This window comes from Geotrypetes seraphini, chromosome 11 (assembly GCF_902459505.1).
Source record: "Geotrypetes seraphini chromosome 11, aGeoSer1.1, whole genome shotgun sequence".
Taxonomy (NCBI): Eukaryota; Metazoa; Chordata; class Amphibia; order Gymnophiona; family Dermophiidae; genus Geotrypetes; species Geotrypetes seraphini.
This window is the reverse complement of record NC_047094.1, coordinates 73096608-73240786: the sequence shown is the minus strand read 5'-3', so window position 1 is coordinate 73240786 and position 144179 is coordinate 73096608. Positions and strand designations below refer to the sequence as shown.

Below are 144179 nucleotides of genomic sequence, written 5' to 3'. Positions count from 1 at the left end.
TGGAAGCTTGTTCCAATGATCAACCACTCTCTCTGTGAAGAAATACTTTCTGGTGTCGCCATGAAATTTTCCGCCCCTGAGTTTGAGCGGGTGCCCTCTTGTGGCCGAGGGTCCCTTGAGAAAGAAAATATCATCTTCCACTTCGACACGTCCCGTGAGGTACTTAAATGTTTCATAGAAAGAAACATAGAAACATAGTGGCAGAAAAGGGCTATAGCCCACCAAGTCTGCCCATTCCAAGTATTTGTTACCGAATTTACTCCCTTAAAGATCCCACGTGAGCATCCCATCTTCTCTTAAAATCTGTCACGCTGCTGGCCTCAACCACCTGCAGTGGGAGTCTGTTCCACTGATCCACCACTCTTTCGGTGAAGAAGTACTTTCTGGAGTCTCCATGAAACTTCCCTCCCCTGATCTTCAGCGGATGCCCTCTGGTGGTCGAGGGTCCCTTAAGACAGAAGATATCATCTTCCGACTCAATGCTACCCGTGATGTACTTAAACGTTTCAATCATGTCTCCCCTCTCTCTTCGTTCCTCAAGTGAGTACAGCCGCAACTTCTTTAGTCTTTCTTCATACGTTAGATCCTTTAGCCCCGAGACCATTCTGGTGGCCATTCACTGAACCGACTCGATCCTCAGCATGTCCTTACGGTAGTGTGGTCTCCAGAATTGAACACAGTACTCCAAGTGAGGCCTCACCATGGATCTGTACCACGGCATAATGACTTCAGGTCTCCTGCTGACAAAACCTCTACGGATACAACCCATCATTTGTCTTGCCCTGGAAGAAGCCTTCTCCACTTGATTGGCAGCCTTCATGTCCTCACTAATGATCACTCCTAGATCACGTTCTGCCGTGGTCCTAACCAAGGTCTCACCATTTAGTGCATAAGTTCTGCGCGGGTTTCTCCTACCCAGGTGCATTACCTTGCATTTTTTAGCATTGAAGCCTAGCTGCCAAGTCATTGACCATCGTTCTAGCAGCAGTAAGTCCTGTGTCATATTGTCAGGTAATAAGCTGTTGCCTACTATGTTGCAAATTTTGGCGTCATCGGCGAATAATGATACCTTTCCCCTAAGCCCTTGCGTCAAATCTCTTATGAATAAGTTGAATAGAATCGGGCCCAAGACTGAGCCCTGCGGCACTCCACTGAGCACGTCCGACGCTTCTGACGGGGTACCGTTCACCACCACCCTTTGTAGTCTACCGCTCAGCCAGTCCCCAACCCATGTAGTTAAAGTGTCTCCCAAACCCATCGATTTCAGTTTGTTCAATAACCTTCGGTGTGGGACGCTATCAAATGCTTTACTGAAATCCAAATATACCACGTCAAGTGATTCCCCGGCATCCAGTTGTCTAGTAACTCAGTCAAAAAAGCTAATAAGATTGGATTGGCAGGATCTACCCTGGGTGAACCCGTGTTGGTGGGGATCACGAAGGTTTTCCTCATCTAGGATTGTGTCAAGATTCCGTTTGATCAGTGTCTCCATGAGTTTACACACTATAGACGTGAGACTCACTGGCCTGTAGTTCGCTGTCTCTGTCTTGCTGCCCTTTTTGTGGAGTGGGATTACGTTGGCGGTTTTCCAGTCCAAGGGGACTCTTCCTGTGCTTAGGGAAAGATTGAAAAGCACAGATAATGGTTCCGCCAGGACTTCACATAACTCCCTGAGTACCCTGGGGTGTATGTTGTCCGGTCCCATGGCTTTGTTCACTTTGAGTCTTGATAGTTCGCTGTAGACGCTACTGGCCGTAAATTCGAAATCTTGAAATGGGTCTTTCTGGCTATCTCCCGTCTGAAGCTGTGGACCATCTCCCGGTGCTTCACATGTGAAGACTGAACAGAAATATTTATTTAGTAGTTCTGCCTTGACAGAATCTGATTCTGCATAGTTACCCTCCAATTGCTTCAGGCGTACAATCCCATCTTTGTTTCTTTTCCTGTCACTAATATAGCTAAAGAAAGATTTATCCCCTTTCTTAATGTTCCGTGCTAGATCTTCCTCCATTCGGGTTTTGGCCTCTCTGACTGCTTTTTTGACAGCTCTGGATCTTTCTAGATAGTCCTCTTTCGCCTCCTGTTTTCCTAAATGTTTGTAGGTGATAAATGCTTCTTTTTTCTTTTTAACTAGGTCTGAAATTTCATTGCTGAACCATTGGGGTTTTTTGTTTCTCCTGCGTTTGCTTACTGTTCTTATGTAGCGAGTTGTTGCTTCATATAGGATGGACTTCAGAATCGACCACATATCCTCTACATTGTCAGCTTTTTCTTGTTTTTGTAACTCTCAATGGATAAAATCTCCCATGCGGTTGAAGTCTGTGCCTCTAAAGTTGAGAACCCTTGTTGCTGTGTGTGATTTAGGGAAACCTTTCTTGAGGTTGAGCCATACCATATTATGGTCGCTGGAGGCCAGTGTATCACCTACTGAGACTTCTGAGATGCTATCTCCATTGGTGAGTACTAGGTCTAGTATTGCCTGGTCCCTGGTGGGACCCCACCCTCTCCCTACGTTCCTCAAGAGTGTAGAGCTGCAATTTGTTCAGTCTCTCTTCGTACGAGAGACCCTTGAGCCCCGAGATCATCCTGGTGGCCGTCCGTTGAACCGATTCAATTCTGCGCACATCTTTACTGTAATGTGGCCTCCAGAATTGCACACAGTACTCCAGATGAGGTCTCACCATGGCCCTGTACAACGGCATTATGACTTCAGGCTTTCGGCTGACGAAACTTCTATTGATACAACCCAATATCTGCCTTGCTTTAGATGAAGCCTTCTCCACTTGATTGGCAGTTTTCATGTCTGCACTGATGATTACTCCTAAATCTCGTTCTGCTGAAGTCCTAGTTAAAGTTTCTCCGTTCAAGAAGTACGTCCTGCATGGATTTCCGCTTCCGAGGTGCATGACCTTACATTTCTTAGCATTGAAGCCTAGCTGCCAGGTTGAGGACCAACTTTCCAATGTAAGCAGGTCCTGCGCCATATAATTCTGTAAACTGCATTCACTTACTATATTACATAGTTTGGCGTCATCGGCGAATAGTGTTATTTTTCCTTGAAGCCCTTGAGTTAGATCCCCTATGAATATGTTGAAAAGGAGTGGACCCAGGACCGAGCCCTGCGGCACTCCACTGGTCACCTCCGATGTTTTAGAGAGGGTACCATTAACCACCACCCTCTGAAGTCTGCCACTCAGCCAATCATTGACCCATGCAGTTAGTGTCTCTCCTAACCCCATCGATTCCATCTTGCTTAGCAGCCTGCGGTGTGGGACACTGTCAAAAGCTTTACTGAAGTCCAGGTACACAACGTCCAAAGACTCTCCCAAGTCCAACTTTCTTGTTACCCAGTCAAAGAAACTGATGAGATTGGATTGGCAGGACCTACCCTTGGTATGATGGACTGGACACCCAGACATGGCAACACAGTAATGAGGCACCTTACAGGGCATTGCTGCGAACTTCACAAAAAGGGTGCCATATATACATCTCACCAGAACTCCCTTATAGGTCATGATGAGCCCCCCAAAATACCCCCAAAACCTACTATACCCACCTGTCTACAACCAGACTACTTAAGCCACCTCTGTACTGCTCTACTTGGCTTTCCCAAGCCAGGTGCTGATGTTCTGGCATGTACGTTTTTATTCCAATTTTTATGGTGTTGGGGGGGGGGGGGTCAGTGATCACTGGAGAGTGTGTGTGGGTCTGTACTTTGTGTCTGCAGTGGTTATGTGGTTACTTTGGATACATTCTGGGCACTTAGACCTGCTTTTACATCGCGTAAGTCACATCGCCTGTACAAGTTCTGTTCAGGCAGCCTCATTACACTTTCGGTTTTACTTGCAGTACGACTAAGTCTAGGTCAGCCCACGTCCCACCCAGATCCCGCCCTGACCACTCCTCTTAAAACATCCCTTGCAGCTCTGGGCGTACAGCAGCACTGAAGAGGCCTAAGCTTTGTCTTATTAATCGTCCAAGTGCCGATATAGATTGGATTTTAGATGTATTGAGCGCCATAGGGTTTATCTTTGTTCTGCACATGTGACCAAGGCCAGGTGTTCTGGTAAGAACGAATGTTATGAAGCATTATTGAAGTCATTGCCCTAAGTAGGAAGACATTTGTCAGCTTTCCTTCAGCCCTTTTGGAGCCAAAATGGCCCTTGCTTAACAATTAGTGAAAACCACTGCCCTAAGAACTCTAAGAACACACCAAACCCTAGCGTGTACATGAGTTGTGTGTACACGTGACTCATGTAAATGCCAATATTCTAGCTACATACTATTCTATAAAACAGCTTCTAAATCTAAGGCTGCCAACTGGATCCAGATTCGTAGGACAGGATTAATCCAGTCCTGGGAGTACCCCAGTGAATGCTGCAACTTGAAGTTTTGTTTTTATTAGGGAATGCAATGGAGAAATCAGAATAGGTCCCCTGCACGCAACGGGGTACACCCAGGACTGGATCAATCCTATTCTGCAAATCTGGATCAGTTGGCAGCCTTACCTAAATCTGATGGTTTGTAATTTGACAGTGGGCTTATATATAGGCAGAGTATGATATGGAACATGGATGGGGCACACTGCTACTGTACATGCATAAATTATAGAATCCTAGATTTTGCATGAATTTTTTTTTAGCAATCTAGGCATAAGCATTTTCCACAATCATTATTATTAATAATAAAAATATTTAGACCAACTCTATGGCTGATATAAGTGGTTGCATCTAAACAAATACCACTGAAAAGTGCTCAACCTAACCAACAAAGTTGGGCAGTCTTCATCGAGGGCTATACACGTCCAGCAATTTTCCACCTTTTGTGTTCCATATTTTTCCAGTTGATAGCAGGTTGTCTGTATTCAATGGAACAAAATAAAGTAGAAAATCACTGGATTAAATGTATAGCCCTCAATGGAGATTGTTCCAACTTTGTTGGCTGGGCTGAGAACTTTTCAGCAGCCCCTCGACTACACATATATTTCCCCAGGTATGCTGGCATTCTCTAAAGGAAAGTAGGCACCTACTTTCCTTTATAGAATAGTCTTCAAATGGGTGCCCTCTTTGCACTTAACGATAGTCATCTGGTCTGGGCTTCCAAAATGATATTTCTGAACTCTGATCTATGCAGTTGCTCCTTTTAAGTTGTTGGGTGGTTTCCAATCACTTTCCTCATGTCATCATAATTCTTTACATGGAAATTAAATGAAGAGTTTATACAAAATGGGATAAAGATTTTAGTGTAAATCCCTCTCCTCCAGTTCTGTAAACCACATCCCCTATCCCCAAGAAGAGCCAGAACTTTGAAAAGGGAAGGAGATTTGGATTTAGCCTCCCCCCATCTCTCCTCTCCATGATCTCCCCCAAGTCCATCTCCCCTCTCCATACTCTCCCCTAAGTCCATCTCCCCTCTCCATAATCTACCCCAAGTCCATCCCCCTCCACCATCCCTCTTCCCCCCTCCACCCTAGTGAAGAAACAGCATGAGACCCAACAAGTTATCCAGTTCCAGGGTGGATCCTTCAGACCAATTTAGGATTTCTGACAGCCTCATGCAGTTTTGTTTTTTTACTTTAATTATCAAAATCGCAAAGGGTGTTGAGGATAGTTCAACTGAAGACTCCCAACCCCAAGAATTCCAAGCCCTTTGCTTAGGCCTGACTGGAGCTGGAGGGAGGAGCAGCTCCTGCATATTGTAGCCAACAGGAAGAGAGATGAGAGCGAATCACACTGAAAAGCAGCATCGGCAGCCTAGATGGCCTCCATTTTACTGACACTGAATCAGCTCTGCGTCTGGTTGAAAACCGTGCGGTCAGTCTAGGCGGCGAGAAAACTGGAGGCTGCTGGTCAGAACCAGGGGGAGGGAGAGTCATGTTCACTTTCTGCATCTGGGATCGCGAACGCAGGGGGATCAGACAGCGCTTTCTCTCACTAGCGTGCATTAAGGATGGGACCTTTCATTATTACTAATTTTTTTTTAACTTACTACTACTTTTTGGCGCTCCCTTTGCTGAAGTCCTTGCTTCTGATGTAACTTTCAGTTTCGCAAAACCGGAAGTTACATTAGATGGACGGACTCTGGCGGCAGAGGGAAAGCCCCTCTAGCAAGGGGGCCAACTTGAATCGGTGAGTTTGGTTTTTTGTAAAAACCGAATCGATTTGAATCTATTCACCCAAAGTGAATCGGTGAATCAATTCAAATCGCGAATCGGGCAACACTACTCGTTAGTAGTGCAATTGTGACTCTAAACCTAGCTTGTACATGCTTTCTAATACACTGACTTCTCTAGATGATAACTTTCTATGGAATATCTAGGTACCAAAATGGACATTTAGGTCTCTGTGTTTTTAAAAGAAACAAATTTTAGATAAGACCTGGCAAACATGGAGTCTTTCCTAACACAGGTAGAGCGCCAGCAAAGAAACATGTGCATTTGACAGGAAGGACATGAGAGGAAGCCATTTTACAAAAGTAATTTCCCCCCACCAAATTATGAGTGGACTAGTGTTTAAGCCCGTTAAATTAACGGGTGCTAGAATAGATGTCTGTCTGTCTTTCTCCTGCCCCCCTGTCTCTTTCTTCCTTTCTTTCTGTCTCTCTCCCTGCCCCGTCTATCTTTTTTCTTTCTGTCTCTCTCCCTGCCCTGTCTATCTTTCTTTATTTCTTTCTATCTTTCTTTCTCCCTCCCACTGTCTATCTTTCTTTCTTTCTTTCTATCGCTCTCCCTGCCCAGACCCTCACTGAATAGCCCGTTACATTAACGGGTGCTAGAATATATGTGTGTGTGTCTGTCTTTATTTCTTTCTCTCTCTGTCTCCTTAGCCGCTTTCTGTATTTCTGTCTTTCTTTCTGTCTTTCTTTTGGCTGTCCACCACCACCCCTTGCATGCTCCCCCTGTCCATTCTCCCTTCCTTTTACCTCCCCTGTGTCCACCACCATCCCTTCACTGCTCCCCTAATCCAGCAGCAGCCCTTCTCCCTTTGTTTTACATCCCCCCTGTCCATCAGCACCTCTTTCTGCTCCCCCTGTCCAGGAGTAGGCCTCCCTTCCTTTTTTCTCCCCCTGTCCATCAGCACCTTCTGAAAGCTTGCTTGGCAATCTGAGTGGTATGGCATTAAGGCGGATTTTGGCCACCTCCAGTATAGTTATGTTAGAGAGAACCTGGGCACCATCCATGGAGGAGAGCTGATTGGCAGAGAGAAAAAGTTCTGTTAGGTTCTCCAGATGTCTCATGTCTTCAAATCTCAGATTTAAGCAATCACCTCACATACATAACTGGCTCAAACTCCAACTTCCATTTCTGCTGGCATCTTTGTCTTGGGGGTGGCTCCTCCCTGGCGCTTTCAGGCCTTTCCCGAGGTGCATTAACCAGCGCTAATGTGCGCGAGCGGCTCCAGCACCGGCTTCTCCACCTGGACCCTGGGCATGTGCCGCGCTCCGTCCCTTAACTACCCGGAAGTACCGGGCTTCACTCGCCTGCTCCCGGAGAGTAGCCCAAGAGAGAGGGCGGGAGGGGGGGAGTGGCTGCCGTGGTGATCTGGCCGACTCCCTTGCCGGAGTTATTTTTCAGTTTAAAGGTGCCGCGGCGGCTCCTCTAACGATCCCCGCCTGCATTAGAAGTCTTCTCTGAAGCAGGTGCGGCTGGTGACAGGAGCCGCCGCGGCACCTTTAAACTGAAAAAATAACTCAGGCAAGGGAGCCGGCCAACTGGCAGTTCAAGTCGGAGCTTCGGTCTGGCCTGCTCCCTGCTTGCCTTGCTTACTTGAAAGCACAGTATGCTAACTCTGATCTTTTACTTGCTCCATCTGTGAGACCTGTCTCTGGTCAACAGGTCTGTGTGATTTTGTTTTCAAGTCGTGCCCTTCAGGTGGCTGAGGTGATTAAGAGACATTGGCATATTTTGGGTTGCCATTCCTCTTTTAAGGATCCGTCACGGATCGCGTTTTCAAGACCCAAAAATCTTAGGAACCTCTTAACCCCTATGACTTCTGAGCCTCACACTACAGGTGGTCATACGGCGAGTGGTCATTGCAGCATTTGTATTAACACCCTTTCTATCTCTAGCTGGTGTCACCCCAAGACTCGCCGAAATTATCAACTCAGGCAATATACCACCTGTGAATCGAGTTGGGTGATATACGTTATTATCTGCCCCTGTGACCTTATCTATGTAGGCTGGACCAGTAGACAAATTAGGACAAGGTTGGTTGAGCATAAAAGCAGGATTCATATGGCTATTAGATCTGCTCCCCTTGTTCCTCATTGTATTGAGAGAAATCACACTTTTGCAGACCTGTCCTGGTTTGTACTGGAACAATTACCAAGTGACTTCAGAGAGGATAAAATGTTTCATCTTACCCTCCGTGAGCAGTTCTGGATGTTCCATTTACAAGCTGTACACCCAGCTGGACTAAACGACAGTATGGAGTGGCATACTATAGTTTGACATATGTCCCGCCTTTCTTGGTTTTTGATTGGTGGTTCTTATGTATGACGTTTCCTTCCTTGGCCTTTTAGCGCGCAGTTGCGCTCCTTTTTGTTATCTCCGCCCTTCCCCAGCCGGCTCGATGGTCTTCAGAGTTTAGTTATTCTGGTTCCTGAGGAAGGGAGGTTTTGTTCCTGAAACCATGCCTGGTTGACCTTGTTTTCCTGTGGATCTTCTTGCTTTTGGGAGACCGTTTCACCACCTATCTACAGCTAAGTCGGCGTTTTTGATTTTTGTGGGAGTTTTCTGGGGGAGGTTCTCTAAGAGACTGTTGATTGACCTCACTTGTGTTTGTTGCTTTGTGCTTTATTTTTTGCACTTTTTGCACTTATTGATTTATATCACACACCTTGGAAGTACCCCATGATGGTGTGGGGGCAGGGACTGGTTGTCCTTGTCTCATGATGTGAGCGTAGGAGTATTGCTCCCTTCGCTGCTTTATCACACTGAGGGCACTCCTTCACTAAATTAAATTATATTATATTAACTACTCTTTGGAGTTTCACCGTTTGTGTGTTCACAAGTGTTTGATTAGTGAGCAGTCTCTTTGAGGACCGATTGATCTTTACTGCCTCTCTTTTCTGGTATCATCATTGTTGAGCCATGCCCAACCGCCAAAACAATGATATGCGTCTAGAATGGAGTCTGCATATGAAAGCAACAGACCATAATCCTGGGGGCATTCCCACCCCCATATGCTCGCCAAGCGCAAAAAAGCATGCATCCAATTAACCACATTGCGAGAAACAGGCCCCACTTTAGTCTTCCCACCTTCCTTCTTACTCTTTTTCTTGGAATTACGCAGCCTACCCTCCAAGAGCCATAAAACATCTACACACGCCCGCTTTTTAATCCTACGGCGCAAAGATCAGGGCACCTTCTCCCACAGCTCAGAAAGAGCCACCAATGCTGGAGCACCCCTCTCCTCAACCCCACTCGGTTGCGATGTTCCTGCAGCACGACGAGGTGACCCCGAAGAAGAGGACAATGTAGAAGAGGAAGAGGTTAGTGAAGAGGAGGAAGATGAAGAAGAGGAGGAAGCCCGACCCCGTCGACCGTGCTTACCCTTCCCCTTGCCCTTCTTCCTACCCTTTTTACCTGTTTCCCCAGCACCTAGTGCCATGTTACCCGTATCCTGTAGATGTCCAATGCTGGGCGCTACATTAAAAGCTCCAGGAATGGCGCCATCTGCAGGAACCACAGTATCCAGATGATCTCTGCTCGGCACTGCAGCTCCCAGTCCTCTCCCGGTCGTGCACACTGTGGAGGCGCTGCCGCCGCTTCGCACTGCTCCCATCACTCCGCTGCATGAGGCACCAGAATCCATGGATCCGACGTGTCTCTCCGTACCATAACCCTGTGGAAACAAAAATGGACAGGGGCCAGCCAACTGTGCATCATAAGGGGACAGTAGGCCTACTGGACCAATACCCGGGCCCAAAACCCTACCCCTTCCCCTGTCCCCCAAGGCTCCCTCGACTGCAGCATCAAAACCCCAAGGGGCTTGCCCCAACATACTGGGTATGAGATGCGGGCCACGGACTAGGTCCCCAAGGAGCCCCCCAGGCCACCACCAACCCGCGGACCCTGGTGTCTGTCTCACAACCCCCGCTGACGCTGAGGCAAGGGCACTCTGACCCGCTCCACTCTCTTGCGGAAGCATGCCAGATGCAGCAAAGAAACTGGAGGGACTTGGGGCAGAGCCCATAAACTGAGAGGCCCCCGTAGACGCAGTACCTTGACCTATCTCCCCCAAATGGGAACACTCAACCAGATTGGCAATCCCGTCCATGGCCCCTTGCCTAGCAACTGTAGCCACTGCAGACCTCTGCTCACCTCCCACAGCTCTACTAGCAGCTCCAACAGCCCTACGGCAACGTCCCCAAATCCCCAAAGACCGACCAGTGCCCCTGCTAGCGAGCCCCATGCACCCTATGGATGCCCCGCCCTCTCCTACAACCTCCAGCGCTATTGCAGTTTGTGCTGCCAAACGCGAGCGCCGAGAAGGTAAAACCTGCTCCCCAACATCGGCCACACCACCGCTGTCTCTTCCTCCGTAAAAGAGTCACCGGCCAAAAGGTAGAGCTCAGCCGTGTCGCCGCCACTGCTACCTGCCGCCTCCCCCGCCATGCCGATTGTCATATCCAACGGCTTCCACCGATCCACGCAAACAGCCACCCAACTCCTGCACCGCCCGAACAGAACAAAACAGCCACTGATCCGCACAAACAGCCACCTGACTCCTGCACCACCCGAACGGACCAAAACAGCTGCAGAAGGGAGATACGCGACAGAACACTCACACGAGGGAGACAGAAGCCACGCGGTGAGATAAGCTGTCATGGAGGACCCAGCGACCGTTTGAGTCCTCCAGCTCCCCCCTCTTTATCAACCCTCCCATTGTCCCCGACCAATCCAGAGTCTTCCCCGCGGCGGGAAGACCCAATCCTTCCCCCTACTCTAATCCCTCTCGCAACCCCGCCCCCCCCATCCCAAAGGGTGCTCTCTCGCGGGCCTCCAGCTCTGAGTTAGATGTGCCCGTTGAGACAGGCTCTCGAGCTTTCTATTCTAAAATACATAAGATATTTGAAAGGTCACCAAAACTGCCTCCTTGAAACCTCTATGTGCCATTGGCATATACCTATAAATACTGCCTTTTCTAACAGCGCGACTTACACATGCATTCTAATGTACATGTGAAAATACACCGTGTACAGGCGTGTATGCTACCTAACTCTTCTAACATTATCTCCTTAATCAATTCAACACCCTTTTCACTATTCATCATGAATAGATGACGTGATCAAATAGAATCATCATTACTTGAAAACAAGCCAAGTCTTTAACAGGTTCACTGAATTTAGGAGGTTTCTGCTATATGGCTTTCAAGGCTTTGTATATTAAGAATGAACAGCTGCATCCCTTGTTATCCCAATACACATGTTACACTGTAACTTTATACTAAGGACAAAATATCTGCTCCCGTACTCTGCCTAATACAGTTTCTGTACCCTTCTCCTTTACTGTCAACTCCAGACTCCGCCCTTTCTGCCTTACTGCACCATATGCCTGGAACATCCTGCCTGAATCCGTATGCCAGGCTCCACGGTATTCAAATCCCAGCTCAAAGCCCACTTTTTTCCAAGCTCCCCTTCCAACACTATATCTGTTTCTCATTCCCTCTGTAGCCCATACCCTCTCTACCTCTTCATCCCTTTATATTCCCTTTTTGAGCAGCATATATTGAGTCCCCCTTTGTCCTGTGTGTCTCATAACTTGATTGTAAGCTCTTCGGAGCAGGGACATCTCGTGTGTTTAATGTACAACGCTGCAATAAATTGTCGATGCTGTTGTAGCAGTAGTAGTTTTCGCTGGGCGGTGGATCTGTCTTCTAGTTAGCTGCAATCTCTACCTAAACCGTGTGAGGAATCCAGAGCAGTTTCAGATTCAGAAGCTCTGCATGCCTTTCTCTTCCTCTTTTCGCCTCTGCTAAAACTGTCTAATCTTCTCCTGGCTGAGAACCAAGTAGAAGCAGCAGCTAAGTCTCATTTGTACGGACAGGCTGACCCTTCTAAAGACCATCCAGGTAACAGCTCTTAATTTTTTAAATCACTTTTACCCCCCAGGCTGGAGAGTCCCGTTCTAAAGCTCTGTGACTTGGTGCAGAGCCATTCTGGCTATTTGACTGTCAGAATAGTTTTGGGTGAGGAAACTTGTTAGAAATGTTCATGACCAGGCCCGGGAATGAATGTTAAATCAATTGTTTCCTAGCATGCCTGCTATCCCCCCTCAGCAATTCTGACATTTCTGTTGCAGATCTAAACCTGCACATCCTTAAAATTCTGAGGTCTGGCACACTTTTAGTCTCAGCCTAAGTTATGGCTCCGACAGACCTCTATGCCAATTTCGCTCTGACGGATCCTAATGCTTTTCCCTCCCCATGCTGAGTTTAAAAGTGGCACGGACCTCAGGGCAAAAGTTTTGCCACTTTTAGTCTCAGCATGGGGGAGGGGAAAGCATTAGGATCCGTCAGAGCGAAATTGTCACAGAGGTCTGTCAGAGCCAAAACCTATGCTGAGACTAAAAGTGGCACGAACCTCAGATTTTTAAGGACGTGCGGGTTTAGATCTGTGAGGTCTGTAAGGTCCGCGTTTTACCCCTTCCCTCTCTGTTGCTTGTTTTCTGCCTCTGTCTCTTCGGAAGTAACTGTGGTAGCTGTCCATTGCCTCTATCGTGTGATTGTGCTGTATATATAGTTAATAGTGCATTAACAGTTCCTATCATAACACAGAATGCTGGCACAATAAGATTTAATACAGCCCACTTGGAATGGAAAAGATTGACAACCTATTTCCGACTTCTAATAAAACCATTTGTAAAATATTTCATTAGGAAGCGTGTCTCAAATTGGAATAGAAGGTGGTTAACCATAAATGAGTGAATTCCTCTTTCAAAGCCACGGTACTGAGACAAAAGGAACTACATATAGAGATTACAACGTGAAAAAAACGACAAGATCGGCACTTTGAAAAACTTTTTTTTTTTTTTCCTCTGTGAATTCAAATAGAGTGAGCTCTGACCGCTGGCCAAAACAGAGACCAGGCTAGTCCACCAAAATGGAAATGATTAAAAAAAATTCTAATGCAATCAGACAGAGGTGCTGTTTTTATCTAGGTAAGGAATGCTTCAAGATGAGAACATACAACTCAGGTCGTGTCTGTGGTGCTATCAAGGAGATTTTAAAGAGTAAGTTTCAAGTTTTATTAGGATTTTATATACCGCCTATCAAGGTTATCTAAGCGGTTTTTACAATCAGGTACTCAAGCATCTTCCCTCTCTGTCCCGGTGGGCTCACAATCTATCTAACGTACCTGGAGCTACGGAGGATTAAGTGACTTGCCCAGGGTCACAAGGAGCAGCGCGGGGTTTGAACCCACAACCCCAGGGTGCTGAGGCTGTAGATCCAACCACTGCGCCACACACTCCGCCACAATTCTCAGCACAGATTCTAAATTGTGGCTTAGAAGGACATTTTGAGAGTTTCCTTCTGCTCCTTAAGACTTCCTGCCCAATCACAACTAGACTCAGGAGTCACAGATCCATAAGCTTTCATTCACAGATAGCTAAAGAAAGGAACGAGGAGGAGGTGGTGGTGTCTTCATTTTATTTTATTTATTTTATTATTTATTTATAATTTTCACAAAAGCATTAAACACTTGTACAGAAAGATAGATTGAGCCAATATGATTAAATAAGGTCGAACAAAAGTTTAACAAAGAAAAAGAAAATGACTTAGGGGTCCTTTTATCCAGCTGCGGTAGGGGTTTAACGCGCTTAATACCACGCATTAAACCGCCTGCCGCGCTAGCCACTAACGCCTGCATTGAGCAGGCGTTAGTTTTTTTAGCCGGCCGCGGGGGTTAGCGCTTGATGAAATGTCTGACGCGCTAACCCCGCTAGCGCGGCTTGATAAAAGGACCCCTTAAGCTATCTCAAGTCCTCAATTTAGAGATCCAAGATTAATTCAGAGTGATAAAAAGAAAAACAAAGGTTAATAAACCTATCAAGAAACTACAGTCTGCTGTTGAGTGGGACTCTTACTCATTCAGATATGATGTTATGTTATTTCACTTCTCTCTCAAGGCATTTAAGAGATTTTTTTTTTTTTAAAAACCCACAAAACTGGATAACTGTGATGGTTCTAAGAAAACAAACTTTAGAGACTGATATCTAATCATACACTTGCAAGGAAATCTTAAGTGGAAAACACCTATCTCGGTTACTGCTAGTCTCAAAATCCAAAACTGTTGTCTCCTTTTTGTGTTTCCCTTGAGACATCAGGAAATATTTGGATTTTATGTCCCAAAAACTCCTTTGATCTATTCTGAAAGAACATCCTTAAAATCCATTCTTTATCCCTCAACAAAAGTGTAGCAGGAGAAGCGATAGAAGCATCAGATGTCTCCAATAAATTGGATATGAACTAATGTGCACACCAGTGATTATAACACACACTTTCTAACACTTCTCAGTGCTCAAGAGATCCATTTTTAGCTTATGAGACCGCTGGGTAAGCAAAAATTTTTAGCCCACTACTGATACGGCCCAATTCTTAATCATTGCACTGGTCCCTATAGTATGTACTGGTCTCAATCATTGCACTGGTCCCTGTAATTGGAGACATCTAGTGGGGTCTCTTGTTGATTTTCATTTCCGAGTCTTCATATCTGCAACTGTTTACATATTTGCATCATGTATGCATCTCCCTTTTCTTTTCACATCCTGAGCCCACAGTTTATTGCATCTGTGCACTGAATTTCTCGTTCTCTTGCAAGTCAACCAAAAGCCAGGAAAGGTAGCTGGGTGCAAAGTGGCATAGCTGTAAAGCTAACCAATGTTTCAAGGTTAAATGAAAGACATCAGTTTCTATTCTGGCACTGTTCCTCACTGTAGATGGCATGATCTCGACAAAACTAGGAACCAACATGGATGAGCTGCAAAGATTTGATTACTCAATTCAATTTCTGGGCATAATTTTGTGCATAAACAAATTTGAAAGAAACAGACCTGGTAGTTGATAGCATAAACTATTTAACAATGCTGATGGTTTTTATCCAATTCTGTCTCCACAAGGGGAATTTTGTCTTTCATTGGTGATATATGGTGCACTCTGGAATGGGCATTTTCAGGCAGTGAATGCGTCTATTAAAGGAGTGTCAAAGACACTTAACAGCTACAAAGAGTAGTTTCATGTACATCACTCTAGTTCAGGGGTGTCAAAGTCCCTCCTCGAGGGCCGCAATCCAGGCTGGTTTTCAGGATTTCCCCAATGAATATGCATGAGATCTATTTGAATGCACTGCTTTCATCGTATGCTAATAGATATCATGCATATTCATTGGGGAAATCCTTAAAACCCGACTGGATTGCGGCCCTCGAGGAGGGACTTTGCCACCCCTGCTCTAGTTAGTAAATGTTAACCATTCTGCAAAATATTTGTCTTCATTACAAATTATTTTTATCACTTTATCAGATACAATTTAGAATCAGGACAGTCTCATGCAACTCCAGTTGCACCTTAGTCCCATTAAACCTACAAAGTCCATTTCAGCATTTTGGTCCTGATTCTATAAACGGCATCTAATTCATAAACACCATTCAATGCAGTTGTCAATCATTTAATGCAGTTATCAATGATCAGCTAGGTGCTGTTTATAGAATCGCACCTAGCGACACCTAAGTGGTCTTAGGAACCAGTTGGCATTGCATCCATAGGCGCATTATCGTTTAGGCCAGGATTTTCTTTGCCAAAATGAGCACATCTAAGTCAAACCATGCCGAAAATCCACGCCTACTTTCTGGTAGGCACCTTGGTACAGATGCCTACTGGGAAGTTGTAGGCACCCACCGAGTTAGGCGCCTACCAGAAAATTAATTTTTTTAATCATTTTAAATTGGTTTTTAGTGTTGCTGTTCAATACTGTCCTTTTTGCTGTATTTATGATAGTATCAATGATCATTAATTTAATTGTTAATTTGCTGTTTTTCTAGTTTTGTTTGGTTTTTCTATCTGTTATTCATACATATGGTCTATGTTATACTGTATTGTGATAAGATTCATATATATATACCGTATTTGCCGGCGTATAAGATGACTTTTTAGTACCTTAAAATCCTCCCCAAAGTCGGGGGTCGTCTTATACGCCGGGTACTGTTTACATGCCCTTACTTTACATGCCCTAACATCTCCTTCCTTACCTCCTTACGGTACTTACGGTACTAGTAAACCTGCCGGGACATCAGCGGGGCCATGGCGGGACATCAGTGTGACAAGGGTGCCAGCTCCTTCATCCTGCGCAGCGGGAAGCAGCGGCGCTCTGGCCCCACCCCTTTTCTCTTTCGCACATGCGGCCGTGTGTGGAATCTAGCCCTTAAGGAAGTTGCGGGGGCGAGCAGGAGGCGTGCCGCTGTGTATGGCTGTGTAGGGCTGGCACTCCTGTCCCATTGATGTCCTGCAATTTTACAGGTTTGTATACAGCCAACCACAGTACGGTACTTCACCATTGTACAGTACAGTATAGAAAATGTCCAGCAGTCAAACCCCTATCAACTCTATTATGGCCCCAGCAAAAAGAACGAAATATGAAGCAAGTTTTAAACTTAAAGTTGTAAACTTTGCCATGGAACATAATATTTGTTGTGCAGAAGGTGTGCGGAAGAAGGGGTAGTCTTATACGGCGAGTATATAACAAACTCTATATTTTAACTGTAAAAGTTGGGGGGTCGTCTTATACGCCCAGTCGTCTTATACGCCGGCAAATACGGTATATATACTAGTGTTAAAGCCCGTTACATTAACGGGTGCTAGAAAGCAGCCCCCTTTCCCTCTCCCCCTCCAGTTCCTCCCTGACTGTCTCTCTGTGGCCCCCATCTGTCTCCCCTCCCCCAAGCAAAGCTGTCTGCCTCCCAACACACCCCTCCCCCTAAAGCAGCCTCCTTTCCCTCTCCCTCTCCAGTTCCTCCCTGACTGTCTCTCTGTGGCCCCCCTTCTGTCTTCCCCCACCAAGCAAAGCTGTCTGCCTCCCAGTACACCCCTCCCCTAAAGCAGCCCCTTTTCCCTATCTCCTCAGCCCCCTTTCCCTCTCCCCCTCCAGTTCCTCTCTGACTGTCTCTCCGTGGTCCCCCTTCTGTCTTCCCTCCCCCAAGCAAAGCTGTCTGTCTCCCAGCACACCCCTCCCCCAAAGCAGCCCCCTTTCCCTCTTCCCCTCACGTTCCTCCCTGTCTCTCCATGGCCCCCCTTCTGTCTTTCCGCCCCCCCAAGCAAAGCTGTCTGCCTCGCAGCATACCCCTCCCCCAAAGCAGCCCCCTTTCCCTCCCATCCCGCGGTGTGGCCGGCTCCCTTAGTCCCTTGCCGCCCCCTTCCCGTGGTCCCGACAAATGTCCTGACTCCAGCAGGGGCCGCAACACTCTAAACACGCTGCTTTGCGGCCTTCTACTGGCCTGATTTGCTCTGCCGTGTCGGGCAGAGCAAATCAGGGCAGTAGCAGGCCGTGAAGCAGCGTGTTTAGAGTGCTGCGGCCCCTGCTGGAGTAAGGACGTTTGTCGGGACCGCAGGGCAGGAAGAGAAGAGGAGCGGCGGCAAGGGACTAAGGGAGCCGAAGGTATGGTCGGATGGGAGGCTGAACAGGGGTTCGGGTGTACCGGGGAGAGGAGCGAAGACGACGACGTAGACCTTTAGTTCTGACCGAAGTTAGTTTTTAAGTTGTAATCCGCGGCAGCGGCTTCTCTCACGATCCCTGCCTGCATTGGAAGCCTTCTCCGACGCAGGTGCGGCTCATGAGAGGAGCCGCCGCGGCAGCTTAGAACTTAAAACTAACTTCGGTCAGAACATTACCTTGGGTTCTGCGATCGGGTCCTGTTTGGTCTGCCACTGCCTGGAGGAGCTGAAGAGCAGGGAGTCCTGTGTACAGATTCTCTGCCAGCCAGAGAGAGAGATTCGCGCGCATGCGCACTCCTACGGGTGCCCTACAGCACACGGAAAACAGAACATGCAGATGGAGTGCGCATGCGCAGCTAGCGTTTTATTATATTAGATAGATATATATATTCCTAAAATACCAATAAAAATTTATTGAACATAAAAAAATTAATAATTATCAGCGCTGATTGAGCCAATTAAAAAATTAAGTTAGATGCCTAGATTGGCTAGGCATGTTGATCTAGATGCCTAACTTTAGACATCTTTTATAGAATCAGGGCCTCTTTGTGCTGTGCTCTGTATTTTAAAATGATCTCCATGTGTAAATAGCAGCATTTGCACATGTAGATTGCACATCTATGTAAATGGTGATTTCAGAAAGCCATTATTTACATGTGGATTACATGTAGAGATTAAAGGGGAGGATTTGGTTATGGTTTTTAAGTATGGTTTACAATGTATTTCTCATCTTCCATAGGAAATATACATCTATGCTACAAAAAGAAAGTTAAAAAATAAAAAAAAAACATTCCTCCATTGAGTTTTCCATCAGTTATGAGGCATTCACAGATTTTTAAAAGTGCTCGCTTAAACCAGTAATTTCTCCTTAACCCTCCATTGTTTATTTCCCCCTCCATAATCAAACCAAATTAAAACTGTGGTCTCACTATTTATGTGGCGGAACTCAGCCATATAGGTTTGTAAAATAGAATTGGCTTCACATGGACTTATATGTGGACAATGCTGTGTTGAGGCCACTCTGTAAAATGGCTGCCCCCACTGTACATGTCGGAAAATGCATGTGCACTCTTGCACTTCTATAGTCGTATTTTTAAAAGGCTCTGCATTCAGCAGAGCCTTTTATAAAATATCACTGGACCTGAGCATGTCCCAATGACATCTCAGGTCTGATCTCTGTGTTCTAAATTAAATGAACTTTCATATACTGTATTCAAATTTATCATTCATCGTTCAGGTATGTAAAAGTAAAGCACACAGTATATTGGTTTTCTTTCCATGTGACTAACTGATTGTATTTCATTTACCCATGTTGATGGCAGTTGTATGGATATTCCACTAATTAATATGCATATGATTAAGATATAGCAAAATATCTCATACCATATTAATCTTTTACTATATATCAGTGCTAGCACAAAACAAAAACGAGGTCTGTTCAAAAAGTTCCAGGACAGTTTGAATTGCACACCAACAGGAAATTTTTTTTCTTTTTTTTATAAATCTTTATTGATTTTTAAACTTTGACAGTGCAATACAATTACTTGAGCATAAACATTTCATAAAACGCACTATTAAATACACAATTTATACATAAAACAATCATTTTCTCCCCCCTCTTCTCAATTATTAATACAAGAAGACATATTATGTGATTACAATATTATAATTAAGAAATTTTAATAATCAAAATATATTTCTCTCCCCCACTCCCCCTGGATGTGTAAGGAAATCCAACAACAAAAAAAATACATGACAATTATTGCGATGCAACAAAAGCAGTCAATGGGCTCCACATTCTATTAAATGTACTACTAAACCCCAAACACTCCGCATTCATTCTCTCATATTTATAAGTGGTACAAACATTTGTCCTCCAAAATGTGTAATTTAGTCTGTCGTAGCTCTTCCAATTATGTGTAACCATTTGAATAGCTATTCCCATCATGATCAAAAAAAGACGACTTTTATATTTATCCAAAGAAGGCTTAACATGTAAAAGCATACCATAAATTATGGCTTCATAGATTAAAGGAATTGCTGAATCAAGGATAAGATTAATTTGTCCTCAAATTGACTTCCAGAAACTAAGTATCAAAGGACAATAAAATAACAGATGATCAAAAGTCCCTATATCACTATGACAATGCCAGCATCTATTAGACTTAGAACTGTCTAATTTTTGTAAACAAACTGGGGTCCAAAAAATCCTATGTAATAAAAATAACCAAGTTTGTCTCATAGATGCTGACATTGTACATTTCAACCTCCAAGACCAAATTTGTGGTCAATGAGATACGGAAATATACTGTTTTATCTCGATGCTCCAAATGTCTCTAAGACTATTTTTTGGTTTCTTATTCAAAAATTCAGAAATTAATTTGTACCACTGGGCAGCCTGATGTCCTACTAAATCTGTCTGGTAGCAAAGGATCTGCAAGCTATAATAATAATAATTTTTTTCAGGGAACCCAGGTGGCATTGAGTAGCTTGAAACCTCACAAGTAACCTCCTTTTTTTCATTTGTTGATATCTGTTTTTGTCTCCGAACTACAGCAGTTTTTGTAAAAGTGTGTTTTCGTGATCGGCTATTTTCATCATGTGTGACCTCAATGAACAGCGCTACAGCATGAAGTTCTGTTTTAAATTGGGTTTGACCGCTACAGAAACTTATGAAATATTGAAAGTGGCTTATGGGGGAAGATGTCATGAGTCATGGAAGGTGTTTTGAATGCTTCAAAATTCCCGAATTTTGTGCAAAAAACACAATGACAGGTCTTCTTCAGCCACCTTGCTCTCCTGACTTGGCCCTTGCTGACTTCTTGTTTCCTAAACTTAAATCCACGCTGAAAGGAAAGCGATTCAACACCATTGATAACATCAAGCAAAATTCAATGCAGCAACTTTTGGCAATTCCTGAAGATGCATTTAAGGACTGTTTACAGTGGAAATGATGTTGGGAAAAGTGTATTTGTAGGGAAGGGAAGTACTTTGAAGGGGACCCAGTTGTAAGATTGTTTAATAATTTTTTTATAAAATCACGCTGGAACTTTTTTAACAGACCTTGTATATGTCTTTAGCTAATTCTTAGGCTCTTTCTTTTTTTTTAAATCAAAATATAGCATTTGCAGCATCCTAGGTATAAAATGGGAGGGAAGAATCATCCATTAACATTTCTTGTTTTTACCTTGGTTAATATAGAGCCCATGGATTCCAATCTAACACTAATCTTCAATGGTGGAAAAGAGTCCAAGGAGGAAGGTACAATTGACATAGACAAGATTATGGACTACATCCAAGTTTTCTTCTACAGCGTTGTGTTTGTTTTCGGAGTATTGGGGAATGGAGTGGTCATCTGGATCACTGGATTTAAGATGCACAAGACAGTCAACTCCATTTGGTTCCTCAACTTGGCTATAGCAGACTTTCTCTTTTCCTTGACCCGATGTATCCCCCTGATAAAGAATGCTTTCTTCTCTTACTGGCCATTTGGTAACTTCATCTGCAAGACCAATAGCTTCCTGAAATATGTCAATATGTTTGGCAGTATCTTCCTCTTGGCTTTCATCAGCCTGGATCGCTGTACTTCAGTAGCTCTTCCAGTCTGGTCTAAAAACCATCGAAAGCCAAGACTGGCTTGGATAGTTAGTGCTTTCTCCTGGCTTTTGACTGTGGTCGCCAGTTTGCCTTTCTTTATCTTCCGTAGCGTGACTCAGGGCTCAAAAAATATAACCAAGTGTTCACTCACTCTTTCTATTGAGAATTCACAGGACAAGAAGGTAATATTTTTTCACCGATTTATTTCTGGATTCCTAATTCCATTTCTAATCATCCTTACATGCTACATAATTATAACCATCAAACTGAAGCAAAAGAACATTGTCAAGTCTAAGAAGCCATTCAAAGTCATCTTGACCATCATCTTGACATTTTTCCTATGTTGGACACCCTACCACATCTTCCTTCTCCTAAAGCTCATGAATGTGAAAGGTCTAGTCATGGACATAGGTTCTCCCCTTTCCTCTTCTTTGGCCTACTTAAATAGCTGTGTTAATCCTTTCCTCTACTTCTTTATGGGCTTGGACTTCCAGAAGAAGGTAAAGCAATCCATCTTTTCTGTGTTCATGCGTTCCCTCCTTGAGGACACAGCCTATTCTGAGCACAGCAAACGGAGAATGAGAGATACCTCTGTTGACAAACTGGCTGAGATGACAATAACAGTTAGTTGAGGAAGCTACTATTGTTATACAGCCAAAGGCGAGACATAGTGACTTCAGAAACATTTCCTCACCAGTGAGAGGGAGATGAACCAAGAAAAAAGAAGCTCAACAAAAACCCACCTAGACTGCAGCAAACAGAGAATGAAAGAAGGCGAAAAGATAGAGCATTAAAAGAAAAGGCTAGAGGGTAAAAGAGAGGAGTGAAAGGAGACATAGGAAAGACCAACAGAGAGCCCAAAAAAATCCTAGAAAAAAGAAACAGAAAGGGAAGAAACAGAGTAATAAACTGAAAAGATAACACCAGAAACATGGGAAAAAATGAAAGAAAGAATGATGTAAGAAGAGAAACAGGAGAAAAACGAAAATAATGATGTATACATCTGACTCATCATCTAGCATTCTCCTCTGCCTGGTCCATAATGGCAATTCACGTTTTGACTACAATTTTGCAAATGTATTCAATGTAACATTTATTCTCATTGGGATTTTTATAGAGACACAGGTCCTAAAGAATCAGTGAACAAGATAAAAAAGAGAAATAATAAAAGAAAATTGAGGAACCATAATAATCAGATAGTAATATTCTACAAGCTGTGCCTTGAGATTGTACCAATTGGGAAGAGCTCAGCTTGGAAGAGTGACTGCAGGGCTCTTGACAGCATAGAAGTGGGGAGAGCTCTGGTTGGGGAAACTGAGTGTAGAGCTCATGAGACTGTAGAACTGGGGAGAGCTCTGCTTGGGGGAATTGACTGCAGGCCACATGAGACTGTAAAACTGGAGCAATGAGTTTGGGAGTGGCTTTGGGAAGGGAAGAGCTAATTATGGACTCAGATGTCCATAGTATTAAGGAGAGTCAGGCTGGGGACAGTAGAGTCCCATAAGGTTATAATATGGGGAAGCATTCAGCTTGTAGCCACACCCTTCTCTCACCATGATTATTGTCCATAGCCATGAGCTAAGAATAAAGAAAAAAGCTTGTGGTTTATAAATCCAAAATGATTAAGGCTTGTGGGACCAGCGATGACTGCTGTGCACAGCAAGCAGACAGTGGTGAGAATGCCTGCTAATGATTCATTGTTATCTTCAGTCCCAGTTTTTCCTACTGGCTATCTTCCAGTCCTCACAAGGCAGCAAAAGAAAATGTAAAATTCAAGTTAATTGTGTAAGATGAATATAGATGGAATGGCAGAATGAAAAATGAATTCAAGAAACACCATGCGGTGATCTTGTTATTCTGTCTATGAACTCCACTGTACACAAGTGGCCTCTTCCTAGCCCGACACAGGTGTTGCAACAGCAAAGGAAAAACAAATGTTAAGTAGGCCAATTCTGTTTTACACACATAAAGGCCTCCTATGAAGTCCCACAGGTTATGTATGAAAAAGTGGGTCTTACAATGTATTTTTGTGTGACCCATGTGTATGGTTTATGGCTTATTGCTCATCAATACACACATTTTAAAGCAACATCAAAGCAGTATACTCTACTTTGATTGATAGAGGCAGCAGCAGAATGAAAGACAGTGAGGGTAGGGAACTTCTTCTGGCAGCAGCAGCAGCAGCATTCAGAATTTGCTGCTCTGCCTGCGCCAGGCTTTCCTCTCTGCCGGGTCATGCCTTCATGGATACAGGAAGTAGGTGGGACCTGGCAGAGAGGAAGGCCTAACACCAGCAAGAGCAGTGAGTTCTGAATGTTACACTGCCTTTGAGGGGGTGACAAAGAGAGAGAGGGGAAGGGGAGAAAAATGTTGCACTCGATTGGGGAGAGGGAAGAAGGGAGGAGGAAGACCAGGAAAGGGAGAGGAGGGGAAAGAGTGCCAGACTATGGAGGAAGGGACGGAGGGAAAGGAAAAAAGGAAAGAAGATGCTAGATCATGGAGGGAGAGGAAGAGATGCCAGGGCATGGGAAGGAGAGAAGGGAAGGAGAAAGAGATGCTAGACCAGGGAGAAAGGAGGGAGGGAGGGAAAGGAAAGGAAAGAAAGGAGATATCACAGCATAGAGGGGGGAAAGGAAAGAGAGGAGATACTACAGCATGGAGGGGGAAAGAGATGGAAGGGAAGAATAGAGAGATGCCAGAGCATGGGAGGAGGGAAGGGAAGGAGACTGAAATGCCAGACCATCGGGAAGGAAAGGAAGAAAAGGAGATGCCAGAGCATGGAGGGAGAGATGGATGGAGAAGAGAGGAGAGAGATCTCAGAGCATGGGGGAAGAGAAGTAGATGCCAGACCATGGAGTGAGTTGGGGTGGGAAGGAGGGAAGGACAGGAGAAAGATGCCAGAGTATAAGGGAGGGAGTACAGACAGAAAGAGAAAAATGGAAGGGACAGAGAAAGAGGGCAGAAGTTGGCTGGAATGGAGAGTGAAGAGAAGATGAGGAAAGCAGAAACCAGTGATGAATAAAGGTAGAAAAAAAGATATATTTTTTTTGTTACTATATTGCTAAACATTTATAAATAGAAAATGGAAATAAGGTAATCTTTTTATTGGACTAATTTTAATATATTTTTTACTAACTTTTGGAGATGAAAATCCCCTTCCTCAGACACTGGCGTACCAAGGGGGGAGGCGGGATCCACCCTTGTGCAGTTCCTAGGGAGTGCTCCTCCGATCCCTTTTTATATAGGAGGGGTGTTAAAAATTGATTGGCCTCGGATGCCACACACTCTAGGTACGCCACTGGTAGGGGTTGCAATTTAAGAACCATTTGGGTAGGGAAAGGAGGCTGGGTGGAGTGCAGGCGCAGTCACAAAGTATGTGCATAGTTCAAAAGATAAACCAACAATAACTAGGTTGATATATCAATATTCTAAGAGACTTAATCGAAATACCTCAGCCCCACCACTCCACCACAATAATATTTTCTAAAGCGGGAGATTTACGTGGTGCTTCATCATTGGTAAATCGTCTCAAATCGCCGTAATTGTATTCATTTAAATATTTTTTATTTTAGTTTTTCACTTTAATTATTTACTTATCAATAAATAGAAAGTTATAAAAGTGTATAAGATTGTATACTTAACATCTACACACAGCTAAACCTGGGAGTCCGACCCGACATGTTTCGCACTACATGTGCTGTCTCAAGGGTCTCCCGAGGTCGCCGCAGTCATCCGACTCGCAAGTATGAAGTCTGTGAAATACTGCTTTCTTTCACAGACTTCATACTTGCGAGTCGGATGAATGCGGCGACCTCGGGAGACCCTTGAGACAGCACATGTAGTGCGAAACATGTCGGGTCGGACTCCCAGGTTTAGCTGTGTGTAGATGTTAAGTATACAATCTTATACACTTTTATAACTTTCTATTTATTGATAAGTAAATAATTAAAGTAAAAAACTAAAATAAAAAATATTTAAATGAATACAATCACGGCGATTTGAGACGATTTACCAATGATGAAGCACCACGTAAATCTCCCGCTTTAGAAAATATTATTGCGGTGGAGTGGTGGGGCTGAGGTATTTCGATTAAGTCTCTTAGAATATTGATATATCAACCTAGTTATTGTTGGTTTATACGATCTAGCTGAGTGGGTTGGTTATACAACTACATAAAGTACTGGTTCCAGATTAAAGCTATTAATTATTAGTTCAAAAGATATACATCTACGTGGGTACTTCAGCCATGTACATTTAAACCTGCACTTGAGCAGATGTAAATTTATGCAAGTGCATTTTAGTCACGATGGCGCAGGGTTTGAGAGGTTAATTTATAAAGACACAAGTGGGGCAGCTCTGTAAATGATGCCAAAAGATGCCAAAATACTGGGTGATAAATTGGTATTTTATAAGGCCAAGTTGTGTGCCAAATTTGTTACCAAACACTAGCATAAGTCTGCAGTTATGCGTCAAGATTTAGACACAACCACTTAGGGCCAGGTTCTATAAACAGCGCCTAATTTAATTGGCAAAATACCATTAATAGCCTCAATTGTAAAAAAAATAATAATAATAATTGGGCAATAGGGCCATATTCTATAAACGGTGCCGGTATCGGTGGCTGCCTAAGAACGGCTGCCAACTGCATGTCTATCATGCACTGGCACTGTTTGTAGAATTGTAGCTGTTTTGTAAATGTAGGACAGCATTTTAAATGCCTACATTTAAGGTGTCAGTCTCACACCTACAGAGGAGCATAGGGATGCCTAAAGACACCTAATATAATAATAATAATAATAACTTTATTTTTCTATACCGCCATAGTCAAATGACTTCTAGGCGGTTCAGATTGCAAGAAGGCTGGACAATCAGCGAATTACAGAAGAGAAATGTTACATAAGAAATAGGAGTTACATGAGAAATTACATCAGGTTTGCAAAAGGGAAATATCATAGTGAGTGAAGGCCATCTGTTTAGGCGATGAATTTGTCAAATAGAACGGTTTTAATTGATTTTCGGAATGCACAGTAGGTCTGCCTGGCTCTATTTATGTTGTTTCCCAGCCAGGATTGAGGTCTGCTTGATTGGAACATGAAGGTTTTGTCCAGAAAGGATTTGTATTTGCAGCCTGTGATCTTTGGGTATGTAAAGATGTTTCAGTTTCTGGTTGTTCGTGTGTGGGTTGTGTAGCGTGAAGTGTGGTAGCAGGTAGGAAGGTGCTAGTCCCCAGACCTGTTTGAAACAGATACATAAGAACATAAGAATTGCCATCTCTGGATCAGACCCTGGGTTCATCAAGTCCGGTGATCCGCACAGGCGGAGGCCCCGCCAGTATTCGTGCCTCCATTGGCAACCGGTGCAATTTTTTGGAGTAGGTGCTAATGTGGTCTTTTTTCCTCAGTCCAAAGATCAAGCGAGCTGCAGAGTTTTGCACTATTCTTAATTTTTGTACTTTTTTGGGGGGATACCCAGGTAAACGATGTTGCAGTAGTTCAGGATAGATAGAATCAGCGACTGCACCAGTAATCTAAAGGATGTTGTGTCGAAGGATTTTTTAATAGTCCTTAGTTTCCACAGCATGTAAAAGCATTTCTTCACCAATAAGTTTGTGTGGTCAGCCATGGTTAAGTGGTTAAGGACTACTATCAATACAATGGTGTCAAGTTCCAATTTGAATCGTTCACAACTATACAGAACTTGTAAGACTTGGCTAAACAACTTTCCCAAGTCGAGTATATAATATGAACCCCTCAGATTCCTGCGCTGTTTAGTATGATTACTATAACAGCCGATAGCAGGTGGGCAGTTCTCATTCATTGGGTGTTCATATTTTGTTATTAAGCTTTTTTTCTTTTTTGAATTATACAGTAAACGTTTTCTATTATAGTCAATATATTATACGTGACTTGAAATCCAAAATGTGCATATATAGCTCAGCGGCACTTATCTTTTATGCGAACCGCTGGTGTTTCCAATACACTCTGCCGTTGCTAATAAAGCCCCGACGGGACCCGTTTCGCTGACTATGGCTTTATCAAGGGTCAACTGTAAAAGAGAGTGTACAAAGTCAGTTTTTCAATACCCGAAACTTCACAAATATAGTCAAGTACTCCAAATAACATTATTAGAATTTACTCACTGTGCACAGCTACGCCTGTGTTTAACAGGTCTTAGAAATGGCGCCGGCAACTGCCGGCTGCTAATTGCTACGTTTTATGACATGTTGGTGATGACGTCATTGACAATCACAAATTATCACAGGTTATTATTCCACTATACTGTTTCCAATCTACAATGTTGAAATTAAAAGAAGGCATACCAATCTATTGTATTGTTTAGCCCTACTGGTTTTACCGTGTTTAAATTAAAGATCCACTGACATTCTTTCTGATGTAGCAGTCTCTGTCTATTTCCGCCTCTGAAGTGGCTCTCAACTTTGTCAATGCAGAAACATTTCAAGTCAGTGAACTTGTGGTTGAATTGAACACAATGTTCAACTAGTGGTGCTGACATTTTCTTGTGTTTTAGATTTGATTTATGTTCTGTTAATCTGGTCTTGAAAGGTCGTGTTGACATTCCAACATACCATTTTGAGCAAGGACATATAATCGTATATATAATGTGGTCAGAGTTGCAAGTTAAAAAATGTCTGATACTGTAATTCTTGCCCGTAGCTGGATTAGTAAAAGTCTTTATGGGCAGCATGACTTCACAGCAACTACACTTGCCACATTTAAAAAACCCTTTCGGGAGCAAAGTGTTATCGCTGACTCGCTGGTGTTTTATCATTGCTGGACTCAAATGGTCTTTCAAGTTCCTTTCTCTAGAAAACGCAATTCTGATGTCAGTTTGTTCAAAGAGAGGATGTGCCTGTATGATCTTCCAATTCTCTTTGATGATTCTTGCTGGAACATTGCCTTGTGCTGTGTATCTTAACACACAAGTTAGAACATCTTCCATTTTTTCTTTAGATTTTACAGGAGGATTTAAAAGATAGTCCCGATTGTAATATTTGGCTCTCTTCAGTGCTTGTTTTAAGATATTGTCGGGATAGCCTCTTTGTTTTAATTTTCTCTTTAATTTCTTCGCTTGTTCTTTAAAGGTAGTTAAGGAAGAACAATTACGCCTCAGCCGAAGAAATTGTGAAAAAGGCAAGTTACGTCTGAGACTCACAGGGTGGCAACTCTTAAAATCTAAAAAAGTGTTCCTGTCGGTGGTCTTTATATGTGTGTCGAACTCAAAACTGTCAGTGTTTTGAATTATGATTAAATCTAAAAAAACCAAAGTATTTGAAGAATATTCCATAGAAAATTGTATGTTCTGATCGCAACTGTTTAACCAGATTTTGAAGTTACAAAGCTCTCTTTCGGTTCCAGACCAAAGCAAAAGAACATCATCGATGTACCTAAACCATCTGAAAATATTTTCAACAAAAGGAGAATTGACAATCCAAGTCTTTTCAAAATGATTCATAAAAAGATTTGCTACCGAGGGGGCAAATGTGGCTCCCAATGGGAACAGGGTCAGTGAGCACTGGAGGAGTGTGGGGGTGTCTTACCTTGATGCATGCAGTAGACATCTGGTCAGTTTGGGCACCTTTGTGGCACTTTGATCCTTCTAAAACAGGTCTAGTTCCAAACATATAAATTCCGTCCAGGAGGTCTTGCAAAATGTTTGTTTATCGCTGCAAAGACATCCATGTCTAACCCGCCATTGAGACCGCTCAAAGCCCGTCCATAACATGCCTCCATCATGCCCATCTCATGTTCTGGATGTACACAGGTTGGAACACCTCACTAGACGTACAGAAAGATGGTTTCGATTATCGGCACTTGGACGTCTTGGTGATTGGTGAGCCACATTTGCCCCCTCGGTAGCAAATCTTTTTATGAATCATTTTGAAAAGACTTGGATTGTCAATTCTCCTTTTGTTGAAAATATTTTCAGATGGTTTAGGTACATCGATGATGTTCTTTTGCTTTGGTCTGGAACCGAAAGAGAGCTTTGTAACTTCAAAATCTGGTTAAACAGTTGCGATCAGAACATACAATTTTCTATGGAATATTCTTCAAATACTTTGGTTTTTTTAGATTTAATCATAATTCAAAACACTGACAGTTTTGAGTTCGACACACATATAAAGACCACCGACAGGAACACTTTTTTAGATTTTAAGAGTTGCCACCCTGTGAGTCTCAGACGTAACTTGCCTTTTTCACAATTTCTTCGGCTGAGGCGTAATTGTTCTTCCTTAACTACCTTTAAAGAACAAGCGAAGAAATTAAAGAGAAAATTAAAACAAAGAGGCTATCCCGACAATATCTTAAAACAAGCACTGAAGAGAGCCAAATATTACAATCGGGACTATCTTTTAAATCCTCCTGTAAAATCTAAAGAAAAAATGGAAGATGTTCTAACTTGTGTGTTAAGATACACAGCACAAGGCAATGTTCCAGCAAGAATCATCAAAGAGAATTGGAAGATCATACAGGCACATCCTCTCTTTGAACAAACTGACATCAGAATTGCGTTTTCTAGAGAAAGGAACTTGAAAGACCATTTGAGTCCAGCAATGATAAAACACCAGCGAGTCAGCGATAACACTTTGCTCCCGAAAGGGTTTTTTAAATGTGGCAAGTGTAGTTGCTGTGAAGTCATGCTGCCCATAAAGACTTTTACTAATCCAGCTACGGGCAAGAATTACAGTATCAGACATTTTTTAACTTGCAACTCTGACCACATTATATATACGATTATATGTCCTTGCTCAAAATGGTATGTTGGAATGTCAACACGACCTTTCAAGACCAGATTAACAGAACATAAATCAAATCTAAAACACAAGAAAATGTCAGCACCACTAGTTGAACATTGTGTTCAATTCAACCACAAGTTCACTGACTTGAAATGTTTCTGCATTGACAAAGTTGAGAGCCACTTCAGAGGCGGAAATAGACAGAGACTGCTACATCAGAAAGAATGTCAGTGGATCTTTAATTTAAACACGGTAAAACCAGTAGGGCTAAACAATACAATAGATTGGTATGCCTTCTTTTAATTTCAACATTGTAGATTGGAAACAGTATAGTGGAATAATAACCTGTGATAATTTGTGATTGTCAATGACGTCATCACCAACATGTCATAAAACGTAGCAATTAGCAGCCGGCAGTTGCCGGCGCCATTTCTAAGACCTGTTAAACACAGGCGTAGCTGTGCACAGTGAGTAAATTCTAATAATGTTATTTGGAGTACTTGACTATATTTGTGAAGTTTCGGGTATTGAAAAACTGACTTTGTACACTCTCTTTTACAGTTGACCCTTGATAAAGCCATAGTCGGCGAAACGGGTCCCGTCGGGGCTTTATTAGCAACGGCAGAGTGTATTGGAAACACCAGCGGTTCGCATAAAAGATAAGTGCCGCTGAGCTATATATGCACATTTTGGATTTCAAGTCACGTATAATATATTGACTATAATAGAAAAAGTTTACTGTATAATTCAAAAAAGAAAAAAAGCTTAATAACAAAATATGAACACCCAATGAATGAGAACTGCCCACCTGCTATCGGCTGTTATAGTAATCATACTAAACAGCGCAGGAATCTGAGGGGTTCATATTATATACTCGACTTGGGAAAGTTGTTTAGCCAAGTCTTACAAGTTCTGTATAGTTGTAAGTGGTTAAGGACACATCCAGCGTAAACCACGCCCCTGCAAGCCTTAGGCATCCCTATGCGCCTCTGTAGGCACAAGACCGGTGCCTTAGAATGGCGCCTTCAATTTAAAAAAAACAAAAAAAAACCCATGCCCCCTGATTGGTGGAAGAGCGCCTACTGCCACCTAACTTCAGTATGTCATGTACAGAATTTGGCTGTGGGTGCCTATCGCATGGAGCCTAATGTCTAACTGGGCATTTCTATGGGCAGAGTGTGACTTAGGCACCTGAAAAAAAATGTAGGCTTTTAAAACCCTGGCCTACATTTCAGGCGCCTAAGTTTTTACCTAGGCGCCTTTAGCCACAATTCTGTAAACGGCACCTAAGTGTGACTGATCCACGGCCAGCACCATTTTTCTAGGCGCCAGCCAATTTAGGCGTCATTTATAAAATCAGTCTGTTGGGCCAGATTCTATAAACAGTGCTTAATGTTAGGTGCCTAATTTAATTGGCAAAATACCCTTAATTGCCTCAATAAGTGGAAAAAAATTTAATTGGGTGATAGGCGCCTATCTGATTTTATAAAAGATAGGCATCTATCGCATGGCACTTAACAGAGCCTAATGCCTAAGTGGGTGTTTCTCTGGACGGAGTGTGACGTAGACACCGATAAGTGCAATTTTCAAAAAACTTAGGCCCTCTTTTACTAAAGTGCGCTAACCCAGTGTTCTTCAATCTTTGGACCAGCAGAAATAAAATAATTATTTTGTGGACCAGCATCGGTCTGCGGATCAGCGGTTGAAGAATACTGGGCTAAGTCGTGGGCAAAACCCTGCCCATCTCTACCCAATCTCCACCCATAATAGTACTAATTGCAAATTCATTTTTCATAGATAAACAATATAATCTTATTAACAACACATAATGGTTAACCACAAAATTAAACTACACAAAGCACACTGACAGCAAATGTCAATTCTCAAAATTGACATAATTCAATCACTAAATTCAAAAATAAAATCATTCCCCCTACCTTTGTTGTCTCTCTCCCTCCATGCAATGCCTTACCTGCTCCCGCATGGCCATTTTATGCCATCCCCGGTGTTATCTTCAGGCCGGCTCCCTCTTCCTCACTGATGCAGTGCACAAAGCTGTGGGCAGCGGCTCCTTGCGTGTCCCGCGCCTCATCTGGAAGCCTTCCCGCTGACGTTGTGACGTCAAAGAGAAGGCTTCCGGGTCAGGCACAGGACGCGCGTAGGAGCCACTGCCCGTGGCTGTGTGCATTGAATCAGTGAAGAAGAGGGAACTGGCTCAAAGATAACGCCGCATCGATCGCACCGTGGACTGGCGGTTGAAGAATACTGTTTTGGGCCTGATGCACGTGCCGGCCCTGTGAACCAGCAGGAAATTTCTGTGGACTGGCACCGGTCCATGGACCGGTGGTTGAAGAACACTGCACTAACCGATTAGCATGCGCTAAACACTAACGTGCGCATGTTGGTCTATGGATGCGTTAGTGTTTAACGCGCGCTTATCGGTTTAGCGCACCTTAGTAAAAGAGGGGGTTAGGCACTTAATGTAGGCTTTTAAAACCCTGGCCTACATTTCAGGTGCCCAAGTTTTTAAATAGGTACGAATCTGTAAACGGCAACTAAGTGTGATTGATATGTGGCCAGTGCCATTTTTCTAGGTGCTATTTATAGAATCATCCCGTTATGCCACGTCTATGGATGGCGTAAATGCTGGTACTTAAAAGCAGCATTTGGACGTGCAAAAAAACGCAGGCAGGAATAGCCGGAATACCCCAACACATCCATGCCTCTCCCATGTTCACACTCCATTTGCAGTTGTACACTATAGAATTTAGGTGCTCAGTATACAAAATATGGGTGTAAGTCAGTTACATGTCTAATTGATAAATAGTGACTGACAATTAATGCTTATTATTGCTAATTATTGGTACTTATCTCCAAATTAAGTGCTAATTAGCTATTAAAGTGACATTTTGCCATTCAGTGAAAACCTAGTTGTTTCATAAATTTTTTTATATGCTTGTTAATATGATTAGTTGAATTTTATTGTGTATTTTATTTTCTATTTAAATATGTAGTTCAGCTTGCGCTGAGATGGTTTGTACCATTTGATCCTGTATGTATTCTTTTCTTTATTGAATTAACAAATGTGCTACATACACAAATGACCCTGTGCTCTAATTGGGTGCCATTTATAGAATTTGGGGAAAGGTGTCTATCAGGCTCATAATAAAAAAAACCTAAAAAACAGATGTCTAAAGGCATCCTAAATCGACACTTGGACGTCCTAATCACCAAGACGTCCAAGTGCCGATAATCGAAACCATCTTTCTGTACGTCTAGTGAGGTGTTCCAACCTGTGTACATCCAGAACATGAGATGGGCATGATGGAGGCATGTTATGGACGGGCTTTGAGCGGTCTCAATGGCGGGTTAGACATGGATGTCTTTGCAGCGATAAACAAACATTTTGCAAGACCTCCTGGACGGAATTTATATGTTTGGAAGTAGACCTGTTTTAGAAGGATCAAAGTGCCACAAAGGTGCCCAAACTGACCAGATGTCTACTGCATGCATCAAGGTAAGACACCCCCACACTCCTCCAGTGCTCACTGACCCTGTTCCACCACACAGAAATGAGATCAAAAAGATATAAATACCTGTCTCTAGAACAGCAGCATCTGGTATGGGGAAACCTAGTAGAGCTACACACAGGTATCTTAAGTATCTGGTGGGTGGGCTAGTGAACCATAGAGAGGAGGACCCAGGCCCATAAGCCACTCTAACCACATTTATGGTAGAACGTATGAGTCTACTCAAACCCTACTATGCCATATAGGTGCCACCAGCAGCCATAAGTACTATTGGGGTAATACACAGGAGGGTATATTAGGTTTTCGGGGCTCACCCTAAATTATAAGGGGGTTATGGTTAGATATACAGCTGGCACCCTTTATGAGAAGTTCACAACAGTGCCCTCTAAGGTGTTCCATTGCTCTGTTGGGATGTCTATGTGGCCAGTACATTACTATGCGGGCCCCACCCATGTCCAAATATTCAGGATTAGGATGTTTTCAATCTGGATGTTTTTCTGATCGAAAATGGGGTATAAAGTTAGACGTCCCAGTGGCCAAGACATCCAAGTAGATGATTGTCAAAAAAAATTATATTTGGACATCCAGCACTTAGCCATTTGAAAATGGTCATTTTTGTGCTTCCAACTTTGGATGTTCAGCTGGAAACGTCCACATTAGACTTAGACTTTTTTTTTCTTTTCAAAAATGACCCTCCATGGGTCTTTATAAAATGGCCTCAAAATAGGTGCCTACTTGGACTTCCGTTCCACCCAAGGAGACCTATTATGGATGGCCTTTTTCCTCATTTTTCAGTGCTGCATAGATGCCACCAGAAAGAAACTATGTACATCCCTGGACACCCTTTTTGAACACTTTGGAGGTTAATCCTTGGAAGATCAATGTGCAAAGTCATTTATCTAGACCTGTCTGAAAGTTGTCCTTCTTTAGTTGCCCTCCTGAAGAAGCAGCCTTTGTGGCCTTGGGCAAGTCACTTTGGGCCCCTTTTATCAAGTTGTGATAAATCCTACTGAAATAAACAGTTGCTCTCTGATGTTATATGCTTCTTTTATTTATGTTAAAGCTCAATGCCCATTATTCGTATTAGGCTGAATAATATTTTTCATTATTCTAATTTGAATGAATAATAAAATATGCTATTCAGTACAGCTCTAGAAGAGATGTATTTAGGTCTGGGGAGAAAATAATACATATAGACTAGATTTTCAAATGTGTTTGTTGTTTTCTATTGTAGCTAGAGAATGACAGACAAATTTTCCCCATCTCCATGGGATCTCTCTATCCTCGTCCCATCCCTGTGAGCTCTGTCCTCTGCACAAGCCTCGAACACTTTAAAATCATAAGTGTTTGAAGCTAGTGCAGTTAAGGCAGAGCTTGCAGGAATGGGACAAGGACAGAACTCACAGGGATGGGATGGGGATATTGCGATTCCTTGGGGACGGAGACAAATTCCCCATGCTTGAAACGTCACATGCACAAAATAAAAAAAACCTGGTGTAAGATCATGTCTATTCTTCCATGAGCACAAATTTGCATATATATTAGAAGTTTAAAACTTACCCCCATATAATCACAGAAGCTGTATCTGCTATTCCTCAATGCTCTCGTTAATCTATTCAGAGATGACGTTTTATTATTCTTGTACCATATGTGGGGTTGGGGGGGTGAAGTCATTAACTTTTTTTAAGCACCTATAGTGGAAGAATATGCCCTTTATCTCAGAAGATAAGTCCTTGATTTCAGCTCCAAAATTCATGAGAGTTGTCCCTCATGTTAACCACCTTCCCAGCAATGAGACAGAGATGTTATGCCCAAGATTAGAAATTTATTTAGTACATTAGTAAAGCACCACTTATTTCTTCCCAGAAACCACAGCAAGTAAGGCAGGCCTATGAAAGTCTCTTTCCTTCCTTAATTAAATTATTAGATGTATTCTGTGCCATTAAACTGAATAAAGTTCTGCTGGGTAAGACAGACATGGTGAACCTGCATGAGAAAATTAGCTGCTGGCAGATGGCCTTTCCAGATGAAGCTCACTCTTTCTGTGAAGGAAAGGGGATGCATTCAGTGCCATTAGTAGACAGTGTTATCTCGTACAAGGTACCGTACTTAGTGTACTGGTATTAATGCTGGAATTGTATCTGACCTTCCTCTTTCGTGATGAGTCATGGAATGTCAGTAGGGGAATTTTTGGTTTTGATTACACCTCATCCCAGGGTAACCAACTACAGTACTAGATTTTCCCTTTGCTTGTAAGAAGTTGTAATTATGACTCCTTCGGGAAATAAGTGGAACCATCATAGCTAGAAAGCCATGCAGGTGAGGAGGCAAACCAGAGCTGGATTAGCCTGTTTGCTTTACCAGGGGTAAGGTGGCAAGCTTCCACTGCAGCTCCCATAATGCATGTTAGTGAAGAAAAGAAGAGGTCCCAGGACCTATCCCACTGTGCTGATGCAACTTCCTGCAGGCAGGACATGGCAGAGGAAAGGGCTCACCAGTTACAGAGGCAGCCTTTAGTGATACTGTAACTGTGGAGGACCCAGCAGGTGAGTAAGTAGCTGAGCGTGGGGGAGGGAAGGCCTATCTCGGTTCTCCTGCCCCAGAGCCCACTGAGTCTCAACTACACCATTGTCCAACATCAAACAGTAACACAACAAATAATAGCAGGCTTGTTTACAGAACATTTATTAAAATTATCGATTAGACACAAAGGATTCCAAGAGATCTTTATATGAGGGGCCGCTGAAAAGTTCTTAGCCCATCCAACAAGTTGGGGCAGTCTCCATCGAGGGCTATACATAATGTGACCATACATCCGCTTTGAATGGGACCGTCCCGTTTTAAGATCCCCTGTCCCGTTGTCCCCACGCACAGCTTCGGGACGCTGAAATGTCCCGTTTTCAGAGCGAGCATCCCGAAGCTGTGCGTGGGGACAACAGGACAGACGATCGTGGAGCCTGGGCTCTCTCCCTGCCTGTCCACCACCAATGCAGCAACAGGGCCAAGCAAGGTGAGTGCAGCGACTACACAACGGCCGGCCCAAAAGCCTTCTCCCCGACGTCAATTCTGACATCGGAGAGGAAGTTCTAGGCCAGCCAGGCAGCGATTTTGTCTAAACTAAGGCCTCTTTATCAAAAGATTGGTGCATTTATACAAGGAGGCATAGCCCCTGATGAAACCGAGTGTGAAACGGTTGGACAGCCGTCGGGCATGAAAGATAAGTGCCTTCCTTTAGTAGTACCTTATGCACTTTATAGTGCCTGTGAAAAATGATAAGTTAAAATTAAATTAAAGTTTTGGGCACACGTCACCTTACCAAGACCGATGATGAATACATCACCCCAGTTAGGGCATGAAAAATCATTCAAGTAGTGCCTTGGGTGTTTGAGATCTGGTAATTTAATATCACTTGACATAGTAAAAAGGGGATACCTATAAAATAAAGAAACACAAAGGGGTTATCAGTGTTTGTCTAATATTATGGTAAGAGACCCTTGATGTAGACTGTACATTGAAACATGTGGGGCTTTAATTATGATTTAATAGATCCAACTTAAGTTACTCATGCATTTGTAATGAGTAGACTTGACTATTGCAACTCTTTATTTCAGTGTCTCACTAAAACCATGTTATAACAACTCCAACTAGTCCAAAATACAGCAGTACATGTGGTAGTAAATTGAAAAAAAAAAAATCAGATTATATTAATTCAGTTTTAGTCACATTTAAATTGCTTACCTCCTCTTTTAAAATGCCTCGTGGGCCACTGTGATAACTGCCCCAAAGCCCATAGGAATGTAAAGGGTTTCGGGGCTTTTGTCTTGCGGCTTTGTGAAAGGAGCCCTTTGGTCTTCAAAGCTTTTACGATAAGAGTACCCAAGTATTCAGTGGAAAAGTTGACTACACAAGAACAACATACAACTCTCATCATTGAAACTGCCGAGATTGACCTCGCAAGGAATAGAGTTTTTACTTGTATTGGAACTTCTCTATGGAATTTCTATGCCGATGATGGTCAGTAATCTGTCCAGTTGTTTTGGATTTTGAAACATTTTGAAAACTTGGATTTTTGAAAATGCTTTCAAGCCACTTATAAGTTTATAATTTGATGGCTTCTGTTAAGTTTTAATGTTGCTCCCCCACCCCATACACACCTTTTTTACTAAGTAAGCCGCAGTAAAGGTTTCTCCTGTGGCCCAGAGCGCTAAATGCTCCAGTGCTGCTCTGATGCTCACAGAATTCCTATGAATGTTGGAGCATTTAGTGCCCCAGGCCACGGTAGAAACCTCTACCGCAGCTTAGTAAAAGAGGGCCTGTATTTTAAAGTTGAATTTAATGAATGCTTTTAATGAGTCCAGCAAAACGGGGATTTGATTTCTACTTTTGGGACCTGAATCTGCTATAGGACACATTCTTGGACTGGTTAACATCCAATCCAATCCTTAGTCTTATATACCGGGTCATTCCCCAAAGGAACGCGAACTGGTTAACAAAAGTTAACTCAAAAGAACATAGGAGAACAATAATTGGACAGGACATGAGATAAGTGGCCTTTATTATTTTCCTTCCGTTGCCAGATTGGTCTCTCCTGTTGGTCTCTTTGGATTACATTTATTTCTCTGCAAACCTGCTTTTTGGGGTGGACTTGAATATTGCCTATAATATGTGGAGGTTTTTCTGACCTATGATTGTTAAATGACCACTGTATTTGCTTGGACACCTTCTCTCACATCAAGCAGCTTTATGAAGTAAAGAACTAGAACAACTCCTCTCGCCCACCACTTATGAGGTGTTCAGGAAACGCCTCAAAACTCACCTGTTCCTGAAGTACCTAGATAGTTGACCCGTTCCTCCCTTTCCCCTCCATAAAGGTTCTCTGGTCATTTCCCCCACTTGTTCTCCCTTCCCTTAAGTTCTCTCAACTTGTACTTCACTAATCTTTTGTAAACCGCATAGAACTTAACGGTATTGCGGTATATAAACTATTATTATTATTATTCTTCAGTGCTTGCGTTAGCAGTCAGGTTATAGCTCTCTTGGGCACTAATGAGGTCTCCCTTGAAAAGAGGAGATTGAGAGGGGACATGATCGAAACATTCAAGATAATGAAGGGAATAGACTTAGCAGATAAAGACAGATTGTTCACCCTCTCCGAGGTGGAAAGAACGAGAGGGCACTCTCTAAAGTTAAAAGGGGATAGATTCCGTACAAACGTAAGGAAGTTCTTCTTCACCCAGAGAGTGGTAGAAAACTGGAACGCTCTTCTGGAGTCTGTCATAGGGGAAAAAACCCTGCAGGGATTCAAGACAAAGTTAAAGAAGTTCCTGCTGAACCAGAACATACGCAGGTAAGTCTAGTCTCAGTTAGGGAACTGGTCTTTGACCTAAGGGCTGCCGCGGGAGTAGACTGGTGGGCACGATGGACCACTGGTCTGACCCAGCAGCGGCAATTCTTATGTTCAGATTTATGTAAGGCTTTGTTATTCGTAGTATCCCCCTGAATAGCAGAAGAGAGCAGTGCTTTTGTATAGTTATGCTTTTTTAAAATTCCTATTTATTTTTAATAATATGCCATTTTTGTTCTAAACTGCTTTAAAGTTATAGTAAAAAAATAGTATATCAAATTAGATCAAATCAAATGTGTTTAAAGATCTCTTGGAATCTACTGGTGCTTTTGTTTCTAACTGACAACTTAAAAAAAAAAATTACATTTCAAAATTACATCATCATAATTTAGAGAGAAATCAGAAAACTCAGAAAAATAACATAGCAGTCATACAAATTAAGGAAAAATCATCACATATTAACAATCACAATATTTAAGGCCCCCTTTTACTAAACTGCGCTAGCAGTTTTTAGTGCACGGAGCCACGCTGAATGCTCCGTGCTGCTCCCGACGCTCATAGAGTTCCTACGAGAGGGGTGTTGGCAGAGAAAAGAGAAACAGAGATGAAAAGGATAGATCAGTGTCAGATATAGAGGAAAACATGGAGAAAGATCCTGGAAAGGAACCTAAGAGATCAACATGAGAAACAAGGAAAAGAGAGATGCAATCAGAAAATGAAATGTCCAAACAAGAAAGGCAGAAATAAAGCATTTTATTTTTCATTTTTAAATACGTGTGTGTGCGTGCGTGCACTGAAGTTCTTTATTATGGATTAGGTGAACGTTGGTCTATGTTTTGCCCATGTGACAACATAACAGTGCCAGAGGCAGGAAGGATTGGGCTTCATTTCTGCCTCATTTAAAGTAAGGGGTTAGGGGGGGTCCTGGCTGAGGGATCAGGGGGTCCCCACTAGACACCAGGACCCTGATGCTCAAAGCTCCAGTGCTGAAGTGAACAGCAGTAGCAAAATACCGCAGGAACAATGCAGAAACATAACTTTCCAATACTCACAGATAATGGCATTTACATTATATGTATGCTGTATAAGGGGGGGGGGATGTACTTGGTACATGTGCAGACAAATTTTGCAGTAAGCACAGCTTTTGTACATGTGTATCAGGCAAACCCAAAAGCAAAACATAAATCAGCACCACTTTTCTGTACTTTTAAATACAGTATAAGGTTCTCCAATTTTTTTTTCACTACAAAGGCTTATAGTTAAGAAACAGGTGCCAATGCGTCTTTTGCTTTCAAGTTTCCTTGGAATTGCACACATTTGGTTTTCAGTACTGGCACTTAAGAGACCTGCACAGACTTTCTTTCACTTCCAAGACAAATGAAAATATCAAATTTTAAAGTGAAAATAACAAGAAATTCTCTCTTCAAACACCCCCAATGCCTGCTCCAAGCCAGTGTTATTTTTCCAGCGGTAACAGTGGGATTTGCTTGTGCACTGTTCTCTTAACATTTACATCCATTTCACTACATCAGAGTTTCTCAACTTCTTCAAGCCAAGTACCCCCTAAGTCTAACAAATATCAACCAAGAACCCCCGCCCAAGCTCCGCCCCAGACCCCACTCCATAATAATTGTACTAATTGTAATGCAATTTCTTTCATTCAGTTTTCATATAAACAAAATATAATCTTATTAATACATAATGGTAAACACAAAATAAAAAATACCCCCCCCCAAAGCACTCTGTATGCAGAGAAAATGTTAATTATTTATATTGGGGGGGGGGTTCCAAAGAGGTCAAGGCGGATGACTTTAAAATATGCAATGTCACCTCAGTAACAACTATAGAAAAATAGACAAATATAATTCTCAAAACTGACACATTTCAGTCACTAAATTGAAAATAAAATCATTGTTGTCTGGCGATTTCATGTCTCTGGTTTCTTATAGCATATGGTGGTATTTTTGAATCACTAATTTCATGGTACTGCTGTACACTGAGCTTGTTCTATCGTGAGGCTTTCTGCATGAGCCCCTGGGGCAGTGGCATACCAAGGGCAGGGCAGTGGGTATGGTCCGCCCCAGGTGCAGGCTATAAGGGTGTACAAGGAGCAACTTTAGGGCTGCAGTCCATATGTGCATGACCATTCCATATGTGCATGACCATTGGCTCCAAGCCCCGTCCCATTTGACATCAACTTCCTGTTCCAGGGTTGGGGACTTGCAGAGCCAACAGCTATGTACGGGGACCATGGCTCCACATACACACACACACACCGCTACCTGGAGAAGGGGGGATGATGTGCCTAGAGGAGATGCTACAACCCAGGTGGCAACCAAGTTAAGTATGCCACTGCCCGGGGTCCTGACTGCCAGAGATCCACATACACCATTGTAAATATGCATGAAATAGATTTGCATACAGTGAAGGCAGTGTTTGCAAATCTCATGAATATTGATTGTGGATGTCCTGAAAACATGACTGGCTATGTGTGCTGTGTATAGACTGGGTTGTAAACTACAGTTCTAGGAGGAAAAGGAGATATACAGTAGAAGCCAATTTTCAAATAAATTTTCATAGAAAGCATTTTAGATTTGTTGGCACTGTACTTTGTTTGAAAATTTCCCCGATTATACATGCTCTGAGGGGAGACGTTTCCAGAAGTGTGTTTAAGTTAGCATAGGAAAAATGAATCTTTAGATTGCATTTTCGAATCTATTTTGCCAGATAAAATATTTCTTTCTCTCTTATTTTCTCTGGACTCTTAATGTCAGGACCAGAGTAGGAGCAGCAGCTGCAGACCCAACAGAGGGGAAGGCTCTTGCAGACACTGGAGTCATGTTACCACCCCCAAATTCTGCCACTAGACGGGAGCCTAGTCTGCCTAGTGGTAGTGCCAGCCCTGCCTCCAACTTGAAAGGTGTTCTGTTAAATCCTGAGGAGCATCATAAGACACCACAAAAGGACATTTGTAATAGAGGGAATGAGGGAGATTAAAGATGAAATACAGCCAGTGACAGCAGAGTAGGTAAGGATAAATGTTAAAGTTAAATAACAAACATAGTTAATAAAACTGAAATAAAATCAGCACAGCATCATTTCTCAATTACTAGTTTATTTTTCAAATATGAAAAATAATCATACATACAATATACAATTTAAAGAGACATAAATATCTTAACAGCAACTCTTTGCTATCATTCTGGGTTTTTTTTCTCTCCTGAACTGATTTTGCTTTTTTTTTTTTACATTAATTCCATGATTAATATTTAAAACAGAGAAAATAATGCGAATAAGAACAAAATATACATATATGTACAGAGTAATGAAAAGTATAATACATATGTTCACAGTCACAAGCCCTCAAACAAAAAAGGAAAAAAAAAAAAGTCACAAGAAGAAAAGAAGAAAAAAATATTATAAAGAAAACATGTCAAATCCCATTTTTGAAAGCAGAGATCAAAACTGAGAACGTTGGTCAGGGCCGTACTTCTTGCGATGGTATTTTAGAAAATGTTCTGCTGACATTTAGGGCTCCTTTTACTAAGCTGCGCTAGCGTTTTTAGCGCGCGCTGCCCCCGCGCTACGTGTAAAAACTAACGCCAGCTTAATGGTGGTGTTAGTGTCTAGTGTGCACTAAAACCGCTAGCGCAGCTTAGTAAAAGGAGCCCAGAGCCTTTTCTAATACATCTGCTGGAGTGCATAGGGGATGTGCTGGTCATTTGTAGGAGGAGCAGCCATTTTAACATGCCCACAAATGTGGGAAAGATGGAAACAGCAATTTACATGTATACATCAGCCATTTTGAAACCTGCATGTGCTGCTCATTAAACCCAGAGGCCATAATCAACATTTGTTTTTAAGTTGAGAAGAGAAATTAACAATGGGGAATTAAGGAGGATACCTCCCTCAATCCCTCCTAGAAAGAGCTGGCCAAATTAAACACTTTGGAAAAACTTCTACATCACGTGTAGAAGTTTTTCCAAAGTGTTTAATATGGCCAGCTCTTTCTAGGAGGGATTGAGGGAAGTATCCTCCTTAATTCCCCATTGTTAATTTCCCACATTCTGACATGTTGAATTTTCCCACTTACACGTGTATTCCCTTTGGAAAATAGATGTAGATCTTAGTCCCACCCAGACCACTCCCCCTTGAAATCTCTACATACTGTTGATTTAATATCAGCTTTCTAAAATCAGCTTTTTCACGTGATACACATTCATAAAGCCCTAGTTACAAATCACAAATAAGCCTTCTAAAGCTTCTGACACAGTATACAGTACAAATTTTGGGTCTTAAACCCAATTCAGCAAACTTGAAAGGGATATTCAGCAGTACCATCTAGTTAATGCCAGGTGCTCTGGGGCCAGAGTCAGGGAGGACGTGGCAGTATGTGGGCACCAGCCATATTCAATGCCCATGATTGCGTACCTAATCAGTCATTTAGGATAGCACAAAAAGCAGGGTTTTTGGTTTGTTTTTTTTGCATCGTTAAGCATGCATTGAATATCCAAGTCTAATTCAATCCAGAGGCTTTAAAAACACTGACTGTTACAGGTTTGATATCACCTGGTTAATTCATATTTCAAAAGCTATTGTTCTTTCCATGTCTTTCCCTGGTTTCCTTTTCTCCTGGCAACTTTTTTTCTTTCATGTTTCACCCTCATCACCTTCTCTTCTGCTTCCTTCTCTTTTTAGCACCTCCCCTTTCCCTCTTCTACATTCACATTCCATTGGTCCTCTTTCCCTTGTCTACTCCTCTTATTCCATGGGCTATGCCCAAATCCAATTGCCACCTCTCCACATCTGACTATTTACTCATCATTCTTTCATCTCAATATTTGCCCCCTCTCTTCACCTTCCTCACATAGCATTTTCACCATGATCTCACCACCCTCCTCAGCTTTCACCCTTCCTCTCTTACCTCCACATAATTCACCTCCTCCTCTCTCAGCACCTCCATTCCCTATCCACCTGTCCTACCCTCACCTCCATCTCTCTTGCCACCTCCCCTATAGTCAACCCACCTTTCTCTCCAGCTACCCTGCATTCAACTCCACCAAACTTAGTTTTCACCCCTCTGGTCTTGCCCTCCTTTCTCAGTCCTCATGAGGAGCAGTACAGAGCAAAGTGTCTTTCCTGTGCTCCGTGCTGCTGCCACTTTGGCTCCTGCACCTGAAGCAGGGCTCCTCCTCTTCTCTGAATTAGGGGGCAGGGTCAAACAGACTACTAATCCCAATGAACATTCAGAAAATTGAGCTGTCTCAGATAGACCCATGGAGGATCATTTTATCATCCATTTTCACAAATACATTGGTTCATATAAAATTAGGCCATGCCTTAAAGTATGCAGCGTGCAGGGTGGGCACAGTAATGACTTGCACATGTAGAGGTTGATATTCAGAGTGATTTAACTAGCAAGAGATGGCTCCTGGCCAGTTAATTTGCCTGTTTGGAGTTAACCACTAATTTTCAGCAGCACTTAACTGGTTAGTGAGGCTGAAAATAATCAGATCGCACCAAACTGAAAACTGGCTATTTTGGGGATGTTCTGGGGCAGAATCGGCACTTGCCTGGTTAAATGCCAATATTCAGCATTTAACTGGCCAAGTTAACCACATATCTTTGGCCCTCTTTTGCTAAGCCATGGTAGAGCTTAGAGAATGACAAGGGGACAAATTTTTCTCTGTACCCGCAGAAACTCAATTACCCCATTTCTGAAAGCCCTGCCTTAACCGCTCAAGCCTCAAACACTTATGATTTTAAAGTGTTTGAGGCTTGTGCAGATGAGGATGGAGCTTCCAGGAATGGGGCAGGATAGGAAAAGAACTCGCGGGGACAGGGAAAAATTTGTTCCTGTGTCATTCTCTAGTAAAGGTTTCTACCGCGGCCCAGGGCACTAAATGCTCCAATGCGCATAGAATTCTATGAGAATCGGAGCATTTAGCACTCCAGACCACGGTAGAAACATCTACCACAGCTTAGTAAAAGGGGGGGGGGGGGGAATATATGGTAACCATAGCCAGTTAAGTACTGAATATCAGAGTTAACTGGCTATGCATTAGCTGGCTCCACAAAAGCAAATATTCAATGTCAAAGCCCACACAGGGCCCTGCATTGAATATCCAGAAATAATGCTGGCGGCAGTCAGCAAAATACTGAGCACTACTGGCTGAATATTAACCCCTTATTTTACAAAATTTGTACCATTCTGCATGCTGTAAACGCTAACATTTACACCTCCTCTGGAGCAGGCGCGATGTCCATGCCCTCATCAGCACATTTGCTGCAGGATCTTTGCTACTATTGGGTGTAACAGACCTTTCCTAATGTAGATAAGCCTATTTGTTAATCTTTGGAATTTCAGTGGATTTACTTTTCAGGTCTCTTGCTCATCAGTCTCTCACCCCTTCGATCCATTCAAAATGCTGTTGCATGACTCATATTCCTTGAGAGCCACCATGCTTACATTACCCCCTCCCCAAGTCACTTCATTGGCTCCCCATCCGTTTCCAATACAGTTCAAACACCTCTTATTGACTTACAAGTGCATTCACTCTGTAGCCTCTGAATCTCTCTCTTCATTCTTCTGCCCCTATATCCGCCCCTCCCCCATGAACTTTGCTCATTGGATAAGTCCCTCTTATCTGTACCTTTTACTTCCACTGCCATCTCCAGACTCCATCTCTTCTTTCTTGCCGTATGCCTGAACAGGCTGCCAGAGTCAATATATCATGCTCTGTCTCTAGCAGTATTCAAATCCAAACTAAAAGCCCACTTCTTTGAAGCTGCTTTCAACTCTTAACTCCCACTCACTGTCAGATACCTATACCCACTGTATTATTCCTTCTACCAGAAACTCCCCAACCCTGAGATGTCCTGTCTGTCCAAATTAGATGGTAAGCTCTTCTGAGAAGGGACCGTTTATTGAATATTAAATGTACAGAACTGCGTACGTCTTTTTTTAGAACTATAGAAATTATAAATAGTAGTAGTGGTAATACTTGCATTGCACAGAGCACTGATTTACCCCCTTTTTTATGAAGCCACATTAGGGTTTTTTTATCACCATCCACGGCTGTAAAAGTTTCGACGCTCATAGAGTTCCTATGAGTGTCGGAGCTTTTACCACCACAGCCTGCAATAAAAAAACCCTAACACGGCTTCATAAAAGGGGGGGTGGTAATTTTGTATAGTAGGAGGATTTTTATGCCTATGATGTTTACCCTGCTATACCTGTCACTTGTCTCTGTAGGGTGAAGGTTGAGATCTGAGGTTTTTTTCCTCCTCATTTTTCATTTTATCGATTGCTCTGTTTCTCTGGGCACTTGTTGTAGTGCCCCTGTATTAGTATTTGTGATACACGTAAGTACCTGCTTTGTTTCCGATGACAAGTAGAAGTGTGTTTGGTTATCACAGTATTCTTCTGATTTCTTTGGTTTCTAATATTGTACAAAGACTTTCCACCCCTATTGACCCAGGCACTCCGCTATAAAATTACTGTCACAATGTACGTATTCAAGGGGGATGAATGATGCAATTTAAGAAAACCAGGAGAGATCTTTGGAGTGTAACAACCAATAGGATGAAGCCCACCCCAAACATCTCCAGTGTTGTCAGATCTGAATAACACAGCTTTAGACATAACACCTGAAATTCTTTTTGTTAAAAACAAAATAGTACTGCAAAAAAGATAAATATAGTTAAGTAATAAATTATTTGAGAGGGGAGTGTTAATAGGCTATATCATTTATATACTTCCCCTCATAAAAACTAAGAAACTTACAGGAATGATGTATATGTTACATAACTTGTATCTCTCTCTGTAAGTAAGACGGAGGGAGAATTATGGGGCAACACATCCAATCTGTGCCTGAGACAGAGCCCTTATGACTTTCTGATCTTCCCTCGATCTCTTGCCTTCTCCTATACCCCTCCATCCATTTCATAAAGCTGGAGTGCACTTCCAGGCAAAGAGGAAGAGAGGGAGTGTAATGAAGTCATACTATAATCTTTCATCCTTGGAAACATCATTGATTATGCTTGAACTACTCTTGAAATATGATTTCTGTTCTGTACACACAAGGGAAATGAATGCATCCACTGTCCTCCTCTCCAAAACTGTAGTCCAGGAATGATTTGAGTACTCTCAGCAGGGATCTCTCTGAAGATTATCTCTCCAATGTACCAGGATTGCAAAGGATCAGTTGGCTTCTCACTTATCCTTCTTTCCAAACACCTCATAAAACATTATTTCCTATACACAGGGCACTTAGGCGTACAAAAGGGAAAACAGAGGTTCTTCATACCATCACCGCAGGGAGACACAACCATCTATGTACTGTCATAGAAACAGCATAGCCATCCCAAGCATATTGTACACCATCCTGGTAGTGTGAAACGCATCTGAAAACCCTCCTCTTGTAGAAGTGAAACACATCCAATAGATAGGGCATGCCCCAGTCCCGGACTCTCTGCAAACAAAGACTCTACAATATTAAATTATAGTTAACATTCACTTCCTCCCACCACCCTACAATATTTTACATCAAGGATGCATTCTCAAGTGGATAAAAGCTAAAGTTGTGCACTGTCTTTTCATTAATCTGATATATTTTCCAGTCTCTTTCTTAAGTGGTTGAACCCATGACCGGGTATTTTCCGCTTGGTCTGAAAGGTAAACCATCTTTCCTTAGATTGTCATTCCATACTGCTAAGTCTCTTCAAGGGCCTACAGAAGAGAGAGACAGGCGTTCTTACAGGAGGCCTGCTTTTCTTTTAGGCTGGAATTAGTGTGCAGTGATAAAGCATTTACAGTCATGTACATCCAGTGAGATCTGTTGTTGGATGGAACGGTTTCTAGAATTCAGCAGTTTAAGCGTGAAACTTCCAGCCCTCTAATTTTTTTTTTCTTCAGACAAGTACATTGCATGAGTGTCTCCCCTGAAACAGGTCAGGCCAGCCCTCTAGTCTCAATCACAAACGTTCTCCTCTGCTGCAGTGACAATCACATCTATCCACAGACGCATGGCCTCTGGTGTTGGAGCCACCATGCAGAAGAGTCTCTCATATGTCTTCACACAGAAGGTCAGCTTTGGGTGCGGACTCTGTAGGCAGGGAGAGAGAGAGAGAGAGAGTCTGTGCAAGCTGACATGGAAGATTTCAGGGTACCACCTGCTCATTTTCTATGCTCTTTTTTTTTGGGGGGGGGGTCTTACTCCTAGGTCTCCTTTCTTTTTTAAAATCTTTATTCTGCCCTGATAGTTTTGATCAGTGCTGCACCACCACAACTCTGGGTCTATTGACATATCTTAGAAAACTAGTATAAAACCAGGTGAGCCATAATCCTCACCAAATGTTAGTGAATTTGGCTGAACAGTTTCCAGAACAGAAAAGACCAGTACATTTTTCCTAGCAAAAAAGCTGCCAGTACTCCTATGCCAGGCCATCCTTCAGGGGTGGGTTAATCATTGAAAGACCTACCCCACAATAGCCAGGACCCCTACAAACAGCCACACAATCTATGAAAAGGCAGAATTGGTGTGCAGAGTCTGGGCTTGTTCATTAATACTTAGGGACCATGAGACAATTTCAGCAGGCACTGGAAAGGTACCCGAGTACCCCCTGGAAAAAAAAGTCCTGGAAAAGACCAAATACAATTACAAAAAGAAGTAATTTTATGCCTTCAAAGCCTTTTCAGGGTTGGACTTGTTCTTGGTTAGCTCCCTAACAAGTATGAATTTTCAGTCTAGATTCTGAAGTTCAGTGAGGTGCTACCTGACCAAAATCTTTGAATATGACACTTCTGGCAGCTTTTGAGAATTAAAACTTGAAAATATGCCACCTGTATTTGTATAATTAAGAAAAATAAAATTGCCTTAACACCCAATAAAAATCCAACATAGGTCTGTTTTATTAATTCCCAGTCACATAGCCAGACATCAAAATTTTTTGGGAGGGCTGGAGCACAGCACAGCCCCCTCCCCCACCTTACCGCTCTTTGTCTCCCTGTGACCCAGACAAACCTGAGCTGGTGAGGGTCCCCAATCCAACTGGCAGAAGTGCTCTTCCCAACTGCAACACTGCCACCTTCATGCTGGGACTCCCCCATCCCCCGCACATGCTTGGTTTCCACAAAACTGAGCATGCATGGCAGGGGGATGCCCAACGCTGAGGCATCAATGGTCACAAGTGAAGGAGCACTTCCACAAGAAGGACATGGGGACTCCCACCAGCCAGAGGCCCAGGACCCCAAGGCTATGCCCTGTTTGGTCCTAATATGAGATCTTTATCAGAAATGGCCAAAGAATGTTGGACTAGGGATTTATTTCATCCTGCTGTTCTATTCTTGTTTGCCATAGGCCATTTATTATCTGGGATGTGGACAGGAGGAATCAGCCCTGGTTTTGTCCCCCTCTATCTATGACTATGAGGCTCCATTTTCTGAATTGACTGAATATCTTTGGGGTTTTCACAGCACTTGTACATTTCTATTTGTGGCATTATTCTATCACTTTCAAAATCCCCCTCATGACCTGACCAATGTAGACATACAACACAGACACAAGCATATAAATGGATCAACATCAAAGCACAGTATGGTGTAAATAGTATCAGGCAAAAAACAAAAGGAATTGACCCCAAAATATCCACAAAGAAGAAAATCCAGAGAAAACAAAAAAAACCTCTTTGGAGTGACGATGTTCCTAAATGGACTTTATTTGAAAGTATCAAAGTTCCAAAGGTACATGAAATCTACATGAAATATATTGGGTCCTGTATCCCTAGCGGACTAGGTCCTCTAAGGCTTTTATGTGGATGAAATTATTTCATGTGGATGATTTCAGTGTACCTTTGGAACTTTGACACTTTCAAATAAAGTCTATTTTGTAAATAGTATCAGCACAGATATTCACACCCTGCCCTTGGTCTCTGGAGTAGTAAGAATCTTATCTTCCTATAGGCCAAAGGACTTGGCTTTTAATTCCTAATCAAGTTAGATCATGCCATACCATTGAAGCATTCCTCAGATGGTCATAGTAAACCTCTTCAATGGCTTGAAAGTATATCACCCCCTTTAGCTTTAGCTCTTCCTTATCTGTGAAAAAAAAAATGATTAGGAGAAGGTAAGTGGAATGGGCATCAAGATTCTCTCTTATCCAGTACCAGAACACCTTTGGTTAGTTACCTATCAAATGCCCAGGGCTCCTAAACGGAACTTATAGGCTGCCTTTTGGCACAGTCCTCAGCTTCCATACTCAGCACCAATGCTCTCTCTAAGGGTCGAGTTGATGTGAGCAAAAATTTTTCTTTGCATGCAAAGGACTATGTCGACATGAATAAAAATTTTCTATTACCTTTGATACATCACAATTTTAGATACTGGATGTTTAGTGCATAGGGTTACCAGACATCAGGAGTTCTCCAGACATGTTCTCCTTTTGAGGACAAGTCTGGGCGTCCAGACAGCTTTTCAAAACCTAGCACTTTGTCTGGGTTTTGAAAAGCCTCCTCTCAATCGCGTCGGGCAGGAGGCAATCTGCGTGGCATCCGCACTTGCGAAGATTTCTCCTGCCCGACCAAAGCAGGCAGCGGGAGGCGGAGCTGGGCGTGCCTGAGGGCGGATCTAGGGTGTCCGGATTTTACAGTCATAAAATATGGCAACCCTAAGTGCACAGTCACATGGACAGTAATGTTCAGCAGTACTTTAAAAGAAATTGAGGTTACTAACAGCCATAAAATAATTTACCTAGAAATGTTTTTGGGTGGTTGCCAAAGGGCCACCTAGCTCCATTAGCCTTTAGTTTGCTGACGAGTTACCAAATATGATTACAGCAGCAGGCAGAGAACCAGGGAGGCCAGGGCTCAAATCCCACTGATGTTGCTTGAGGTCTTGGACAAGTCACTTAATCTTCCGTTGCCTCCGATATAAAATTTAAACTGTAAGACCTCCAGAGACATAAAAATACTTACTGTAATTGAATGTAACTTGCCTTGAGCCCTTACTGAGAAAGATGCAATCTAAATCCAAATCCAATACCAGGCACAGTGTGAAGTAATACAAAACACTGCAAATGTCACTCAGGACCTAAAGAGCAATTCCAACATACCATAAAAGCAATAACTTCCACAAGTTACAGAACAAGCATCTACCCAGGAAAAGACAGTACCACAAACACTGCAGTGAGCATTAGAACATCACTAAGCCTATTGGAAAACAAAACCAGATTAGAACTGATCATTGTGCAGGCAATGCTAACAGAAAACCTCTCTTTCATACAGACCTTCACCCAGTATAGAATAAGTAACCACAAAATTAAAACGAATACTGTAGAAGCCAGACTCTTCATATAATGCAACACCAGAGAAAGAGAAAGCAATGTGTTCCCCTGTACTGTGCAAAATGTAAAAATAGCAGGCATAAATTTCCCAAAAGTTACATATTCCAACCACTACATAACAAATTAACGAATGTAAATGTAAGAAAAATGGAAAATGACACCATGTTATGGGACTAAATATATATTTTCAACTAGCTTTCAGAGGCCAAAACCTCCTTCCTCAGATCAGGACAGTTTATTGCTGTTATGGTATCCTGTACTGACCTGAGGAAGAAGATTTTGGTCTATAAAGTTAAACAAAATAGTATTAAAATTAATCCAATAAAAAGATACCTTATTTCCAAGCTCTGATTTTACTTATAAATGTTTATTAACATAGCTATCACACTACTTTATCTTAAACTAAAAACAAAATTATTTTTTCTACCTTTGCTTTCTGGCTATTTACTTTTTTCAATTGTGTTGGTACTAATCTCTGATTTCTTTTTTCTTTTATTTTTTAAATTCTTTATTTTCATTTTATCCATTTTGACATAACTTTAGTCAAAAACAAGAAATAATACAATACCAGTTTTAACATCTTTGAATAAAAAGATAAATCTGGAAAAACAAATTAGATCAAATGTATAATTATATCTGAAAACATACTCCCATAAATTCAAAGATACAAAAGTGAACTCAGGAATCAAATATACTGATTTGTATAGTTAGTCCTTAATAAAAGGGAGGAGCGCGGTGTATTCACTGAACTTTACTATTACTAACTAAAATGTACAAAGGAAAATAAAGATGTGGCTGATTGGGGACACAAACTAAACTTCCCTGAGCTGATACTGAAGAAGGGATTCTCAGGAAGTTACAACACCTTGCTCTTTAGCAGAAATAAACGTAGTCAACTGTTGAAGTTCGAAAAAGACATATCTATTCCCTTGATAGACCATCATACATTTGCAGGGGTATCTCAGAATGAACGTCGCCTCTAACTGCAATACCCTACGTCTCAAAATAAGAAACTGCTTTCTTTTCTTTTGGGTCAATCATGACACATCTGGATACGTTCTCACTATTTCTGACATAAATGGAACATTTTTAAATTTAAAAAACAACTTAAGCATCCATTCTCTGTCCGAATCAATTGCAAATTGTACAAGCAGCGTTGCATTTGCCAATGCCTCATTATCTGATCTCTCCAGGAAATTTGTTAAGTCCAAACTATCAGCAGACAAATTCTGCTGGTTGGGGTTCTGAGTTATAGATCTATTTGGTAGATAATAAATTTTTGAGAGAGGCATATAAGAGGATTCAGGAACTTTCAAAACTTCTCTCAAGTATTTCTTAAATGTATCTTGAGCTGGTATAAGTGGTAATTTTGGGAAAATCGTAATCTGAAGATTACACCTCCTGATCATGTTCTCCAACATTTCCACTTTAAAATTAAGATTTCCACTGTCCCTAACCCAAGTTAGGGCCTGGGACTCCACAGTTTTTACTCGGGTCTCATGTCCAGCCACCTTATTTTCCAGATTAGATAGTCTATGTTTCAAGTCCAAATTTTCTGAAACTATAGTAGTATAACGACCTGTAAGTTGCTGCATTTGAATCCCCAAAGAGATTTGTAAATTAGATATTGCTTCCCAAAGTACTTCCATATTGAAGACCTTGGGTCTTTGCATAGGAATGAGTTCTAGATCAAGACCCTCCAATGTCAATAAAGTACCTGTAGCCTCAACAGTAGATGAATTCAGTTTAAGAAAATCCTGAGGGATCTGTTGTTTCAGCTCCTCTGAGTGTTCTGATGACTGGATTGGCTTCTGTACTTCCCCTGCAGAGTTGAACACTGGACTCAGCTAGTCGGGAGAGAGAACACTCCGGGTCATTCTTGCCTCCACCTTCTGCTCTGACGCCCCAGGGTGACTCGGAGGACTCCGCTCCTCCAGAGATAGAAATGCTGCCTCGAGGGAGAGTGCCAACGCTTCAGCCTGCGTGCCTCCCACTGCCGAGGAAAACTCTGGCTCACTTGTTCGAGCCCCACGTTGGAGGAAGGCGTCCATCGGGCCTGCTGGCATTGAAGATTCCTCCGGGTAAACCCGGAATTTAGACTTGCGTTTAAGAAAATCTGTCAGGCAAGTCCGTGGCGTCTCACCACCAGCAACCAGCCGCCATCTTAGTCAAGCCACTCCCCCTCCTCGCATAAGCCACTCCCCCTCCTCACCTAAGCCACTCCCCCTCACCTGATTTCTGCTTTCCTCATCTTGCCAGGGTATTTCAAACACCTGCCTCTTCTACTTCAGTTCAGGGGAAGGGGTATTTGGATTTAGCTCAGATTTTTACAGTAGTAGCTGAAAGTGAATGTAACGGGAAGAGAACAGGGAAAGGCGACCTCCAAAGGGCAGAGGAGAATTTGGGAGGGAGGATGGAAGGCTCAAGACCAGAACGTCAAAAAGACGGAGCCGGTTTGGCGGCAGCAGGCGCCTGAGGCTTCTGAGGACGTTGATGCTGTGGAGGACACCGAGGAGGAGGCCTAGAAAAGGCAGGAGTCGTCTTCATAGGATAACGCCGAGCCGGTGGTTTATAAGCCTGGGCAGTAGTCGGCTTGGGCTTTGACCGGAGCATGGAAGCAAACGAGCGCTCATGCTCTGAGAGTCTCTTGGTGGCAGCTTCAATCGAGTCATCGAACAACTCATTCCTCTGACAAGGCAAGTTGGTGAGACGGTCCTGCAAGTTAGGGTCCATGTCGACTATGCAGAGCCAGGCAAGGCGATGCATGGCCACCGCAAAAGCCGACACCCTCGAAGAAAGCTCAAAAGCATCATAAGACGCCTGCAACATAAAAAGCCTCAACTGGGAAAGGGTTTGAAGAATCTGTTTAAATTCAGACAGACGGTGTTTGGACAGGTCTGGATAGAAGGATGGCAACATCTTCAAAAAATGGTTGAAGTAGGACGTAAAAACATAGTTAGTTTAATATCCTGTTAGCCATCATTGAATTTTGATATAATCTAAGGCCAAATTTGTCCATGGTGCAACCTTCGCGACCAGGAGGAACAGTTGCAGAAACCTTAGATGGATGAGCTTTCTTGAGGGAGGACTCAACCACCAAAGATTGGTGGGAGGGTTGAGACTTCTCGAAGCCCTTGCAGGGGACAGTGCGATATTGTAACTCCAGCTTTGATGGAATAGCCGTGACAGAGTAAGGAGTTTCCATATTGCGTATTAAGGTCTGCTTCAGTACCGGAGTCATGGGCAACCTCAAAGTCTCCTTGGGAGGATGTGAAAGCTCCATATCTGCCAAGTATTCCGGGGTATATTTGGAATCCGAGTGTAAGTCCAAATGAAGAGCAAGACAAACTTGGCAAACGAGGACGATTTCGAAGACGAAGCTCCTTCAGGAGAGGCAGACCGGGAACGAGATGCCGCTGAATAAGATGGGGAAGCCTCACGGGAGTACTGAGACACCGGCTCCGACTCCAAGCGCACTGTCATGGAAGAAGCACCACTCCCAGTTTGCGGCGGAGTGAATGAATGCTTCCTCTTCAGACTCCTCAACGGAGACGTCCTCGGAGTTCGAGGAGTGGAATGCCTCGAAGCTGGAAAAGAGGAATCCCGAAGCAAAGGTCTCGAGGGAGGAGTCCTCGACCTCGAATGCCTCGAAGATAGAGGGGACGAGGCGACCCTGACCTCAGAACGAGGCATCTGCCTCGAAGAAGATTCTGGATGTTTCGAGCTCCTCGAAGCGAGATGTTTCGATGGCCTCGACCGATGCTTCGGACGAGGCAAAAAGGATCTGGAAGGAAGATCCGGTGAAGAGTCAGATGAAGAAACTCTCTTGTGAGACCTGCCCCATGGATGCTGCACCAGGGTCTCAGGCTGATGCTCATGGACAGAAACTCTGGAGGCTTCTTAGGTATGGTACCTGAAAAGGAAGCAGGAGACTTACCCCCAGTCGCAGGCTTCGAGGACGGGACCGAGGAGGCCTTCGAGGCCGAGGACCCTGAGGTCTTCGAGGCAGAGGCCGGGGCAGGCGTTGAGGGCGAGGTCTTAACGCCTGAGGTCACCCCCGATGTCGAGGTCTTAGGTCCCGAAGGCATCGAGACAGTCGAGGCCGAGGCTTTATCAGGCTCCATGGGGAAAAGTTGTAAAAACCGGTCACAGCAGCAGTGCAAGGCTGAAGGGTAAGACAGCGCACACAATCCTCGGGGTTGTGAGTGGCACCCAAACAGACCATACACCGACTATGAGGGTCGGTGATAGAAATCGTCCTGCCGCACTGGTAGCAACGTTTGAACCCGGTCAAGGGCCGGGACATAGAAAAAATAAAGTCCGTTCTGGAGAAAAGAGGCTGGGACTAAGCCCCGAGTCTCCATGCCCAGCGATACGAAAGAAAAATAAACTATAATAAAATTTATTTTTTTTGTAGTTATGAAGAAAAAGAAAGAAAACGACTCGCACAGCAACCAAATAAATAAATATCCAGCTGCGGTGAGAGAAGGCACAACGCTGCGGAGCGAGATGAACAAGTCTTCTCGGTTCCGCGGAAAATGTTGAACTGAGGATCCTCACAGGAGATGCGCCCCCTAATTCGGGCGGGAAGGCACACGCGCATGCACAGTGCAGCACTCGAAAGCTCGAGATCTTCAAGCAAGTTTGCTTTCGAGGCTGTCTGCTGCGGGGCTCCGTCGGTGACGTCACCCATGTGTGAGAATATGCTGCCTGCTTGTCCTGGGATAATCCTGATTTCCCTGGTTCTCAGCCTGCTGCTGTAACCATTAGGCTATTCTTCTACTTCAGCAGTACACGTCTCAAGGTGTATCAGGTTTGGATGTCAAACACAGGAAAAGGCAGGTCGAAATGTCCTAGGAATGTATAAGACTATCATTTTATTTTCATGCAATAGAAGATAGAAAACTGATGTTGGGATAGGGCCAGGCTGAGCCACTTCTTATTTGACCCCCATCACACTTTCAGAATTGAGGCTCCATTTTTGGTAAGAAAAGCAGGGATATCAGTAGATGCTCAGTTTGTCCTTGAGGACATAGAGTTTGGTGTCAAACCCTGGAGTTTAAATCTTGGAGATCAACTTGGCCATTCTCTTACCCATTCTCTTGCTTCTTCAAATATACTTTTTTTTTTTTTTTTTTTGCCAGATAAGGTCTCTGAAAAATTTTGTATTCCAGAGACTCAAAAGGTAGACCTGATATTCACAAGACCTTTACCTTAATAAATCAGTTGGCTACTTGGTGTGCAGTGTCAATAAGTTAAGCATTTACCTACGAAATAGGCCAGTCTCCTTTTCTGACAATCAAAGACAAACCAGCGCTTCTTCCAAGTCTTGATGCGGCCCCCCATCTTCACCAGATACCCTTTACATAACGATGCTGTCACTGTCACCTGGGGGCAGGTCTCCACGCTGTGGCCCAGGGATTCCATGTGTGACCTAAGGTTGAAGGCTGGTCTAGAATTTTTCACCTAAGTTTAGGGAGAACAAACAAATGTTAAGAGAATTCAAAGTTTTTGTCTTGTTCTCTTAAAAGGATTTGTCACCTTGTAAACTGCTACACTGAGAGTCATGCATATAGTTGGGCCTAAACCAGCATTGCTACTGACTCAGCAGAAATAAGCGGGTTGAAAAAAATCCTGCCCCCCTCCCCCAAGAGCACTTTGTGGTCCTGTTCCCTTCCTGGCAAACTCTCCTCAGTCTTTCAGCAACCACTCTCCACCATTTCCCTCTTTTTATGGCAAGTACCCTCTTCCCTCCCCCATTTTCTCCTATATTACCCTCCTTCACAACGTCACCCCTCTTCTTCCCCTGATAATCATTATTATCGGCACATAGATGAAAATTCCATCATTTGCTTATCTGAACATATTCCCCCCAAAACTCTTCTCTTATTCCCAGACTGAAGTGCTGCAATCATACACCCCCCTCTCCCAGCAAAATGAGTGGGTGATGGTGATTCCTCCTGTCAAGGTGGACATGAAGGGACCCTGACAACGTATCAGAAAAAAAATATATCACAGAAACCCAATACCAACCCAGCACACATCCTGGATGACAAACTTCTACAGGTTTGAGATAAAGATCTTAGAATTAAGCAAGAGGCCTGTTAAAGGCTCAGCAGGATTGGGTCCAAAAACTAATCCTATTGTTTCCCTTTCCATATCTATGCTACTACAGCACACATGTAAACAAATTCTTACCCAGCTCCCTACAATGCTTCCTTCCAGTCAGGAGGATGCATCTCTAGGAAAAAGAGACTGTCACTGGTAACCTGCCTGCCTTTTCCAAAACCTAACAGACCTCACACAATGCTCAGATTGATTTTTTAGACAATGCTGAAGAAGAGCCAACTATCACGGTCCATGTGGGCAAAAGAAGGGATATTCTAGAAGTCAAAATCTAGCCTCAAAAACTTCAGGGCAGGATTCTTAGAAATGCTTTCAATGCCACATACAGGAGTCCAGAGACAGGCTGAGTTTCAGATTCTCAACATATGGATAGATGATGGTGCAGGAAGGAGAGTCAAGCAAAAACAGATCGGTCCTCACAGTGCAAACAACAGTTCCATAAAAAATAACGATTGAAAGATGACCTTCATGCCGGGATCCTGTAAAAATTTATTGGCAAAGTTATCACTCTTGAGTTGACTCAGTCAATACTGACATGCTTGTCTCTGAGTCAACTCAAATTATAATTGTCTGAATAACTCGAGTGATAACTTTGACAATAATTTTTTACTGGATTCTGGAATGGAGGTCATCTTTCAACCCCTTTTTGTGGAACAAGAAGGAGGAAAGTATCAGATTCATTAGGAGCGAGGATCTTTTTGGTGGAAAATGGAGTCTATTCCTAGAGGATGGGCTTCAGCTTTACCAGAATAGAACCTGGCTGCTGACATTAGCTATTAAAAGGGAGAAAAAGCAACTTTTACATTAAATTTTGGGGGAAAAGCCAACAATCCCTCAAGAGTGTGTGGTTTAGAATGAAATTTCCTTAAAAAAGATACCGTTAAGAGTATCCTGGTAGAGGCAAAGTGTTAAAAGCCAAAGTAGCTCAAACAGATTTAAATGAAAGTAGGCAAATATTTTAAAAAACAAGAATGGAGTGCTCGATTGCAAATTTGGGCAATTTTACTGTATAAAAACGATAACCAATGGGTCACTACTTATGGGGAATTTAGGAAACACCTAAAAACATATCTGTTCTTGAAATATCTAGACAACTGACGTATACAATCTTAGTCCACAACAACTGATCTCTAGAACCGCTATCACTAACCCTTAACTTTGTTAACTCTACTCAGTCTATAGCATCTTTTTAATAATTGTAAACTGCATAGAACTTCACGGTCCTGCAGTATATAAACTGTTATTATTATTATTATTAATTCCATAGTACAACTGCTCTAAGGAGGAAACTCAATACAGGTTGGTAAAATTATGATGCCATACAGATGAAACGATTGCAGATTTTACAAAATATTGCTGTTACACTTATATTTGGGGGAAACAGATTTGATCATGTCACCCCCAACTACAAGAACTACATCAGTTGCCATTTGAGGCAAGAACTGAATTTAAAAGTTTGCTTTTTGGTTTTTAAATTTTATATGGTTACGTCCAGGTTATTTGATGGAGAGGAAATGGGGATCTTTGGGGAGACCTGCCGGCTCAGCTATCAGGGATTCATCTGCCGTCATCAGCTGATGGCAAGCCGTGGACTATTTAGATTTTCGAGGCACAATTCTCTAACAAGCACTGTCACTTAATTGACACACGATCAGCAGCTGCTTTTAAGGCCACCAACTTCAGCACCAGTTAGAAAATCCAGGCATTAATGCTATTCTATAAACCATGTCTAAAGTTAGGCACAGTTTATATAATAAGCATAGTGGCTTGCCCACGACTAAAATGTAAGTGTGACCATTTATACCAACTAAAACCTGGTGTAAATGCCCTTATCTAAATTCTGTACAAATTAGGCATATGTTATAACAGTGTGTGTAATTTTTAGGAATGCCCACAACATGCCGTTCCCATGGCCACACCCCCTTTTGAGAGCCGCACATTAGAATTTACACGCATCACTTTATTGAATATGCTTAGAAAGTTGCGTGTGTAAATTCTAATTAGTGCTAATAATTTCTTCTTAGTGGCTAATTATCTGTGCCAACTGGTTTGTTAAACAATTAAGTTGCACATGTGGCCAAATTTATACATGCAATTTTAATTGCCATACATAGAATCTGTGGGTTGGTGGATTGAATACTGGCGCTAGCCAAGTAACTTCCAGCTCCGCCCAGACTCTGACCCTAGACTGTTCCAGCACTACTCATCAAGTATAGAGGCTGTTTGATTGGCTTTTCAGTCACAGCATCTGGATGCCTCTGAAAATCTGGGTATGACCCAGTCAGCAGGATTTATCTGGGTATGAGCCTCTCCTACCTGCTTAAATCTCACAGAATATTGGCCCCTAAAATATTATTTAAACTGGTCTTTTTGTTGATGACTAAGTTCAAATTAAGCATCAACCCCAACTCTAAAATGGTGGCTGCTCCGGCTAAAGATAAGAAAACCGGCTGCTCCAGCTAAAGATAAGAAAGCCATTTCTTGTCTCTTGGGTAAGAAACATGCAATTCATCTATTTCTTGGGATCCAACCTGGTATTTCTGACCTGGACTGGACACTGTTGAAAACATGATACTGAGCTCTGATGGAGCTTTGGCAGTTCTTATATTCTTACTAGTCTTATAGCCCGTTACATTAACGGGTGCTAGCATATATGTGTGTGTGTGTCTGTCTTTATTTCTTTCTCTCTCTCTCTCTCCTTAGCCACTTTCTGTATTTCTGTCTTTCTTTCTTTCTTTTTCCTTAGCTGTCCACCACCACCCCTTGCCTGCTCCCCTTATCCAGCAGCAGCCCTTCTCCCTTTGTTTTACCTACACCCTGTCCATCATCACCTCTTCCCCTGTCCATCAGCACCTCTTTCCTGCTCCCCCTGTCCAGCCGTAGGCCTCCCTTTCTTTTTCTTCCCCCCCTGTCCATCAGCACCTCTTTCCCTGTCCATCAACACCTCTTTCCTGCTCCCCTGTCCAGGAGTACGTCTCCCTTCCTTTTTCTGCCCCCCCTGTCCATGAGCACCTCTTCACCTGTCCATCCCTGCTCCCCCTGTCCAGCAGTATGCCTCCCATCCTTTTTCTGCCCCCCTCTGTCGTCAGCACCTCTTCCCCTGTCCAGCAGCACCCCTTACCTCCTCTCGTGTCTGCCCTCCATATTAAACCTCTTGCTTAAACAGTAACTACTACTACTAATAACTTATATAGTGCTGAAAGATGTGTGCAGCGCTGTACATTTTGACATTTATAGTCAGTCCCTGCTCGGAAGAGCTTACAATCTAACTTGGACAGACAGATATAACATATAGGGTTGCAGATGCAGAACCCAAGGTGAAAGGAGTTAGGAACTGAAAGTACTCTGAAAAGAGGTGGGTTTTTAACTGGGCCTTGAACATTGTCAGAGATGGATCTTGCTTTAGGGATTCGGAGTGAGGATGGAGACAGCGCCTGATGGGACTGCAGAGCAATGCACAATTTTTATTTTATTTATTTTGTTCAAGATTTCTAACCAGGACACTGGTGCAGCTTTCCCAAAAACTTTCCGAATCAGTCATTTTCCATCTGCAAGCCAACTGAAACTGCAACAGACATATGGCCAGGCAGTAAGTTAGTGACACAAATTTTCCTGCCAGTTGCCGGGAAGAAATATAGGATCCGAGTCAGAGGCTAGGGTGGGGTAGACGGGACAGCACACCAAGAAGCAGCGCCCGTCACCCCCTGTTCTCAGACCGGAGCACGTAAACTTTGCCCACCTGGCTGCAAGCTGGCCCGGGCAAAGGAGTGAGGTCAATTTAGCGTTGCAGGAAGAACGGACAGCCCTTACCCGGGCCTTCGCTCCTCACCGCTGAAAGAAGGGAAAGTGGGGACCTGCCCAGGACACGCACCCGAGAGCCTCCAGGCCGCCGCTCCAGGACCACTCTCGGCCGGCCCCGCCTCTCCGCCTTCCGCTCACCTTCTCCCTCATGGCTCAGTGTCACTGAGGCTTCCTTCGCTCGCGCAGTCAGCTCACACACCCCCCGCTACTCCTACCCCATCTCTCACGTGTCAGATTCTTCACTTCCTACCCTCAGCGCTGCTTGTTCTCTTCACACACTGAGGCCGATCACTATGGGAGAACCTGGGGAGGAAGGCCGCAGAAGCCTCGCGCCTCCCCCCCCCCTGGGGAGTACAAAAGGAACGGAGTTGTGGGCTTAGATCTCTTTCTGCCTCTGCCGGCGGGGACTGCCGGGGCTGGGTGCTGCAGGGAACGGGGGTCTAGCCTGGCCGGGGCCAGCCGAATCCAGGGCCTGCTCTCCTTCCCCCAAGTCCCGGCCCCTCACTCCACGCCATCTAGCGCATGCGCACTCGTGCCGCCACATCCCGACAGATCAGGGAACACACTGCGTGAGTGCACATGCGCGTTTAGAGTTTTATTATTATAGATTAGATGTCTATGAAAATGAAAGCAGTGCTCAGGGAGGATAAAATCAGAAAAATAAAAGTAAATTAATTTTTGCTTCAGTCATTATGGTGGAGGATGCTTAGGGAAAATACCCATACTGGAACATTCTTTGTAGGTAATGATCCAATGGAACCAAAGCAAACCACTGTGAAACAGGAAGACATACTAGAATAAATTGATATTTTTATTAATTGCAAATCACCAGGCCCTGATGGTATTCACCTCAGAATATTAAATACAAACAAACAAAAAAATCAAACAAGAAATTACAGACTTTCTACTGGGAATATGTAATGCGCCTGAGGACTTGAGAGTAGCTAATATCACACCAATCTTTCAAAAAGGACTCCAGGAAACTAGAGATCAGCCAGCCAGATATCGATGCCTGGCAATATGGAAGAAGCTATTTATAGACACAGAATTATCAGATATACGGATAGACATGGTGTAACAGAGAAGAGTCAGTATAGATTTAGCAAAAAAGGTTGTACCCTATTAGACTTTTTTGAAAGGTATGGATGTATTGAATAGCTGTATCCCTGAATGCAGATCTCATGGAGAAAGGTAAACACTATGTCACAGGCAAACAAGCTGAAAGCATAGAAAGACTGAAGAGGCTGAAGGCAATGGCTCTAGGTACCTGCACTGTCAGAGAATCGGGCTGAGATGCCTGGATTGGGCCCAGCACTACTTCTGGACTCTTTCCCTGAGTCTTCTGCTCCTGCACCATCTCTTCTTTCTTTTTCCTGGCCTCCTCTTGAGCTGTGCGTTTAGCCTCCTGTGGGACACACAAAAAAAATCTGTTTATGGCATTGAAGTAATGGCCTTCTTGCTGAGGGAGGGAAGTCAAGGGAAGGGACACATTGCATGGAGAATACAGGAGATGAAGGACAGTGTTTGAGGAAGGTGGATCACTGGGACAACAGTTTTTTTAAGGAGAGAGTGTCTTGAAACAAGTGGCAGGTTGGGGGTATGGGATTTGGAGAAGTTAGGGGGAAATTCTACAACTGGGCACCTTCATTTAGGGACCCCATGCCCTTGTGGCAGGAATCATGGTCTATAGAATCTGACAGTGAGTGCATGCATTGGCGTATGCTAGTAAAATAACAGTTAATGCACTTGTGCGTTTAAAGGGCATGTTAATGCACACAGTAACTACTTAACACCCTTTTACTAAAAGGTACACCTACTATCCTTTATGGAACATTGGTGGACCCAGGTATACAGTATACACTAGGGGAGGGAGAAAATTCTATAAATAATGGTCACATTTCAGCGCCAAACATTATTCTATAAAAGGTACATGCCCTTTTTAGAAATTTGTTTCACATCAATTCTCATACCTAACTTTAGGTGTCAGACTTGCGTCTGCTGAAATCTGGTGTAAATACTGGCATCCAAATTAGGCATCCAAATTAGGCACTGAGCACTGAAGCAGTATTCTGTAACAACGTGCGTAACTTTTTGGCATACCTAATACTACTACTACTTAACACTGACATACCTACTACTATTTATATCACTTATCACAACTACTACTTAACACTGACATACCTACTACTATTTATATCACTCTTCCCTGAAGAAGCCCTTTCTGGAAACGTCAATCGCTCCTCCTAAACTTACTTGCTCCACTTCATCACTGACGCTGAAACCGTGGATTGAAGACAAAGTTTTATTTTATTTTTCTTTCCAGCTTATGATTTATCTTTAATCTTATCTATTGTTTTGCCTTTTGTCTTTGTTTTGTTCTATTTCTATCATTTAAATTTCTCCAGAATTCTACTGTTCAACGGCTCCCCCTTCTGCTTCTATTCCTTTCTCTCCTCTCTTCTACCTTCCAAAGTATTTAGATCAATGCTGTCTTGTTAAAATGTTTATTTTATTTTTATTTTTCCTCTAACTCTACTTTTCACTTCTCTATTACCCTCCAGGTACTTTAGTTAGATTGTGAGCCTTCGGGACAGTAAGGGAATTTTTCAAGTACCTTTCTTATTTCTAATCTTAATGTATATTTTCTGTAAACCGCTTAGAACCTAACGGATGTAGCGGTATATAAGAAATAAATTACATTACATTACATTATCACCACTACTACTTAACACTGACATACCTACTACGATTTATATCACTTATCACCACTACTACTTAACACTGACATACCTACTACTATTTATATCACTTATCACCACTACTACTTAACACTGACATACCTACTACGATTTATATCACTTATCACCACTACTACTTAAACACTGACATACCTACTACTATTTATATCACTTATCACTACTACTACTTAAACACTGACATACCTACTACTATTTATATCACTTATCACCACTACTACTTAACACTGACATACCTACTACTATTTATATCACTTATCACCACTACTACTTAACACTGACATACCTACTACTATTTATATCACTTATCACCACTACTACTTAACACTGACATACCTACTACTATTTATATCACTTATCACCACTACTACTTAACACTGACATACCTACTACTATTTATATCACTTATCACCACTACTACTTAACACTGACATACCTACTACTATTTATATCACTTATCACCACTACTACTTAACACTGACATACCTACTACGATTTATATCACTTATCACTACTACTACTTAACACTGACATACCTACTACTATTTATATCACTTATCACCACTACTACTTAACACTGACATACCTACTACTATTTATATCACTTATCACCACTACTACTTAACACTGACATACCTACTACTATTTATATCACTTATCACCACTACTACTTAACACTGACATACCTACTATTTATATCACTTATCACTACTACTACTTAAACACTGACATACCTACTACTATTTATATCACTTATCACCACTACTACTTAACACTGACATACCTACTACTATTTATGTCACTTATCACCACTACTACTTAACACTGACATACCTACTACTATTTATATCACTTATCACCACTACTACTTAACACTGACATACCTACTACTATTTATATCACTTATCACAACTACTACTTAACACTGACATACCTACTACTATTTATATCACTCTTCCCTGAAGAAGCCCTTTCTGGAAACGTCAATCGCTCCTCCTAAACTTACTTGCTCCACTTCATCACTGACGCTGAAACCGTGGATTGAAGACAAAGTTTTATTTTATTTTTCTTTCCAGCTTATGATTTATCTTTAATCTTATCTATTGTTTTGCCTTTTGTCTTTGTTTTGTTCTATTTCTATCATTTAAATTTCTCCAGAATTCTACTGTTCAACGGCTCCCCCTTCTGCTTCTATTCCTTTCTCTCCTCTCTTCTACCTTCCAAAGTATTTAGATCAATGCTGTCTTGTTAAAATGTTTATTTTATTTTTATTTTTCCTCTAACTCTACTTTTCACTTCTCTATTACCCTCCAGGTACTTTAGTTAGATTGTGAGCCTTCGGGACAGTAAGGGAATTTTTCAAGTACCTTTCTTATTTCTAATCTTAATGTATATTTTCTGTAAACCGCTTAGAACCTAACGGATGTAGCGGTATATAAGAAATAAATTACATTACATTACATTATCACAACTACTACTTAACACTGACATACCTACTACGATTTATATCACTTATCACCACTACTACTTAACACTGACATACCTACTACGATTTATATCACTTATCACCACTACTACTTAACACTGACATACCTACTACGATTTATATCACTTATCACCACTACTACTTAAACACTGACATACCTACTACGATTTATATCACTTATCACCACTACTACTTAACACTGACATACCTACTACTATTTATATCACTTATCACCACTACTACTTAACACTGACATACCTACTACTATTTATATCACTTATCACCACTACTACTTAACACTGACATACCTACTACTATTTATATCACTTATCACCACTACTACTTAACACTGACATACCTACTACTATTTATATCACTTATCACCACTACTACTTAACACTGACATACCTACTACTATTTATATCACTTATCACCACTACTACTTAACACTGACATACCTACTACTATTTATATCACTTATCACTACTACTACTTAACACTGACATACCTACTACTATTTATATCACTTATCACTACTACTACTTAACACTGACATACCTACTACGATTTATATCACTTATCACCACTACTACTTAACACTGACATACCTACTACTATTTATATCACTTATCACTACTACTACTTAACACTGACATACCTACTACTATTTATATCACTTATCACCACTACTACTTAACACTGACATACCTACTACTATTTATATCACTTATCACCACTACTACTTAACACTGACATACCTACTATTTATATCACTTATCACTACTACTACTTAAACACTGACATACCTACTACTATTTATATCACTTATCACCACTACTACTTAACACTGACATACCTACTACTATTTATATCACTTATCACCACTACTACTTAACACTGACATACCTACTACTATTTATATCACTTATCACCACTACTACTTAACACTGACATACCTACTACTATTTATATCACTTATCACTACTACTACTTAACATTGACATACCTACTACTATTTATATCACTTATCATTACTACTACTTAAACACTGACATACCTACTACTATTTATATCACTTATCACCACTACTACTTAACACTGACATACCTACTACTATTTATATCACTTATCACTACTACTACTTAACATTGACATACCTACTACTATTTATATCACTTATCACCACTACTACTTAACACTGACATACCTACTACTATTTATAGCACTTATCACTACTACTACTACTATTTATCACTTATATAGTGCTGAAAGGCATACACAGTGCTGTCATTTTGACATTTAATAAACAGTCCCTGCTTGTAAGAGCTTACAATCCAACTTGGATAATGTTCTAGATGTTCACATTCCTGTAAAATTATCTTCTATATGAGTAACAACATAATAAATAAAGGAAGAGACAAGGAAAGCCAGAAAAAGAAGAGGAACGATAATCAGGCAGGAAAGCGATCTTCAGTTCTTACCCGAGCCTTGAGGAGGCGCTCTCTCTCTGCCAGGGCTTCCCGCAATAACCTTTCCATCTCTGCTATCTTGGAGAGGGGGTTTTCTGGGCTGTGGAAAAGAGAAACTCCTGATGTCAAACATGCAATCTAATGGAGAGAGGAGACAGTGGCCCTTGTTTTAGATGCATCCCCATACAAATGGCAGCATTTAAATGTCAGGAGAGTTTCAAGAGTTTAAACACCATTTAAGAACAGGGGTCATTCACATGTGGGAAAGCTGAGTGCATCTAACGACAAGAGGACAGGGTTATGCTATGTGCAATCTTATATCTCGCCGAATCATCACAAATCAGAGTTCTAGGCGGGTTATAAGCAGCATATCACTACATAAAATCATACATGCTACATACAGTAGAGTTATACCTATAATGTAAGATAAGATAAGTCTTCAATACTAATAAAAAAAAGTGAACTTGGCCAGAGAGTGGGGCAAGAGAAGCAACTTTATTGGGGGACTAGGCACGGGCTATGTTTCGGGAATACTGCCTTTGTCAGGGGGTCATCCAGCCACATGAATTTTTAAGTATTAAAGTCTGGGATGTATTGGCATCACCAACAGGTTGTTGGAGGGGAGGTTGTACTAGTTTCTGCCTGTCTTTCTCTCACCCTCATGCACATAACAGACACCACAGGAACTGCCTCACCTATAGAAATGCATTGGACAAGAAACACTGGGATGGCAGTGAAAAGAAGCGAGTTAAAGAGAAGATGGCAGAAAAAGATGATGGTGAAGAGAAAAGGAGAGGCAATAAGAAACAAAAATAGGTGAGAGATAGCCAGGAAAGGAGAAAAAGCTAGAGAAAGAAGTGGAAGAAATATCATGAAGGGAGAGGTAGGAAGTGATAGGAAAGAGGTGATATGGAGAGCAATAGGGGATATGGTGAGGAGAGGGAGGGAGCTATAACAGAAGTAAGAGAGGCGAGGGAGGTTATGATGAGGTGAACAGGGGAGCCTGAGAAATAAGGAAGTCAAAGTAGAGCAGATGTGAATGACAGGGGCAGGAGACCACAGAGAGGAAGGAAACCTCAAGGGCAAGGAGAGAGAAGCATGACGTGTCTTGAGGAGAGAAGGGAAGAAGAGAGAGTGGAAAAAGACCGAAGAAGCAAGTGAAGGCACTAGGCACCCAAACAGGAAAGAGGTCACAAAAACAGCTTAAAAAAATGTAAAGGAAGAAAATCAGAATAATTTGAAAAGAGAGAGAGAAACAGAGCTCAGAGACACCCAAGAGAAGAAGGAATAAGCTGAGAAGAGCAGAGAAATTATGGTGTATTACACTTTTGGCAAAGATAGAATTCCTTTCTTCTCTGTGGGTCATGTCTGGGAATTGACCTCAGTCCATCTTACTCCATCTGGTAACACTTAGGAGCTGAGTCACTCAGCCTTTTCTCATAGATACAGAATGGCAGAAAAGCATTAGCTGATCAGACCTCAAGTGTAGGAAGGTGTCTGCCCATCAGGACAACGGTGAACTGCAGAGACCATATGTATATATACAGTACACACAGCCCTGGCAAGGACAGACTTTATATGACTCATTACAATGGCAAAAGTTATGCACAGCAACAAAGAAGAGTGATGTGCAGTGGTGACTCAATAAAGAATAAAAAACTTAAGTTCCAATAAAACAGTTACATAACATTTTTCTTTCTAACCTTTTGGAGGTACTTTGGTAATGGATTGTTCGCACGTAACAGGGCTTTTATATAATTATTGCAGGAATTACACACATAAAAGTGTGTGCAGTGCCATAAAGGTATTTACACTTACGTGACTCATGTGTAGAAGTATTCAGGAGCAGTGCTTTGGCGAAGCATAGGTAGGATCGCAATTTACATCCCTACATATAACTACCAACTTTTTCAAGTGTAGATTGGCTTACACATTTAAAATGTGTATCCATAACCAATTGCATAAGGAACCTAGTATTGTGAGTTGTGTGTTACACATTTAAAAGTCATTTTATATAAAGTGGACTTTTCACACAAGGATGGACACCACACACACTTCAGCAGGTGTGCTCCAGAAAAGGGCTTAATGTGGATGGGCCTAATATATTGATATGGATTCCCCATCTTACAAGGAGCTCCAAGTCAAGGAGAACAGTCCTAAACACTGGCATTTATACCTGCCCTGAGGCACAAACAAGTGATTAGGGCAATGGTCTCAAACGTGTGGCCCCAGGGCCACATGCAGCCCCTGAAGTCAGTTATTGCGGCCTTCAAAAGAGTTGCTGAAATGCTCTTCAAATCCAGTAAACATGTTCATTTCAACCTTGCCTATTTGATACAGTAACTGTAAACAATCTCGTGTGTTAGTTTCCAAGTTTATTTCATAGGGTTACCTAAATGGTTTACAACACTAAAATTTTTTTTTTTTTTTTTTTTTAAAGGGATGCATTCATGGTTAAAATATCAAGGACTAAATAGACAAAGACATATGGTAACAAAGGGGTCTGTGGGCAAGCAGGAGTAAAGTACATCGAGATAAAATAAATTAAAAGGGAGGTAAAAAGGGGTGGAGATAGCACTTCGTAAAAGCGGTTCTTGGGTATTACTCTGTTTGGTCACGAGTGTTAAAGTATTTATCATATCTGGTAAAAATCCAAACAAAAAGAGGCACTGGAGATGTCAAATCCAACCAGGTGGTCAATGTTCCTTTATTAAGCGTTTATACCAAGGTTAAAAAACAAGCAAAATGCCCAAAGGCGGAGTCCGCCACCCCTGCCTGGTACAACACTTGATTCCCTCACCCTGAGAAATAAGGTCCCCCCAAATATGGCCCAATGCATTTCTATGGAAGATGCAGTTCCAGCTGCTGCTGTGTGAAAATGCTGATATATTGAAACACAGTGAATCTATCAAATCAGGAAGTGAAAAAGCTATCGTCAAGTTTCAAGTTTATTAAAATTTGATGCAAACGCTTATAATATGATTTCAAAGCAAATTGCATATATTAAAAATCAGGGGTAACAAAAACTCATAATTATACGTACAACAAATTCTGAAGACAAACATACAGAAACAGGAAGAGAAAGGGTAGAGCTACAATATTTGTAGCCTTATTGTCAAGGGCAAAAGTTAAACTATTTGATATTCTTACAGCAGTGGCAATTAAACTAATCCTAGCTTATTGGAAAACAATTCTTGTCTATCTATGCACACATGGTAGAATCAAGCATGCCTTCTGGCAAATACAAAATAGTGGCTGAGAAGAACAGGGGGTGTACATATCAATGTAATGAACTCTAGTCTCCTACAACAGATTTTTGTTCTATAAAACTCTTGATGAATGTGCCATAAGGTTAAATCATTTGGTCAAATGTGCTGTCTCATATGATGACAGTGGCATAGTGGGGGGGAGGGGGGCAGTCCACCCCAAGTGTGGTCTTGGTAGGGGCACCACTACCCGTCCTCCTCTCCACCCCACCCCTACACCCCATGCCATGCGTGTGCTCCTTCCCTTCCTTCCCCTCTTTAATTTTTCCTGTGTGAGCAGCATTACGAACTTGCTTCCTGTGTCGTTGTCACCTCTCTGATGTCACTTCCGGGCCCTGCACCTAGGAAGTGACGGCAGAGGGATAGCCGAAATGATGTAGGCAGCAAGTTCATGATGTTGCTCCTGCCTGGAAAATTTAAAAGGTACGGAGGATGGGAAGGGGGCACGCATGCAGCGGGGAGGGTGGGGTCGGGAAGGGGTGCCACTCATCCTCAATATGCCACTGTATGATGACACTGCCATCTTGTTAAAGTTATTCTGTTGAAATTGTTATCTTTGGCATACACACACACACACGTTGGACGTTGTTTCATAAGGCATGTTCTGCATGCTGCCCCCACATACTGTTCACTCTTTTTGTGTGGCATAGTGGTTAGAGCTACAGCCTCATCACCCTGAGGTTGTGGGTTCAAACCCCATTTTGCTCCCTGGGCAAGTCGCTTAATCCTCCACTACCCCAGGTACATTAGATAGATTGTAAGCCCACTGGGACAGATAGGAAAAATGCTTGAAGTACCTGTATGTAAACCACTTTGGGTGTGGTTGTATAACTACAGAAAGGCGGTATAGAAGTCCCAATCCCCCTCCCCAATCTTTAAACTACTGCATTTGTCTTTTGCTACTGTAGAGATTTCTACAACCAGGGCTTAATTTGTAGGCAAAAGGGAAGTGAAACTGTTGAGATAGTGAAGGAGCAACAGGAAAAGAAGGACTGAATTAAGAAGCAAAGTGACTGTTCTCTGCTCTGCTCCATGCTCACTCCATTTCCTCCTGCAGGCTTCCTGAAAAGGAGATGCTAGACCAAACACTCCTGCTATTTTGGAGCCTAAAAAGAAGTGGTGAAACTGTGCTCCAGGCTGTTCCTCCAGAAATTAAGCCTTGCTTACAACTGTACCAGCTATGGAGTGTAGAGACCTCTAGTGGTCAACTAACTCAACTAGAAGATCTTTTTATACCACCAGTAAGATAATGGTAAGCAGAGACCTTTAAATGGAGGGAAAACTGACTTGTATAACCATTCATCCCAAAGGCAGATTTCTGTCTTTGACTGGCACAGGGCTTTAAGTCCTAACTATGGTAGTTATCAAAATCTGTCTGCTGCAGTATATTTGTCTATTTTTATAGGGGGGTGGGTTCAGAGGCACAATTTGGTTCAGAATATTTGTTCCTTGGTTTTTCCTCCTCTAAATCTAGGGTGTGTCTTATGGTCAGGTGCGTCTTATGGAGCGAAAAATACGGTATATTAAGGATCCAGGGGCCAGAGGCTTCCCAGCCTTAACTGGTCCCATCCCAAAACATAACATAGCATAAAAACTTACTTCTATACTGCAGTACCATTGATTTCTATGCGATTTACAAAAGAAATAAGTAACAGTTAGATGAGATGCTTCAGTTAGCTAAGAATCTAGCAAACAAATATGTTTTTAAATGTCTCCTAAATTGTTGATAAGTACTATAGATCATGATTAAAGAGTTCAAATCCTTATCCCAGGATGCTGCCTGGTAGGATAGAAGCCATTGGTGATATTTTTAAAATCTGCATCCTGTAACAGATGGAAAAGTAAAAAGAGCGTCTGGAACGTTTTAAATTAACAAATATGAACGAGTCCAGCAGATAGCTAGGTATGAGACCAGCTGATACCTTGTATAAATCCTGTATACACCTGGAAAATAGACCTACTCAGGATGCTTCCTAGGAAGTATGTACTCTGGCTCTCACCATAAAGAAGCTATGCCTAGTGGGAGAATACAGCCCATGGGGGCTACTCTATTTTCTGCCATCTCCCTATTTCGCCTCTCCTGACCCCAAACTATTCCTCCCCCTAGCTTTCTCCCCTTCACACACACTTCATTTGACCCAGGCTGCCTTCATTCCATCCCTCCCCCTTCTGTTATTCACTTTGAAAGTTCGCCTTGTTCTGCTTTTGTGTTTCTCCCCATCTCTTCAGAACTCCCTGCTGCTTTATTTAAGAACAAAAGCCTCATTTGCCGAGTTTAAGGCCAGTTTAAAACCTGGATCTTGCATCTAGGTTTTGATCACTGAGCTCAGACTGAGACACTGTTCTTGCCCTTTTTTTTGTTTATTTTCTCAGTTTCTTTTCACACTGTGCACTGCTTTGTTGTGCTACATTTGAAATACAGATTAACAAATTGTGTTGAAATAAACTAATTTTGTTCCCTCTCACCTCTCGTTCCCCAAACTTTTCACTCTTGTTCCCATTACTTATTATTCCTTCCATAACTTTCTCTTTGCTCCCCTCCCCCATTTCCCCCAATCTTCCCCTTCCTGTACACCTTCTCTCTCTCTATCCCTCCCTGGACCAGGGGTGTAACCAGATGGCCAATTTGTGTGGGCCTGAGCCCAAGGTAGGTGAGCATGGACTTCATTCCCCCCTCCTGCCTTTGCATACCCAAAACATTAACTACCTGAGCTGGTACAGATCCACAAGTCCTGTCAGCTGAAGACCTCCTCCTCCTCCTCGGGCAACCCCGGCAGCCAGCCTGCTACTGGAAGGCCTCGCATGCTCAGTGCTTGCACATGTGTGAAAACTGAGCACATGTAGAGGGACTAATGTTGGCATCAACTTGAAGCAAGTGCTGCTGACTGCGGTTTCGAAGAGCCCTCGCTGTCCAAGGAGGAGAAATTCTTCAGATGGCAGGGTTTATGGATCCTTGCCAGCCATAGCAAGAGTGCTATAATTTTGGGTGGGCCCGAGTCCAAATTAGATGGGCCCTGCCCTGGACAACTCTGTCTCCCCTCCATTATAACCCTTGCAGCCCTCTTTGCCTCCCCTCCATCTCTTCTCTTACCTCCCTACCCCCACCACCTCAATGCTTCATTCTACTGTTCTTGACAGCAGTCCCGTGCAAGAGACAGCTGTGTTTCTTCTCTCACTAGCTGGCCCCACACCTGTACCAGTTATGCCCATCCTTCACTACCAACTGATAGCATTCCTCCTACCCCAATTTTCTCCTTTGTTCTGCCTCTTTCAACTTCTCTTCAGTCCTCTCGTCCCCCATTGCTCACTTCTTTCCTCCTTCCTTTCTTCTCCTTATTCTCACTTCTTCTTTCCTCTCTCTTCTTTATGCTGACAGCAGCAGAAATGGAGCACTTTGATTAGTTGCTTTGCTTTCCTTCAGCTGCTGATTGGTTCTCAGGAGCAGAATAGGCTAATCATGCTTTGGAGGAAGGAGAAAAAGCCACAAGCTCCTCCCTCCTGGTTCCTGCCAGCAGTTTAGTCCGGGGAGGGGAACAGAACACTGAGGGTCACTGCTCTCAAGTGAGGGGAGAGGGTGGCAAAGGAAGATACAATGGAATGAAAGCAGGAAATGAGGAGAGAGTCCAAGGACAAGTGATGAATTAGAAGGTAGCAAGATAAGAGGGAGGATCCACGGTATGGTGAGCACCAGAACAGAAGCCCAGTGGCAAGAAGAGAAGGAAGGGAAAGCCCCAGTGGCAAGAAGAGAAGGAAGGGAGAGCCCCAGGAAAAATGGGGTCTGGCAGTGACCAGGGGCATGAGAAATGAAGATAACAGAGGAAATGGACTAGCAGAAATACGTTTCTTGGGCCAGTTCAAGGAGGTAATCCAATCATATAAATTCTGGTATATCATCTCTTGATCATTCTTAATGCTGGTTTAATAAAAGGGCCCCGACTGGGATGAAGTGAGAGGGAGATACATGGAAGAGAAACAGCCAGGACTGCATCTGGAGAGCACTGTTTTAATACTGAGAAGGAAGAGAGGAAAGATTCAAGTTCATAAGCAGGGAAGTGCTATATTTCTCCTCACCCATATGGCAGCCTGGAGGAGCCCAGTGATGTCTTTACAGCAGACCCATTGAGGAGATGTCTATTCTGGAGCTGGAGGAGGGGGGTCTGAAGCCGAGCCATTTGCAAAGAGGAGCTCCCAGTCAATGACCCACCCCCTCGGACACCTTCCAGTTGCACCAGCTGGAGAGCCAGGAGACCAGCTAAAACAAAAAAGAAAAATGAACAATAGGAGGTTAGGGCAACAAATAAAAATCACATCACAAGTTAAATAATCATATTGCTGTGACAAATGCCAGCTAAAATAAAAATGCTTTAAGCTGCCTTCTAAATGATATCACATTAGTCAACAATTGCAATTCAATAGGAAGCGTATTCCATAAAATCATGGCTGCCACCAAAACATGAGAATGATTCTCAGTCAAGCCAAGCCAAGACTCCTGTTAATAACCAACAAATTGGCTGCATGTGAAAATGACATAATAATGCAGATAATACTGAACACTGAGGAAACCTTGCAGAACTGTCACCGAACACTCTCACATGCTGCACACAGTCAAGAAAGAGAAGAATCAAACCATTTCAGTACAATGTTGCCAGCACCAATCGTAGCTAATCACATTGATTTATAGTATTAAATGCTGCCGATACATCAACATATAGCATGTCCAACTCAAATCCACATTGCACAGTAGCAAAGCTAGAGAGTAACAGAGTTTCAGTGCCATGCACATCATGAAAACCTATTTGGAACATGTCTAAGACATTCTCAGAATGTACATAGTCCTGTTATTGATTTACCGGTAATACTATTTTCTCCCCAAGTTGGTCAGAATGGGTAAGGACAATAGATTCACTTCTTCAAAACAGATTGTACGCAGCAGCGTTTTCAGTTGATGTGCCATGGCTGTTCCCTAGGTGTGTCGTGGGAGTTTTCTGTCACTCCTGTCTCGTCCCCAGCCAGCAACCCAACATTACAAGGTTTCTTCTGTAGCGGTAGGCAGCATAAGGCAGTGATTCAGTCAGCCTGCTTGTGCCAACCTCCGAGTCTTCTCTCTGATATAACTTCCCATTTCTGCATAGCCAGGAAGTGTTAGGGAGAGGGCTCAGGTTGGCATGAGCAGACTGTCAGAATCGCTGCCCACTGCCACTGCTGCGATCAACCACTGCCACAGGAACATAAAAAGTGAGGGAAGAACAGAAGGCTAAATTCCCCAGTTTATGTGGTCAGATACTATGAGGAAGTTACTAGAACTTTCATACTAAATCCACATTATCTTGGCCATGCACTGTTAACTGGCTCAATTAGAGGTCCATAGGTTGGATGTGTGTGTGTTTCTGTGGCAGTTTGCTAGTTCTCATCACAAATTTAACCAGTTTATTACATAGTGAAAATTGTGGCATTCAGATTGTGTCCGTTTGGTATGATCTCATTACTTTGTCATTACAGGAGTAGCTCTATAAACGTGTGCCTGGTGGTAGTCTTTCATAAAGGAATTTAGGTCTACAGATCGGATGCAGTAAAGCAGGGGTGTCCAACCTTTTGGCTTCCCTGGGCCGCATTGGCTGAAAAAAAATGTTTCTGGGGCTGCACAAACGCTGCAGGAAGACAGAAGGGAGCCGGCAAGACAGTAAACACCCAGGGGCAGCAGAGGAAAACACTGCATCACCTTTGACTGGGGCCGCACAAAATACTTCACGGGGCCGCATGCAGCCCTCGGGCCACAGGTTAGACACCCCTGCAGTAAAGGGATGTGATCTCTACCAGCTATTTGTGACTAACTTCATTATCTTTAAAGTGCATTGTTGCCCTTTTGCCAATTTGTGTCTTCAATGAAAAAATTCAACTCTAAAGATAACACAATGATTAAAAATTTTATTATTGAACTTTAAACACAATCTTGAATACTCATTTATTAAAATATATATCTTTAAAAATATGATGGTGTGCCTTGACAATTTTGTGCCTTGTCAGTATGCTGCAAGATGAAAAAGGTTGAAAATCAGTGGTATACAGGCTTGTTTCAAGGAAGCAAACAAGCAGAAGATAAGGACTTATTCACAATTATGATAACAGATTCTGCAAAGATCCATCTTTAATGATTTTAGTGCAGAGATGGAACATTCAGAGGACCAGATTAATTATTTAGGGCTGAAATAACAGTGCATTAAGGGAATTTGCATATGCATTTTAAACCTATGGTCTTTTAGCATGGGCAGACTAGATGGCCCATTTGCCGTCATGTTTCTATTTAGCACAAGCTAATTCTGTTAATGCGCATTAAAATGCATTAATTTCAGATCTGTTTTATTGAAAGACTAAGACATACTGTACATAGCAAATGCATAATAACAAATCACAATTAACACGATCAACAGAACAACACAGGGCCGCCATCAGGGCAGTACTACCAGTCCTGCATTCAGGGGCCCGGAGCTGACAGGGGGCCCGGGCTCTCCCAGGGTCGCAAGCATAGTCTCCTCTCCTCTCCTTCTCCTTACCTGCCCTGCCGCAGCACACAGCCGAACGCAAAGTCTTCCCGATGTCAGCGCTGACGTCGGAGGGAGGGCTTAAGCAAAGCCCTCCCTTCCTCCGATGTCAGCGCTGACATCGGGAAGACTTCCGGTCGGCTGCTTGCTGCAGGGCAGGTAGGGAAAAGGCAGTCGTGTACTGGAAGGGAGGGGACTGGTGCAGCCATGGGGCCCGAGGGGGAGTGTGCACAGCCGGTCAGGTCCCCTTAGCCTTGTGGCGCATCTCCCGACCGACAACAGGCCCGGCCGACAAACCTCCCTGCCCTGCAGCCACGAATCTAAATTACCTTCTTACAGCAGCTTCAATACTCCAACTGCTGTAAGAAGGTAATTTAGATTCACGGCTACAGGACAGGGAGGTTTGTCCGACCGGGCCTGTTCTGTTGTCGGTTGGGTGGGGAATCGCCACAAAGGTAAGGGGCAGGGAGGAGAAAGGGAGGAAGGGTGGAGTGGAGAGGAAAAGACCGCTGAAAGCACTGGGGAAGCCAGAGGGGGGAGAAGGACCCTGAAAGGACATGGGAAACACAAAGGGGTGGAGAAGGACGCTGAAAGACATGGGAAGACAGGGGGGAGAAGGACGCTGAAAGCACATGGGGAAGACAGAGGGGGGAGAAGGACGCTGAAAGGACATGGGGAAGACAGAGAGGGAGAAGGACTCTGAAAGCAAATGTGGAAGACAGAGGGGGGAGAAGGATGCTGACAGGACATGGGGAAGATGGGGTGGGGGGAGAAGGACGCTGAAAGGAAATGGGGAAGAGATAATGGGGAGAAGACACTGGCAGGGAAGAAGACAGAGATGCCAGACTATGGGGGGAGCGGAGGGAAGAAGATGGGTGCCAGACCAATTTGGGAGGGGGAGAAAGGGAGAGGACAGTAACAGAGCAAATGGAAGACGCAGAAAGAAGAGAGACAGTGGATGGAAGGAATTAAATGAGAACATGAGGAAAGCAGAAACCAGGCAACAAAGGTAGGAAAAAAAATTCTTTTTTTTTTTTTTTTTTTTGCTTCAGGATAAAGTAGTATATTAGTTGTGTTGATAAAAATTTGTAAACATTAGAGGCTCTGGTAGAAACCCGTTTACAAAGTATATATTCTTCCCAATTAATAAAGTCTTTTTGCTTATTTTTAAATTGGTTTCTACCAGAGCCTTTAATTCAGTAGCATAATTAAATGTAATAACTATTTCTGTAGTTTATAAGGACGGGCGGGGAGGGAGGGGATTCCTCGCGGGGATGGGTGGGGACGGAGGGATTCCTCACGGGGACGGGTGGGAGTCCTCACGGGGACGGGTGGGGACGGGTGGGATTTCTGTCCCCGCGCAATTTAAACATGCACCTTTCTTCCTCCATCCCATAACACACACAGCCTGATGGTGATGATTATCAGATTGATTCATGAATATATAATGATGTTATGAGTGTGCACCTCTTCCTTCCCATCCTCCTTAGCATGTCACATATAGCATGTTACATTACACAAAGTCTGTGTAATGTAACATGCTGTATGTGACATGCTGAGGAGGATGGGAAGGAAGAGGTGCACACTCATAACATCATTATATATTCATCCATAGCTGCATGTTAATGATGTGCTCATATGCACTTATTTATCATCATAACATATACATCATCATTAACATGCAGCTGTGGATGTGTAAGGACACGCTGAGGAGGATGGATGGGAAAGAAGGAAGGTGCACATATCAGCATATCGTACATTTTTAACATGCATGATGCAGCTATAGGCAAGCTGAGGAGGATGGGATCATACAGATGTGTATGTTTAGATATGCGCTCACATATACAGTCAGATGTGTATGTTCAGATATGCGCTCAGATGTGTAGTTTTTTCTGATATATTTATTAAGCTTACAGTATTTATAAAAATACATTTAATACTTATTACTAAAAATATTGTGCAATTGTGATCTACTTCTGGCCTACAAAGGTCAAAAGAAATCCTTAACTGAGATTTTACATTCAAAAGTGAATTATAGCTAGTAGCACTATTATTTATTAGTTATTTATTATGCAGATGTTTGTTAGTTTGTTATTAGTTCAGTATTAGACATATGTTAGTTTAGAATAGATAGGTATAGATTAGTTTAGGTTAGGTTAGGGCCCTGCTGAAAGAGTCTACCTTGACGTGGTTGCAGGCTTACAAATCTTTTGGTCAAAGAGTGCAGCGACAGAGAAAAGTATGTGTGTATTCGGGGGGGGAGAGGGTGCGGGGGGGGCCCAATAGGATTGCTCAGTAAGGGGCCCAGAAATTTCTGATGGCGGCCCTGGAACAACATAGTATATATATGTTGTCTACTATTTACCTATAAAATAGGCTGAATGGCAAGCAATCAATTGAAGGTCAAAAAATTGTTACAATGGTTGCGGGATTAAAATGGTCGCGGGATTAAAATGGTCGCGGGATAAATAGAATGGTGGAACACAATAGTTGCAGCACTAACCCCGTCCTGAAGAAGGATTGAAACGCATAGATGGAAAGCAGTGCAAATATACAGCTGAACAGCAGCTAAGTTCATTTATGAATATTAAGGACTGAAAAGCTACAAAAGAAATAGTTTTTTAAAAAATAACATGAAGTTTGAAAATATGTGAAGAATGGAAAATATATAATGAATATTTGAGATTAGAAATTAGAGTAAAGATATAAAAGAAAAAAAAGGTTTAAATTAAATCAGATTTTAATACAAGTTAATAGTCGATATATAAAAAAAGAGTGGCAAGAAGCTTTGATATACACAGGGTGAATTCAGTGAGGAGTGCTGCTACGATGACAGAAAACCATCAGAGTAGCGTTCTGAGATATCCCCAGTGTGCAAATATCATTGAGGAGTTCTTTGCATTCTTGATTGTTTATGGCAAGAGAGACTTTTTTGGTCTACTATTTACAGCAGGGCTGCCCACGTCCAGTCCTCGAGATCTAGTGGCAGGCCAGGTTTTCAGGATATCCACAATGAATATGCATGAGAGAGATTTGCATACCAAGAAGGCAGTGCAGGCAGATCTTTCTCATTCATATTCATTGTGGATATCCTGAAAATCTGGCTTGCCAGTAGATCTTGAGGACCGGACTTGGACAGCCCTGATTTACAGAGCTTCAACTCTGAAACCCCCTTCCCCCCCCCAAATCAGCCCCCTTCTTCCCCCCCATTCCTAATGAAACACCCATTCAATCCCATCAACAGCAGCATAAAATTAAGTAAGGTACAAGTAATAGTGGCAGTATCCGGGTACTAGAGAGCTAAGTCTTACAGCAGAAAACTCTGAGGAACAGGAGCCTCGCCCCGCGCCCTTCCTGATAAGCTGTCGTCGCGAGAACTGACGGCAGCCAATCAGGAAACGGCGCAGGGCTTGAGATCACAAACATCGCTCCTGCCCTGCACAGTGTGAGGCAGCCAGCGTGTCTGGAGGAGGCAGGCGCGGCCGTCAAGCAGGTATTTATTTGTTTCTTAGGTCAAATATCTGGTGAACATCTTTTCTTTTAATAGGATTTTACAAATCTGTTTCCGCAGGGCCTCAGAACAATGTTCCCGCTAAGCTGCGCTGGTGTTTACTGGCGTGCAAATTTTAAGGTCGCAGCTGAGAAATTTCTGTAGAATCAAATGCTCCCGCTTCTGTTCCATATACCCGCACTTTCAGTGATACCTGTTCCCAAAGCTGGGCAGCCTTTGGCCTTCCTCTGGGATTATGTATTGCTCCATTTATAGGCCGCCCCATTTAAGCAAGCCTGCCCACTAGGCTGGTTTGCAAAATCTATGTATAGGCCGCGGCCTATATATGGGGAAATACGATAGTCAGATAAGACTGGTTGGGCAAAGCAGTCCTTATCTGCCAATTGTGTTACAAATGAAGCCATTAAGATTGGACAGCCAGCATGAAGGCTGCAATACAACTGGCTGATGAAGTCATTCTCCTAACAAGTGAAAAGCCAGCACTTCACTTCAGCGAATAGCGGTGTTCAGCAGCAGAGATGCAAATACACACCATTTCCATGCAGGGATACCGGGCGATCAGAGTCTTTTCCACGGGCCGACTCCCCTCTTCTCCGTGGCAGGCTATTTGTCCTCTGCAGCCCTGGAGAACTCTGGAAAGGAAATGACATAAACAAAACATCAAAAGGTCAAGGAGAGTGTTGGGAAACTTAAGGTTACCTTTAACGTGCTCACTAAACTGGTTCCAGCCAGTCTAATATGCATGTAATTTAGCGGCAGGTTATTAAAACTGCTTACCATGGTCTTTTCCGAGTTCTTTTTAGCCGTCTCCGATACTGGCATGCAAATATAGTATAACGAGGTTGTTAATATTAAAATGAGCACTCCAAGCAATTCTCTATAATCACCAAGTGATTCTCTATATGTGACCAAAATTTGCTGACAGGTCTGAGCTGTTGTAGCCTTACTTTCTGATCAGTATCTGAGCACTGATTGGCTCAGGCACTGACAGGAAAGTAAGGTTTGATAGCTCAGAACACCCCCCTCTCCCCCAATTAAAATAAAAACAAACAAACCCCAAATTGAAGATCGGCAGGAGAGATACCCACTCTCTCCTGCTGCATTGCACAATCACCTGCCACTGCTAAACCCCCCACCTATGCAGTGGGAGAGATAACCACTCTCTCCTGCTGTTGCCGCCACCCCCTCCCCCTCCCCCCCCCCCCCCCCCCCCCCGACAACTCCCACCGTGCTTCCGGCTCTACATAACACCATGCAGCGGGACATAAGAATAGCCTTACTGGGTCAGACCAATGGTCCATCAAGCCCAGTAACCCATTCTGACAGTGGCCAATCCAGGTCCCTAATACCTGCCCAAAACTCAAGGAGTAGCAACATTCCATGCTACCGATGCAGGGCAAGCAATGGTTTTCCCCATGTCTTTCTCAATAACAGACTATGGACTTTTCCTCCAGAAAATTGTCCAAACCTTTCTTAAAACCAGCTACACTATCTGCTCTTACCACAACCTCTGGCAATGAGTTCCAGAGCTTAACTATTCTCTGAGTGAAAAAATATTTCCTCCTGTTGGTTTTAAAAGTATTTCCCTGTAAGTTCATCAAGTGTCCCCTAGTCTTTGTAATTTCTGACGGCGTGAAAAACTGATCCACTTGTACCCCATTCTACTCCACTCAGGATTTTGTAAAATTCAATCATATTTCCCCTCAGCTGTCTCTTTTCCAAGCTGAAGAGCCCTAACCTTTTTATTCTTTCCTCATACGAGAGGAGTTCCATCCCCTTTATCATTTTGGTCGCTCTTCTTTGAACCTTTCCTAGTGCCCTAATATCTTTCTTGAGATAGGGAGACCAGAACTGAATGTAATACTCCAGATGAAGTCAGACCACCACTCTCTCCCACCATTACCCCAACAACTCTCTCCTTGCCACCGACTCTACACACACACACTCCGCAGTGGGAAAGATGTCCTACCCTACCCCAACTCCTCCCGTGTCCCCGACGATCTCTCTGCCCCTCCCTATCTTATTCAGAAAGTCCAGCCAGAGGGACGCCTACCTTCTCTGGCTGGCAGGCCCACCTCTTAGAAAATGGTGAGCCTTCCCCTTCCCGGTGCATCCTGGGATGCGCTAGGGAGAGGCCTAAGGCTCCGATTAGCAGAGGTTGATTAAGGCCCCCTCCTATGGGAAAGGCCTAGGGGCCTTAATCAACATAGGCCAATCAGAGCCTTAGGCATCTTAGCCTCATTAGTATTAAAACGAGGTCATTAATATTAAAACGAGCATTCAGATTGATACACTAACATCGCTTAGGAGTGCACTAAATCTAGCAATGACTACTAACGATCCAAAATTACCGACAGGTCTGCCATATTGTACATTCCTCTTAACAGCCACGAGAGCCCCCTAAAAAAAAGAGAGGCAGGAGGGATGCCCACTCCCTTCTGCCTTGGAAATCTGGACCCTACACACTCCCGACTTTCCCCGCAAAGATTGTGGCCATCTGGACCACCCATCCATCAAGATCACAGCCACCTGAACCCCTTCCCCTCCCCCCGCCCACACACACACTTCCAACCCCCAATCCCCCCCCCAATGAAGCTCATTGGTAGGAGGGATGCCCACTCCCCTCCTGCCTCGGCCACCCAGACCCCACCATACCTTGTACTGAAGCAGGAGGGATGCCCAGTCCCTCCTGCTAGTAGGCCTGCCTCTACAAAATGGCAGGCTTTCCTCTTGGATGCATTGGAAGGGACCTAAGGCTCTGATTGGCTCAGGCGCCTGTGCCCCCCTCCCAGGGGGAGTAGATTTAAGTGTCTGAGCCAATCAGGGCCTTAGGCCTCTCTTAGTCATCCCTGCTGATGTATTATTTTATATAAGAATCGGGGGCAGGGTGGGAAGGTTGGGTGTCCGAGGCAGGAGCATCCCTCCTGCTGACAATCCTTGGGGAGGGAGGAGGGATCAGGAGTGTGGGGGGGCCGGGGGACCACTAATTCCTTGAGGGAGGAGCATCGGGAGTGTGGGGTGTCTAGGTGACTGAGGCAGGAGGGAGTAGGCATCCCTCCTGCCAATGATCTTCACAGCGGGGGAGGGAGGGGGGTCGGGAGTGTGTGTGGGGGGTCCAGATGGCCAAGGCAGGAGGAAGTGGGCATCCCTCCTGCCGACGATCTATGCGGGGAGAGGGTCAGGAGTGTGTGTGGGGGTCTAAGTTGCTGAGGCAAGAGGGAGTGAGCATCCATCCTGCCAACAAGCTTTGCGGGGTGGTCCAGGTTTCTGAGACAGGAGGGAGTGGGCATCCCTCCTGCCTCTCTCTTATTTTTTTGTTTGGGCAGTCATCAGAGGGGGGACCAGCAGGACTTTTTTTTTTTTTTAAACGGGGACAGTTATTGTGTGTGTAACACATGCATAACATCTGTGCCCATTTAAAAAAAAAGAAAAAAATGTCTTCCTGCCCCAAACAACTGAGTGGCAGGAGGCTGATTCAGAGCTTCCCCTGCTGCCTTTGCGCATGTATCAAAGTCTCTTTTACAATGACTTATGGGGTGAAATTACATTTGAACATTGCTTGCAGTTTTGAAATCGGACAATTTGTCAGACCCACAGATTTTAAGGACAATTTTAGTGCATCCAGGCCACAGTTGTCATTTTTGTGTGCATGCTGGGAAGGGGATGTGTGGAAGGAAGTCTCTGCCTGGTGTCAACAGAAACACCAATAGGCACTAGGCAGTTGCTGAACTGATCTTTTACCACACCAAATCCACCTAATGCAGGCCAGGACAATTCTGGGCTTCCTTTCTCTTCCACCTACACTCACAACACATATAGAAACACAGAAACATTAACCACAGAGGAGAAAACCAGAGTGGAGCAGAGGACAGCAGCCCCCTACCTTCAGTGAGCTCAGCACAGACACGTTACTGACGGACAGCACACAGGAATGGGTAGAGCCCGCAGCAGAATTATCAAATGGAATGTACTTCTGGGCTACTGCAAGCTGCAGGAGGAAACAGTGAGAGTGTAAGGGAACAGAGGGGAGAGAGAGAAATAAATTCATAGAGACATTCAGTGAAAGGATTGGACAGTGACCACTTAGAACACACACAGCTTCTAGAGGGCAAGAGGAATAGATACTCCCCTTTAGAATACTCTTCAAGTCTCTCCACCCGAGTTTCCACATTTATTAAGACAATTTGTTTTGTATTTTGCCTAATTTGTGTCTGGTTACTTTACATACCCGATACCCAAACATTAGTTTTTCCACAGTTCTCTTTCATTTTTTTCTAGGTTCTTTGGATATTCAAATTTTCCTTTTTTTTTAAATTGAACATGGAAACTAGACCCTCAAGTAGAAAGAGAAACATACATATGAACCACAGACAAACCTTCAACAAATACAGAATACTATAAATGGTCAAGAAACAGAAAAATGCAGATCCAAACTGAACTGGAAATCCACAATAGTAGAGGGTAAACTTCACAATGCAGATGCTACAACCCTAAAAACCTTGAAAAGTTGGCTATGGGTCATGAAGAAGGGATGTTGGGCTCCCAGTGAGAATGTATGTGTATATCTTCTCAAAGTACAAAAATTGTTTCTGGGAGATACTTATGCTAATACTGTTTCTTTCTCTGTTTTTGCAGAGAAAAACAGCCCAGTTGTACCTTTATGTGATTGGCAACATATAAACCTTTGTAATAAATAAATAATGAAAATTCAAGAAGCCAGACTGCCTGCAGAGTGACATAGGAGAAATAAAAACAGAACTGCATCTAGCCCTCTACGGTGCGAAGTATAAATGAGTCAATATTCAGTGGGAGATAACCTGGCAGGTAACAGTTCCTGCTGAGTTAACTCCAACTGACCAGTCCCACCATGATAATCAACAGCATCTAATTGAATCGTAAAGGGTAATGGATTTGGTATACAGTACTCCCCTGAAATTCGCGGGGGTCCCATTCCAGGAACCCTTGCAAATTTCAAAAAACCGCAAATACAGTTTTTCAGCTGATCGAAGGCAGGAGAGGGCAGCTGGGGCGCTGACAGGTGCTTAAATTGTACTTACGAAGCCGGACACATTTTCCGACCGCCTCTTCCTGTACTAAAAGTCATGGTTGCACCAATCAGGAACTGTTTTGACACACCAGATGGCATGTCACAGCAGCTCCTGATTGGTGCAACCATGACTTTAGTTCCAGGAAGAGGTGGTCGGAAAATACCGTGAATTACTGAGTCCGTGATTTGCGAACCTGGAATTCGCGGGGGTTTACTATACTGCTTTTCTGTGGTACAACCAAAATGGTTTACACCAGGGGTGTCCAACCTGCGGCCCAAGGGCCGCAGGTGGCCCCGTGAAGTATTTTGTGCGGCCCCGGTCAAGGGCGATGCTGTGTTTTCCTCTGCTGTCCCCGGGAATTTACTGACTTGCCGGCTCCCTCCTCTGTCTTGCTGCAGCATTCGCGCGTTTGTGCAGCCCCAGAAACATTTTTTTTACTCAATGCGGCCCAGGGAAGCCAAAAGGTTGGACACCCCTGGTTTACACATTATATGCAAGTGCTTTCTCTATTTCTAGTGGGCTCACAATCTAAGCTTTGCAGATGGGGCAATAGAGGGTTATGTGACTTATCTAGAATCACAAGGAGCCACAGTGGGAATCAAACCCAGGTCCCCAGATTCTCACACTATTAGGTTCCACTTCTCCACTGATGGCAGGCTGTACAAAAGTCTACTTTGCACGTAAGACTGCTTGTAGCCAGTCTTACGAGCACGGCAGTTCAGCCTTTGATACACAAAAGGATTATTGGGGGCCTTTATCGATTGCTGTAGCAGCCACCGAGAGCCCTATGCAAATGCATTATAAGAAGCTCATTAGTATTTAAATGAGCACTCCTTGTAATGCTCAAAAAGGTACACCCATCTTTTACCGGCAGGTCTGAAGCTGTCGGTAGCTGTTTGTGCATGTGTTGTGTGAGTGTATGTCTTGCGCCTATGCGCAGGACACACACAACACATGCACAAACAGCTGCGCCTGTATCCAGCTTAAACAAACAAACAAAAAAGCAGGAACAAGCCGTGATTAGCTGAGCCGGCACCAGAGCTGCAATCAGTTGAGCTATCATGGGCAGGGAGAGAGTGGCGACACTGGCAAGAAATTTCACAACCAGAAGAGGTTTGAGCAATAGGCAAGGGACAGGGGGGCCTGGGAACTACTAGGCCTGCATATGATTTGCATGCTATTTGTGCCGAGCATCACCTGCTGAAGAAAAATCACTCCCAACCCGGTATTTTTTACCAGGTTGCTGGAGCTTTATGCATCTGGCTCTGAGTATCATGTCTGACTACCATGGCATTCTCTGGTTAGTGGAGCAAGGGCAGAGTCAGAAGTTATCCATAGCTGACTGCCACAGGCTAAATATTACCTGGAAAGATATTAGATATGTATACTTATCAAAGCTGACAAAACACAAAACACTCCCCACAAAAGAACGAGTATGAAAATCCCTGCATAATCCTGTGGGAAAGAGAAGACAATGGAACTGACACAAGACTGAGCATCTGCAGAGCCCAGATTTGTCTTTATGATTTCTCTCCTGTACTCTATAATATATTCTCTACTTTTTCCCTTAGAACCTGCTTCACCAAAGCTGTCATGGCAAAGAAAACTGTAACATACAATATAAAAGCCTTTGGATTTGATGAGGCTTTGAGGTGATGTGAGAGAGATTCTAATTGTATCTTGGTTTGTTTTTTTTTTTAATGCATTACCATTAAGCTGACTAGGGTTTTCCCTTGGATGTGCAGTTTATGAAGGGGGATTATATGACACGTGGTTTGAGGGTATGGATGTGCGGCCAATATTCAAAGTGATTTAAGCAGGCAGGAAGCTCTATTGCCCACTTAAATTGCTTGCTGCCACTTAAGTGGCTCAAAAGCTGTCCTGATTCAGGCTGCTCAGCTATGTGGGTGCCTGCTCTGCATATTGGGCTAGCACCCACATAACTTTTTTTAAGGCAAAAAACAGAGCCTTGATCCCATCCCAACCCCCCAATCCCCAATCACAGACTGCCTTTCCTGCCAAATTTAAAGAAAGAGCTTCATCTCCATGAAGCCAACTGGGGCAAAACTAGGACCATCTCATCCTGTTGAACCTGACAAAGAATCCTCTGGTAACCTAATAATAATAATTTTATTCTTATATACCGCCAAAGCCATAATAGTTCGAGGCGGTTTACAACAAGAAGTGCTGGACAATCAAAGAATAAAACACAATATAAAATCACCAATATGTACATACAGTGTAAAAGTAAAAGAGTAAATCCTTAACTTACAAATCAATTAAATAATTTTGTTTTTACTAATTTTCTAAAACTAAGCCTAAAGGATCATGGGTACCTTTGTCAGCACCTGTTGACGACCTTGAAAACTCTCTCCATTCTCCTTCTCACATCTATCACTTAGCTCCAGTAAGCGATTCTTCTCCTTAAAAAGGGATAAAAAAAAAAAATAAAAAGCATGACAAGATACCCAAGATTGTGAGAACTCCTTGGGTATATGTCTAGATGTGTGATCTGACAGATCCCTTTTTTTCATGAGACCTTGGGGCCAGGGCTGGCCCAAGGGTATATGACACCCTAGGCTACAGGTTCTCAGATCCAGTCCTCAAGGTCCACAACCCACCTGGTTTTTAGGATTTCCATAATGAATATGTACTATATAGGTCTCATACATATTCATTGTGAAAATCTTGAAAAACAGGTTTGGTTAGGGACCTTGTGGACTGGATTTGAGGACCTCTGCCCTAGGCAACCTTTCATATCTATGCCCACCCATCCCCAATCAAGGGGTTGCTCAAGGCCCTAGTTCCACATTTCCAGCATCTCCCCTTCCCTTCCCAACCATTTCATAGACTAGCATCATCCCCCATTTTCCCCTATGATATCCAATATTTCTCTTTCCCTCCCCCCATTGGCCTTCAGCACTGCTCTCCTTCTCTCCATCCACCATAGTATCCAGCAACTCCCTGTTTCTCTGCTTCCTTTCCCTCACTTGGCCTCCAGTATCTATTGCCTCTTCCCCTCTCAACCCCATGATTTCCATCTCCACTTTCTTCTCTCCCTCAACCTCTTCCCCCCACCAGGGGTGCTCAGTGATTCACCTTCAGAAAGCAAAGTGACAGCATGTATTATCTCACCAGGAGAAGGGACTTCATGGTTTGGCTTTTCTCCTCTGACAGTGCCTGGCATTCAGTTCCCATCTGCTCCCTGATCTTCTTCACCTGCTCCTCCAGCCTGAGTGTTTTCAGCTGCCATAAACAGTATAAGGTAGGATGAGGGATTGGAGAAATGTGAGTTGAAAATGTAATTCACTAAGGAGCCCCAAGAGAAACAGAGGAGACAAGAAAAACAAAAAAGAAAGATGGGGACAGAGCCAGTCAAAGAGCAGAGAGGAAAGTAAAAGGAGAAAGAGAAGCAAATAAAGAATTTTTTTAAAAAGCAAGAGGGAAAAAAGTGTGAGATGGGAGTGATAGAGAATAGTGCACACCAAATTCATTCCTCATCTGTTGTGATGAAGCCAGCCTTAAAACCCAAGGTCAGAGAAGACAGTAAGGACCGTGAAATACCTTATTTCTTGTTCCAGACCAAGACATCTTCTCTCTCAGTGAAGTCCTTACCTTGCTCTTGTTGAGATTATTTTGATGTTCAGAAATCTCCTGCATGATCTGTTGGTAGGATGTCTCTCTCTCCTCCTCCAGGCTGCTCTCCTTCTCCAGCTGTTGAAATTCCAGGTCTTCAAAGACCTTCGTGGCCACTTCTAGCAACTCCGACATCTGGGTCAGAGAAAGACATTAAAGAGGAAAGTCAAATTCTGATGACGACTTGACAGGATGAAGAACGTGCAAAGGTGTCCCTCGTGTTCTGTGACCATTGACAGAAGTGCCCATGGGTCACTCTTCCCTCTAAGCCAGTGGTTCTGAACCAGCGTGTTGGGACACACTAGTATGTCACAAACACTTGGGAAATGTGTCACAGAAAGCATGCTTGTGCTTTTCTTAACAGCTATGTGTGTCTCAGGTTAGGAAGAGTTGAGAACTAGGAAGTCAAGTACTTGAAATCTCCATAACTGGTCCCTACTTCTGTCACCAGCCACAGTGGAAAATGTTGCGGCCCATCCCTCTCCTCCACCCCAGCGTTCAGTACCATTGCATCTGTATTTGCCTTCCATTATTGTTAACAACAATGAAATGTTATATAGGGGTTTTTTTCCCCTTTGTTTAGCTGCAAATTGTAGTATTCAGTGTGTCACCAATGTGAGCATTATCTGTCAAGTGTGTCACAACAGAATAAAAGTTGAGAATCACTGCTCTAAGCTGAGCAAGAGTCCTGCAACTGCATTGTTTCCAGTAAGAGGTGGTCCTTCAATATTGTTTTCAATCCTCAAGGATAGACAGGTTCCCTAGAGCAGTGGTCCCCAACCCTGTCCTGAAGGACCACCAGCCACTCAGGTTTTCAGGAAAGCCGTAATGAATATGCATGGAGCAAATTTGCATGCCTGCCACCTCCATTATATGCAACTCTCTCTCATGCATATTCATTAGGGCTATCCTGAAAACCTGAGTGGCTGGTGGTCCTTCAGGTCAGGGTTGGGGATCACTGCCCTAGAGTCCTGCAGAGCTTGCCTGTCCCTCGCTATTGAAAATGTGATAGTGAAATATCACCCCTCCCCCTCACTTGCAGCACTGTAGGTGAAGGACTCCTGCTCAGGAACAGTGCTGTGGGGCCCCTTCAACACCCAATAATGCACAATACCAAGCCCATGAAGGAGGATGGGGAAGGGCACAAGGAAGGTGACCAATAAGGTGGATTTTTACAAAAAAGATGGAGCTTGAAAATACACTTTCAACATGCTTATAACATGGTCTGTATAATAGGGACTGGAGGAGTGGCCTAGAAGTTAGAGCTGCTGCCTCAGTACCGCTCCCTAAGACCTTGGGAAAGCCACTTAACCCTCCATTGCCCCAGGTACCATAGTTAGACTTTAAGCCTGCCAGGATAGATAGGAAAAATACTTAGAATACCCGACAGAAAAAAATTGTACACTGCCCTGAACTTCTCCAAGATAGGGCAGTATATCAAATGCCAATAAACATAAACATACTGTATACTTAATCTCTCCCAAGAAAAGAAAGAAATATTGGGGGCAATTCTATAACTGGGTGTTAGAAATTAGGTGCCAGATTTATCCACTATTTTATAAAAATGCACATGTAATGATTTTATAAAATACTAGTGCGAGTCAGCAGAAACATGTCTACATTTAGGCACTAGGTCAGGCGTATACGAGTATCTTTGTGCCCTGAGCCAACTTTTGCTTTGGTGCCCCATCCCCCCTGCATCAGTACACACTCCCTGCCCCCCTTTGGTTTGGAGTGAAGGAGTCGCCTAATGATTAGTGCAGTAGGTTGTGAACTAGAGACTGACGCGGTGGCTGTTACCCATGGCTAGCCGCGGGTAACCCACCAAAATGGTGGGGGGGGGAAAATAGTCACTGCAAGTATGGGAAGAAGGCTATTCACCACTCCGTGGAGCGGTGAATGGCCTCATCTCCGCAGTTAAGGGAGGGAATGCGCACGGTCACTGATTGCACGCAGCCCCCTCCCTCCTTCCTAAAGGTCATCACCGCTGTCGCCTGTCCGGGCATCTCCCTCCCTTCCCCTTACCTTCAGGCGATTTAGAATTTTTTTCTACAAGCTGCCGGAGCTGCGTGTGGCTGCCGGAAAGTCCTCCTCTGACTCAACCGGAACCCTGACTCAACCGGAAACCGGAAGTTGCGTTAGAGGAGGATTTTCCAACAGTCACACGCAGCTCCTTGTAGAAAAAAAAATTCTAAATCACCTGAAGGGAAGGGAGGGAGATGCCTGGTCAGACAGCTGTGGCTGAGGCGATGACGCCGACGCCAAGAGGCATTAGCAGCACTCAAGTCCTCGATAAAGAAGCAGACTTTGGAGAAGAAAGCTAAGTTATTATGAGGGACATTTTCCTTTCTCTTCTCTCTGTGCAGTTTTAGAAAAGTTCTCTGGATAAATTTGTCTTCTGCTGACTTAAGTAAACATGCCAGACAAATAATGGAAGAAGGGGGAGGAGGACTATAATGGAAGAAGGGGGGAGGAGGACTATAGTGTTATTGGTCCTGCATGAAGTGCTCTTAGCCACATCATGAGGTCACTACTGACGTTCTATTATCTTGGCATTCAGTCAGTGTTTGCAAACACACATGCAGAACAGAACAAACAGTAAGGGTTTGGCTATGGTTTTGTGCCACCTGTGGGGGAATGAGGGGAAGGCACAGGTGGGGAGCTGGCTCTGCATCTCTGACACTTTCCAGAAATAAAGAGTAACAGCTGAAACATTTCAAGAGCCACACTTAGCTAGCTGACTAAACCCTGAGATAGGAAGTTCCCTTACCATAAGGGGAACATAAGAACATAAGAAATGCCTTCACCGAATCAGACCCTTGGTCCATCCAGTCCGGTGATCCGCACACGCGGAGGCCCAACTAGGTGCTTCATAATGAGACCTTGTTTACCTGTATCCCTCAATGTAACTTGCAAGGAGATATGCATCCAACTTGCCCTTGAATCCTATAATGGAGGTCTCCGTCACAACGTCCTCTGGGAGAGCGTTCCAAGCGTCCACCACTCGCTGTGTGAAACAGAACTTCCTGACATTTGTCCTGGGCCTGTCGCCTCTCAACTTCAGTACATGACCTCTCGTCCGAGTCACATTTGACAACGTGAATAACGATGCATCTTGCTGGATTTTATCTAGTCCTTTTAGTATTTTAAACGTCTCTATCATATCTCCATGCATTCTTCTTTTCTCCAGAGTGAACAAGCTCAGTTTTCTAAGGCGTTCTTTGTAGCTCAAATTTCCCATACCTTTTACTAGCTTTGTAGCTCGCCTTTGTACCCTTTCCAGCAGGGTTATATCCTTTTTTAGGTAGGGAGACCAGTGTTGGATACAATACTCCAGGTGTGGCCTGACCATTGCTCTGTAAAGCGGCATTATGACGTTAGCCGATCTACTTGTGATTCCCTTCCTGATCATGCCCAACATCCTGTTCGCTTTCTTTGCAGCTGCCGCGCATTGTGCCGACGGTTTCAGTGTCCGGTCTATCAGTACCCCCAGGTCCCTTTCCTGTTCGCTCTTGCTCAATGTCACACCTAACATTTTGTATTCATGTTCCTTGTTCTTCGTGCCTAGGTGCATCACTTTGCATTTTTCTATATTGAATTTCATCTGCCACTTTTCCGCCCATTTCTCTAGCTGGTTCAAATCTCTCTGAAGTTCTTCACTATCCATTTGTGATCCAATTGACCGACACAAATGGAAGGGAGTGAGGGAGATGTTTGAGTCGCATGAAGGGTGCTGAAGGGGGATGGAGAGAGGGAGGGGGTGGATAGGAACAGACGCTGAAGGGAAATGGGGAAGAGAGAAAGGGGAGAAGATGCTGAAGGGAAATGGGGAAGAGAGAGATGCCAGACTATGGGGAGAGCGGAGGGAAGAAGATGGGTGCCAGACCAATGGGGGGAGAGAGGCAGGCAGTGAATGGAAGGAATTGAATGAGGAGAAGATGAGGAAAGCAGAAACCAGACAACAAAGGTAGAAAATAAAATGTCTATTTATTTTCCCTTTTTTTTTTTTTTTTTGCTTTAGGATAAAGTAGAATATTAGTTATGTTGATAAACATTTATAAACAAAGTCAGCCAGCTGAACATCTATTTCTCTAGTTCAGCAGCCAGAACTTTGATTTATAAAATGACAATTGTTCAGAATATTGTTTCTTTTTATACTTTAATAAAATAAGTTCAGTATAAAACTATTCGAGGCTTTTTTGGATGGGATCAGATGGTTTGCGGGGATGGGGACCAAGCTTACGGGACTGAGCTTGCGGGGATGGGACAGTGACAGGGATGAGCTCGTGGGACAGGGCGGAGACGGGGACAAATTTTTTTCCCCGTGTCTGCACCACTGCAGCTCCTTGTGGCCCTGGGCAAGTCACTTAACCCTCCATTGCCCCAGGTACAAAAAAAAAAACTTGGATTGTAAGCCCACTAGGGAGAGGAAAAGTACCTGTATATAATGTGTACAGCAATGCATATATCCAGTAGTGCTATAGAAACGATTAGTAGTAATAGTAGTATTTTTTAAGACATGCCCATGTCCCACCCATGCTCCAGCCACATGAACGCCTCCTCACACTTTTGCGCTAAATGACTTGTGTGCATATGTTATTATACCACTGAGCACATGTCTTCAAGTTTCAAGTTTATTAGGTGTTTATATGCCACCTATCAAGATTATCTAAGCGGTTTTACAATCAGGTGCTCAAGCATTTTCCCTATCTGTCCCGGTGGGTTTACAATCTATCTAACATACCTTGGGCTATGGAGGACTGAGTGCATTGCCCATAGTCACAAGGAGCAGCATGGGGTTTGAACCCACATCCCCAGGGTGCTGAGGCTGTAGCTCCAACCACCAATGCACCACATGCTCCTTCTTGCACTTATGCACATGAGTGTGTATCATATATGCATTTGGTATTAGTATTCTATACATGCATGCACAAATAGTACCTAACTTGAAGTACTCTATTATAGAAAGAGTGGAATTATGGCTCTTTTATTTTGCATTCTCATGCTTTAAACCAGGGATCTCAAAGTCCCTCCTTGAGGGCCGCAATCCAGTCAGGTTTTCAGGATTTCCCCAATGAATATACATTGAAAGCAGTGCATGCACATAGATCTCATGCAGATTCATTGGGGAAATCCTGAAAACCCAACTGGATTGCGGTCCTAAAGGAGAGACTTTGAGACCCCTGCTTTAAACCATGTTTCTGCACATGCACATCTGTAGTTTCCATGAAACGAGTTTGGCCAGTGATCACATGACTCCAGGGACATATGAAGATAAGACTCGTACAAGAAGCAATTGTCTAATTCTGCTACACTAAAGAATGTGTTATCCATGGACTCCCTTGCTTTCATCTTTTCTATCATAAATATTTCAGAGGTTGATGGAGGCTGGCCTTACCTCTTGGATTTGTTTCTTCAGCTGCTCCCTAAGACTCTCCGGCTGCTTGTCTATCAGTTTTTTGTACTCCACATACTTTCGCTCCAACTCATCCACTTTTCGTCTCTCTTCCACCACATTTGCCCTTTCCTGCAGCAAACACACATCATTAAAACAGGGCCTGTGACCTATCTTCAGGACCAATATGACCATTCAAAAAAACCTGCTGTTTATTAAGGAAGCCCTAAATGACACCTTCCTTCAATTCTATGGTATCCGGAATACCTGCACTAGTGTCCTTCACATTGAATTCCCCCTACTTCTGATGAAATTTAAAACAAAGGAACCGATGCTAAGGGTGTTTGTTTCCTTTTTAAGGGGATACTAAAACATGGTGGCCAGCAGGTTATTAAATAGCCAGTAGGATAAGCTAATCTGAAGACTGACCTTCTCCAAGCCATCCAGTTTCCCCTCTCCATCCCCTAGTAACTAAAAAAGAGGAGTCCCTCACCTGTTCTCTCTCTGCAAAGTACTTTTTCTCTGTATCATCAAGCCTGCCTTGGAGCATCTGGATCACCTCTTCTTCCCTCACCAGGTCCTGCTGCTCCATTCTCAGTTCACCTTCAAGCAGAGCCCCCTCCATCTCCATCTGTGAGCCGAGAAAGATACACAATTCAGTAGTAAGCAACCAGCAGGTAGAGATTGGCAAGAATCCATCATCTCTAGAAGTCATGGGACCAACCTGCCAGACTCATCAGCATATGACCTTCCTACAAGTTGCAAAAAAGGTAGTCTGAGCCAGTTCTGGTTTCAAACTCCTGCACATATGGACCTCAATTTGCATGTTTATTCAGCAAATTCCTCTTCCAAGTCTACAGAAGCAAAGGAAGTAAAGACAGAACTGGTTCAGACTCTCCTTCCTGACCCTAACAAATTCTACTACTAATAATAATCATTTCTGCTAGATGTACACAGTGCTGTACATTAAAATATTCAAGAGACAGTCCTTGCTCAGTAGAGCTTATAATCTAATCAAACAGACAAACAGGGGATTAGAGAGTTTCTCAGGCATGGATGAGTGGGGGTTATTAATTTAAAAGCAACCTTGAAAATGTGTGATTTAGCCTGGATGTGAATACTGCCAGGGACGGAGCTTGATGTACTGACTCAGGCAGTCTGTTACAGATGTATGGTGCAGCAATGTCACTGCCAAAAATAAGCAATCCTAAGGAAATATATGCAAATAACTAATGGAGGGTGGACATTTTTGACTGACAGGTACACCTGTAATCCAGATACTTATTTTTGGGTGGAGTATGTTCTACAGAAACACTCTCCCTAGTGCACAGCAGCTGACTGCTCCTGTTTACTACTGGCTTATATACCTGTCTTGGGGCAAATTCTATAAGAGGGGCCTAAAAAAAAGGTGCCTACATTACTCTAATCTAATCTAAGGCTTAACTTTATATACCGAGTCATCATTCTAAGAAAGCTTGACTCGGTTTACAGCAGTTAACTTAACAGATAGAAACCATAAGGAGAGTTTGGCACAGTGGTTAAAGCTACAGCCTCAGCACCCTGAGGTTGTGGGTTCAAACCCACACTGCTCCTTGTGACCCTGGGCAAGTCACTTAATCCCCCCATTGCCCCAGGTACGTTAGATAGATTGTGAGCCCGCCGGGACAGAGAGGGAAAAACTGCTTCAGTACCTGAACAAATGAATGTAAACCGTTCTGAGCTCCCCTGGGAGAACGGTATTGAAAATTGAATACATAATGGCGACATTTCAAGAAAGTTAATTTTCAAAGTGTTTGGCAAATAGAGTGGTTTTTGAAGATTTACGAATAAATTGAAGCGAACCAGAACTCCTTAAAATAAAAGGAAGATCATTCCAAAGTTAGTTAGTAAATTGATTTCAATATTTGAACAAAATAAAAATTAATTGGGTGATAGGCATGATTCTACAAATAAGCGCCTGGTGCTTGCAGTTAAGTAGGTGTGTTTAGGGGTGGAGAGTGACTTAGGAGGCACGATTCTCTAAAGGACATAAGTGTCTGTAATATAGGCTTTAAAACATTACAGACCCCAAAATTTTAAGTTAGGTGCCGACAGGTGCAATTCTGGAATGAGCACCTAAGTGTGATGCCATTTACAGAATTTCCCCCCCCTTGAGTCTCTACTAGTTTACACGTGTTTCCAGATCATCTAGGGCAGGATGATCCAGACTTCTTAGAACTACAGCAAAACAAGGACTGAGTCAGGCATAGCTCCTCCCCTTCCCTCCTGTCACAGCCTCTTCGGGTGGGGGGCAGTTTTTCACTATTTGTTCCTTCTCCTGCCGGCTCAACTGATTGGGACTCCAGAGGCCTGATCCGATGAGCCAGCAGGGAGAGCAGGGCTGCCGACTCAGCTATGGCTTGTTTTTGGGGGGTTTTTTTAACTGCTGTTATGTCTTGTGTGCACCGGACATACATGCACATACAGCTGCCAGCAGCTCCTGACCTGCTGGAAAATTTTGCCCACAAAAATGGGGCATTCTGTTTTGAATATTACACAGAATGCTCATTATAATACAAGAACATAAGAATTGCCATTCTGGGATAGACCGAAGGTCCATCAAGCCCAGTATCCTGTTTCCAACAGTGGCCAACCCAAGTCCCAAGTAATAAAACAGATTTTATGCTGCTTATCCTAGGAATAAGCAGTGGATTTCCCCAAGCCACCTCAATAATATCCTATGGACTTCCCTTTTAGGGCTTTATCTAAACCTTTTTTAAACCCCGCTAAGCTAACTGATTTTACCACATTTTCTGGCAACAAATTCCAGAGTTTAATTACACATTGCATAGGATTTTTGGTGGCTACTGCCAGGATTGGTAGCAGCCACGGAGAACCCTTTTGTGAATCGGAAGCTGAATTTCCATGTCAGTAAGACTGATTTAACAAGTCTTACCAGCACTGAATGTTTTTGAGCATCGGGGACCCCAGTTATTCCCCTGTAAAACTGGTCAGTCTGGCTTCTAAATGACAGAACAGCCCTGCATGCCTCTCTCCAATTTCCAACATGTTTTCTGACGCTCAGCAACGGAAATACCAGTTTCACAGAGATGATCCCGGTATTACTCACCACACCCAACCCTTGAAGTAGAAGATGACACCTAACTGGATGACTTGAAGAACTGAATTAGATGAGAGAAAGTAGTGAAGGCTCAGAGCCAGAGAAAGGACTGATGGAGGTGAAATGACAGATGTACACATGTGGGTAAGGTGGCCACTGCCACATCCCATAGCTAAAAGCCACCGCTAACGATTTCAGAGGTTGCTCTCCCTCTGCCTTCTCTTCTTTCCTGGCAGTTTGATTAGCAGCAGTGAAGGCAGACCAACCTCTTCCTCTCCTATGTGCCCCAATTACAAAGAAAGAACAGGGAACACTCGTTCATCAATATCCTCATCCTCCTGGTTTCCCAGGACTCTGCCCATAATGTTGGACCCAAGAAACTGAGAGGAAATATTATTATTATTATTAGGATTTTATATACCGCCTATCAAGATTATCTAAGCGGTTTTACAATCAGGTACTCAAGCATTTTCCCTATCTGTCCCGGTGGGCTCACAATTTATCTAATGTGCCTGGGGCTATGGAGGATTAAGTGACTTGCCCAGGGTCACAAAGAGCAGCGTGGGATTTGAACCCACAACTCCAGGGTGCGGAGGCTGTAGCTTCAACCACCGCGCCACACACTCCTCCATATACAGGTAGCGAGATGGCATAGAGAGGAGACAAGAAAGTAAGATGTGCCATGTAGAGTCAGAGCTAGGTCCATTGAGTTCAGCATCCTGTCTCCAGATCACAAGTCTCTGAAAGATCTTAAAGCAAAGATTCTTCCTTTGCTAATAATTCCCAGGGACTAGCAGTGGCCTTCTCCCAGGCTTACCTGGCTAAATGTTTATGGATTTATCCTTAAGGAACTTGGCCCAAACCCTTTTAAACCCAGATATGCTAAAGGCTTTTGCCATTTCCTCTGGAATTGTGGCCCAGTGGTTAGAGCTTCTGCCTTATCACCCTGCAGTTATAGGTTCAATCTCCAGCCACTCCTTTTGACTCTGGACAAACCACTTAAAACTCCATTGGCGCAGGTAAAAATAAGAGCCTGTCTAAAAAAAATATTTAAACCACTTTGATTGTAACCACATCAAAAGCAATATATCAAGTCCCATTCCTTTTCCCTTTACAACAAAATTCACAGCGCAATTATTTGCTAGAGAGCAAAGACTTTCTCTGATCTCTTTTGAATCAACTACTTGTCATTTTTAAAATGTGTGCTCCTGGTCCTAACACTACCTGAAGGGTTAAATAACCATTCCCTATTAACCTTTTCCATCCCACTCGTTATTTTATAAATATCTATCATATCCCTTTTCTGTTGTCACTTCTCTAAACTGAACAGTCCTAATTTCTTTCATCTTTATTCATAAGAAAGACATTCCATCCCATTATTATTTATGTCACCCATCTCTGAACCATTTCTGGTTCATCTAAATCTGCACACAGTCCTCAACGTACGATAGCACTGCAGAACAATACAGAGGCATTATAATCAGTGGTCAAGGGGGTGCACAGCCGGCCGGGTCCGGAAATTCGCTGTTGAAAACAGCACCTCAGCGCGGCTGCCGTATTTATTCCAGAGCATAAATACAGCAGCCGTGCTGAAGTGCACGAAGGTCCCGCGATGACGACTACTGCTGCCGCTGCTTCGGAAGAGATAAGTGACATCGGAGGGGGACTGACTGGCAGCCGCAATCATTGTGGGACCTTGCCGCAACTCTCTGCATCTGCCGGCTCAGCCCCCCTTCGACATCACTTACCTCTTCCGGAGCAGAGGCAGTAGTAGTCGTCATCACGGGACCTTGCTGATTTTGATGGAGAGAGAAAGAAGCATAGTAGGGTGGTGGAAGGAGATAAAGGGGGTCAAGGTGGTATGGAAGCATGGTGAAGGGTGAGAAACGGGGTCAGGGTGGTATGGAAGCATGGTGAAAGGTGAGAAAGGGGGGTCAGGGTGGTATGGAAGCGTGGTAAAGGGTGAGAAAGGGGGTCAGGGTGGTATGGAAGCATGGTGAATAGTGAAAAAGGGGGCAGATGCTGATGGAAGTGGGGGGAAGGGAGAGGAGAGTGTGAAATGCCAGACCATGGGGGTGTGGGAGAGATGGAAGGGGAGGCATAAAGTTTCTGGCAGGTGAATAGAAGGAGAGAAGATGCCATATAGAAGGGGCAGAGAGAGGGTAGATAGTGGATGAAAGGAAAAGAGTGACAAGAAGATGAGGAAAGCAGAAACCAGAGAAGACAAGGTAGAAAAAATTTCTATTTATTTATTTTTTTTTTTGCTTTAGGGGAGATGCATTGCTTTTCTGTGGTGTTGCATTGTATGCAGAGTCCAGCTTCTTGGTGCTTCAGTTTAATCTTTGTCTACATATTTTTATTCTATCTCCCCATTTACAAAACTGTAGAACATTTTTTAGCATTGGCATCTGAGCTGTTACCACCATGGCTAAAAACCACACTACAGTTTTGTAAAAGGGGGAGGGGTTAGTTTGTGATTACATACTAGGCGAAAGTATTTTTCTGCGTTTGGGTGTGTTCGAAAAGAAATGGTTTTCTGGTAGGATTGACTGTGTAGGATTGATCTGTACTAGTCTGGCTTGTTTAGTTTTATAATGGGTTTATTGACGCACTGCTCACTGCAAAATGTAAAATGCTGCCTTTTCCTAGGTACACTCTTGTGTGACATGCAGATTGTTACTAAAAATCATGTTTTTCATACAGATGGGGGAGGTGTCAAAAAATGATGGGCCCCAGGTGCCACATATGCTAGGTACGCCACCGATTATAATATTCTCAATTGCTGTCTGAATAATTCTTGACATTCTGACCACTACCACACACTGAGCTGAAGATTGCAATGTCTTAACCACAATGACTACCAGTTCCAGTAGAGCTATAGAAATGATTAGTAGTAGTAGTAGTAGTAATGATGGCTACAAGATCCTTTTCCCAGGTGGTGACTCCCAATAAGGAAGCAGGTATTTATAATCATGATTGCTTTTTTTCCTTTTATGTATCCTTTTGCATTTGTCTCCATAAAATTAGTTTAACTTGCCATTTCAACACTCAGTACTGCAGCCCAGGAAGCAAGGTCAGTGTGAGGGTTTTGAAAGCTCTAGACCAGAGTTTCTCAACTTCTTCAAGCAAATACCCTCTAAGTCTAATAAATATCACCCCCATAATAATAGTACTAATTGTAATGCAATTTCTTCCATGCATTTTTCATATACTTACAATATAATCTTAATACATAATGGCAATCACAAAATTTAAAAAACACAGAGCACACTGTACACAGAGAAAATGTTTAATTATCATTTATATTCGGGGGGGTTTCAAAGAGGTCAAGGCAGAACTTTAAAATATGCAATGTCACCTCAGTAAATAGATAAATATAGTGCAAAATATAGACAGCAGATATAAATTCTCAAAACTGACACATTTTGATCACTAAATTGAAAATAAAATCATTTTTCCTACCTTAGCTGTCTGGTGATTTCATGAGTCTCTGATTGCACTTCCTTCTGATTGTGCATCCAATATTTATTTATTTCTGCCTCCTGTAAGCTTCCTCTCCTCTGGACCTCATTCCCTTCCCCAACCAACATCTCTCTCTGTGCCTCCATGAATCCAACTTTTCTTCCTTTTCAGGTACAGCCAGGCATAGGGTTACCATACGATTCCAGAAAAAGAAGGACTGATGAGACATCCGGGTTTTACTTCCATTGCTTTCAATGGAAGTAAAACCCAGATGTCTCAATCCGTCCTCCTTTTTCTGGAGTCATATGTTAACCCTACCCAGGCAGGACAACTAAGAGCCCTATGCCACTTACAATGCCATTTTCTCTTTTGGTGTTGGGCTTCCAGCTCAATCAAAACCATCTTCTAAGGGAGTATGAGCCTTCCTTTGCAACTAGCCTATATCCTTCCTTTATTTTATAATTTCCTCATCTAGCCTTGACAAGGGGGCACACTGCCACTCTCTTCACAACTCTGCATGAATTTACTTTCTAAGTCCAGCCACCAGATGTCACTGTTGACTGATGGCTGAGGCTCTCTTCACTAGGGACTGCAAACACCTCCTGCGTGGCATTCCCAGTCCCCACCAGCCAAGCGAGCTGGAGATGTGATGCATATCAGGCTCCAAAGTCTTGTATATAACACCACTGAAACTAAGTCACCATGCCAGTCCGAGACAATTCCTATGTAAAATGGGTGTCAGTTTGTACTGGGGAGGACTCAGTATGGAGACAATGGACTTTGGGACCCATGAAGCTGTAGCATGCACAAGCAGTAGCATAGTAAGGAGGGTGGGGGGCAGTCTGCTCTGGACACGGTCTTCTTCCCACTTCTCCCTCTACTGCGCGCGTGCCCCTTCCCTTCCCCCTGTTATCTTTTAAACTTCAGCGCGAGCAGCTACGAATGTGCTGCCACGTCGGCTGCAACACTCTCTCTGCCGTCACTTCCAGGAAGTTTGTGGCTGCTCATGCCAGAGATAAAAAGGTACGGGGAAGGGGACACACGGCGGGGAGGGGGGCAGGGAAGAGGGCGGGAGAGGGGTGCCACTGCCCCGGGTGCTGCCACTGTGCACATGAGCTTAGCTTTGGCTTGGGGAAAGGACTCAATCACAGGGATTCAAGACAAGGATAGACAAGTTCCTGCTGAACCAGAACGTACACAGGTAAGGCTAGACTCAATTAGGGTACTGGTCTTTGACCTAAGGGCCGCCACGTGAGCGGACTGCTGGGCACGATGGACCACTGGTCTGACCCAGCAGCAGCAATTCTTATGTTCTTACAAGTACCGCTTCAATAAAGCAACCCCTCATTCCTTGTTCTTTTCCCTTACCCATGGTACCTCCGCTTACTTTTATTTTTATGATGTAATTATTTACTTTCCCAAACTCCTCTTGTATCTAGTCATCTCAATGTCTTCGTACCGATCTGCTCTTACCCACCCCTCCCCCCATTTATTTTAAAAAATTTGTATCTTCTAGCATTGTTAACCGACCAGATACATGGTGATAGTCAGTATATCAAACTATTAATAAACTTGGAAACTTGGAGATTGCATTATTAAAGGACATTCATTAGGGTGACATAAGCGCCATGTCCCTCGAGTCCTGAAGCCTCTAAGAGCCCTGCAGTGCACAGCTGATGCTCACCTCAATCTTCAGCTCCTTCTTCTGCTGGTTGAGTTCCTTGACATGTTGCTCCAGTCTAGAAATTCGAGTCATGACCTCCAGCTGTTCCGCATGCCTCTGGCTGACATCATCTTTTTCCCGTTTCTTGGGGACAGGGTTCTCCTCCTGTTGCAGAAGGCACATCAAGAACACCTTCAACACAGCTGTGGATCAGGAACTGGCCTGCACAGAAAAGCCGCCTGCCACAGGTCAATGCCTTACTGTTCTGACCTAGTTATACTGTGTGATGTGGGCAGACTTTTACCACACAGAAAGCTCTATGGTCCGAGTCCATTGACCCTTACAATGTACCACTACTAACTGCTTGGAACAGAAGCTTTGGTAAAAGCTGCACAGCTGCCTGCAGTACTCAGGATCAAGAGACAGGTATTGTATATATTTATGCTGTAGCTCATTGGGGAGGGAGAGTTTCTGGGCATACATAGAAGATAATAAGCAATCACTGCCCCATATCCTAAGCTAGGCCCAAAAACATGGGACCTAGGATAAGGGACAGAACCAGGGTACATAACTTGAATTTCCCATTCAATTTGTATTTGATCTGGGTTAAAAACAGCCCTTTACAACCAGCCTTACCCCATTGTGAGCGCTCTCCGTGCTGCTGCCCTCATCTTCCTCAGCACTGTCTGTGGCGCCCCCAGGGCTGGAGCAGGCCTCAGAAGAGACCGAGTCCACTTCCTGCTCTTCACAGTGGCCCTCGTTCTCCACCTCGGTGTTCTGGCTTTTCTCAGGGGTCATTTCTTCCACTGTGCTGCAGTGGTTCTTCTCAACCAAAGCCAAGTAGGCAGAGAGCTCCGATGCACCAAGGATGGTTCCCGGAGTCTGGACAACCATGGCTCAGCAGGACTTAGTACAGGTGCCAAAGGTCACACGCATAACTTTTGAGGAGCTTTATAGCTAAAAATATACCAAATGGAAAAAGATAAAGGGTTACATACTGACCACAGAGAGTTCAATGTGACAGTATCAGAAGAAACTGAGTGCTTGTTTTTTAACAGCTCATTTTTTTTGCCAAGAAAACACATCTGAGACTTCCCGAGGTAGTTTCTCTCAGCATTATTCAATAACTAATATATTAGTTTGCTTCTTAAACTATTCACCACTGCACAATTGAGCTGAGAGTCACAGCTCTTATCACAGGCAGAACAGGAAGAACATTCTGATGACACATCTGAGTTTTGATCACTAGAAGGAAGGGAAAAGGAACTTTCACACATCATTACCAGTTCAGAAATGATGCTGATCTTTAGGAATAAGCATAGTCAAAAAAATTCAGTTCATTTTTGGATTTTTCTAAATTTTTCCCAGTTATTAGGTGGTGGTGGGGGGAGTTCCATTTGTTTCATTCATTCATTTTAATTTTTTAAAAAATACAACACACATTAAAACTTTTTAACATGCAAGTTAGGTGTATTAGATTATTCATTAAACTGAACTATGTTACCTCCTTTCAAATCAAAGGTACTGTACAACAAGATAGTTTACAGTATATAATATATGGATAATGGAAAAAGAGCAAAATGAGAGACAACAGGAAGATGCTATGGGCAAATACTCTAGGGAGGAATCACACAACAAGAGAACAAGATGCAGGCCCTAGTCTCGATATCCACCTAACCTCATGACACTCCAAAAGCCTCACTGAAAGCTAAGATGTTCAAGCTGTTTTAAACGGGCTATACTATTTCTCTTCTTAGAACTTATGGTAGGGAATTCCAGAAAAATGAGCCATAAAATATAAAGGATGTATTTCTTGATAACTTCAGTTGGAACAGAGAAGGTAGAAAGTTGATTCAAATTAAAGAATGACAAGGGAATGAATTTTTCCCTCATCCTTGCCCCATTCCTGCAAGCTTTGGCCTCATCTGCACAAGCCTCAAAACACTTTAAAATCATAAGCGTTCGAGGCTTATGCTGTTAAAGCAGAGCTTGCAAGAATGGGGCACTCACGGGGATGGGACGGGGGAAACTGAGTTCCTGTGGGGACGGGGACAAATTTGTCCCCGTGTTATTCTCTAATTCAAATATTGGGAGCATAATGCTGAAGCATATTGGTAAGGAATTAACAAACTGGAAAGATAATGAGCTGCCAGTATGTAAAACTTCTTCTACAAAGACAATGTGAAATGGATTCTTACTTTATAAAAACCAATGAAGATTCTCTAATGTGGGTGAAATATGGTAAAATGTATTAACACCAGCCGGAAGTCTTTGTCATGGTGTTTTGAAGCAACTGTAGGCAATGAAATGAAGACTAACTCAAAAACTGTAGCAATCTAGATAGTACAGGACCAATTCAAAGGTAAAAATCAGCAGTTATATACAGGGCACATGAAATAATGCATGCCTTGAGCGCCAAGCGCACAGAAAAAGTGGGATTTACGTGTATAAATACACTATGTCTCTGTCTCCATGGTTATCCGTAGGAAACCATCCCCATGTCATTCTTTAACCCTTTCAGGACCATAAGGATCGTAGGCCAATTTTTGTGGTTTTGACGACATTTTTATGGTAAAAAGGGCTTGCAGATGCCAAAAAATTGATTTTTTTTGTGAAATATCATTATTTTTTTTAAAAAAATCAAACTTCTGGCTTATGGACAGTGTGGCAAGTGAATCTTCTCGTCAATCTGGCAACGACGCTAATGAATGAATGTCGGAACCAGTTTGTTTACATAAAGGCAGTATCATATGGAATCCGTACATATCAAATTTAGAACTGTAGACTATCCCAATCAAAATTTATAGGATTTTAAAGTTATGGGACAAATATGTCCCTTGGTCCTGAAAGGGTTAAGGAGCGAGGGAAGAATCAGAGTATGAACGGGCACAACCCCTGACCCTCAAGTCTTGCATTGAAGAATGCTGGTGTAGAAGGACTGAGGTTGAGACAGACACTAAAGACTAACACAGGATGGTTTCCTGTGGTTATCCATGGTGACAGGAATGGGGACAAATTCTGTCACTGTGACATTCTCTATGCTATTCTGCAAGGGGGCATATATGTGAGTGAAGCATGGGGGTGTGTCCAACTTACACACACAACTTACAGAATACTATGAGTTACCTTGTTACCTGGCACAGTTAGGCACACCCATTTACACCTTCCATTGACCAGGTGTAAATAGACAAGCCCAAATTTAGGTGCACCAGTGCAGGTCTACAGTACACTATTTACTTGTTAAATTTTATTCTTCTATTTTTAGCTTGACTTCCAACAGCAAACAGAACAGGTTACAAAATAAAGGGGGGGGGTCAATATTCAAAACGATTAAACTGGCCAGAAACAGCTGATGGCAGTTAAATCATTTGTGCAGGGCTATCCTCTGATATTCAGCGGGAAAGGTCTCTTCAGCTTGGAAAAGAGAGAACTGTGGGGAGATACGATTGAAGTCTACAAAACCCTGAGTGGCGTAGAACAGGTACAAGTGGATCGATGTTTTACTATGTCAAATATTACAAAGACTAGGGGAACACTCGAAGTTACAGGGAAATATTTTTAAAACCAATAGGAGGAAATATTTTTTCACTCAGAGAATAGTTAAGCTCTGTAACGCATTGCCAGAGGATGTAGTAAGAGCGGTTAACATAGCTGGTTTAAAAAAAGATTTGGACAAGTTCCTGGAGGAAAAGTCCAAAGTCTGCTATTGAGACAGATATGGGGGAAGCCAATCTTTGCCCTGGGATCGATAGCATGGAGTGATGTTACTATTTGGGTTTTTGCCAGGTACTTGTGACCTTCATTAGCCACCGTAAAGACAGGATGCTGGGTTAGATGGACCATTGGTCTGACCCTGTAAGGCTCTTCTTACGTTCTTACTTAACTGGTTAATGCTGCTAAATATCACCACAAACTGCTAAAATGAAAACTGGCTATTTTGGGGCAATCCAGGGGCAGAGTCGGCACTTATGTGGTTAAGTACTGATATGCTGCACTTAACCTCCTAAATGGCTATTTTGGACTGCATAAAAGACAGTACTATCTTTATGCGATATCATTTAGGTGGTTAATTGCTGAATATCACATGTAACTGCTTAACAGCCAGCCGCATAAACTCAGATATTAAGTGTTTGTGCCCAGATATGGTCTGGCATTGAATATCTCGGAATAATACTGGCAGGAGCTTCAAAAACCCATTAGCCTCATATTTTAGATAATTTGCCTGTTTTGCCTTCCATTTGGTTTTTACCCTCTACCCTGGCTGACCTGGAACCTCTTCCTCGACGTTAGAATTGACATCGGAGGTGAAGTCTTGTGGGCCCGGCGCTTGTACGCGCCAGGCCTGGCTCAGGGAAGCAGCAGGGAGAAATTGGCATGGTGGCTTGTGTGGGGTAGGGAAAGGATCGGAGAAGTGGAGAAATCGGCGCGATGGCTTGGGGGAGCAGGGGGAGAGAGAAAGAAAGACAGGCAGGCAGGGGGGGAGAGAGAAAGAAAGGCTGAAATAAAGAGGGGGCAGTGGGAGAGAGAAAGAAAGACAGGCAGGCAGGGGGAGAAAGAAAGAAAGAGGGGGGCAGGGGAAGAGAGAAAGAAAGACAGGCAGGCAGGGGTAGAGAGAAAGAAAAGGGGAGGGGCAGAAAGAAAGAAATATTGGATTTACAGAAGGAAGTGCAACCAGAGACTCATGAAATCACCAGACAAAAAGGTAGGAAAAATGATTTTATTTTCAATTTAGTGATCAAAATGTGTCCGTTTTGAGAATTTATATTTGCTATCTATATTTTGCACTATGGCCCCCTTTTACTAAACCGTGATAGTGTTTTTTTAGTGCAGAAAGCCTATGAGTGTCAGGAGTTGCGAGGGGCATTCAGCGCAGCTCCCTGCGCTAAAAACCGCTATTGCAGTTTAGTAAAAGGGGAGGGATTATGTGTGTCTATTTTTGTATAGTTGTTACTGAGGTGGCATTGCACAATTTAAAGTCATCTGCCTTAACTTATGGGGAACCCCCCCCCCACGAATACAAATGATAATTAACATTTTCTCTGCGTACAGTGTGCTTTGTGTTTTTTTAAATGTTATTATTTTTTGCTCTCCATACCCTCTTCCTGCCATTTTCCTGGTTATGTACTGCTGTTGGTCTTTGTTCCTGCTTTTCCTTCCCTCTATACCGATGAATCTTGCTCTATCCTGCTCTTTTCTTTGGCTATCTTCTGCTCCTCTTGTATTTCTATATTTTGTATCTCTTCTGTAACTTCCACACAATGTAGGGCAGGGAGGGTGTGTCTGGGGTAGGGTCTTTGGGTTGGTTCTTTTTTGTTTTTTGCTGAAAAAAAGTTTGTATATTAGGCATCAAGTATTTTGTGCTGCCTTGCATTTTCTTGTATTGCCTACACCTGACTTCTCCGTATCTATTTTGTGTTCAATTGTTTCTGCAGTTGTTGCAGATTGCTGCTCCTGTTTTTTGCCTAATAAAAAGATTATAAAAAAAAAATAAAAAAAATTATTGTTGCTAGATCATTTTGACTTGGTCATTTTAAAAGTAGCTTGCAAGCCAAAAAAGTGTGGGCACCCCTAGTTTATAGAATATGAGCCTTGGTGTTTGAAGGTTAGTAAGGAATTCAATTGGGCACCTCTGTACAGTTTTAAAATGATTAATTGTTGTGCTATTCACTTCCTTCCCTCATATGTCTCCAGTCTATTGAACGATGTGCATCATTTTAATTGTTTTATGTTTATTATTACTATTTTGTTTTTATTGTTTTGTATCTGCTTATTACAATTTTATTGTAAACTGCTTTGATATGAATTTGAACACTAGAAAACAAATTAACCTAAATAAATAAAAACCAAAGGGGAATGAAATGTCACCCTTTAGAAGTGGGCTCAAATAAGGTAAAGGAGGAGAGATGATGATTCCCACATAGCTTTGGAATTCTAGTCCATTCTATGCAAAGCAATTTTCAATTTTCTCCAAACCAAGATTCAAAGAACAAAGATCAGGAGCAGAATAGTCTGTGAAAAAAACTATGTATCTGAATATTATGTGCAAAAAAAATAATAACTTGGCCCTAGGTCCTGGATAAGCATTGCCAAAGGAGACAAGAAAGGGTTAATCAGAGCAGGAGTGAAAGTAGTTCCCTGAGGGACACCAATGGGCAAGCCTGACTGGCTCGAACTACAGTAAGATGAACTGAAAAACACTATCAGGCCAATATTCAGCTGGCAGCAGTGAGTGTTTTGTTGACTGCCACCCGTGTTATTTCTGGATACTGAATGCCATAGAAACATGATGGAAGATAAAGGCCCATCTAGTCTGCCCATCCGCAGTAATCTTTCTCTCATTCTCTCTCCGAGAGATCCCATGTGCCTATCCCAGGCCCTTTTGAATTCAGACACAGTCTCTGTCTCCACCACCTCTTCTGGGAGACTGTTCCATGCATCTACCACCCTTTCTATAAAAAAAGATTACGCCGGAGCCTATCACCTCTTAACTTCATCCTATGCCCTCTCATTGCAGAATTTCTTTTCAAATGAAAGAGACTTGACTCATGCGCATTTACGTTACGCAGGTATTTAAACATCTATCATATCTCCCCTCTTCCGCCTTTCCTCCAAAGTATACAAATTGAGATCTTTAAGTCTGACCCCATACACCTTATGATGAAGACCACATACCATTTTAGTAGCCTTCCTCTGGACCGACTCCATCCTTTTTATATCGTTTTGAAGATGCGGCCTCCAGAATTGTACACAATATTCTAAATGAAGTCTCACCAACGTCTTATACAGGGGCATCAATACCTCTGGCCATACCTCTCCCTATGCAACCTAGCATCCTTCTAGCTTTCGCTGTCACCTTTTCAACCTGTTTGGCCACCTTAAGATCATCACATACAATCATACCCAAGTCCCACTCTTCTGTTGTGCATAAGTTCTTCACCATCTAATACATTCAGTTGCTCATTGCATAGGCCAAACCACTTAAAGATAGTACTGCTATTTATGTGGCCCAATGAATATCGGCACTTAACCTATCTCTGTCCCTAAAATATCCACGAGTTAGCTGTTTTTGAATTCAGTGTGGTAAAAATAGCCATAGCCACAGCTTAATAAAAGGGCCCTTAAGTTCTCCAGGGATAGGAAATTCTATTGTATCTGAACGTAACTCACTTTGAGATACAATTGAAAATAAGTGTGAGCTAAATCCAAAATCTCTTTCCTTCTATCTTGGGAAAAAGGCCAAGGTAATTTCCAGTGCTCCATCTCTCTATCACCCAAGTTCGATAGAAAATTCTATTGTATCTGAGCGTAACTCACTTTGAGATACAACTGATAAAAGTGTGCGCCAAATCCAAAAGTTCATTCCCTCTATCTTGGGAAGAAGGCTAAGGTAATTTCTAGTGCTCCATCTCTCTATCACCCAAGTTCTTAGCTAACAGGTTGTGTGAAATACATTCTCAGAGTTTTACTAATAAGTATGAGAACTGGGTGCAGGTCATTCAGCCGCTATCATGACCGAGCTGATTTTGAAAAGGTTGAAAAGGAGGCATCCAGACAGTGCCAGAGCCCGAGACTCTGCCAGTTGTCCTCACTGCAGAAGCAGAAAATTGTGCAACTCAGTAGAATCTTCTCAGAATCTGCACAGAAGAGGTGGGAATGAAGGAAGAAGAGGGGATAGATGGGTGAAAGGTAAAAGACTGATGAGATACAGAGGAAGTGGTGATAAAGGGAAAAGAGGTAGAGGAAGACCAGAGAACTGACAGGAAAGAGCAAGCTGAAGGGCAGGAGGATGATGAGATGCAGAAAGGGAAGTCACAGCAAAGAAAAGGGAGAATGGAAAGAAAACAGAGATCAGACGAAGACAAAGGGAAAACAGAAAACAATACAGAACATAAATATTGGGGCAAGAATTGAAGCCTTTAGATGTGGTTTCTCCCTTGATTAAACCGCAGACTGTGACTTTGGGATCACTTTGGGACGTAATAGTTCTCATGCATAAGCCTATAACAATGTTACCTGCAGTGGTGCTGGAAAATCAGGAAGTTAACAAAAGAACATTTGAGAGTTTGAAAGATGCACAAGGTAGACAGGATAAATTAGAGCAGCAGATGATTGATTTTTTTAAAAATATTTTTATATTGTAAACCGCTGAGATTTTAACCTCAGTTTTATATTTGCGGTATATCAAATAAATTGAACTTAAACTTGATTTGCTGAAAATTCAATCTGCTGTTATTAAAGATAAAATACTGACAGCTAGAAGGCTTGAAACTTTGGGAAAGTCAAAAAAACGCAAATTAAGATATCTATGTGAATTTTCCAAAACACCTGATTTTGGCTCCTGGAGAAATTTTGAAAAAATATGTGGAAGAGACTCTGCATGTTCCCAAAGAAACATTAAACGGAGAACAGGTGGGAATAGGGATAAAGCTTGTCAACCTTGGGACAAACAAACTTTTAGTTCTACAAATTCAAATTAAATACAAGAGCACATGAATAAAACACAAGTATAAAAAAGTCATATGGGCGTGATGTCCTTATGTTGAAAGGATTCAGCCAATGACCTGACACGGTCTGTGTTTCGGCCCCCAGGTGGAGACCTGCCTCAGGAGTGTGTCTGTTGGTCTGAGAAGAATACACCACTAGATGTCACTCCAGCGCTGGGATACAAACTAAAAAAATTCTATAAAAATACTAAAAGCAAATGAAAGGCTCATAGAAAATCCGGATGCAATCAACAGGTACATAATGGTCTCCCATTTGTTGGATTTTACGTGGGGATTCTGTTCCTTTTTCTTTGCTCTATATTTGTTCCCAAAGAAGCATTACCACCCTTATCTAACGCTTATTATATTGCAGCAAAAAAAAGTTCAATAAAAGGGAAAATACCAAACTCTACACCAAACCATAAAGAATAAACAAAGGAGCAGAGAAGACCAGACGTTCAAACTAAAAACTTTAATGAAAAAATGAGAAGTGGAACAAGAACATGGAAATTCCCAACAGGAGATTCTACCTCAAAACCAAAAGAGGCGACCTATGGTGCTCAATCTTTTATTCATTCAAGACCCAACATGTACGTGTTTCATCCGAATGATCTGCCTGAGGGGTCTTATAGTGAAACAGTCTAAATCTAAATGAATGAATGATAATTCAAAAGAATGACCTTTAAAAGTCAATCTGCTGTGTGTGAGAGCGATGCCTTGTCTCCACTAAACAAAGTAAATGAGCCTATATAAATAAAAAATAAAAATTTCATATATCCTAAACATAAATATCTTTAAGGAACGGCATGAGGCAAAGGACGCAGCCTGAAACACAGGCTATTCAAAGTTAACGAGAAACAAAAAAGCATGGTGTTCAGCAAAGGGCTAATTAAGGCCCCCTTTTATCAAGCTGCATTAAGGGTTTTTTTTATCACGGGTCGCTGTTGTAAAAGCTCCGACACTCATAAGAATTCTATGAACATTGGAGCTATTACCACAAAGGTCTGTGATAAAAAGAACCCTAACACAGCTTGATAAAAAGGGGCCTAAGATTTCAAAGCCAATAAAAAAATTAAAATAAAAACTTGAGATGAAGGAGGCAGGCTAAAAAAGCGTCAGGTCTTCAAAATGAGCATAGTGTTCAGCAAAGTTCCCCAGGATAAAGGGATTGCTTCTAGGGCAAGGAAAGAACTAACTCAAGATAGTCTGGACTTAGCAGGGTTTTTGGAGAATTCTGCAACTGAAGTAATCAGTCGAGCTATTCTTATGGCTACATTTATTTTTCTTTAGAACTGTGATCATATCTTGAGACTTCTAAGTATAAAAATGTGGATTATAGCTAGATTGTGAGCCTTCGGGACAGCTAGGGAAATCCAAAGTACCATTTTTATTTATTTTATTTTAATGTATCTGTAATCTATCTTCATTGTAAACCGCTTTGAACCTCACGGTATAGCGGTATATAAGAAATAAAATTTAAAAAAAAAAAAAAAAATCATTATATGTGATAAAAGATTTGGGTTTTCCCTGATCTTATAATATCTACTCAAGAAAGAAGGAAGAAATTTCTTTTATATAGAGAGAGTATACAGGCAGTGGGAGGCACTTTTCAACTTCACTCTCCTCGTAAATGTGTAATACTTATTTCTTCTACTAGCTATGTGTGTGTGTGTGGGGGGGGGGGGTGATCCTGACAGTTTTTGATAGAGACTAAACAATCAGCAGTGATCTAAACTGGAATCAATTTATCTAAGGAGTTACTAAGGAGCATATAATGGTTTTGGACTTGTTCCTCCCATAATATTATTCTTTAATTATTTCTTTATTATTACCCTGCTGCTTCAATGGTTCTTCTCATATCTGTGGACTATGTAGCACGATATATTTTAGAGATAGTTGAATTTTTCTTTTTTAGTTGATTAATTGTTTTTCTATGACTGAAATGGTGTGCTTTTCCTTTAAGTATTTTGCTTGTATAAATTTAATTAATGCAAATACAAAAAAAAACCCACAAAAAAATGCAGAGAGGAATGTACAAGGTTCGGCAACTTTTATTAAAGTCAATGAAATGTTGATTAATGCAAATACAAACAAGAAAAAAACCATAAAAGGTAACCATCTGGCACTGTTTATTTACTTATATTTAGGCCCTCTTTTACTAAGCCACAGTGAAGGTTTCTACCAAGGCCTGACACTGCTCTGATGATCATAGTAATTCTATGAGCATCGGAGCATTTAGCACTCTGGGCTTCAGTAGAAACTTCTACCTGCAGCTTAGTAAAAGGTGAAGTTAATTAAATGCATTTTTACAAGTAATCTACTATTATTACTATTTATCATTTCCATAGCGCTGAAAGGTGTATATAGCGCTGTACATGTAACATGTACAGTACTATGTACACCTTTTAAATACTTTAAAGAGGAAAAAAATGGTAAAACTAGATGGCATAATTTGAGGTTGCAAGGAGGAAGACTTAAGAGCAATGTTAGGAAATTCTTCTTCACAAAGAGGGTGGTAGATACCTGGAATGCCCTCCCGAGAGAGGTGCTGGAGAGGAAAAGGTGATGGAATGAAAAAAAGCGTGGGATAAAAATAGAGGATCTCTAATTAGAAAATGAAGGATGTGAAATAAAGAACTAAGGCTGGTACTGGACAGACTTGCACGGTCTGTGTCCCATATGTGGTGATTCGGTGTAGGATGGGCTGGGGTGGTCATCAATGGGAACTCCACTAACTTGGAACATGAGGATATTACTGACCAAACTTTACGGTAGATATCATGCAAACAACAGGAGGTTGAATAGGCTGGTGTGAGCTTGGACGGCAACTTCAGCATTTGGAACCTAGGACAATACCAGATTTTACAGTCTGTGGTCCAAAAATATCAAAGAGACAAGTTAATTTAATCATGGATTTTTTAATGGGTATAACTTATGGGCAGACTGGATAGACCGTTCAGGTCTTTATCTGCTGTTATTTACTATGTTACTATGTAATAGACAGTGCCTGTTCAGAACAGCTTACAATCAAATTTGGACACAGAAAGGACATATAGGGGTTGTGGAGTCACTTGCAGAGAGAATGATAGTAGCAGAGAAAATAGTAGCTGAGAAGGTAAGGAATAAGAGGTTAGCTTTCATAAACTACAAAAGATCACAGAAAGAGGAAGACTGGCAAAAATATCTGGAAAAGTTAAGAGAGGCTGGTCTTGTAGTCAGGAAAGCAAAGATGCAAATGGAAGAAAGAATAGCTGGCACGGTAAACGGGGAGACAAGACATTTTTTATGTAGAAGCTGATAAAGGACGAATTGCTTAACAGATATTTCTGTTCTGTGTTCATGGTTGAAGTGCCGGGAGCAGGACCGCAGAAGGCAAACGTGAATAGGGATGGAGGAGTAATAGACGCTGATTGATTTTCAGAGGGTTGTGTTTGTGAGGAGAAAGCAATGGGGCAGGATAGTGTACATCCTAGGATGCTTAAGGAACTTAGGGAAGTTCTGGTAGCTCCGCTGACTGACCTTTCCAATGAGTCTCTAGAGTCAGGAGTGGTACCGGAGGACTGGCGAAGGGTGGATGTAGTCCCTCTCCACAAAAGTAGAAGTAAGCAAGAAGTAGGGAATTACAGGCTGGTAAGTCTGATTTCTGTGGTAAGCAAATTAATGGAAACACTTTTAAAACAGAGAATGGTCAAGTTACTGGAATCCTGTGGATTACTGGACCGGAGGCAACATGGATCCACTAGAGGTAAGTTTTGTGAAACAAATCTGATCAATTTCTTTGACTTGGTGACCAGAGAATTGGATAAAGGATGTGCGCTAGATGTGGTGTATTTAGATTTTAGCAAAGCCTTTGACAGTGTTCCACACAGATGTCCAATAAATAAACTGAGTGCCCTTGGGATGGGTCCCAAAGTGGCGGGCTGGGTCAAAAACTGGTTGAGTGGAAGGTAGTGACAGAGGATAGTGATCAATGGAGATCGCCCTGAGGAAAGGGATGTTACCAGTGGAGTGCCTCAAGGTTCTGTTCTTAGGCCTCTTCTGTTTAACATTTTTATAAACGATATTGCTGAAGAGTTGTCAGGTAAGATTTGCCTCTTTGCAGATGATACAAAAATCTGCAATAGAGTAGAAATGATGGATGCTGTGAATAACATGAAGAAAGACCTGGCAAAGCTTGAAGAATGGTCTGAAATTTGGCAGCTATAATGTAATGCTAAGAAATGCAAGGTCATGCATTTGGGCTGCAAAATCCCAAGGGAACGGTACAGTTTAGGGAAAAGCTTATGTGCACGACAGAAGAGTGGGGGACTTGGGTGTGATTGTATGTGATGATCTTAAGGTGGCCAAACAGGTTGAAAAGGTGATGGCGAAAGCTAGAAGGATGCTAGGTTGCATAGAGAGAGGTATGACTAGTAGAAAAAAGGAGGTATTGATGCCCCTGTATAAGACTTTGGTGAGACCTCATTTAGTATAATGTGTACAATTCTGGAGGCCGCACCTTCAAAAAGATATAAAACGGATGGAGTCGGTCCAGAGGAAGGCTACTAAAATGGTATGTGGTCTTCATCATAAGGTGTATGGGGACAGACTTAAAGATCTCAATCTGTATACTTTGGAGGAAAGGCAGGAGAGGGGAGATATGATACAGATGTTTAAATATCTACGTAATGTAAATGTGCACGAGTCGAGTCTCCTTCATTTGAAAAGAAACTCTGCAATGAGAGGGCATAGGATGAAGTTAAGAAGTGATAGGCTCTGGCGTAATCTAAGGAAATACTTTTTTACAGAAAGGGTGTTAGATGCATGGAACAGTCTCCCAGAAGAGGTGATGGAGATAGAGACTGTGTCTGAATTGAAAAGGGCCTGGGATAGGCACGTGGTTAATGCAGATGGGCAGACTAGATGGGCCATTTGGCCTTTATCTGCCATCATGTATCTATGTTCCTATGGATAAAGGTAATTTTATGGTGAGTAGGTGTTAGCAGCCTCAAAAATCTCAAAGCTTTAATTTAATAGCAGTATATCAAATGTTCTAAACAAATAAAAAATAGAACTTAGGACTCCTTTTACTAAGCTGTGATAGCGGTTTTAGTGTGTGCTAAATTGCCATGTGCACTAGCACGGGTTTAGCGCGTGCTAAAAACGCTATCGTAGCTTAGTAAAAGGAGCCCTATATAATTTAAAAAAAACACACACATACACAACCTGTCCGATATTTAAATGCAGCAGTCAGCACTTAGACAAAACACCAGCCTCCACAGTTCAAATGAAGCCAGATATTCAATGCCAATACCTGCATGCAGCCATGAATATCCAACCTGAAAGCGCAATCCGGTTAATGACCATATTCAGGCTGCTAACTTTTATTGCTTAGTGGTCTGAATATCGGCGTTACCCAGACAACCTCCATTTCTGTCCAAGTTCATCCAATGGACCACCCCAACACTGTCCAAGGCAGTCAATAGGAAATGCTCGGTGGTATTATACAGTTGCTGTCACAGAATATCCCTTTCACCACCACCACCTGCTTACCAGCAGGCAAATTCTCATAATTTACCTGGTAAAACCAACAGCACACACTCCATAATAGGGAATAACACGGGGACAAATTTTTCCCCATCCCCATGGGAACTCATTTTCCCGTCTCGTTCTGGCAAGTTCTTGTCCTTTCCCTGCAAGCTCTGACCTCATCTGCACAAGCCTCAAACACTTTAAAACCATAAGTGTTTGAGGCTTGTGCGGTTAAGGCAGAGCTTACAGGAATGGGGCAGGGATAGCGACAAAACTTGCAGGGACGGAAAAATTGAGTTCCTGCGGGGACGGGGACAGATTTGTCCCTGTGTCATTCTTGTCGCCATACCACCGGAACAGCAAAAAAAAAAAAAAAGGCTCTCCAATGTTCAAAGGAAATGATAAGTCAAATTATGTGCGCTCTGTAAAAGCGAAAAGTGGAGGAATGTGTTTGGAGCCTGCACAGAAGAGCTTCACAATAAGAACAGCTCTTGTGCGCAAACACCAGGCAAACCTGACGGTAAAGCACACATCAGACCTGCTCTTCTATGCCTTTAAATATAAGCTTTTTCAATTTTTTTTTTTTATACTAATTGGAAGGCTTATATGTAAACACAGAAAACAGGCGCTTGCATTTTCCAGTTTGCTCTAACTCACGTACATTTCTTTCTCAGTACCAGCACTTACAGGCTTGCACAAGCTTTCTTCCACTTCCAAAAGAAATCAAAACCAGCAGATTTTAAACTGGAAATTAAAAGAAATCCTCTCTTCAAACCTTCCATTGCCAGCTCTGAGCTGGTATTATTTTTCCAGCGGTATGAGTAGGGTTACCAGATGTCCATGGTATGAGTAGGGTTACCAGACCCCAGACAAGTCCTACTCTTAAGGATATGTCCGGGGGCTCTGGATGGCTTTTCAAAACCTGGCACTTTGTCCAGGTTTGAAAAGCTTCTATCAAATCACCAACCAGGCAGGAGGGCATCCGCACATGTCCGGATGCCCTCCTGCCTGAGAGCAGGCAGTGGGGGAAGGGCTAAGGCAGGCCTGGAGCGGAATTGGAGCGTGGTGAGGCAGGGATGAGTGGGACTGGGTGGGCCTGTGGGTGGGTCTAGGGGGTCCAGATTTTCCAAACGGAAAATCTGGTAACCCTAGGTATGAGCAGGGTTTGTTTGTGCGCTGTTCTCTAAGCATTGGGAAAGCAATAGTGGACATGACAATGAAGCCGTCGGCACAATGCACAGTGGCTGCTAAGAAAGCGAATAGAATGCTAGGAATAATCAAGAAAGGTATTACAAGCAGAACGAAAGAAGTTATCCTGCCGCTGTATCGGGCAATGGTGCGCCCGCTTCTGGAATACTGTGTCCAATATCGGTCGCCGTACCGAAAGAAGGATATGGCGATACTCGAGAGGGTTCAGAAGAGAGCGACACGTTTGATAAAAGGTATGGAAAACCTTTCATACGCTGAAAGATTAGAGAGACTGGAGCTTTTTTTGCTGGAGAAACGGAGACTTAGAGGGGATATGATACAGACTTACAAGATCATGAAGGGCATAGAGAAAGTGGAGAGGGACAGATTCTTCAAACTTTCGACAACTACAAGAACGAGAGGGCATTTGGAAAAATTAAAAGGGGACAGATTCAGAACCAATGCTAGGAAGTTCTTCTTCACCCAACGGGTGGTGGACACCTGGAACGCACTTCCAGAGGGAGTGATAGGATAGGGTACGGTATTGGACTTCAAGAATGGATTGGACAATTTACTGAAGGAAAAGGGGATAGAAGGGTATAGATAGAGGGCTACTATACAGGTCCTGGACCTGATGGGCTACCGCGTGAGCGGACTGCTGGGCATGATGGACCACAGGTCTGACCCAGCAGAGGCACAGCTTATATTCTTAAATGCAATTTACAACTATCTCTGCCATCTATGTTGTTACCCACAGATTTATATGTGCACTATTCCTGTGCTATATGGCCTTACCACTAGCGGTAGGTTTTGAGAAATGGCCTGCAAATATATACCTTTGAAAATCTACCTTAAAATATACAAAAAATAGGCTACAGGTTTAAGACAAAACCATCCAACAACTACCCATAATCCCACAAAGCTTAATAAACACAAACTAATCCATACTGCCCATGTGATTACACAGGTTTGTTTGTAAAAGTCTCATGACCTACCAAAACTAAACCTCCTGGTTGAAATTCTGAAGGCTGGCCTGTAACAGCACATTATTCTTCCTAGACGGATGTCTTGCCACCACCCTAGGAGGGCCAGCCCCAAAGAATATTGTCACAGACTGAATTCCCTCTGCCCTTCCAGAAGAGGTAGGAGGGGTAGAGAGGAGCCCGAAAAAGTTAAAAGGAGCAGAACCAGGAAGAGAGGATCAAATAAAGAAAATCCAAAAACCTCAAAGTTTTATCTGCTTGGGTTTGGAAGAGGATCAATCTTCCTGCAAGGCTGGAACAGGCATGGGAAACACTTAAAGATAAGCCTTAAGGATTTCAGCACAAATGTTTGAAGTGTGATATTCCCATAGCTTATACCATCTAGTGGGTTAACTGGTGCCCACAGATTCTGAGGAGCTGGATTCTTTGCAGGCATCTTTATCTAATATAATAAAGCCCTAAGTGTGCATGCGCATTCCCACCTGCGTGCTCTCGTTTTCTGTGAGCTGTAGGGACCCGCAGGTAGGAGTGCGCATGCACGTGGTGGCGCGGAGCCTGTCGGACGCGGCAGCTCTTGCAGTCTGCAACTGGCCAAGGCGACATCAGCGGGGGCCGGAACAAACTTTAATTGCTGCCTTCCAGGCTTCTCCTCCTGCTCCGGCTGGGCCCACGTAAAAAAAACCAAAAACCCAGAGCTCGCTTTGGGTCCGGCAAGGGCTGTGGGTCCTGAAACCTTCTGATTCCAGCAGCGTCTGCAGCACTCTACACACGCTGCTTCGGGGCCTTCTACTGAAGGCCCCGAAGCAGCAGTGTGTAGAGTGCTGCAGACGCTGCTGGAATCGGAAGGTTAGTCGGGACTACGGGAAGGGAAGGGGGGGCGGTAAGGGACTAAGGGAGCCAGCCAGACCACGGGAAGGGAAAGGGGGGTAGGGGAAACGCTGCTTCTGCGCAGGGAAGTGGTGTGGGGGGAGGGAAATGGTGGGGGAGGGAATCCTACTGTAGCTGCTGCACAGGGAAGTGGTGGGAGAGAAATGCTGCTGCATAGAAGGCAGGGAGAGAGACAGATAGAAAGAAAAGAAGAAAGACACAGGGGCAGGGAGAGACACAGAAAGACAAACAGACAAAGGGGGCCAGGGAGACAGACAGACAGTGGGAGGGAGAGAGAGACAGAAATAAAGACACACAGACATATATTCTAGCCCCGTTAATGTAACTAAAATACTAGTGCAGTTATAATTGGCCTCTGACAGAACACATTTTCACTTGGAGGTATACAAACAAAACAACTTCCACTCTCACCCCAAATGTTCCCACTTGATGTCATGTGGGGCAAGGTTCCAGTGGTTCCTTATTCTGCTGCCTATGCAACCAAAGCGCTGGTTTACAGTACTCACAATAATACAATCTAGCTCTCTGTTGGCACAATAACATCTGTAAATGCTGATCAGCTGAGTCCAAACGTGGAGGAAAGGTGAAGCAAGGGCCTCACGCCTACTGTACTGAAAATATCCTCAGGCTGAAATAATTTTTGATAGGGCAAAACTGAAAAGCACTACAAAATCCCGGAGTAGGCCTGGTTTTTGCTTCCTTCCTCATCTGTTTTGTGGCTTCCTGCGACTCTGCATTTTTTTTCTCAGGGCAAGGGGATAAGCTCTGGCACCTCAGCCACCTTATAAGGACGTTTTGCTTGTGTCTTTACATGTTTCTGTGGATAAATAAGATTAAGAAAAATTTGCAGTGATGGGGGAAAACCAGTTACAATGGGAATTTACTGAACCTATGATGACTGATTGGAAGAAGGAATTTCCAGGGGGCCTTGGAGTTCAAGGGACTTTTTATGGGATATAAAATAGGCCTGGTTGTGGGTAGGGTTACCAGATTTTACGATTGTAAAATCCGGACACCCTAGACTAGTGGTCTCAAACTCGTGGCCCGGAGACAACATGCAGCCCGCCAGGTACTATTTTGAGGCCCTCAGTATGTTTATCATAATCACAAAAGTAAAATAAAACAGTTTCTTGATCATATGTCTCTTTAGCTATATATTACAATATTATTAAGACTTAGCCAAAAGGGAAGATTTATAAACTATAAAGAGTTTTACCTCATGCAAAATTGTAATTTTTTTAAATAAGACTTTTTTTCTGAGGCCCTCCAACTACCTACAAATCCAAAATGTAGCCCTGCCAAGGGTTTGAGTTTGAGACCACTGCCCTAGACCCACCTCCCAGTCCCACCCATCTGCGCCCTAGTCCCGCCCCCCCCCACCCCACCCAGGGCAGGAGGCAATCCGCACATGCACAGATTGCCTCCTGCCCAACATGATTGAGAGGAGGCTTTTCAAGACCCAAAGTGCCGGGTTTTGAAAAGCTGTCTGGGGAAATCCGGACGTTTAGTAACCCTAGTCTCTAGATCTGAGGGTCGTATACCTAGACTTCAGCAAAGCTTTCAATAGTGTCCCGCATCGCAGGCTGTTGAGCAAGATGAAATCAATGGGGCTGGGAGAAACAGTAACTACATGGGTCAATGACTGGGTGAGTGACAGACTTCAGAGGGTGGTAGTTAACGGTACCCTCTCTAAAACATCGGAGGTGACCAGTGGAGTACCGCAGGGCTCAGTCTTGGGCCCGCTCCTTTTCAACATATTCATAGGTGACCTAACTCAGGGGCTTCAAGGTAAGGTAACGTTATTCGCTGATGACGCCAAACTATGCAATATGGTAAGAGATGGCAATTCACCCGATAGTATGACACAGGACCTACATTTGTTGGAGCTTTGGTCCTCGACCTGGCAGCTGGGCTTCAACGCTAAGAAATGCAAAATCATGCACCTCGGCAGCAGAAATCCATGCAGAACTTACACCTTGAATGGTGAGACCTTAGCTAGAACTTCAACAGAACGAGATTTGGGAGTGATCATCAGCGCAGACATGAAAACTGCTGGATCATGTGGAGAAGGCTTCATCTAAGGCAAGACAGTTGTTAGGTTGCATCCACAGGAATTTCGTCAGCCGGAAGCCTGAAGTCATAATGCCATTATACAGAACCATGCTGAGGCCTCATTTGGAATACTGTGTGCAATTCTGGAGGCCACACTACCGAAAAGATGTGCTGAGAGTAGAGTCGGTGAAACGGATGGCCACCAGGATGGTCTCGGGGCTCAAGGATCTATCGTACGAGGAAAGGCTGAAAAATTTGCGGCTGTACTCACTCGAGGAACGTAGGGAGAGAGGAGACATGATCGAGCCGTTTAAGTATATTACCGGCCGTATCGAGATGGAAGAAGAGATTCTCTTTCTCAAAGGATCCTCAGCCACAAGAGGGCATCCGCTCAAACTCAGGGGCGGGAAATTTCATGGCGACACCAGGAAATATTTCTTCACCGAGAGAGTGGTTGATCCTTGGAACGAGCTCCCGGTGCAGGTGATCGAGGCAAACAGCGTGCAAGAATTTAAGAGCAAATGGGATGCCCATGTGGGATCCCTTAGAGCAGGGGTGTCAAAGTCCCTCCTCGAGGGCCGGAATCCAGTCGGGTTTTCAGGATTTCCCCAATGAATATGCATTGAAAGCAGTGCATGCAAATAGATCTCATGCAGATTCATTGGGGAAATCCTGAAAACCCGACTGGATTCTGGCCCTCGAGGACCGACTTTGACACCTGTGCCTTAGAGGGTTAAGCCAATGGAACCTGTCACCAGGAGTGGGATCCCTAGGATAGTAGACTTGGGGGTGGGTCAGTAGAGTGGGCAGACCTGATGGGCTATGGCCCTTATCTGCCGTCATCTTCTATATTTCTATGTCTTATAGAACTTAATCCCTTTCTGATTTCTTCATTCCAGACCTGCATTTGATGTCTCTCATAATGGTGTTGGTATATTTATTTATTTATTTATTTAAGACTCATTAGCAAAAGTTGTTACCTAATGTTTAGAGTAATGGGCTGAGAGCCAGGATTAGAATCCCACAACACGTTTTCTGGGCAAGTCATGTTATGTCACATGTGACATATCACATAGCCACTGTAAGCTCTCTAGCTGATTTGAATAATGTTGCAAGCTTCCTTTTGAAGGTAGAGTGAAAATCCAAAAATAATTATTATCCCAGTTCTTATCCACCTCAGCCAAATAAGATCATGCTTTCTACCTTCTAATCCATTAACTGATGCATTTTTAACAAGCTCTAGAAAAGAGCACAGTGCATCTGCAGCCATAGCTGGGAGCAAAAAGCCATGTTTTCAGTGGCCTGCACATTATATGTCAGTATCCACAGAGGAGAAATGACGGAGAGGTAAAAGGGTCATTCCTTAAGTCCCCCACGGAGGAAACCCAGAAATCACCCCAACTCTGGGGAACAGAGTGGAAGCTTCTCTGGAGATTCACAACTTCCCCCAAATGCTCCCTCTCCTCGGTTCAGAGATGACCTGGGTGTATTTTCCTTGTCAAGATCCTGGCAGTGGATCAACGTTTTTCTTGGGTGTTTTTTAATGACCTTGTTTTCCTTTTACGTGAACAATTTGTTAATTGCTCATACAGACACGCCTCACACATGTCAACACTCCAGCTTACGTAAACACAGACAGGGAGGTTTCGAGGTGTGGGAAATCAGAAGGAGCATACAAGGTGTAGGGTTCTATTCGCAGCTCTGGTCCCTGCACATATCGCTGGGGATGCTGCTAAATACCGACATAATAGCTCCCTGATGAGAGTTGAATGTTAGAAGCAAGGCCCGATAGGATGACTGACTGATGCGAACTGGAAGGCACAAAGTGAGAAAAAAAGGCATACATTATGACGCTTTGATGAGAGCTACAAAGTTAGGAAAGTGGCCCTTCAGGCTGACTCCCTCCCCGATAAGGACAAGGAAACAATGCTATGTAATACAGGTCCTGGATGAAAACCAGTAGGAAAGGACAGAGATCTGGCTGAGCTCTTTTTCAGATGGTGAAAGAAAATGGTAGCTCTCAGCATAAGCCCTAGCACATCTTCAGGGCCTTTGCGTGTACTGTAATCTCTTTATCACCTTCATTTGCCTGGCAAATCCAGTCAGAGACCCTGCCAGCCCTTTTCTGCTCCTTTCAGCAGGGTCAGGATGAGATTATACAGTACCACAACACTTGCTCTTTGAATTATCTGATGCCCAGGGCCTCTTCTATAGCAAACATCCTTCCGTTTATAAGAAATAAGGAGAATATGCAACCTGACCTTTCTCTTTTAGTTTCTCTCTGCAGCAAAAGAATGCAGGCTAAAAAATAAAAAAAAAATTAACCAGAACTGACATGGGAGTCATAGAGCAAATACACACAGGCATCACCAAAAGAAATCATTCATTAGTTTCAAGTTTATTAGGTTTTTATATACCGCCTATCAAGGTTATCTAAGCGGTTTTACAATCAGGTACTCAAGTATTTTCCCTATCTGTCCCGGTGGGCTCACAATCTAAGTAATGTATCTGGGGCTAAGGAGGACTGAGTGACTTGCCCAAGATCACAAGGAGCAGCGCGGAGTTTGAACCACTGCTTCAACCACTGCACCACACACAAGGCCCCTTTTCCCCACCTCATCCTTATTTAACTTCCGAGGCCAGAAATAATTAAAAGAAGTTTCAGATTGAATGATTCAAGTTTGCACCCCAGATTCTGAGCAGGGTACAAAAGCTGAGCCCTTTTAACTGAGAATTCTTCCAAAAAATAATTATTCACATCTAATAAAGCTTGGTTAATTACTGAAACAGGCACTTAAGGGACTCTTCCAGCTTCTCTTGATAAAAAGGGCCTTGAACACCATCCTGCACCAGCCAAAAAGTAATTATAGTATTTAATATCACTTGGAAGTAGGTTTCTTACACATTTCCCTGTGCGAATCATGTTTTACACACAGAAAGGCCCAGGAAAAATCAGCACAAAGTGCTATTCCATAAAGAGAGCTCCAAGTTAAGCACTCTTTATAGAATAGTGCTTCGAGCCCATCCCTGTGCCCAAATTTGGTCGCCAGTATTTAGTAGTTAAAGGGTGATAGGCTCAGGAATAATCTAAGAAAATACTTTTTACAGACACAACAGCCAATGACGTTCCCAGACTCAGTGGAAGAAGGGAAGGAGAGGAATAGGAGTATGTGAAGGGAATGGACCGAGTGGCTGAATCAAATCAATCCACATTCAAGGTCTGTTAGAACTTAACTCAAACTATCCCTATGGCACTTTCAAATCTTCCTCCCCTACCTCGCCAACACTGCATTCATTCACACTTCAGCATGCCACTCCTTCAGTTTCTCCTGCACTAACACAGTCCATCAAGCCTCTCATAATTCCTACACCCACTCACACACAAGACCCTCTCCATTCAGTTAGTCAGATCCATACTATGCGTTAACTCTCCCATACACTCAAAAATTCGACCATTCTAAATCTTGTAGATCCCTTCTCCAGTTGTCCACTCCCTCCAGAGAGCCCACTCTGTTTCCAATCTTGGTGTCATCAGCAAAAAGGCAAACTTTTCCTTCTAACCCTTCAGCAATATTGCTTACAAATATGTAGAAAGAAACCAGAATGGAATTGTCTAGATCAGAATTATGTGCACTACAAAAGTGTTCTCCAACTCATCTGGTGATATGAAGATCTTTATTCCTCCAATGTCATAATGGTACATTCACACGACTCTATGACTCAATGTCTCGACATGTACATGTTTCGGCCAACTGGCCTGCCTCAGGAGTCTTGAGAAACAAGAATGATGATGCACGAAAGTTACTACCAAAATTCAAATAAGTGTTGTCATGCCTTGCGAATTGTGACCCACTAATGCCGGACAACTTGCTGCTAAAAAGGACACTTTTGTAGTGCACATCATTCTGATCTGGACAATTCCATTCTGGTTTCTTTGTATTTGTGTCTGTGGTTTTGTTTTCCCCTTTTTGTTCTTGTTTACAAATATGTTCAATAAAATCGGCCCCAATACCAATCCTGAGGCACTCCACTACATAGTAGGCTATAAATTACTCCGCAAATGATAGGAAAAGTGGGAGGGGCCCAAAGGGGGGTTGTGTTGAAGAGGAGGGGGGGAGGGTTGATACATTTGCATTCATATCATGAGAATGTGCTAAAGTACAAATGTTTTGGAAACTGATAGGGGTCAATTCTAGAAAATTTGACTAAAATTAGGCACCAAAATGTCACCACTAAGAGTGAATTCTATAATGGCTATTAAATATGCATTTTACCCCCCTCTTTAACTAAGGTGCATTAACCGATTAGCACACGCTAATCAAATTAGCGCATGCTAAACGCTAACGCGTCCATAAACTAACACGCACATGTTAGCGTTTAGCGCGCGATAATCGGTTAGCGCACCTTAGTAAAAGAGGGCCTTAGTGTAAGTCAGCAGGTACATGCCAACATTTAGGTGCAGCCACTTACATCAGGTCTACGGCAGTTGTTAATGTGCATACTACCTTTGTTTCTCGCTCTCCATCTTCTCATTTTTTCCCACCTTAAACAAATGTTGCCCCCTCTATACACCTGTACTCACTTTATAGCTATACTTGTATCCGTACCCGTATCTTGTACCGTAATCACACTGTATATTTTCATTATTGTATACCGTCTTGAACTGAAAAGGTATGATGGGATTATAAATAAAACTATGATTATTATTACTGAGTATTTTATAAAGTGCGTGCTAGAATAGTTAGCATCCACCCATGCCCCTCCCACATGAACAGCCCTTTGCAGTTACGCATAAAACTATTTTTTATTTTATTTTATTTAAGTCACCTTGAAACAATTTACAAGTGCACTTTATAGACTAGGAAAGAAATCATAGAAACAGACATGGTGAAATGTAGATAAAATCTTTCGAAGAATATGTTTGGTTAATCAAGTTAAAATAACGCCCGGCATAGCTGTGTTTTGCCCTACATGGGCTACCATCAGGGGTGCAAACTTAAATTTTATGGTGTATAGGATTTATATCATCATGAAGCAATACAGGATCTCTAGACTCCAGGAGGGGTGAGGCGGTCTTTGTGTGGGCAGGTCCTGTGTCGCCTCATGGTGATGCAGGGTGAAACATGGCTGTGTCGAGCATTATTTTAACTTGATCAACCAAATACATTATTCTAAAGATTTTATCTACATTTCACCATGTCTGCTTCTACAATTTCTTTCTCTTGAGACCTAACAAAGTGCTTGCCTATCTGTTTCTTGAAACTTTTATAGACTAGGTCATAATTAGTGCTAATTAGGCCAATTATTGATAGTTATTGCCAATTAAATGCCAATCAATGTTACAAGTATAAGTGGTACTATGCTATAACTATGCGTAGGATTGCACATACTGTAACTGTGTGCTCCATTTTTAGAATTCGAGGAATAGTGACTAAAATCCAACATTGAGTAGGGGTTGCAGTCCCAACAGACCAAAGGTGCTACTGCTGGAAATATGACACCTGCCATAGAGAAACTTATATGGCAGCTAGTTTTACTACTGTTGATGGCGACAAAGATACTGACAGCCAGGTAGTGGAAAGAAGTCCCTGGGCTCTCTGAGCTTAGCAGAACAGGCAGAAGTGTGGAGAAATATAATGACGTTGTCATAGTTCCTGAGGGGTTATCCCCCAAAGGCATCATGAGGTATGGGCATCATTGTTTTTACTCTCTAGCCAGGAAACTTCAAATTTATACAAATCAAGAGTAAGATGAAACTGGATTAACAATGTTCACCCACTCAGATATTATCTTTCACCCTTCTGATTCAATATTTTAATAATTGCTCAGAGGTTATGTTTAGTTCAGATGTGTTTAGGTGTGCTTATGAGAGTGTTAAAACTGGTTAGTTACTACACATCAGGTTCAGTAATATATGCAAATACTAGAATTCTGCATAAATTAAAAGGGGTGGGTAGGTGAGTCTCAGGAAGTTTTGAACCAAGTAGATATGGTTGTGAATAGTAAATTGCAGTGTGTATTGTAATTCAAAGCTTGATTATACCTGTGAAGGATTATACCTACCCTTGCATAATGAAAGAGCTAAAATAAAAATAAAAAAACTAAGGACGGGAGAATGGGATTAAAAAAATCAAAATAAATAAATAAAGAAGGAAGACCAGGGAATAAAAGGGGAAGAGAGAGGAGAGTTGTCAGAGCACGGGGGAAGGGGCGGAAACAGGTATCAGATCTGAGGGGAGAAAAGGAGGAGAGAGAGAGATGCTAAAATCTGCTGAGGGAGAGATGGAAGGGAAAAAGACAAATGCCACGCCACACTTCGGGAGGAGCAGAAGGAAGAAGATGGATGTCAGACCTGTTGGGGGGGGGAATGGAGGGAGAGATGGAAGGGAAAGGCAGACAGTTTCTGGAAGAGGCGGAGAGAGAGAGAGCAGATGCCATATGGAAGAGAACGAGGGGAGGGCAGACAGTGGATGGAAGGAAGAGAATGATGAGAAGATGAGGAAAGCAGAAACCAGACAACAAAGATAGAAAAAAAATTTCTCTATTTATTTATTTATTTTGCTTTAGGATAAAGTAGTACTGTAGCTGTGTTGATAAACGTTTATAATTAGAAAATGGATATAAGGTGATCCTTTTTTTGGCTAATATTAATATATTTTTCACTAATTCAGAGACCAAAACCCCTTCCCTCAGTCAGGCAGGGATATTGTAACAGCAGTATACTTTACTGATCTGAAGAAAGAGGTTTTGACCTCTGAAAGCTAACTGAGAAATATATTAGTCCAATAAAATGGTGGGTACTAAATTTTCTTCCCACCATGCTCCATGCCTCCTACCCAAATGCAAAATATAAATACCTAAGTTGGTGGGTTTCCCAAAGTCCTGCTGGCTGAAGATCTCTTCATCTAGTTCAGCGGCCAGAACTCTTCAAACTCTACCGCTGGTGGCAGCTCGGAGACATAACTGCCAGCTGTAGAACTTGGAGATTACTAGCTGTCAGACTGGAGGAGGTGGTCTTCAACTGGTAGGGTTTTAGGATCCCCATCAGCCACAGCAAGGAAATGGCTAATTTTTGGTGGACCTTGGCCTGGAATCCCTGTGTGTTCAGTACAGAAAGAAATGCATATCTGTTTATATTTTTCCAGTGTTGTAATATTTGCCAAGTTTAATTTCTTGTGGTTCCCAGTTCAATTTCTATTTCTGATCCTTTGGTATAGGTCTGTATTTGTTTTGTGTGTAAAGAAGTCTTTTAAAGTTGTTTTATGTGTGGTAGTAATGGGAGCTGGGGATATTGAGAGGGGTGCAGAGAGGAGAGGGATCAGGGGCCCCCTCCTCAATTTCTGACCTGGGCCCCAGCAAGTCTAAAACCTGCCCTGCATGCAGATAAATCTATGTATCTGAGTTACAGAGTAAAAGGGCAAGGGTCAGCCCAGAGAATTTATCCATAATGCTTCCAATCTGTTTGCATACAACAGAATACAATACAATTTTTATGTGTATACCGCCAATACCTCTTCGAAGTTCACAGCAGTTCACAAACAATAACATATTTAATATTAGGTGCTTGGAACTTCCTTATCTGTCCAACAGGCTCACAATCTAATTTCATATGCTCCAAAGAAAAACAAATATTTTATGCTGCCTTTTTCATTTGCAAAGCAAATAGCACATTTACATTTTTCTAGACTGTTGCACAAATCTGAATAATCTCCCTCTTTAGCATGACATCTCATAAAACAGGTGCCGTGCTCAGTGCTTTGTATCTTTTTTCTCCTTTCCTCTCAGTGACTGTGCCAGACTGTGTTCAGGGGTCACATAAAGGGGTAGATATTCACAGGGATTTAAGCAGGCAAAAGAGACTCTTGCATGTTTAAACCCCTTCAGCTGGCCAGGATGGGATATTCAATGGCACAACTGGACAGTGGCACTAACCACTGTGGCACTGTCCAGTGCACTGTGCAGGGGCTGTCCAGGGCAGTGCCAAAAGATATGCGGCTCTGGTCACAGTCATTGTACAAAACCAGACAGACATAATTGAAAAAACACAGTCCTGTTTGCGCCTAATTAGGTATGAGGGTAGCAGCACAGAGTATTGGTTGACAAGGAACTGGATATTCAAAAGAAGTATCCATACGTTACCCGGCATTGAATATCATGATCTAAATCAGCCTACAGCTCTAAAACTGCTGACTGCCACAGTCCAAGTGGCAGAGTCTTGGGGGTTATGCTACTCCTCAATTTGTGTTCGAGAACCATACATGGCAGGGGTCCCCATTAGAGAGCTGCTCAGGAATGGGGATTGCGGGATTCTCGTGGGCATGGAAAATGTTCCATAGGATTCCCAAGGGGAAAGGAGACATTACTCTTTGGATTCCCACGGGAGTGTAATCAAAATCTTTGGTGATTCCAGAATGAGGCTTGGAATGCACAAACAGGCAACCGGAGCACCAGATTGAGACTTGGAAATTCATTGGTTGAACAGTGAATACCAATCAAAAAAATCACAAGAGGCTGTTTGGATTGGGAGGGAACAGAGAGCTCCAAGCAAATAAATAATAGTATTGACTCTTACAGATTTGGGTAGTGATGAAGGAGTATGGACAGAATGGATCTTAGCGGATACAGGTGGGGATGAGTTAGATTTCATTGGGGATGATCGAGGATGGGTGAAATTTCTGTCCCCATGCAACTTTCTAATCCCCATACCTTGCCAGTGGAAGTGTTCCTCCACTTGCGATCACTGCTGCCACAGTACCAGGCCTTCTCTCCCCCACAACTCATGCTCTGTTTTCTCAAAACTGAACATGTGCAGGAGGAAGGGCTCTTCCGCACATGCTTGATTTTGCAGGAACAGAGCATGGGGGGTGTGGGGGAGACCTTACATGGAGGTGGCAGTGGTTCTGGTTGAGAGGAACAGTTCTACCGGTGGGGTTGGGGATCCTCACCAGCTCACGCATGTGAGGGTTGTGGGAGGATAAAGAGTTGCAGCAGGGTGAGACAAATTTTGGGATTCCCCCACCCCACCTTGTGCTGTGGTACCCCCAAAATTAGAGATGTGGCTTTGCATCTGATGCATAGTGAATGGAAGATGGCTCATTCACCGACAGGAAAGGAGAAAAGAATTCTGCCTAGTAAAGAAATCTGTGGCATATTGCACGGTCTGTGTCTGTATATGGCCGTTTGGTGGAGGATGGGCTTGGGAGGGCTTCAATGGCTGGGATGGTATAGATCAGGGGTAGCCAATTCCGATCCTCGAGAGCCAGAGTCAGGTCAGATTTTCAGGATATCCATAATAAATATGCATGAGATAGATTTGCATCTCAAGGAGGCAGTGCATGCAAATCCATCTCATACATATTCATTGTGGATATCCTGAAAACCTGACCTGGCTCTGGCTCTCGAGGACCGGAATTGCCTACCCCTGGTATAGATGGACTGGAATGAGCTTTGACGGAGACTTCAGTAGTTGGAAACTAAGAATAGTACTGGGCAGAGCTTTGGATTCTTGCCCAGAAATAGCTAAGAAGAAGAAAAAAAAAAAAAAAAACAATAAATTTTTAAGATTGAATCAGGTTGGGCAGACTGGATGGACCTTTCGTGTCTCTATCTACTGTCATCTACTATGTTACTATGTTAAGACTGTATGTACCGTTTTTTCTTTCTTTGCAAAATTTTTAGCACCGCAGTAATATACAGGAGTGAAAACATCTTTTAGAAAATATGTTTGGAATCTGTGTACTGAAGCTCAGTTCAAAATTCCGATACACAGTTAAATTACATCAACTATGAGTAAGGAGAGATCCCAATTCTCAAGTGATTAGATGCTGGCCCTACCACTGAGCAACTATGACTTATGGAAATAAGGCCCCACAATGAGACTAGCACATGGTTCTACATCCAGATGCATCCCTCTGAGGCTGTCTTCGGGGATATGTCACTTTCCCTAAATTCTATAAATGATGACCAAAGTTAGGTGAGCAATTGGGCTTACAGCTATAGAACAGGCCCAGTTATGTGCAAAAAACATAATTAATTGGCAAATAACTGATACCAATAACTGGCATTAAAAAGCACTAATTGACACTAATTTGCTACTGTGGGCGTAACAGTCTTAGGCTCTTAGAGGGGCATAATCAAAACAAATGTCTGTCAAATTTGGTCATATGTCGCTAGACGCCCAAAGTCGGCAGTGGGAAAATGCACATTCTCAAAAAATACGTGAAGAATATATATACTTTTTTTTTTTCAGAAATTGTCTACCTGGACCTCCAGGCTCTTGTTCGTCCAGATCGCCAGTACATCCATTTTTTTACTACATTTTTGACCTAAATTTTGTCCAAGTCTCAAACGCCCAGAAAAAGACCATTTAGAGGTGGGAGGGGCTAATCATGTAATGAACTGGCCACCCAGATTTGGCAACAGAGCAGTGGGGCACCTTACAGGACACTGCTGTGAACTTCACAAAAAATGTGCCACATAAACATCTCACCAGAACTCCCTTATAGATTAGAAACATAGAAACATAGAAAGATGACGGCAGAAAAGGGCTATAGCCCATCAAGTCTGCCCACTCTACTGTCCCACCCCATTAAGTCAGAGTGCTGCTCGACCCACGTAGAGATCCCACGTGGATGTCCCATTTATTCTTAAAGTCGAGCACGCTAGTGGCCTTGATCATCTGCACCGGTAGTTTGTTCCAGTGATCCACCACCCTTTCTGTAAAGAAATACTTCCTGGTGTCACCACCAAATCTCCCTCCTCTGAGTTTGAGCAGGTGCCCCCTTGTGACTGAAGGTCCCTTAGGAAAGAATATGTCGGTGATTATGGTGAGCTACCCAAAGTCTACTATACCCACCTGTCTACAATCCCAATAGAACTTATGGCTGCAGATGGCACCTATATGGCAGTAGAATAGGGGTTTGGGGGGGCTCACTTTTCCACCATATATGTAGTGGTTAGAGTGGCTTATGGGCCTGGGTCCTCTTCTCTATAGTACACTAGCCCACCCCCCAGGCTACTTAAGATACCTATATTCAGCTCTACTAGGTTTTTCTATAGCAGGTGTTGATGTTCCAGAGACAAGTACCGTATTTTTCGCTCCATAAGATGCACTTTTTCCCCTAAAAAAGTAGGTAGAAATAAAGTTGCGCCTTATGCAGCGAATACCACGTGCCCCCCTCCTCTCGCCAGTACCTTGATGTAATCCTGGCGGTCCAGCGCTGCTTCAGCAGGCTCCCCTGCTGGACGGCCACCCAAGTCCCCATCTTCCGCGGCAGTGAGAGGCAGGTGTGAGCCCCAAGCGCGCCTGCCTGGTCCTGTGCCACGCACTGGGAGAGAGAATAAGCTTGCACACTGGGAGAGAGAATCTGTTGGTGCGCAAGCAAAGATGGAAGGAGCGTCGCATGCTGGCCGAGGCCAACGAGCCGTCAAGTGAGAGAGCGGAGCGTCGGGGCTGCCTGAACGCCCTTGCCTGACACACCTACTGGTTCGATATGTGGTGCTTCCTCCTCTTTGACCTGCTGCTCTTCATCGTCATCTACCTGCTTCCCTGAGCGCTGGAATTTCAGGCTAGGTCTGAATTTTGGGGAGCGCTCTCCCTCTAGCCAGTGGAAAGGGAAAAAGGGTAAGAAATAAACTAGAGCTTGTCTTTTCCTAGAATGAACAGTTTCTTCAGGACACTTCCCTCTCTTCTCTGTCCACCTGCTCAATGAGATCCCTTCAGCTGAGAAACCCTCCTTCATGTTTTCAGAGTGTGCATCGACAGCTCTTGTATGTCTTGTATTATGCCCTCACTCAAGGAAGACTTTGCACTAATGGCAGTATCGAAACCTATTCTCCTACTCCCTTGGCGTGATGGGGAGGGAGGAAGCTGCTGGACTGACGGATGTTGGAGTTTCTTTTATACACCATGGCAGTGTGCTTGTATTGTTTGAACTCATAATGGCAATAAAGGGTTGCAGCATAAAAAAAATAATAATTAAAAGATAGGAAATAAAAATGTAAAGGTATCAGAGATGTGCATTTTCCAAAGCTGAGCAGGAAACAGAAAGACTTCCCTGCCTGCCCAGTGCCCTGTCCCTACCTGCCTGCCAGCCATTAGGCACTGCCCTGTCCCTGACTGCCCTGTGCCGGCCTACCACTAGACCACAAGAGGGGGAATAGGATACAGAGTCTGGCAGGGAGGGGGGACAGGGTGCAGAGCCTGACAAGGAGTGTGGGGTCGGGTGCAGAGCCTGGCAGGGAGAATTTGGTTCAGAATGGGTTTTTTTCTTGTTTTCCTCCTCTAAATCTAGGGTACCTCTTATGGTCAGGTCTTGTGGAGCGAAAAATACGATATGTGCTTTTTTATTCTGATATTTGTGGCAGTGTGAAAGGGTCAGTGATCACTGAGGGAGTATGTGGGGGTCTTTACTTTGTCTCTGCAGTGGATATCTGGTCACTTTGAATACCTTTTTGCCACTTATACCTGCTTTTACATCATCTAAGTCACAACGTATGTTTCGTCCAGGAAGTCTCGTGAAACATTCAGTTATCCCTGCAGGACAACTAAGGCCTCCTTTTATTAAACTACGCTAGCAATTTTTAACGCGGGGAGCCGCGCTGCTCCCGACGCTCATTGAGTTCCTATGAGCATCAGGAGCAGTTTGGGCCATTCAGCGGAGCTCCCCACGCTAAAAACTGCAAGCGCAGTTTAATAAAAGGGGGTATAAATCTAGGTCAGCTCACATCTTGCCCAAACTCTGCCCTAACCACTCCTCAGCTCTGGGCGCACAGCGGCATTCAGATGCCTAAAATGTCCAGAAATTCAGTTTGATTATTGGCACTTGGACGATCAGTCTTTCAGGTTGTTCAAGTTCCGACTTGGGCGGGATTTTAGAGAGCATAAGTGCCTCTGCTGGGTCAGACCAGAGGTCCATCGTGCCCAGCAGTCCACTCGCACGATGGCCCAATAGGTCCAGGACCTGTGTAGTATTCCTCTATCTATACCCCTCTATCCCCTTTTCCTTCAGAAAATTGTCCAATCCCTGCTTGAACCCTAATACCGTACTCTGTCCTATCACGCCCTCTGGGAGCGCATTCCAGGTGTCCACCACCCATTGGGTGAAGAAAAACTTCCTAGCATTGGTTTTGAATCTGTCCCTTTTCAACTTTTCCGAATGCCCTCTAGTTCTCGTTCTTGTAGTTTTCAAAAGTTTGAAGAATCTGTCCCTCTCTACTTTCTCTATGCCCTTCATGATCTTGTAAGTCTCTATTATGTTCCCTCTAATTCTCCTCTTCTCCAGGGAAAAGAGCCCCAGTTTCTCCAGCCTCTCAGTGTATGAAAGGTTTTCCATACCTTTTATCAAATGCATCGCTCTCCTCTGAACCCTCTCGAGTAGCGCCATATCCTTCTTAAGATACGGCGACCAATATTGGACACAGTACTCCAGATGCAGACGCACCATCGCCTGATACAATGGCAGGATAACTTCTTTCGTTCTGGCTGTAATACCCTTCTTGATTATACCTAGCATTCTATTTGCTCTCTTAGCGGCCACTGCACACTGTGCCGACAGCTTCATTGTCTTATCCACTATTACCCCGAGTCCCTTTCCTGGGTACTTTCACTCAATAACATCCCGCCCATCTTATAGCTGTACCTCGGGTTTTTGCTTCCTACATGCAATACTTTACATTTCTCTACATTGAACTTCACCTGCCATCTTGTCACCCATTCCCCTAGCTTGTTCAGGTCCCTTTGTAATTCCTCGCAGTCCTCTTTAGTCCGAGCACCACTAAATAGTTTGGTGTCGTCTGCAAATTTTATTATTTCGCACTTCATCCCTGTTTCTATATCATTAATAAATATATTGAATAGCAGCGGTCCGAGCACCGACCCCTGCGGAACACCACTCGTGACCCTCCTCCAGTCTGAGTAGTGGCCCTTTACTCCTACCCTCTGCTTTAAGTTTTGATTATGAGCCCTTTATTATATAAACAGCGGCGCCTAAATTCTCTTATGTGCAAAAAGGAACCAGCATGGGAAGGGCACACTTTATGGAATAGTTGCATTTACACAACCAACTACTGCATTTTGGCGCCATCATTCACTCCAGTCAGACTAAAGTTTGTGCCATTATGAAATACTAGTTTAGTGCCCAGTGTTTTGGCGCCCAACTTTTAGAAGTCTTTTTATCTCCTTAATCCTGGCCCTTGGTGCTGGCCCTGTTTATGTCTTCACATGAGTCACAGAGCAGGAGTAAAACCATGTTTAAAATCCATGGGTTTTTTTTCTCCCTAGGAAGGTGCTGAGGCATCCAGGGTCTCCCAGATAAGCCTCAACTTTCAAAAATGCTCAGAAAAGTGGCATCAAGCCAGAAATGCCTCCCATTTTGGGCCGAATTTCCATGGCATGGGCTGGCAGTTGGCCCCAGTCCTACACTCATGTACCATCTCACCTGCCCTTGTATCATTTTTCCCATTGCCTCCCTCCAAAAGGCCTGACTTAACCATATAAATGACAAAAACAGAGATGAAAGAATTCAATATCACCATAGGACTAGCTACACTCATCAAAACATATAATCCCATAACTAATCTAATCTAATCTAATCTAAACCTTAAGTTTATATACCGCATCATCTCCATGAGAATGGAGCTCGACACAGTTTACAAGAACTTAAAATAGTGGGTAGAGAAGAAGAAAAAGGATTACATGAACTTATGTGTAGAAGGGGGGAGAGAAAGGGGGGAAGGATAGAGCTACAATTTGCTGAAAAGCCAGGTTTTCTTTTTTTAATGTTTTAACTCTTTATCTCTCTCTGTTGGTCTTTTGCATGTATCTCCTCTCTTAATTGATTCTACTCAGAAATAAGTTGTATGTCCTTTCATTATACCTTTGTCCAGGGCAGGATTAACCAATAAGCCAAGTAGGCACGTGCCTAGGGCCCGAAATGGTCAGTGGGGCCCTATGAAGGAGGTCATCCACATTGTTTTTTCCAAACGGTGATGGGCCCCTCCAGCATCGATCAGCAACGCAGCCCCCCCCCCCCGATCGGCAACGCGGCTCCCCCCCCAATCGACAGAAAATAAGACAAGCAAGCTACGCGGGTAAGAAAGGCAACGGGAACTGTAATTGTGCAAGCGGTGCTGCTTGCCCAAAGCTTCCCTCTGACGCAGCTTCCTGTTTTCGCCTGGGCGCATGATGGGGTGGGGCGGGGCAGGGGGGCACAGTGTACTTGTGTGCCTAGGGGCCCTCGATGAATTAATCCTGCCCTGCCTTTGTCCACACCATCCTCCTCTCTCCCCAAGTCACACTTTAACTACTCATGTCGTATTTCTAATTTAATGTGGTGAAAAGGGGAGTGTTTTGATGACAATCAGAACAGCAGCACCCTGATTTGCAAGACTTCCTCAAATGACTCAAGGTGCAGTAAGATTCAGAAACATCCTCAGGCGTGAAGGAGAAATACAGAGATAGTGATCCAAATTCTCTGTTTATTTTGGCGCCAGGAAAGGTGAAGCAGTGTTTCCAAATGTGGCAAAACCCGTTTCTGCAATCAGGCTGCCTGCACCCTCCGCCCTTTGATTTCTCTCCTTGCAGGAGCTGTCCTGCCTGTTCCCCATTTTATCCTTAGCACATCTAGCTTTGTTGTGCAATTAAGTAAAACAGAACAATCATCTCTGGATATGCCTCCCAAGAATCCTAGTAAGAAAAATGCTGGACTCTGCAGGCTGTGAACCGGTACAAGGATTATCCAGAGATTAGGCAGGACATACATGAACTTGGAAGAGGACAGAGATCCCTTTGCCAGCAGCCTGCACCTGTATCAGAAAGGCAGAAAAATGATGAAGCCCTGATCCTTACTCAAAACCAAAAGAGCAAGTTCTGACAGGAACCACATTCTTTCTTAATCTGTGCTTACTCTTAAGCAAGGGACAGCCAAAATGAAACTCTACTGTCATGAACCCGACTTGCACCTCTGTGTTTTGGAGAAAGGAATCATGGTGGGAAGGAAGTCATGTGATGGTGTGTGGGTTTGTTCGGGAGGAGGGATGACACTGTGTAGCAACAGGCCTAGGGAATCCCTGGCAGTTGGAATGCTAAGAAACCCCATTCTGCCTCTGAGATTTCAAAGTCCTGCTGCATTCTAAGACCTGCACAGCTGCTTTCAAAAAGGAAGCAGCAGGGACTAAAAATCCCACAGTGCACTGGGGTGTACATTTAAATTCCAGGAACTGAGCCTTTGGAGCACACCTGTTTGTTTTTCAACGGGCTATGCCCTGTTGACAGAAGTTTCTGTGAAGTCATACTCCCTAGCCATGTGCCTGTTAACCCCTTCCCTGGCATGGCCCTCCTAACTCACACAGACTCGGGAGCGGTTTCATACGCGACATAAAAGATACAGGGCCAGTCAGGACACACTGGGCCCCATGTTGCATATCTTCACTCATAATTATTATGGTGATATTCTATTAACTGGATCCTCATCTTAGGCAATTTTTTCTAATGGCTTAACGGTGCACCTAAGCTATTATAAAATAATAGTTTTAAAACTCCATTAATGCACCAAACATTAAGCACACCTACTTAAGACAGGTCAGCAGTTGGCATAAGGAAGAGGTCCTAAGTGCACCACACAATGAGCACAACTGAGCATTCTGTAAGTTGCGTACGTTGCTTGGCAACATGCCCATGTTCCGCTCACATGAACACTCTCCTGACAGTTGCATCTAGGCACGCTGGGTCCGATATGCAGACCTTGGGAGTTAGCCAGGCTGACTCCTGCGGTCGGCACTGAACCCAAATACTCAACGTCAGGCCGATTCTGGTGACCGGCATTGAATATCTGGCTTATTTTTGACCACTATAAACTTAGTTGGACGTGTCGATATTCAGTGCTGGCCAGCCAAGTTTATAACAGCTATTTATGCAGCCTGATTTGGCCAATAAACTTAGTTAAATAGCGTTTTAAATTTTCACAGATAGCTGGGTAAGTTATATGACATAGCCGGCTAGTTGCTAAGTACTTATATTCAGCGACCATCTCATGCTGAATGTTAGCATTTAAGTTGGCTTGGTGCTACTAACTGGCAAGGAGCTGTTCCTAACAGTCTAGCATTTACACACGTAACTGCCAATTACTGGTGCCAATTACATGCTTAAGCACTCCTATAAAGCTGGTGCACAATCGCTGCCCAAATTTAGATGCCAGCTTACAGAATTGCCTTTTATACTTCAAAATGTCTCCCTCCTGGGTAACACGGCAGCTCCACGTTAAATCAACAGTATCAGAAAATAAAAAAGATGGGGGTTTTTTTAAGTCAAGAAAGGGGTAGGGTATTTTTACCTCTTGTTAAGGAATGTAGATACAGCACAGCACTGTGACAACACTACCCGGAATAGGCCATAGGTCAAGGCCACCACGAGACAGATCACAGGGAAATGATGAAGTGGATAGCTAGTGCTGTCCACTACCGTGAATTTGGTCCCCAGTTCGATCCCTGCACTAGGGCTCCTACTCCCCAGCTGGAGCAAAGAGAGCCATGGTCACTGCTGAAGAGCGACTCCTGGTCACCCAATTCAGTGCTCATGACTGTAAGATTCCAGAAGGTGCTTTGGTGCACGGCCCCCAGCCCAGGACCATTACTGCAATGTTAAACATTTCCCGATATTCTCAGTAACATACCTATCAGCCTTTTGTGGTAAGAAGAAGGCCAATCTCTCACTGTCCCTAACCAAATGCCTCCAGCAGACAATTTGCGCTTCAGAACACCAGGATTTCATACCATTTTATACCTTACAGGCTGGAGTGTTTTCACTTTTCCTGGATTTCATCACAAAAGATGTTAAAAAGTGTTTGTGGATATCTGGTCAGTTAAATAGAGCACCAACCTCATTTTTCATGCTGAAAAGATACTATAAACTTAAGTACAGAAAGTTTCAGTAGCTGCTACCCCTCCTGTTTAACTACTTAGAAATTTGCTTAGTCAACATTCAAAGCTAATCATCTGGGTAACAGGTGCTTACTGGGGCTATCCCCAGATTGTCAGTGACAATATCTGAATAATGCAGTTGAAAATTACTGAAGACCACCTCAGCACTGTCCAGATAGCACCAGACAGTCTGTGGGTGGAGGGAGGAAGGTCCTGTTAATCATCTGGTTAGTGATGCAAGTGTTATCTGTTTAGCAGACTATCTAAATATAATTAGGACAGCAAAAAAAAGACTGCCCTATTTGGATATCAGGCTGAGTTCATTCGAAACCTTTGGTTTTAGTTCTGGCCAAAACCAAATCAATGGCTGAAATTTGCAGCTCAGTTTCAGCCAGAACCAATGCCAAAACTGAAAATGTCACACCTATGCCACCCACTACCCCCTCCCCATGGAAGATGGGGACCTCTGGACTGTTACTGCTACCCCCAGCCCCCCCCCCTTTGAGAATCAGTGGGTCCACCCCAGGCCTACCTTAAACAAGCCTTGGTCAGGTCTAGTGGCCTCTTCAGGGGCAAAAAAGAACCCCCCACTCTTTCCTGTCTGTATGCTGCCCATAGCTTTCTTTACCAGTCACCATGGCTGAAATGAGAGCTGGATCTTCAGTGCAGGCAACCAAATAAGGGGCAATTCTATAACAGGGTGCCAAACTTTCATGAGCTACAAGCATATTCCATAAGAACACATGCGTATAAGTGTCCTTATGGAATATTAGCTAAACTGGCATTTGCGCCTGCTCTGGGAATGCTAGCACTTTAAAAAGAGATCTCTCCTTTTCCAGTCCTATTGCTCTGGACTTTGAGACTTTGATTAAAAAAAAAAAAAAAAGTTCGAAAGAAAAAAAAAGTTTGCAGCCTAAGCTCACAGTCTCTCTCTTATTTTCCTTATCAAAAATCCTGGCTGTAAAGAATGATGTCATGAGCCTTCCTTTTTCGGGAGGGGGGTGTCTTAAGAATCAGGTGCATCTATCCTGGCTCCTTTACAATCATCCCCTAGGTTTCTCGATAAGGAAAACAGAGCTACAAGTATCAAGAAGCCAGGATACGATATCAGTTCACTGGCCTAACAAATGCCTTTCATAAGCCCTGCATCTTATCAGGGCAGTGGTTACGTGGGCTAGCAAGTATTAAGGAACGGGCGGTCCCATTGCTTGATTAAGGAATACGACTTGGAACGGGCGCCAAGAAAACCCTGGACTGGATCCCCTGTCACCATTGCCTGGAAGTGAAGAAACTTGCTTTGACAAGCTAGCCAGGTGACTCCAGTTCCCGCTGATGCCTACCTGGAATCCCGCTACTGCAGCATACTCTCTGTAACGAAATAGCAAAGAAGTTCCTTAAAACACTTGCTTTGGGTCTATACCGCTGGGGTCTGTCAACCTTATAAATAGGGGAACACTTCTACTTCTTTTATCTTAAAGAACCATCCGGCCCGATTATTTATGCGAAATGGAGCCCCAGTCGCTTCCTCCTTGCGATAAAGTTTGATTTTAAAGTTTCTAAGAGAAATACCAGTGTCTAAGCACGCATGCACAGAGATGAGAGAAAAAAAAAAAAAAAAGATATCACCCTTACCTCTTCCAGAACAGTCCAGAGGGTAAACCGAAAGGAAGAGGCGCTGGGAATTTCCGGGTACAGATTGGGGGATTTTGCACTCGCTCCGCTGCTTTCCGAGGTCCTAGATTTCCGGCTGGCGGGTTTCGCGGTTCTTTTCTTCCTCCTTTCTCGACGTCCGAGGTCAGTTCTGCTAAAATCCAGGTTAGATCTGACGGCTGAATCAGTCCCTGCACCTTGCCCCCGTCCCTTTCACCTGGGCGGTCAGCCTCTGGCAGCCGGCGCAGGTGGATTACACAGAGTATGTTTAGTACAAACACACACACTCTCTCTCACCCTCTCCTGCCCGGTTATAGAAAGAGGCGTGGAAACGAATTCAAAAAAAACCTGCATGTGTTCTGACAGGTTACCAGCCCTCTTGGAAAACAAGCAGCTCAGGACAGCCCTCTTACTGCTAGAGACATCCTATCAAACAACTGGGTCTCGGCAAGAGACATCTCATCATACAGCCCCTTGTTTAAGCACCTATCAGCCCTGTATCTAGTACAGCCTCCAATTAGCTGTTTTGGTATTAGCAAGAATTTTGCTTCAGTGACACCCCATTATCTGGCTATTTATCTCTATAAGACATGCCATCCTATAGCTTACCTACAAGAAAAAAAAATAGGGTGAGAGGGACAGACCTTTTGTTCTGCTTGATCTTGAGCTCATGAAGACAGTGCAGAGTGCAGGATAGCTTAAGAATATAAGAATTGCTATACTGAGACAGATCAAAGGTCCATCAAGCCCAGTATCTTGTTTCCAACAGTGGCCAACCCAGGCCTCACATACCAAGCTAAATCCCAAGTAATAAAGCAGATTTTATGCTGTTTATTCTAGGAATAAGCAGTTGATTTTCCCCAAGCCATCTCAATAATGGCCTATGGGTGTCTCTTTTAGGTCATTGTTGAGCTTGGAGGAGGGGGGGGCGGTGGAGCACAAAGTGGCCAGAGGTCTTTATGAAATGAACGCTAGCTATGTAAGAGGGTAAGGGTCTGTAAAGAGCACAGGCTGGCTGTGTAATAGAATGATAGGGCTGTTTGAAGAGCAGGCTGGTTGCAACAACATAGCAGGCAGGATTGTATGGAGCATGAGTGCAGGCTGGCTGTGACAGGGTAGCAGGGGGTCCTGTGTGGGAGTATAGATAGGCTATGACAAAATAAGAGGGAGTTGTATGCAGCACAGGCTGGCCATGACAGGGTATCAGAAGGACTATAAGAAGTGCAGAACATTAGATTAGAAATATTTGTTTATTTATATGGATTTAGCTCACACCTTTCAGTTGATGAGGAATTTTCCACAGAGCTTCCTGAATGATCTCCATCATATACATACACATACAGGTACACATCCACTCACCCTTTCTTTCTCTTATTTTCTTGGGCAAGATATTTTGGGGTAGGGTTACCAGACATCCGGATTTCCCCCGACAGCTTTTGAAAAGCTTCCAACAAATCGCCATCGGGCAGGAGCAGGCAGCGGGGGCGGGGCTGGGGCAGGGAAGGGTGGAACTGGGCAGGCCTGGGGGCGGGTCTAGGGGGTCTGGACTTTCCATTTGGAAAATCTGGTAACACTACTTGGGGGGCTTCTACTAAGCTGCGGTAAAAAGTGGGTCATTACTTCATGCTAACGCCATTTTTACCACATGGGTAAAATGGCTCAATTTTTTTCTATTAATGGCCATGCTCTTATTTTCGCATTAGTGTGTAAGACCCTACTTCCTCCTATTTTGTACACCCGGGGTGGACACCCCCACTTGGTACACCACTGGGAGGTAATGGTCTATTATAGATTAAAAACTGGTTAAAAGATAGAAAACAGAGAGTAGGTTTAAATGGTCAATATTCTCAGCAGAGAAGGTTAAATAGTGGGGTTCTATCGATTGCACAAAAATTGGTATTTTAATTTGTAGATTTATATGAGAGAGAAAAAGAGACTTCAGGACCCCTTAGGGCTAATAGACCTCTTTGGTGGAAATATATATTTAATCTAACTTTGGGCTATTTTCAATCATCAGTCTCCAAAAAACTCTCTCAATGAAACTGGCTTATTTCAGGTACAAAACATTCAACTTTATAAATTATTGGTGCACTCTATCCCAATGGGACCTGCATCCGCTTCACCATATTAATTGGCTTCCTCAGGAGAATGCTTATGTGCCAAATTCAAATTGATCCTGGCATAAAACCAGAGTTTGATATTAAACATATATAATGTTAAATGACAAAAGCCCAAATTTGACAGGCTAATGATACTCACTATATCTTTCTCCTTCCTTTTCTTTCATTGAAAATGGCCATCATGATGTCACACACCAAAGGTTTTAAATAGCTAGTAATTGATCATGTGCTCCTTCTATAACACATCCAATTTTAAATCCATCATCATTTGCTGCTATCAATAATCTAGAGATGGGAATAACTAGTGAAATAATTAAATTTGCTGATAACAGTAAGTTGTTCAAAGTTGTTAAATCACAAGAGGATTGTGAAAAATTGCAAGAAGACCTTGAAAGACTGGAAGACTGGGCATCAAAATGGCAGATGTCGTTTAATGTGGGCAAGTGCAAAATGATGCATGTGGGAAAGAGGAGCCCGAACTATAGCTACATGATTCTGGATTCTATGTTAGGAGTCACTGCCCAGGAAAAGGTGTCGTTGAGAATACGATGAAACCTGCTTACTGTGCAGTGGCAGCTAAAAATCCAAATAGAATGTTAGGAATTATCAGGAAAGAAATGGAAAACAAAAGTGAAAATATTATAATGCCTTTGCATTTGAGGTGCGACCACACCTCAAAAACTGTGTGCAATTCTGGTTGCCGCATTTCAAAAAAGATATTGTGGAATTAGAAAATGTACAGAGAAAGAAGATGAAAATGGTAAAGGATGGGATGATTTCCCTATGAGGAAAGGCTAAAATGGCTAGGGCTCTGCAGCCTGGAAAAGAGATGGCTCAGGGGAGATATGATAGAGGTCT

General features: G+C 43.2%; 2 protein-coding genes across 4 annotated transcripts; one reads left to right on the top strand and one right to left on the bottom strand.

Moving 5' to 3' along the window:
• Window positions 1–11731: 11731 nt before the first annotated feature.
• On the top strand, window positions 11732–23645 carry LOC117369230 (chemokine-like receptor 1). Its single transcript, XM_033963471.1, has 2 exons — window positions 11732–12074; window positions 20907–23645. Exon 2 carries the CDS (start codon window positions 20912–20914, stop codon window positions 21932–21934), a length of 1023 nt encoding a protein of 340 aa, XP_033819362.1. The 5' UTR covers window positions 11732–12074; window positions 20907–20911; the 3' UTR covers window positions 21935–23645.
• A 22696-nt stretch (window positions 23646–46341) lies between these two features.
• On the bottom strand, window positions 46342–141631 carry PHLDB3 (pleckstrin homology like domain family B member 3). 3 transcript variants are annotated; one of them, XM_033963467.1, is made up of 16 exons: window positions 141184–141631; window positions 103167–103487; window positions 102552–102695; window positions 94799–94936; window positions 94309–94437; window positions 88890–89045; window positions 88410–88520; window positions 87611–87697; window positions 84110–84214; window positions 80759–80858; window positions 74248–74428; window positions 66923–67010; window positions 62467–62604; window positions 56540–56738; window positions 49944–50029; window positions 46342–48038 (listed from the first exon to the last, which is right to left on the bottom strand). In XM_033963467.1, the coding sequence occupies exons 2-16, from the start codon at window positions 103422–103424 to the stop codon at window positions 47904–47906; spliced, it is 2055 nt and encodes a 684-aa protein (XP_033819358.1). In that variant the 5' UTR covers window positions 103425–103487; window positions 141184–141631; the 3' UTR covers window positions 46342–47903. The 3 variants fall into 3 exon arrangements, with proteins under 3 accessions (XP_033819358.1, XP_033819360.1, XP_033819361.1); XM_033963469.1 differs by lacking the exon at window positions 141184–141631 and adding an exon at window positions 140892–141050; XM_033963470.1 differs by lacking the exon at window positions 84110–84214.
• Window positions 141632–144179: the final 2548 nt, after the last annotated feature.

Coding starts and splice junctions, on each gene's coding strand:
- LOC117369230 (XM_033963471.1), top strand. CDS start 20,912: ATGGATTCCAATCTAACACTAATCTTCAATGGTGGAAAAGAGTCCAAG.
- PHLDB3 (XM_033963467.1), bottom strand. CDS start 103,424: ATGGTTGTCCAGACTCCGGGAACCATCCTTGGTGCATCGGAGCTCTCT. Junction 94,937..102,551: donor AGAAGGAGCTGAAGATTGAG/GTGAGCATCAGC, acceptor CTCGGCTCACAG/ATGGAGATGGAGGGGGCTCT. Junction 88,521..88,889: donor ATAATCTCAACAAGAGCAAG/GTAAGGACTTCA, acceptor TGTTTATGGCAG/CTGAAAACACTCAGGCTGGA.